The sequence below is a fragment of the Tiliqua scincoides genome, chromosome 1 (assembly GCF_035046505.1).
Source record: "Tiliqua scincoides isolate rTilSci1 chromosome 1, rTilSci1.hap2, whole genome shotgun sequence".
In the NCBI taxonomy this organism is placed as follows: domain Eukaryota; kingdom Metazoa; phylum Chordata; class Lepidosauria; order Squamata; family Scincidae; genus Tiliqua; species Tiliqua scincoides.
This window is the reverse complement of record NC_089821.1, coordinates 176,516,402-176,648,508: the sequence shown is the minus strand read 5'-3', so window position 1 is coordinate 176,648,508 and position 132,107 is coordinate 176,516,402. Positions and strand designations below refer to the sequence as shown.

General features: G+C 42.8%; 1 protein-coding gene across 1 annotated transcript; it reads left to right on the top strand.

The window, feature by feature from the left end:
- Positions 1–11,523: 11,523 nt before the first annotated feature.
- On the top strand, positions 11,524–88,460 carry LOC136646447 (collagen alpha-1(IX) chain-like). Its single transcript, XM_066622704.1, has 38 exons — positions 11,524–11,576; positions 13,332–13,405; positions 15,497–15,574; positions 15,955–16,087; positions 22,162–22,558; positions 32,423–32,506; positions 33,043–33,063; positions 36,059–36,133; positions 37,982–38,017; positions 38,125–38,187; positions 39,784–39,837; positions 40,052–40,087; positions 43,859–43,882; positions 44,119–44,172; positions 46,972–47,025; positions 47,426–47,458; positions 47,550–47,606; positions 49,309–49,362; positions 50,197–50,250; positions 51,196–51,249; positions 54,417–54,470; positions 55,952–56,005; positions 56,992–57,045; positions 57,203–57,256; positions 58,995–59,048; positions 59,842–59,886; positions 61,016–61,069; positions 61,170–61,223; positions 70,701–70,754; positions 71,488–71,559; positions 76,787–76,822; positions 76,929–76,973; positions 78,372–78,404; positions 81,372–81,518; positions 82,851–82,905; positions 84,143–84,331; positions 86,560–86,637; positions 88,276–88,460. The coding sequence occupies exons 1-38, from the start codon at positions 11,524–11,526 to the stop codon at positions 88,458–88,460; spliced, it is 2,805 nt and encodes a 934-aa protein (XP_066478801.1).
- Positions 88,461–132,107: the final 43,647 nt, after the last annotated feature.

Sequence of the window (132,107 nt, the reverse complement as noted above, 5' to 3'; positions counted from 1 at the left end):
CTTGTTCTTAGTCCTTTAACAGCAGCTTGATTTGAAGATCTTGATAGATGATATTCTTAGTTCTGTGCTATGAAAATGCTTCACCTGCTAATTCAGGCAGATCAAGCTGCTTCTCAAGGCAGAAGATTAGACCAAACCATATCTTTTCTGATCATTTGGCAACTCTACATGCAGGTTCAACTGAAAATTAGGATTTATATTTTATGATTCAACAAAAGGATGCAAAGGAATTGGAGCCACTGAATAACTGCTTTGTCTTGGTCTCAGTAAAGTTAAACTGAGCATCAATAGCCAAATTGACAGTTATAAGGGGTTTGGGGGTTTTGTGATACAGCTGAGTCCCCCCCTTCAAAAAAATCAGCCAGAAAATAAAACTTGGCAAAGATTTGCACACGTTCACAAATCCACACACCAGTACTGACACAATCAAATGTCACTAGTGGAGCAGAAATAATTTGGAGTAAAATGAGAAAGAACTTATCAATAGCTGTGTTTGAGGCTGTTATTTGTTTATTTTATTTAGGTATTTTACCCCACCTTTCTACATAAAAACCCCTCAAAATGACTTCTAACATTTTGATCTCTACTCAGAGGCATAGCTAGGTCATTTGACACCAGGGACCCATAAATTTTTGTCACCCCATATGACTTAATTAATTAATTAATTAATTCACTTTTTATACCACCCTTCCCCTAAGCAGCTCAGGGTGGTGTACATGGTTCCTCCCCTTATTTTGCCCTCACAACAACCCTGTGAGGTAGGTGGAACTGAGAGATAGTAATAGTCATGGCATGAAATTAATAATAATAATAATAATGACCAGAAAAATAAATGCACTGAATATTTCCTCACAAGCAATGGATGAAAGTCTGCTTAAAATGGCATATAACATGATGGTATTATTCTTAAAAGCAATGATTTACAGAATTTTGGTCACTAGGGTGTCATTCACTCTCTCCCTCCCCTGCCCCCCCAATGCCTCATTGGCCTGTTCTGAGTTAAGTCAGTGGTTCTCAAACTTTTAACACTGGGACCCACTTTTTAGAATGACAATCTGTCCAGATTGCACCGGAAGTGATGTCATGGCTGGAAGTAACATCATCAAGCAAAATAAAATAATTATCAATAATTAAATTAAAGAAAAGCAGATAAATAAGGGGAAGCCAGCCCTGTTTCACCAAGTGAGTTTTCTCTGTAGCCTGCCTGCAATAACACACACCCCCACAGATAAATCAGAGAGATTTTCAGCCCAGTGCCCACTTTACCAACTCAAGCCTCTGTTTTATTCTTTTGGGGGGGTTGCTGCCTGCAATAACATCTCCCCCACAGATAAATCAGTGAGATTTTCAACCCTCCCCAGTGCCCACCTTTCCAGCTGAAGCCTCTGTTTTATTCTTTGGGGGTGCTGCTTTCTGGAGCATTTGTTGAGCTCCACTTTCATCAGATTGGGACCATGTAGCCAGCCTTGCATTTCCCTTTGCCTGACTTGACCAGGAGCCAAGGCATATTTGCTTACTCGCAAGTAAACATGACTGTGTGGCTTACTTTCGCTTTCCATAGGGCTCAATACATTCATGTGCTTGGAGGGATGGACTTCCTTCTTGGGTGTTTTTTGGGGGCTGCTTTCACTGGATAGGAACCATTCTAGTGTTGTTGGATTTCTCTCAGCCTGCCCTTTCCAATGAACTATAGCGTGTTTGCCTACTCGCAAGTAAATGCACTATATGGCTCAGTTTCATTTTCCATAGTGTTCCATGAATTTTTTTGGTTTCTGATTTTTTGGTCATAACTTTTGATGAAAAGGAGATATTTCAATCTGGGTTTTTGCTTTGCATTCCACTGGAAATTCTGCATCCAACGGTATATAACATGATGGGGTTACTCATAACCTCTGCGATGTTAGTGATGTTGGGGCATTTGTGGTGTTACACCACCTCAAGGGTGGTACCCGGGGTGAACCGCCCCCCGCTAGCTACGCCACTCTCTACTTCTTCAAACATCAACATCTCTGATGGAGGGAGTCTTGTCACTGACCTCTCCCTGTGCCTCAGCCAGGTGGAATGGTTGCAGATGGACACAGCTCTCAGAGGTTAAGGGCACAATCCTAACCAACTTTCCAGCACTGGCATAGCTGTGCCAGTGGGTAATGTGCTGCATCCTGCAGTTGGAAGACAGTTCCAGCCAAGGCAATGGAGGGAATCTGGCTCTTTGTCCTCTTCTTCCTCCAGCAGTCAATTGGAAAGGTGAGATTGTGAGGAAGTGGGATGCATTTAGTAATTCTGCACACCTTGATAACTTGTGGAGCTCAAATTGAACAATGTTTGTTTTCTAGTCAAACCCCACAAACTGGAGAAGGGACAGCAAAAGATTAGATTGCTAATCAACTTCAGGGAGCTGCCAGTTGCAGGCAACAGATAAATTTAAGTAAGCACAGATTGTTGAAGCAAGGGTATCTATAATCAAGAGACTATACAATAAGACTAATGAGGAAGATAAACGTCCAGTATATACTTTGGGGGTGTTGAAAGAGCAATGAGCTAGACTTTTATCATATCAGTGGTTGTGGGTATAAATGTTGACCTCCATCAACTGGAAAACTGGATAGGATTGGGCCCCCGGAGTCCTATTGTGCCCTCATCAATGCTTTAGAGCAGGGGTCTCCAAACTTTTTGGCCAGAGGGCCGCATCAAATATCTGGCATGGTGCGGAGGGCTGGAAAAAAAATTTAAATATAAAATTTAAATAAATGAATTAGAGATGGAACTTAGATGAGTGAACAAATGAATGAATGGGCTCATTCATTCAACCTCTCTGGCCCTCAGAACACCCTCCAGACACAATCAGAGCACAGTTCTGGTCATGTTCAGTTGGGTGCGTCAAAAGCTTTCAGGGGACAAGAGGTTGGCCGCAGGCCAGAAAGAGGCTTGCTGCGGGCCGCATCTGGCCCCCGGGCCGGGGTTTGAAGACCCCTGCTTTAGGGACCAGGCCAGAACCAGACCTGATAGTGGAGTACATTAAAGACAAGCTGTTAAATGAATTGAGGCACAGAAAGGAGATTCAAAGGAGTGCAGACAGTGAAAAATCAGAGATGTCTCTCAAGGCAGATGGAGTCACAAGACAGAAAAGGGAAACCAGAGCATGTTTTAGATGCAAGAAATGTGAACATCAGAGAAAGTACTTCTTGATCTGGCGAACTGAGCAGGGGAAACAAAAAGCTCTTAACAAAGTCAGCCTTGCTGTGTGTGGGACTGCTTTAATCCTTCAGCTCTGCTAACAGGAAGCACAGTAGGACTGACCCTTCTTCCACCTGAGTAGGTCTTGTGGTACAACTCCATACTGATTTTAGAAGATTGTGGTACAATTAGCTGCAGTTGTCATGCCTGGCCTCTGAAAAAAAGGAGAGAGCTTCTACCTTCTGTTCTAGGGTCCTTGACACAAGACTGGCAGTTCCAAGCTCAGCTTTCATTTAAGAGATGGAGATAAATTTGTATGTCATAAACAAGGCGGACAGAAAAATTATTTGTTTATTTATATTCCACTTTATCTCCCAAGTGGGCATTCAAATTCTAAAAGAAAGAAGCTTCAGCACAACCTTGACATACTGCACATATAACGGACTGAGATCTACAACACCTTAATTAAGGTTGTTATTCACTCACATTTAGGATATTTTCCATTTTAGCCATGAAAAATAAGTGGGCTATGGATGTTGGCTTGGAGGGTGATGTGGAGTTTCTTGTGGAGTATATTGCTTAAAATTATTTTTTTAAGTTTGAAGAAGAAGAAATAAATGATATTTTAGTTAGCAGCTGTATCCTAATTGGAATCCAGGCTCTGCATCGTCTTTTAATTAAGAACAGCTAGGCGTGAGGGCAAATGTCTATTACAAACTTGTTTCTTCACCACCTACTGGATGGCCTCATGCCCTCATTTTTTTTCCTGTACAGTGTTGCTCTGTGGCTATTGATACAGCGATTAAATCTTGACTGATAGCTCTTTCAGAATGCTGGACACCCTTGTGTTATTCCAGTCCAGTCGAGAGTGATGTCTCTAACCCTAAAATAGCTATAATGTAATTAAATTATGTTCTTGATAGGAGTGGTCTACATAAACCAAAGTAATCTATGATTTTCTGGAAACTTTCACATCTTCCAACAGCATTAAAAAGCACAACATTTAGCATTTTTACACAGCCAGCTTCCCTGCCATTTTATTTTCTCCAACACTGAGAACATGTGCACAACCTTTTGATTCTGAGAGACAGTTTCATGTTGTCACCAGTGGCTTCTTACACTGCATTGTTAAAAGGACTCCTGTGTATTGGTGTTGCTGCAATAGCTTGCATAAATTTCTATCTTGGGCATTTGTCCTATATCAGTGGTTTCAAACTTGGTAGCACCAGAACCCACTTTTCAGAATGACAATCTGTTCGGCACCCACTGGAAGTGATGTTATTAACCTGGAAGTGATGTCATGGCTGGAAGTGACATCGTCAAGCAGGAAGTGCAGCATTGTTGCTTTCCTGAGAATGCAGCACTAAGTTGGGTTATTTCTCAGCCATTTTTCAACAGCAAAGTGAATCAGAAAGAAAGAAAAAAAGCCTATTTATAAACGTAACAGAGGCAAAATAACCACACAGCCATTCCCCTTTTCAGCATCCTACCTTCCCATATTTTCAATGGTGGCTGTGCTTGGTGCTATGCGACCCACCTGAAATTGGCTCGCAATCCACCTAATGGGTCCTGACCCACAGTTTGAGAAACACTGCCTTATACAATTATACAAAGTTTAAAGGAACATCCACAGAAAACAAAAACTGTGTAATTACAGAGCAGATACATTTCTTCCGGGGCACTGTGTGGATCTATTCATTCGCCTGTTTTTCTATATGACCCTTCCTCTAATTGTTTGTAGAGGGTCTCATCAGTGTACTGATGATACTTATCTTTGTTTCTCCTTTCCATCTACACCAGGGGTGCCCAAACTCAGGCCCTGGGGCCACTTGTGGCCCTCAAGGACTCCCAATGTGGCCCTCAGGGACACTCCAGTCCCCAATGAGCCTCTGGCCCTCCGGAAATTTGCTGGAGCCCACACTGGCCCGATGCAACTGCTCTCAGAGTGAGGGCGACTGTTTGACCTCTCGCGTGAGCTGTGGGATGAGGGCTCCCTCCACTGCTTGCTGTTTCACATCTGTGATGCAGTAGCAGCAGCAAAGAAAAGGCCAGCCTCGCTTTGTGCAAGGCCTTTTATAGGCCTTGAGCTATTGCAAGACCTTCATTCATTCGTGTAAGTTCCACCTCTAGTATATTAATTTATGTAAACTTATGTAAATTTGTCTTATGTCTTGCATTGATACCAGCAAGACCCGGGATCAGAGAAAAGTGGAGGAATTTGCACAAGCGCTTGAGGAATCTCTTCCAGGCCCGGCCAACGCAAACGCATCCAACAGATGGGAACATTTCAAGAATACCGTTTACAACACCGCCTTGTCCATATTCGGCAAGAAGACCAACAAGGCGGCAGACTGGTTTGAAGCCCACTCTGAGGAGTTGACACCAGTCATTGAGGAAAAGAGGAGAGCTCAAGCAGCATACAAGGCCTGTCCCAGTAAGCGCAACCTGCAGGTCCTCCGAACTGCTCGCAGCAAAGTCCAACAGACTGCCAGGAGATGTGCTAACGACTACTGGCTCCAGCTCTGTTCCGAGATACAGATAGCAGCTGACACGGGCAACATCAAGGGGATGTATGATGGTATCAAGCAGGCCCTAGGTCCAACACAGAGGAAAATTGCCCCTCTGAAGTCTGCCACAGGCGAGGTCATCCAGGATCGGGCGCAGCAGATGGAACGCTGGGTGCAGCACTACTCTGAGCTATATTCCAGAGAAAATGTAGTCACCGAAGAAGCACTGAACAACATTGAGTGCCTGCCTGTGCTGGAGGAGCTTGATAGTGAACCAACCCTAGAAGAACTTCACGTGGCCCTGGACTCCCTTGCCTTTGGCAAGGCACCTGGAAAAGACAGCATCCCTGCTGAAGTCCTAAAATGCTGCAAAGAGATCATTGTCACTGAGCTGCATGAAATCCTCTGTCTCTGCTGGAGAGAAGGTGGAGTACCTCAAGACATGAGGGATGCAAACATCATCACGCTGTACAAGAACAAAGGTGACAGGGGTGACTGCAACAACTACCGCGGCATCTCTCTCCTTAGCGTTGTAGGAAAGCTGTTTGCCCGAGTTGTACTAAAGAGGCTCCAGGTACTTGCAGAGAGCGTCTATCCAGAATCGCAGTGTGGATTCCGAGCCAACAGGTCCACCACTGATATGGTATTCTCCCTTAGACAACTGCAGGAGAAATGCAGGGAACAACGACAGCCACTCTTTATAGCCTTCATAGATCTCACAAAGGCTTTCGACCTGGTCAGCAGAGACGGCCTCTTCAAGATTCTCCCCAAGATTGGATGTCCACCCAGGCTCCTCAGCATCATCAGATCTTTCCACAAGGACATGAAGGGCACTGTTGTCTTCGATGGCTCTATATCAGACCCTTTTGACATCCGAAGCGGAGTGAAGCAGGGCTGTGTTCTTGCACCAACCTTGTTTGGGATTTTCTTCGCTGTCCTGCTGAAGCAGGCCTTTGGAACTGCAACAGAAGGCATCTATCTCCGGACCAGATCAGACGGAAAGCTCTTCAACCTCTCCAGACTGAGAGCAAAATCCAAAGTCCAGCTGAAATGTCTGCGTGACTTCCTCTTTGCCGACGATGCAGCTGTCACTACCCACTCTGCCAAAGATCTCCAGCAGCTCATGGATCGTTTTAGCAAGGCCTGCCAAGATTTTGGACTGACAATCAGCCTGAAGAAAACACAGGTCATGGTTCAGGATGTGGACTCACCTCCCTGCATTACAATCTCTGAGCATGAACTGGAGGTTGTCCATGACTTTGTGTACCTTGGCTCAACGATCTCCGACACTCATTCTCTCGATACCGAGCTAAACAAGCGCATCGGTAAAGCAGCTACCACGTTTTCCAGACTCACAAAGAGAGTCTGGTCCAACAAGAAGCTGACGGAACATACCAAGATCCAGGTCTACAGAGCTTGCGTCCTGAGTACACTTCTGTACTGCAGCGAGTCATGGACTCTTCGCTCACAACAGGAGAGGAAACTGAGCGCTTTCCACATGCGCTGCCTCCGACGCATCCTCAGCATCACCTGGCAGGACAAAGTTCCAAACAACACAGTCCTGGAACGTGCTGGAATCCCTAGCATGTATTCACTGCTGAAACAGAGACGCCTGCGTTGGCTTGGTCATGTCGTGAGAATGGATGATGGGCGGATCCCAAAGGATCTCCTCTATGGAGAACTCGTGCAAGGAAAGCGCCCTACAGGTAGACCACAGCTGCGATACAAGGACATCTGCAAGAGGGATCTGAAGGCCTTAGGGATGGACCTCAACAAGTGGGAAACCCTGGCCTCTGAGCGGCCCGCTTGGAGGCAGGCTGTGCAGCATGGCCTTTCCCAGTTTGAAGAGACACTTTGCCAACAGTCTGAGGCTAAGAGGCAAAGAAGGAAGGCCCATAGCCAGGGAGACAGACCAGGGACAGACTGCACTTGCTCCCGGTGTGGAAGGGATTGTCACTCCCGGATTGGCCTTTTCAGCCACACTAGACGCTGTGCCAGAACCACCTTTCAGAGCGCGATACCATAGTCTTTCGAGACTGAAGGTTGCCAATACAATGTAAATTTATTCAAATTTTAAATGTAAATGAATTCTTTTGTTCTCCAGCCCCCCCAACACAGTGTCAGAGAAATGATGTGGCCCTTCTGCCAAAAACTTTGGACACCCCTGATCTACACAAAAAGCTACCTTATACTATTGGTCTTATAATATTGGTCCATATAGCTTGACATAGTTGACAGGTGAGCAGTGACTTTCCAGTGTTCACGTGGCCATTTCCCAGCTCTATCTGGAGATACCAGGGATTGAACCTGGGAATGTCTCTATGCAAATCATGTGTTACACACCATTGAGCCATGGCCTCTCCTCTGAACCACTTCAATTAGGTATGACTGTTTAATCTTTCAGTGATTGCCTCAGGTTGCTAATGAGGTTGCTTTGAATGGCTGCCTAAGGTTGCATGGAATGATGCTGGCAAGATGGACTTGCTCATAGTGGGTGGTCCTGGGACCAAAGAAGGAGTGGAAATACTGGTTTTGGATAGGAACGTTGCACAACAAGAGCATGTTTGCTGCTAGATCCAGGAGTCCTCCAGAAGCACATTTTATCCACTTAGCTGTGCCCCCTTTTGGAACAGAAAGAATTTGTCTTGGTTGTACATGCTCAGGGAATACTCTCTGTATCTTGAAGCCAATGTGGAAGCTTCAGCTGGTCCAGAGTCAGAAACCAGATTAGCGACCACTGTCAGTTGCCAGAAGGTTTAAGCACCAGTATTGAAAGAACTGGTTATCAAGTTGTTTCCAGGTCAAGTTCAAAGTGCTGTTTGAACCTTTAAAGATATGTACGGCACACACTGGGATAAGTCAGAGAGCACCTTCTTCCATTGGTATCTCCCTGATCATTGAGGATGGCAGTGAGATGTTGCTTTGGGAGCCATGTCTGCTGGATATTAGTCTGTCTTCAACGTCTAGTAGAGCTTTTCCAGTAGTGGCCCCCTGCCTACATAGATCTATATCTACTCAGATTTGGCTTACCTTGAGGAGGCCTGTGGGACTGCCCCTGCCCTGCAGGACACAGCATGTTCTCTGTTTACACAGCTGCATCATTGGCGGGGGGGGGGGGTATTTAGTTAGGATTGGGCTGTGACTAACTTTAGTTGGATCAGGACCACAAGTATAGAAGTCATACCTCCTATTAATGAGGAATTGTTATTATTTAAAAATCTGATTCACACATTTTCTTATCCCTTTTGCATCTAGAGAATCCATCCTGGTTTTTTTTAAATCTTTGCTTGCCTATGTATAGACAGAGATAGCAGGAAAATTATTAATAAAATAATAATTAATAAAAAGGATCTAATAAAAAGGAAAAGAATTCAACATTAACAGAGGAAAAGGAAATATATGCAGTCTCCAATTAATACCTTTGTTACTAAAACCTAAATTACTTCACAGCATGCAGTGACATCAAAAGGATTGTCCTGTGTTGGAAAACAGAGGGAGGTCTCACCATCTTGTTGATGTTTCACTCCACATAGTTATACAGTATATGAAACAGGAATAACGAGAGAGAGAGAGAGAGAGAGAGAGAGAGCTTGTATAGAAACACACCACTGGAGGCAGCATAAATAAAAGAGGAATCGCAGCAATCTAAAACAGCAAAATGAATTCATTCAAGATGAATTCTCAGTGGAATTAAACAGATATAAAAACCATTTTCAGCCCTTGGCAGAACCTTAACTATATTCCTACTACAGTCTTGGCAGAGCTTTGGATTCTGTTGACGTTTTCTCCCTGTGCCTTTGTCTCCGCAGTAATAAGAAATAACAGCAAGTGATGTTTGCAGGGTCTCTTCCACCTGGTATGGAAGGTGGTATTGAGAACCCCATTCTCAATCCGTCTTCCTGCCTGTTTTTTGCTCCTTTCAAAGGAAAGACAAAAGGGAAAGAGAGATCAGTGTTATGTACCGCTGAGAGTTTTTCAGAGACCTAAAGTTTGACAGATTATTGTCTGAACAATCTCACATGCTCATCTTTGTATCCTGCTGTAACTGCTGGTCAGGCAGGTTTTGCTGACATTTTAAAACAGAAATATTTAAAGCAGAGACCATAATGGAACAGAAAAAAAAGCAAACACCTATACCTCCAATGATGACAGTTCAGTTATGCCACCTCCAGAGTGCAGCTGGGAGAGAAGGATTTCTTTCTTCTTCTGAGCTGTTTCAAGAAGTGTGGAGGGTAGGAAGAGAATGCCGAGGGAAGCAGCTGGAAAGACAGATGGCACCTCCTCAGGAGGCTATTTTGAGCCATAAGTTGCCAATTGCTGACACCTTTCCTAGATATGAATAATGTACTTTCTGGGCTCCTAAGTAATGAAAACGAAGTTGGCACAACTGAAGGAATGCCTCCAAGGAAATGTCTCTTCCATGAAAATTAATTGGAAAAGTCCTCGTCCATGGGGGAGCCTGTGGTAGCTTATCCCCCCAGGGTGTGTGGTGGCTTGGGGGAGGCGTGATTTTCCTTGCAACTGCAGCTCAACAGAGCAGATTTCCTCCCTGCATGTTATGGTCACTATGTTTTTTTTGGGGGTGGTTCTGCAGCTCCTATTTTAAACAAACAAAAACCCCCAAACAAACAGAAAAAGATGGAAGGGCACCTGACATGTTGAAAGTCATGTCCACTTTGATGCTGAGAGAAGCATTTGAATGGTTATGTAGTAATGACTTGGAAGGAAGCATGGGGCAACTGTTGGGTGATTCAGGGCACAATCCTAACTTGTGCTGGACTACACTGCATCCAGTGCAAGTTTGGGGCCAAAAGCAGTGCAGCCCGAGACAAGGGGAAACTTTTTCCCTTATCCCATGCCGCGCTGCCACAGCCCTAATGGGTTTACCTGGAAACTGCACTACCTGACAAGGTAGTGCAGATCCAAGTAGAACAGAGCAGCCAGGGTTGCTGCCCACCACCCAGGAATAGGGCTAGGATCCAGCATAACTGTTGGATCCTGGCCACGCCTCCTGTTCTCCACCCCCCCCAGGAATGCCCATTGTCCACCCTCCCCCTGCCCCAAAATGCTACCCTCCCGCCTCCAGGCCCCACCAGACTCCTACGTTGACTGACGCAACTCACCTCTCCTCCAGGGCCTGCATCGCTGGGGGGAGGCCAGCACACATGCATGTGCCAGCCTATCTTCCCTATGACACTCCCGGGCCAGCACAAAGGACTTGCATCAGCCCAAGTTCAGGTTTAGAATGGGCCCTCAGTTGACTAGGAACAATAAACATTACCTATGAGGCCTATTACAGTGCAGCCTATGCATGATTACTTGAAAGTAAGTCCCACTGTATTCAGTGGGGCTTACACTCAGGTAAGTGTGCAAGGATTGCAACTTTAGTGACCGCAATCAGCTTCCCTGTTTTTTAGGGTTGTGTCTGACAAACACTTGCAGCACTTTTGTAGATTTTATTTACATTGACTCAACTATAATGATTTGACTATTCAATTAGACTGTTCAGTTTCTCATCCACTATTGACTCTTGAGGTTGACTTGACAATTCACTTTGTATTGACCGGACACCTCAGAGCCTGCTGTGTTTCTATTCCAGTGCTTTGTTCTAAGATGCTCAAATGGCAATGATATCAGCTTCTGTTGTTTCTTTAGCACCAATATTGTGCTAGGTTCTGTATAGTGAATCAGAAATCTCACTGTTGGAAGGTGAAGTTAGATACACAGCATGGGCCACAAGAACTTACTTTCCCGGCTAGAATAATTTTATACTGGATGCTGAATGCTGTGAATCACTGATGGAGCAAATTAAGGGAATGGGGCTGATCATCAGAGGCAGAGAATGTATCCCATGATTACCACTGGACTTTACCTCAAGTACAACCAGTGGTACAGGTACCACTGGTTCAGAAACACTGTTCTATACTGTTTCATCAGGATGACTTATGCATACATCCAGTATTACAAACACATTTATTCAAAGTTCTGAAATCCGTACACTGGAAATGCAGAGACGGTAACAAGTCTGACCAGTCAACAGCTTGTCTGAAATCATGCCTTCAGAATTTAAAAGCTGAAGTCACACACATGTTTAAAAGCTGCATGCCCGTCTAATCCCAAAGAAGGGCTTTTTCTGGGCATCCACAGTTCTGTAATGAAGGGGGGTATATTTAGACAGGCTTTCTTGTAAAAGTACAGTAGTTGGTATTTCCCATTTCAACCAGAGCATAAAGACCAGGAAATGGTTTGCTTCAACCACACTTTATTGTATTATGGATGGACATCAACAGGCCTTCTCTCTTGTGTACTTTGGGGGCTCTCACAGCCAAGTCACTACCTCCTGAAAATGTGTACTAAAAGCCTCCTGCAGCCTTGATTTAGAGAAACTTGTTTTATACAAGAATGCAGTTTTTTACTCACTGGGAGGGCCACTTGTAGAATTTCCTGTCTATCAGGGCAGAAAGCAGGAAGGAGGCGATGACCTTGTGTGGGTGTGCAAACGCTCTGACAAAAAAAATAGTTGCTGTAGGCTGGATAAAATCTTATAGAGTGCTGAATATGGCCCCTGGGTCATAGTTTGGAGACCCCTATGTTGGATCATATTAGGCTCCTCAGCTTCAAGTCTACTTGTGTGCTTAAAATCAACCTAAAGTGTTTTTAGTAATAACCTACTGGGGCAGAGAAATGACATTCCTTTTAAAATCTCTCTCTCTCTCTCTCTCTTAATATTTAATCAGTAAACCCTGCAGAAATGGTTTGCTTCTGTTTAGCAAAAGTCCTCTGCAGTGGAGACTTCCTCATTAGGGAGTTAGTGAGAAATGAAACTTCTTTTTTTTTTCTTCCTAGCACTTGAAGTGTTTGAACTTAGCCAGATTAGCAGACTTGCCAAAATATACATCATTGTACTGGGTCACCTCCAGGCTCTAACCCCAAGTTTCTCTCCAGCAGCTATTTCCCTCTCCCCCTTTTCTACCCATCTCACTTACTGGGCAGCACTGTGGATTTCTTGTATGTCCACACCCTGCTCTACCTCTCTTTTTATAGACCAGGCTGAATTCCTCTTTCACAGCCCCCCTGGAACACGTAAGCCTGTCTAATGCCCACCTCCACTTTGCTTCAGGACTATTAAAACAGACCTCACTGCTTGAGTCTCATTCCCCATGAACACCCAACAAGGGGTAGAGACAGCTGCTGGACCCTGGAATTCTTCCCCTGTTCCTTTGATGGGACCAAAGGCAAAACCTTCAACTGTCTAGTGACCTAAAGGCCAAGATAGGGTGAGAAAATGAAGAGCAACTGGTAAGCAACTGAGTGTTTCTATGCAAGAACAGCAAGGAAAAAAGATCAATTGACTGCATTCAAAGTAACCTTTGCCAGCTGAGCCCTCTGCCTTTTTTTGGGGTCTTGTGACTGCTACATATGTACAATTCAGAGGGTGAGACAGCTACCCAGACAACATTTTGTTGCAATGGGGAAGAAAAAAAAAAAAAGATGCAAACCTGAACTCTTAAAGCACTTTGCTTACCAACTGTACGAGCAAAGCGAGAAGTTGTGCTTTCCTGTATTTAATATGCATGACTCTGAGATGAAAGTGGATGACATTGTGAGGCAGAGTGCCTTTATGTTTAAGCTGTCTTTCTTTTCTTACAGGCATTATCCTGTTTCCTTTTATATGTACTGTTTTCTGGGGTTTCTGACATCAGCTACAATTCAACAACAGACAAGTAAGGGTCTACTTTATCAGATTTATGGCAGATGTTAGCTGTTGCAATGGTTTTGCCATACTTTGCTATATGCTGTATATAAGAGTACAAAGTACTCATTGTAATATTGCGTGGGCATGGGAATGAGCAGAGCAGGAATTTCGGGAAGGTAGAGTCTTTTGATGACTGGCATTTTAAACCTACTTGTTAAATGTTGCACTCTGTCTCTCAAATACTTATAACAATAAATATAACAGTGTAAGAAAGATTACATTTCTGGAATCGAAGATTGAGAAATAGGTATAATGGCATGTTTTATTGGATCAGCTTCTGTCTATGAATGAGCTAGTGTTACACATAACCACTAGAAAGAGTTCTTTGCAGCCCACACTACCTAGAGTAGACCAACAAAAGTTGAATCAGTAAAGCATATCAGCCTCAATAAAGACATGTGTGCTCACTGATTCAATAATGACCATCAGTGTTCCCCTTTTTGTGATGTGATGTCAACCATCTATACAAGTAAGGGTCTATACAGCCATCAACCATCTATTCAAGAAGCAGTTTTGAAAAGGGACACTAAGCTGCAACTGAAAAAATAAATCCCTGACAGCATAATCCTAGACACATCCACGCAGAAGTAAGTCCCATTGAGTTCAATGGAACTTACTCCCAGGTAAGTGTGTATAGGATTGCAGCGTAAAAGGAGGTAGGCTCCATTCCTGGAGTAGAAGAGGCAATAGATTTGGTGCATTCCATTTATTGGCAAGGCAATCCATTGCATGTTTACTCAGAAGAAAATCCCACTGAATTCAATGGGGATTATTCCCAAGTAAGTATGCACACAGGATTGTTGCCTTTAGGCATGGAAGATGGAAATCTATATTTCAGCATCACTCCTTGAGATAGACAAAAAGGTCTCTGTACGTTCAAACTGCGTACGTTTTCTTCCAGCCTGCAGCGATATTTTCCAGCTTGAAACGTGGCTTAGGTAGAACTCTTCAGCTAGCTTAAACCAATGTTTAAGTTTCCTTTTTGGTTATTTTGGGAGGGGATAAGGTGGTAAACGAATGGGCTAGGTTCCTTTCCCCTCCCACAGTGCTCACAGTGGTGCTTCAGAGAGTGCGTTTCCAACAGTGAAATGGCTGTTTGTTCTTGCAAGAGACCATCTTTTATGCTCTTGTCCACAGCCCCCACTGGCCCTCACTTTACAGGGCTTGGTGTGTGATGAAACATGGGAGAGGAAGGAGTAGGAATGTCTGAAATGTCAAAGGAAAAGGGAAGGTAGCCAAGATTCTCAGATGCAGTGGAGTTGGTGCTTGTTTGCTTTTAAATAAGTGTAGGTATTGACTTAGCTAACTAGGTAGCTAGATTTTTAATGGTTGTCCAAACCACTAGAAGCTCTGCACTGTAGAACTCTTTATATTACAAACCTATGTCAGGAAAGGCTGTTGCCCCTTCAGAAATGACAGGAAAGAGAACAGATATCCTCTACTGCCTTGGATTATATACATAGGGTCCATGGGGGGGGGGGGGTTCAGGGGGTAAATTGTACCTGGGTCCAGGGTCAAAAGGGGGGGTCAAAGGAAGGGGCCCAAACTTTTCTAGGATCTTATGTTTTCTGATCCCACCAGGGCCCATGAGAGGGGGTACAGGGCATATATCTCACTTGGTCCTGGGGTCTAAAAGGGGGCACAGAAGCCAAAGGAGAACAGACAGAAATTTTGTGGAATCTCATAAAGTGTTTGTATACATTGTGTAAAGATTAGAATTCACATTTTGTGTAAGCCTTCATAGTTTTAGATATGTAATTCGTGGACATTTGTAATTTGTGGACATTCTGATGCAATGATTGTATAAAATTATGATCTTAATTTATTTTCTGGTCCAGGTAAGAGAAGGGAAGTGGCCCAAAAGAAACTTTGTACCCCTTGATAAAATTTCTCTCAGCAGAGGCCCTGTGTATACATTTCATAAGACACCTAGCACCATCTCCACCATCATCTGAATACTGTTGTAGAGTTTCATTTGCCTGAAGTTGTGGATTTTAGTTGACTTTAATCAACGTACAGTTCAATGCACAGAGACAATTGTGTCCACTATTCCTTTCAGGGTTTCCAGTAACTTTCAATTCAAACACCAAGACTGACCTCTGCCCACCAACTAGGATTGGCCAAGATGACCTACCAGGCAAGTACAGTACATACAAACCGCTACATATTCTTTCAAATAAACTATTTCACAGCATCTTCTGGAGGTCTGCCTTCTTGTTTGCTTCTGCAAGACAAGTAGAAACCTCTCTCTCTCTCTCTCTCTGGTTGAAAAAGGAGCTATTTACATAGTTTATTTATTAAAAATATTAATATCCCATTTCTCAGTCGTGATTCCCAAGGTGATCCACAGCATTATTAAAACAAACATGGTAACATTAAAACATTATTTAAAACATTAATTTAGCAGCAGAAATAGATTAAAACAGCAACAGAGATCTAATCAGACCTATGTAAATGTTATGTTATTATGTGATTTCTCTGTCTAAACTTTCCAAATGTGCCTGCTTGTTCCTTCAGGCTATGATCTGATTTCACAGTTCCAGCTTGATAAAGCTGCTTCCCGAGGCATCATCCAGCGTGTGGTGGGCTCCACGGACTTACAGGTGGCTTACAAATTAGGCACAAATGTAGACTTCCGGATTCCAACTAGGTAATACACACTGTGGCTTCAGCTAATTTCTCTTTAAGTTTGTATTTAAACCCTGCCTGCTGCTTAGCTTGGCAACCCTGTTTCGAGACTTAAATTGTACCCTCAGTGACAAAAGTCCTCCTCTTTTGTTTCTGAGTGAAACCAGCAAAGCTGCAATCATATACACACTTACCTAGGAGTAAGTCTCATGGAAATAAATGGGACTTTCTTCTGTGTATACATTTGATTTACTGAATTTTTAACCTGCCTTTTTTTTTTTTCTGGTAAGGGCATCACAATGCATAGCATTGTGCTGTTAAGACTGTGTCTTCTTGAACGGCTTTTCATGTTACTGTATCTTGTTTCTAAGTACGTCATAAAGAGCTTACACTGTCTGCTCCCATACTGTGTACTTTCCCAGCTAGCAACCCAATCCTATCCTATTTCAGTGCTAGTGGAATGCCTGTTCTGTTGGCATGCGCTGTCTCAAAAGTACCATAAAGCGGTTTGTGATAGCATGACTAGGTGGCACACCAGCAGGAAGGCCAGAGCCTTCTTGTGTGTGTTGGCATAGTGAAGAACACCCACTGGACCAGGCAAGTCCAGCATTGGGAAAGGCAGGGGGTGAAACAGGGAAGAGATGGGGCAGGGTAGGCAGGTCAGGCCTGGGAGGGAGTGGAATCAGTAGCCTAAACATCTAAACCTCTTCCCAGGTCTGATCCACCTGCATGGATCATTTTGGACTTGTGATATTGCTGGCGCATGTTCAGGCTGACCCATTGCAGCTGCTGGGGCATACCCTGGGGCAAGGGGACAAATGTCCCCTTACCCTGAGGAGACCTCCTGCAGCTGAAATTCCCTGCAGGGTGCAGAAGAGACTGCACTGGCACTGCTGCATCACTGTGTGAGACTTTAGTTAGAATTGGGCTGTAACCCTCTGTTCTTTCGGCATGATCATGAGGATGGGTTCACACATGTGTTCATCAAAGCCCCTGAATGTTAGACACAACAGAGATATATCATTATCTCACACATGGACACATTTTGGTGGAGGAAGTTCACACATGCAACTGCAAGTCATTGAGTAGTAGGTATAGGCATCCCACAATGTTCCTGAAGTAAATACTGCTGAGCAGCACTTTCTCCACTATTAACACTTTTGGAAAAGTATTTCTATCCATTGGAGTCAGCCATGGGATAGCTAATTGAGCAGTTTTTCTCCTGATGTTGCCAAAGCTCATAATGGCTTCACAAATATTCAGTGCAATGGCCCTTCCTTGTATGAAGCAGACGTAGGAAACATGGGATGCTCGCACATAACCAACTCTCTTTTCTGTCAGTCAGCTTCACAACACAGATTTTCAACAGGCAACACGTGCACATATTTACTAACTGAAAAACAAATTAATCAACATTAAATTAATTAAAAAATTAAAATTTAATGAGCAATGACACTAAGATGTACAGAAAGAAATTATGCATGATGGCAGAATATGTTTTCACCCTCTGACATAAAGCATTTTACTTTTAAGACATTTTATCTCAGAGTATTATGCAGGTGGAGAAATGACATGGTGTGTGGCTTAGTCAGGCACAACAGCCAGTCTTCATAGGCACAAATTAAAGGTGGGTGTTCGCTCCAGGAGTGGATTGCCAGGGCCACCTCCAATGAGCCTGGAGCATGTTTTATGCAACTTGCCTAACCCAATTTGTGAGTAATACAGGCTCCTGCTAAGAAAGCCATTATACTTCACCACCCTACACTATCGTTTATTCATATACGAAGCATGTAATTATTTTTAATATTAGGGACACAACAGCAGCCAGCTGTTATGCAGGAAATGTGTTAGCTTTCCTGTAATTTGTCTGGGCATGGTTGAAAGAATGCACTGTCTTTCCTTACAAATGTAGCACATTTGAGCAATAATTGAACCTCGTGCCACCTTGTGGCTGTAAGAAGTTATTGCAGTGCTGTTCACCAAAACTAGTGCTGAAAAGCTGTCGAGTTACAGATTTGTGTGGGCTTCAGTGAATGGATTTTCATGTCATCACAGTATATGCTGTCAGCCTCGCCTGACTCATGGTGTTCTGAGCAGGGATCATTCCATTCATTGTGTTTTTAAAGCAATTAGTTTGTCATAGGCATTACTTTCAGGTAATAATGTGAATTCATTCATCGTTAGGGGTGTTGCAAAGGGTGACTGGAATTCTCCATAATGGATTGCATCTAAGGTCAAGGAGACCAGTGAGAAAAGCAGGTGTGAAACTCATCAGGTGGGAAGCTATACAGGATTGTAGGCAGCCTTCCTTGCTAGCAGGAGCAGTCTCATTTCCAAGTGGTGCATCAAACAAATACATGAATCAGCAAGGCTATCCCAAGCCCCACACTGTGCCTGAGGCCATGAGGCAAGATATTGCTGCATCCCATCCCCACAGTATGTGGAATGCAGTGCTCTTCCCCACCCCCTCCTCTCCTCCACACTTATTTCTGCTCTGACTGTTCATTTCTGCTGTTTGGAAAGCAAATGGGCAGGAGGAACCATGGCAGTGGCAGGATTATCCCTGGCAGAAGTTTGTGGAGGCCGCTGGTGAAGGAACAATGTATTCCACATGCTATCCCCCCTTCCATTGCTGTACTAATTTGTTGATAGAAGATGTCACGGGGCATCTTTGCAAGGGAAAAATTGAAGTGCATCTGAATTCACTGTACAAAACATAGAATTTTTTCCCTTTCTCTTTATTGCTAAAGAGTAACAAAAATAATTTAAAAAGAGTGTAGATCTTACTCCTTTCCCCTTTTCAAATTGATACCTTGTATCATTACCTCACACGTGGACATGTTTCCGTGGAGGAAGTTCACACATGCAGCTGCAAGTCATTGAGTAGTATTGGCATGTTTGAAATATTGCTGTGCTTTGAAATCCTATCCCTTGGCAGCATTGGGTGCAGCAGCACCAAAATGGCTACCGCTGCATCCAGCAGCACTGCCAGGACCTCCACGGTTTCCTTGGGGGAAGGGGACTTCCCATTTCCCTAGGGAAAGTCCCAGGTCCTGCAATAGGGCTTCTCAAGTATGCACTGAGTATTTTGCCAGTGCAGACTTGAGAGCCTCTGTGTCGGGCATAGCAAGGCTCTGCCGGTCCCACCCTGCTCCCACCCTGGTTCCTCCCCTGCACTGTCCTTCTCTTACCACAGAACCCCCCACCCCAAAAGACTTTACTGCAGCCCAAAGTTCTTCCCTTGCTCCGGACGGTGTCTGTCCAGTGCTGAACTCAGTGCTGACTGGCACTGAGGCAGCACTGATGCTCCTGATACTCCAGGTGCCAAAAATGTGCTGGAGCTCCATGCTGGTGCTACAAGCCCTCAGGATTGGGCTCTCATTTGGGCCAGACTTGCTGCTAGTTCATATGCTCATGAACTAGCAGCAAGAGCACACCAGTTCCTATCTTCTGTGTCTCTTTGAAGCCTTGGCAGTGCTCGTACATTTATTGATTAGGGACAATTTTTGAGGAACACCTAGGTTCAGATTTTAAAAGTATATACAGTATTTGAAGTAAGAATGCTTAGGGAAATTTCATTTTGTTTTTCTACCTCTGGGTAAAGTTGTTGTTCTCTAAGTGATACTGTAACCTTTCCAGAACTAGGAAGCATTGGATGTTTGAAAACATTGAATTTCTAGGAGTGGTAGGTGTTATGAACTTTAGTTGAAAAGCAGTATATAAATACTGTTGTTGTTGTTGCTATGGTCCCAGGCTGGTAGAGTGTGATAGGCCAGAAATGGCTTAGGGGTACCTAGGAAAATATAAAAGTGGGCCAAGAATCTGGGAAGGAGACCTTGTATCGCTTATAAAAGAAGCCCACACTCTCCTCATATTTCACCAAGATTCATGAATCATATTTCTCCCTCAGAGCTTCCTTTGCAATGACATATTAGAAACATTCTAGTGAATAAAAAAATTATGAGCCTGTAATTGCAGCATCAGAGCTAAGCTGAAACATTCTTGCATGCAAATAGTTTGGCAAGGATCCTTTGCTGGATAAAGCAAATTTCAATGATAATTCAGCGGTTCTCATTTGCATGTCTCCAAGGAAACCTTGAAAACTAATGTAAGAATAAAAATCAGAGGATTATCTGTTTTGTTTCAGCAATCTTCCCCCTTTTCAAAGTGCAGTTTTTAAAAAATCACTGATACATCTTTTAGCAAACTTTAGAATATATAGCATGAATAATGTTACAGACAAAATGAAGTGTGATTTCCCAAGGAATGAAACTAACTAAATTTTCACAAACCCACTTCCATGTGCTCACGTCTAGCCATGGCAATCTGTAGTAAGGTGGTCATGTGCATTCCGCTGGCATGCACAGGATTCATCCCATCTTGGCTTATGGCATAGAACTAGAAACCTTAAAAAAAGCAAATGTTGTCATGCTGCTATGATTCAGTCTGGCTTGATTTCTGCACATATCATTAGGAGGCACATGGCCACCTTCTCATAGACAGCCACAGCTTGGGAATTGGCACTGCTGGGCATTTTCCTGCTGCTGCCATGAGCTGGAAGGATTATGTGATGAAGCACTGTGGTGTGGCTCACACAGACAATGTTTGCTCTGAGAATCATTGTGTTCACAGTGAATTGTCATTTACTACTATTTTGTTATTATTCCTCACTTTAATAACCTAATCCATCTCCAAGGAGCTTCAATTGGCTATGATGTCATGTGTTTATTTCTATATGGCTGCCATGTTGCAGTGTGTAGAGTGCTGGCCTGTAGAAATCTTGGTTCCAATCTTCATTTCATTATGAAGCTTACTGAATGGCTACAGGTAGGAATTTATGAGGATAAAGTGGGAAAAACCCACAATGCACCGCTCCTTGAAGAAAGGGCACAATGTAAATACAATACTAGCATATGCAAGTCAACCTACAATTTCCATGCCTTGAGGTGGTGCTGTACATGGAGGGTGAGTTCCCGATATTGACAAACTGGGATCAAGGCCTAAAAGCTAGCAATGTAATACTAAATATATTCCCAGACATTAAAGGCAGCACATATACAGAACTCATAATGAATCAATCATATCATCATCAATGGTACTTAGCCTGCATTTTTACCATGTCCTGAATTGATTCGAATAGGTTTGAAACACTAAGGGCGCAATCCTATCCTGCACTGGAACAGGCAAGCCAAGTGGCTTGCACTGTATCCAGCGCAGGACAGGGGCCAGAATCGGCTCAGCTAGAGGCAATGGGAAACTTTTCCTCTTACTCCTGGGCAAGGCACCCTGGCCCTTATGGGTCTCCTCGGACCTGCGCCACCTCCTGAGGTGGCACAAGTCCAAGGAGAGTGGAGCAGCTTGAAGCCGCTCCGAACTCCCCGGGAATGGGGGTTGGGATCTGGCATAACTGCCAGTTCCCAGCCCTGCCTCCTGCTCCCCACCCACCTACCCCTGAGGCCGCCCGCCCTCCCTCCACCCCAGAATGCCTCCTTCTCACCTCCTCCCAGCTGGTCCAATGCAAGGCTTCCTGTACAAGCTGCCACGGAGGCTGGACTCAGCCTCCATGTGCTGCCGCAACTCCGTGCACTGGTACGGCTTGCTCGTGAGGAGGTGCAAATGTGCTTTATGGCACTTTGCGACTCTCCTGGGCAGGTGCAAGGGACTGTGCAGCTTGGGACTGCGCTGTAGGTGAATATTAACAGGAAACAGAACAGTTCCTTTTTTTCTGTTAACGTTCTGTTAACTGTGTCTCCCTAGCATGCAGGTTGCCTGCTTGCTAGTTGCTTTCCTCTTGTAGCATCTGTAAAAGCAAGAAACACGGATACTTGTTAATGAAGAAAACAGAAGGTAATGGGTGGAAGTGGTGCAGAGGGACCGCAGTGAACTGTGGATAACTGAAATCTTGGATACCGAGTCTGTGGATTTTGGGGGGGGAGGGGAGATACCTGTATAGGATTGCAGCCTGCATGACCAGTGTGGGCTGTTGGTGCCTTCAAGTGAAAGATTTTAATTTTTGATCTGAACAGTTTAACCAAATGCTAAATCAAACCAGCTAACCAAACCATAGTGAGCCTGCTTTCTTTTCATCCTATGCAGGTCGCTATATCCTAATGGGCTACCTGATGAGTATTCCATTCTAACTACTTTTCGAATGTCTGGAAACACACTTCAGAAATACTGGAGCGTTTGGCAGGTTCTGGACTCTTCTGAAAAAGAGCAAGTTGGACTGAAGCTTAATGGACAAACCAAGTCACTTGAATACTCATATAAAGGGACCGATGGAAGTCTCCAGACAGCAACGTTTTTGGATTTGCCAAATCTGTTTGATTCCCAGTGGCACAAGGTTATGGTCGGTATAGAAAAACGCGGTGTTACACTTTACATCGACTGCACGATGATACAAACATTGACCATAAAGCCACGGGGAAAGATCAGTGTTGATGGCCATACAACGCTGGGAAAGCTGAAAAACAACCCTCAAATTTCAGTTCCGGTAAGTTTTTAAGAATTTACCTTTATAAATGAAGTGCTATTTCTTGTTCTTGAATATTTTTATGGAGGTAGATTTGCAAATGTGTCATATACATGCATCATTTTTTTTTTCCTAAAGAGAGCAATAAGAGACCTCCTGTTGTTGCTGTCTCTTGTCTTTTGCTCCCTGAGGCATTTGGTGGGCCACTGTGAGATACAGGAAGCTGGACCAGATGGGCCTTTGGCCTGATCAAGTGGGAGGTTCTTATGTTCTAAGAAGTTCTTTAGTTTTGACTTTGGAAAGGGATGATTTTCTAAGAAGCTGAAGACTGGAATCCTGCATAAGCTCAACTGAACAGAATGCAATTTACTTCTGTGTAGACATGCTCATATGGCAGAGGTTCTCAAACCGTGGCATTGCAACAGCCAGAGAGGCTTTCTCTGTGCCCTTAAGGGATAGGTAGGGGGGAATGCAGCAATGCGATCAGGATGACCATGCTCATGGCTTTCAGGGGCATTTTTACACTTACCTGAGCTTGCATTAGCCTTGGGGAGGGGGTGCGGGGAACCCTGCGGACACCCCCACAGGGTTCCCCAAGCCTCATAAAATCTAACAATAAAGATTGCAACCCACTTCCAGTTTGCGATCATTGCATTTCCTTTTCCCCCTAAAGACTTACAGCAGCTCCCGGAACCACTGTCATATGGGATAGGATTGTACTGTAAAGAATCACAATCTTACTATATAAAAACGTTTGGAACAGTGCTTGTATGGAACCTTACAAAAACAGTTATACAACAGGGGAAAGTGTTCCAAAAGCAAGAAGTTATTTAATAGTTGAGACTAAAATGAATGTTGGATTTAATATCTGAGTGAAGATTTTGCATGGCTTCACCTTAATTTGGAACAAAGCAGAATTAAAATTCCCTGACCCTTTACACATTACCATTGAACATGATCATCTTTTGGACTAAACTATAGTTAACAGCTTATCAAAATTAATTGTGCTCTTAATGACATCTTAGGGCTTGATTCTGAGGCCCATATTTGCATACCATTGGCTCTAACTGTTATAAATGTGCCATAAGGTATGCTTACGGCACCGAGGTAAGAGGAAGCACTGGTGCTGAACCAGCAGCAGTAGGCACTGAGCCTCAGCATCATGTGGATGGCCAGCTGGTGCTCCCCCAGCACTGGCCAGTGGTAAGACTTCTCAGGGCAGGAGGAGGTGGGTAGTGGGCAGAACAGGACAGAGGGAGGGGAGGATTGAACTCGGAGGGAATGAACACAGCTACAGCGTCTGCTACTGCATCCTAACCACCCTCCCAAGCCAAGTGACCTGACATGTCTGCTCAGCTCTGTGCCCACTGAAATGTGGGCGCAGAGCCAAGGAGACCCATTGGTGGTGCTGTGGCATGATGCTCCCTTACCCCGAGAAGACCCCGGCAGTAGCCTTGGCACCCACAGGATGCAGCAGTCACCATTTTGGCACTGCTGCAGTCCTGGGCAACAAGGTATTCATGACTGGGATCTTAGAGACCAATCCTATGCATATCTCGTTATAGTCAAAGGGACTTACTCCCAGGTAAGAGTGGATAGGATTGCAGCCCTAGTGATTTATGTTGGTTGGAGTATTTATTTTTCTATTTAGTTCTAAAGTTCACTTTATTCCAAAGCTTCATAGTGAAAACAGCATTACCCTGATATGAAAAGCACAGTTCACCTTCCAGAATGCTTACAACGTGAACATGGAATATGGCCTCCTGGTTATTCAAAAGGAGACATTTAAAAAATCAATCCACTGCCTTATTTTGAATATATACTTTGGTGGAGCCAGAGTTTTGGAATTTTCATCTGTAGTCCTGACACGTTGCCTGTGTCATCACAACTCCAGTGCATTTCCTTTGTACAGGAAAACTGACCGCTGAGTGGTTCTGCTAATAATAATTTCTGAAGACCTTTCTCCAGTCCTTTTCTGCCGAGAAAGTTGGATTGTAGGAACATCAACTGTGACACTGTGCAGTGAGCTTATTTATTTTCAGAGATGAATTGTGATTGGTGTGAAGTACGTAAAGAAAGTGTGAAGTGCTTTCAGTCTGTGATGGACAGAATATAATTTGTACCTGATACATCTTTGTGTAGGCTTTTACACACTTGCGAAAGTTCTTTTTCTACTCTCTTAAAATAATGAGTCATGCTGCACTTTATTTCCAATAATGTAATAAGTTTTGTGTCAAAGAAAGACAAGAGAGGCATTAAAGAATACGTGCATGGCATTTTGAGGCTCATTCTGGAAAACCCTTTTTGTTTAATCATCCACCTTCAGTATACACCACGCTGCTAGTTTTGCAATGTACTTCCTTTGGATTAACTTGATTTGCAACTTTCTAGTAGTCATAAGAACATAAGAACAGCCCCACTGGATCAGGCCATAGGCCCATCTAGTCAGCTTCCTGTATCTCACAGCGGCCCACCAAATGCCCCAGGGAGCACACCTGATAACAAGAGACCTCAATCTGGTGCCCTCCCTTGCATCTGGCATTCTGACATAGCCCATTTCTAAAATCAGGAGGTTGCACATACACATCATGGCTTGTACCCCGTAATGGACTTCTCCTCCAGAAACTTGTCCAATCCCCTTTTAAAGGCGTCCAGGCCAGTCACCATCACCACATCCTGTGGCAAGGAGTTCCACAGACCAACCACACGCTGAGTAAGGAAATATTTTCTTTTGTCTGTTCTAACTCTCCCAACACTCAATTTTCGTGGATGTCCCCTGGTTCTGGTGTTATGTGAGAGTGTAAAGAGCATCTCTCTATCCACTCTGTCCTTTCCGTGCATAATTTTGTATGTCTCAATCATGTCCCCCCTCAGGCGCCTCTTTTCTAGGCTGAAGAGGCCCAAACGCCGTAGCCTTTCCTCATAAGGAAGGTGCCCCAGCCCAGTAATCATCTTAGTTGCTCTCTTTTGCACCTTTTCCATTTCCACTATGTCTTTTTTGAAATGCGGCGACCAGAACTGGACACAATACTCCAGGTGTGGCCTTACCATCGATTTGTACAACGGCATTATAATATTAGCTGTTTTGTTCTCAATACCTTTCCTAACGATCCCAAGCATAGAATTGGCCTTCTTCACTGCCACCGCACATTGGGTCGACAGTTTCATCAACCTGTCCACCACCACCCCAAGATCTCTCTCCTGATCTGTCACAGACAGCTCAGAACCCATTAGCCTATGCCATTCTCCTTATCCACTCTTATCTGCCTTTCTCAAAAAAATAATAGGGTCTGATGGGAATTGCTGGGTCCATCAAGGTCAAACTACATGAAACATGCACTTGTGTGATTTTGCTTCCTTATTAACTTTTCTTAATCTCAAATGCTGCTGTCAAAACATGGAGGAGCTGCTTAAATCATTCCTTTCCTGTATTTGTGCTCCCATCACCTCTAGCTGCTTTCCTGTCCACCGAGGAAAAACACGTGGGATTCCATTACTTGAAATTAGTTGCGTGAGCCCACAGGTGTTCTAGTCAGATTTTATCCAATCAACAACCAGTGTACCAAAGCCACATGGCAGACTATTTTTGAAACTCCCTTCAGTTTCAGAAACCAGTGTGTAATATGGTCTACTAGGGCCAAACATTGCACTGGGCCAGCTTAGAACCTTGAGTGAGCCCAACAACTTTGTCGGCAGATCAACAAAGCCTGGTCATCAAGTTCAATGAGCATTTGTAGATCTATGTTGGACTATGGACATAATATGTAGCTTTGAAAGAACTATAGGTTGAAAATGAATAGAACCAACAGCACCACATTGGCAGGAGAGGAAGCTAAAAGCAGAGAAGCAGTGTCTGCTTCTTGTATAAGAATAGTAGATTGTATACTCTGATGGTGATTGGCTACTCCATAGGTTTTCAGGGCAATCACTCAGTGAGAAGGCAGAGAGAAACAAGGTTCAGCTTAAGGCACATCTTTCATGTGGAATTTAGCTGGTGACATCACTACTCTCCCTAAAGAAGAAGTGGTGCTCCACCCCTGTCATCCTCCTCTACAACACTGGCTGGTTTGGACAATACTTTTCCACCTGATCCAGTCCCACACTTTAAAAGATGTGTGTATTCATGACTTGCACATGCCCTGGCCCATTCCCTCACGACCGGGTTATCCTGGGCCAGTTTCTTTGATTGTGGGTGGGACCGTTCGTCAAAACCTCTCCTCTATATGCACCATTAAACCTACTTTAAAAGTAAATTGCCCAAATTCACCCATTGTGTGAGAGGATGAGACAAGAAATGTGCACACCGTGAGCACACATAACTTGAAACGAGTGGGTTGGTCCAGGTGAGAAAGTATTGCCTAAACTAGCCCTTTAGTTGAAAGTTTGCCTCCTAGTGTAAAATCGCTACACTTGACAGAATTTCAAAATCTCAAGAAGCTTATAGTCTAAAACAGACTGAAGTGGAATATTAATGGAGAAAAAAATGGAGGGTGGGAAGGGAAAGACTAGAGAAGAGAGAGAGATGGATATGAGCATGTATTTAAACTTGGTTACAGCATTATATCTTGTTTATTTAAAAGGTGCCCAGTTTATTAGGTGTGCTTACCTATCATTTTAACCCTATTATTGGAAGCAGGAAATGTATACAACTTGGATTAAACAATGATTTATTAGATCCGCCAGGCATTCTTTCACAGGTTAATAGACGTTAAAGAAAGTTTAACTACTCTGAACCAGTTTTCATTGGAAAAGGAGTCTGTATTGATTCACAAGACACAGAGATGAATTAGTTGCACAGGGTAGATTAGGAGAGTTATTTAGCTATACTGTTGCCTTTTGTTCCCTTCTGTTTTCTTGTTCGAAACAGGAATCATGAGCTAGTGTGTATCAGTGAATGCAGGAATCCAATTCCAAAGTTACACTCCCACAGTCATTGAATATTTGAAGTAGGGGCATGGAGGTGTACTGGCTAACCATGCCTCCCATCTTGAAGTGCCTGCTGGCCATACCCTTTGACCATTGGCATGTCCACTGCCTGTCTGCAAAGGGCAGTGCTGAAAATGTCACTGTTACCCTGCATATGCCTGATCTTGGAAGCTAAGCAGGGTCAGGCCTGGTTAGTACTTGGATGGGAGACCGCCTGGGAATACTGGGTGCTGTAGGCTTATACCATAGTCTTTCGAGACTGAAGGTTGCCAACCACCTACACTTCAAACACTGAATGCAAGGACACCTGGGAGGCATGGCCAGTGGATACATCAGGACAGGGGCACATCGAGCTAGTAATTTCCCGTTCCCTCCTCATGTTCAGTGAATGCAGGAGGGTGACTTCGCTGAATAAGCCTAGTGAAGGACTTGGACCTGGGACAACCACCGTTCAGATACAAGTTCTGCCATGGGCTTGCTGGGTAGAGGTGGGCACATTGCTCATCTTGGCTTCAGTTCCACATTCCTAAAAGAATAGTAGCAATTTTGACTGACCTTATGGATTGATGTGATGCAGACCTATAAGTGTGAAACAAATTATCACGCTTTCTCTGGGAGTAAGTCACTAGTGGCTATTGCAATTCTATGGTCCGTTGAGGGAGTAGAATCAAAACATGATTGCACATGTGAGTGCGTGCGCATGTATCTGAAATTAATCTAGGTCACCCCATTGAAGAAATAGCTTGGGAAAAATTATTGATGCCATTTGACTTGGTATAGAAAACTGTGGTTGTGCTGACCAGATAAACAGGCAAATGTGTCCATGATTCTGCCAGCTTCCTTAATGGAACGAATGGCAGGCTTTTGAGTTCAGGGGTCTCAACTGGATTCCACTTTAGATGCAGCAGAAGGGGAAGATAATTCTTCTTCACTGTGTGATTGAATGGCCTGATTTATATGGTTCATCCAAGATTCAGCAGGTGAGGCAGGGAACAGCAAAGAGGTGGAGTGTCAAGAGTCTCTTGCTTCTTCAGCACAGTGTCTACAGGGAAATATTGGGAATTAGAGGCCTCTTTTACTATTGAAACAACAAGCAGGAGCAGTGCTGGATTGTCTGTCTCAATTGAATTCCACTTTAAATGTAGCAAGGCATAGCCCTGCTGGCTCCTGTAGCTAAAGTACTCCCTTTAGTACTGGATTGTCTATGTAGTTTAAGTGCTATTGCTTTCTCCATTAAAATTCTTATTGCCTGTCTGCAGTTGAAGGGAATTGCTCTATTCTGTTGTTGCACTTCGATTAAACTCATACATGAACTGACCTTAATGGAACTCTGCTGGCATATAGCCAAGGACTCTGGCTTAAATGAGTGGTTGATTTACAGCAGTTATTGGCCATGTGCTTCGGAAGACTTTGCTTGCAACGACAGCCTTTTTCTTACTGTTCTCTTCTGCTGAGCCCTTCTTATTCATTCTCTGAGGTTTATAAACAGGACTACTCCCCAGGATAAATCGGGTGAAAACTGCAGACATTGCGCTCAGGTCCATTAACCATACTGATTGGTTTACTTGAAAACCATTACCACTGTTTCAGAGACCACAGATCTTTTCATATAAAGGAAGAAACCTGGCCAGATTATCTTCTTATTGGAAATAGTGTAAGAACTGTAGACATCCTTGAACTCAGCTGCATCACCCACTAGATGGCAACATAACCAATGAAGTCCACTGGCAGATTCTCCAATAGGGAGAGGAGCTAGCTAGCTAGCTAGCTAGCTAGCTAGCTAGTTTTCTTTCTTTCTTTCTTTCTTTCTTTCTTTCTTTCTTTCTTTCTTTCTTTCTTTCTTTCTTTCTTTCTTTGGTGATAATAGAATAAAAACATTTAACACAGCTTTCTACACTTCTCATTATTGTAAATAATAATAATAAAACCCCCAAATCTGTAAAAAAAAAAAAAAAAAGAACAAAAAACTGGAAATGCTGCAAAACAAACAAACAGATAAATAATGGGTTGGATGGAGCGGGGATGCATGGGTAATGATTGTGGCTGCATCTGCTGACACTATAACATCTATATCATCTACCTAATACACTTTTATTATTTATTTATTTTTATATAAATAATAAATTTATTTATAAATTTAATATAAATAAATTTATAAATAAAAATAATATAAATAAATAATAATTTATTATTATCATTTATTTATTTTATTATTTATTTATTATCTACCTAATACACTTTTATTATAAAGACTTCCTCTGTCTTTGCTGGAGAGAAGGTAGAGTACCTCAAGACATGAGGGATGCAAACATCATCACGCTGTACAAGAACAAAGGTGATGGGTGACTGCAACATCTACCGTGGCATCTCTCTCCTTAGCGTTGTAGGAAAGCTGTTTGCCTGAGTTGCACTAAAGAGGCTCCAGGTACTTGCAGAGAGCGTCTATCCAGAATCGCAGTGTGGATTCCGAGCCAACAGGTCCACCACTGATATGGTATTCTCCCTTAGACAACTGCAGGAGAAATGCAGGGAACAACGACAGCCACTTTTTATAGCCTTCATAGATCTCATGAAGGCTTTCAACCTGGTCAGCAGAGACGGCCTCTTCAAGATTCTCCCCAAGATCAGATGTCCACCCAGGCTCCTCAGCATCATCAGATCTTTCCACAAGGACATGAAGGGCACTGTTGTCTTTGATGGCTCCATATCAGACCCCTTTGACATCCAAAGTGGAGTGAAGCAGGGCTGTGTTCTTGCGCCAACCTTGTTTGGGATTTTCTTCGCTGTCCTGCTGAAGCAGGCCTTTGGAACCGCAACAGAAGACATCTATCTCCAGACCAGATCAGATGGAAAGCTCTTCAACCTCTCCAGACTGAGAGCAAAGTCCAAAGTCCAGCTGAAATTTCTGCGTTACTTCTTCTTTGCCGACGATGCAGCTGTCACTACCCACTCTGCCAAAGACCTCCAGCAGCTCATGGATCGTTTTAGCAAGGCCTGCCAAGATTTTGGACTGACAATCAGCCTGAAGAAAACACAGGTCATGGTTCAGGATGTGGACTCACCTCTGCGCATGAACTTGAGGTTGTCCATGACTTTGTGTACCTTGGCTCAACGATCTCCGACACTCTTTCTCTCGATACCGAGCTAAACAAGCGCATCGGTAAGCAGCTACCACATTTTCTAGACTCACAAAGAGAGTCTGGTCCAACAAGAAGCTGACGGAACATACCAAGATCCAGGTCTACAGAGCTTGCGTCCTGAGTACACTTCTGTACTGCAGCGAGCCATGGACTCTTCGCTCACAACAGGAGAGGAAACTGAACACTTTCCACATGCACTGCCTCCGACGCATCCTCGGCATCACCTGGCAGGACAAAGTTCCAAACAACACAGTCCTGGAACGAGCTGGAATCCCTAGCATGTATGCACTGCTGAAACAGAGACGCCTGTGTTGGCTCGGTCATGTTGTGAGAATGGATGATGGGCGGATCCCAAAGGATCTCCTCTATGGAGAACTCGTGCAAGGAAAGCGCCCTACAGGTAGACCACAGCTGCGATACAAGAACATCTGCAAGAGGGATCTGAAGGCCTTAGGAGTGGACCTCAACAGGTGGGAAACCCTGGCCTCTGAGTGGCCCGCTTGGAGGCAGGCCGTGCAGCATGGCCTTTCCCAGTTTGAAGAGACACTTGGCCAACAGACTGAGGCAAAGAGGCAAAGAAGGAAGGCCCATAGCCAGGGAGACAGACCAGGGACAGACTGCACTTGCTCCCGGTGTGGAAGGGATTGTCACTCCCGAATCGGCCTTTTCAGCCACAATAGACGCTGTTCCAGAACCACCATTCAGAGCGTGATACCATAGTCTTTCGAGACTGAAGGTTGCCAACAACAATACACTTTTAAAGCAATATAATTATAATTTATAAAAAATGTGGCCTTGGAATAAAAACATATAACACTGCTTTCTGCACTTTTCTTCCTTGCGAAAAAACAAAATCTGAAGGGGAAAAAAATTAAGAACACCTCTACCAACAGAGAGTGCAACTGATGGTAGAAAATGTTTGACATTCAGATTCTAAGAATTTTGGGGGCAGGGAGAGAGTACATACATGCATATTTATATGCTGCACAAATATGCTGTTTATTGCAGTGTTTGAAGGACAGACTTGTCTCCCCCCCCCTTACTGTAAATTATGTATTCTGTAGGGAGGTGAAATTGGACCTGGGTGGTAATGCTAAACAAAACAAAAAAATTTCTGCCTATTAGTCGTCATGGAGAATAGCACAATATGAAATGGCTTTCTGTTGGAAGCAAGTCTCAGTTTCTCAGAAAACACAAATGGCAAGCATTAATGCCTACCCCCATTAATGCCCCATTAATGCCTACCCCATTAATGCCTACCCCCAATCTGGCCCACGGGGAGCCCCCAGTCTCCAATGAGCCTCTGGCCCTCTGGAGCCCTCACTGGTCCGACACAACTACTCTCAGAATGAGGGCCGACTGTTTGACCTCTTGTGCATGCTGTGGGCCAAGGGCTTCCTCCACCTCTTGCTGTTTCACATTTATGAAGCAGAAGCAGCAGCAAAAGAAAGGCCAGCCTTTCTTTGCACAAGGTCTTTTATAGGCCTTGAGCTATCTCGAGACCTTCATTCATTCATATAAGTTCCATCTCTCATATGTTCATCTATGTAAATTTATTCAAATTTGAAATGTAAATTAATTCTTTTTTTCCCTGGCCCGGAACATGGTCAGAGAAATGATGTGGCCCTCTTGCCAAAGAGTTTGGACACTCCTGATTTAGATAAAGAGAGGGCAGACTTGAAATCAAAGAAGTGATCACCCAGCTCTTTCAAATATGCCATGGTCAGACAATTAGAATAGTCCTGTTGCTGAATCACTACCTAAAGATTAACTTCTGCCAATAAAGTAAGCACTTGTGTATTTTTGTCTCTACTCCTAGTTTGAGATCCAGTGGATGCTGATTCATTGTGATCCTCTACGACCCCAAAGAGAAACTTGCAGTGAACTTACTGCCAGAAGTTCGGTAAGAAAATAGCTAAAAATTAGTGCTTTGTTTTCGTGCAAGTGGGGAACATATTTCGTGCATTTGGGGGTGGGTAACGTGTTTCTAAAGTTGCTAAAGTGGACACTGACAAAACATCTGGTTGAGCTGGGAACTTTCATTGCCTAATTATTATGTTCATACCATAGATCAAGGCAAACATTTCTGCAGAGGTGCCTGGTAGAAGCTGCAGGGCAAAGGGTTAAGGAGCTGATGTTATTCAATCCCTCCTTTGTAGCCATCAGGTTTCCTCAACTCCCCCTTACCCTCCTCTACTGCCATTCATTAGCAGAAGGAACTGTGCCTACTGCAGGCTGCATCTTTCTAGGGCTTCTGGATGATTCTTTCTGGGGGTGATTTTTTTACATCTAAAATTCATCTGCGGCATTTGGAGGGGTGTCCATGGCTAGCTCTCTGCCAGGCAAGGGGTTTTCCTGCCTCCTAGGGGTTTTCCTGCAAGTCATTTGCCTTTGCCTGTCTCAAGTAAGTTTTGCCTGACTTTCTCTTGTTCTTTTCAGATAAGCCAAACAATCGTCAGGGTAAGTTTTAAAGATAGGATGCTCGCTTAGCACAGCCAGTGAAGTGTTCTCGCATGCTCCTGGCTCTGCTCCAACTTCTATGCACCTTTCTTCCCTTTTGGGTTGGCACTCAGGGGCCCTATCATGTGTACATTGGCAATGATGTTTTTATGTCAGAAAATATAACGCATCTCCCTGCTTGTGAGCTTCCTGGGCATTTGGCTTTACTCTGTTGGAGACATTGTGCTTGGTGAGATGGACCTTTAGTTTAATCCTGCAAGGCAGAAGGAAGTGGTGGGGGGAGGGCATCATTCAACTTCTGTGTCGTCACACTCCAAAGTGTGTATATTTCTGGCCTATATAAAGTTTCTAAGCACCAAATGGTTGAATATTTCCCCCCCCCTTGCACCTCTCCTGCTTTGAACAGAAAGTTTTGATTTATAAAATCTTTCCATTCAGTTCATTGCAAATGATCATTAGGGAAAAATACCTAATACTTCATGTGTTCCCATTTTTTTGGGTTTTGTTTCCCTTTGTTACCCTTGCTTAAACAACCCTGCTGAAATAAGCTCAGTCAGTGGAATTAAACACTGAATTAATTGTCAGAATTGGACTTACCATTAATGTTTATGCACAGTGAGATTCTAATTCATGTAATGATTGTGGAAACAGGAGAGGATAGCTATACTGGATTAACATAAGTAGCGTATAACACTATTATTATTGTTGTTGTTGTTTGCTATTGTAATTTAGTGGTAGTGATGGGTTTATTAGAAATATATATATTCTACTGTTTCATTTAAAAGAATCCACAAGATAGCTCATAGTAATTAAAATACAGTATAAATATATATACACAAGGAATTATACAGTTATTGTTATGCCAAATTGGCCCATCAAACCAGACTCTCAAGAGACAGGAAACTTCTGCAACACTAGGTTCATGTTACAGTGTCTTGTGAAGATGCCAAGTTTTCTAGGAATAAACACCTTGTTTTCTATAGCTGTAATGTAGGAAAGGGTCTTTGCAGTTGTATGACATATACTTTGCATGAAGAAGATCTCAGTTTGAGTCCTCAGTGGCTGCATTGAAGCAACTTGGAATGCGATGGGCCCCTACTTAGTCTTTGCAGAGCTACTTCATTCTAATTAGAGTTGATCATAGTAGTCTAGGAGAGCCAGTTGTCTGGTGCTCTATAAGGGCCCAATCCTATCCAATTTTCCAGTGCCAGTGCAGCCGTGCCAATGGGACTTGCGCTGCTGCATCCTGTGGTGGGGAGGCAGTCACAAAGCCTCCTCAAGGCAAGGGAACATTTGTTCCCTTACCTTGGGGCTGCATTGCAGCTGCACCAGTGCTGGAAAGTTGGATAGGATTGGGCTCTAAGGCAGCACCTTAAGTGCTATGCTGTACAATAAGAAAAAAAAAACACCTTCCTTTTGAACAACCTGTAATGCAACAACTGAATGCTCTCATTTTGGGGCTGAAATAATAAAGTCCAAAAGAGCAACTTCCTAGTTTGTTGTAGCAGAACCAGTGAAGGGTCCCCATGACACCCTGAAGGCTAATACACTTATTGCAGCATGGACCTCCATAGATAGTGCCTGCTTTGTCAGAAGCAAGAAAAACAAGCAACACGGGGGGGGGGGGGGGGAATGAAAAGGTACTGTGATGCCCAAGAGACAAAGTGGTTTATTGTGCTGTGCAATCGTTTATGCTACAGGCGAAGATGGCTTTTTTTTCTACAACCTGTTAGAAGAAAAATGACTCTTTTGAGAAAGCTGGTGGAGAGGGCAGGAAACCCAATAATTATTGCTAGAGTTGGAGTTCTTCTCACAGCCTGCAAGTGAGATGGGAGAATAGGTTCTCCTGAAAATCGCAGTCGGTGTCAGTGGCTCACCTCTCTGAGAAGTGTGAGGGCAGAGAAAGGGGCCTGGCAGAGGCTTACTCCACAAAGCACCTATTGTGATGTTAACCTTGCCTGGCAGCTGGAATTTAGTCATAAAAAGAAAGCAGCAGCATGTGTTGTAGAACTTGAGGTCACTCTCCAAACTTATTTTTGAAGAATTGCTCACTTGGCACACCGTGGAGTTTCACAAGGACATAGTGTTTTTGGATGGGATAGAGATTTTTTTTTTTTTTTAAAGCCAACATGGTGTATTTTTAGAAAAGTTTAACAGGGAAAACCATTTTTCAGAGAGACACAGTGGGGAGTGTTTGAAAACCTTCTTCCTTATGCAAGTCTTTCAGAAGATATATCTGGATACTTAGGTATAATGAGAATTCTAGTTATGCAGAACATGGTGAAAGGTGGTGCTTATTTACAGAGGTCAGCTAACTTTCAGCAATTATGGATTTTGCAAAGGAAGAAAGTTGGTGAACACCTGAACTCCTGATCCAAAGGGTGTTATTTCATTGCATTTTACTATTTTATCAATCACTGTTGGGGAAAGGCCTCCTTTCTTCTCCAGAATTTCTGAAAATGTAAAGTCTATTAAGCCTATATCCTCCCTACCACCAAGTATTGCCCCAAAGTGTTCTGTCTCTCTTTGCATACAGTTTGCCACATAAATGGGCACAACAGCATTGCATTGTTCTGTGCCATAGTATCATGTTTTGTGAATTAAATAAGGAAAGACGATCAGAGCAGAGCTTCGAGAGTCTTAGGGCCCAGTCCTAACTGATTTTCCAGTTCTGACACAGCTGCAGTACAGCCCTAAGGTAAGGGAACAAATATTCCCTTACCATGAGGAGCCCTGTTGGCAAGGCTGCATCGGTGCTGGAAAGTTGGATAGGATTGGGGCTTTAATCAAAGAAGAAATACAATTAACTGGTACAATGGCAGTTATCTGGTACATCAGGAGAATAACAGAACTCAGGCCATGGATGCTTTCTTTCAGAAGTTTCCATGGTTTCCTTTGGTTCCAGCTCCCAATTTTCTCCTCCTTTTCCCTCTATGTGGCATGATGTCCAAAGTAATCTCTTCCGCTGTCTAAATGCTCTTTTGTTTCTTGCTAGAGAGGCCCCCCAGGTCCACAGGGCCCCCGTGGCCCTCCAGGTCCCGCAGGAGTTCCTGGCATTGATGGCATAGACGTAAGTGTTTTTTAGGTATACCTTCAACTGTGCAGTGTGTCACAAGCCAGCACTTTTGAAATTCCTCCACGTAGTCATATACAATGACCTTGCTGTCCTTCTGAGTATTTAATGTATTGTATTGAATATTGTATTTAATGTGTGACACTTGAGTTTGGCACTTTGTCATAGTACCTTTTTAATCTGCTGTAGAAATTATTTACTGATGAATCCTACCAAGAATCCTAGGTGTTTATTCCAAGTCATGTATTACATGGGCTATTGGCATGAACTAAACTTTATCTTTATAGCTAATTTTATCTTTAGCTATTGGCATGAACTAAACTTTATATATTACGTGTGTATTAAAAGTGAAGAGGAATTGTTCTCATTTGTGAAAGGGTTTATGTGAGATTAATATTTATAATCTGCCATGGAAATGAAAAGGGTTAGTTTGTATAAGTAACATTTGAAATGTTCTGGAATGATAATGATGAGATAAGTGATTCACTATGTTGATACGATGACAAGTTTTCCTGGGGGAGGAAGGAAGATAGTGTAATGGTAATGTGTTGGGTATGAGTGTGTGCGCGTGCTATTAGTATAGAAATAGAATGAGTATGAATTGAGGTTCTCAATGTTTTGTCTTTATCGTTTGTGCGTTTCATTTTTACGTAAAATATACATATTTTGGAAAAAAAAGAAATCCAATGGGTTTGTGTCAGATGTATTGATTTATTCAAAATTTCCATCCCACTTCCTCCTCCCTCCTAATTTTGGAAGCTCAAGGTATCTAACAGAACAGAAATAATATAATATTAAAATGAAATAATACAGCCATATAATTAATGCACTATTCCCAAAATACTGTTTTAAAGACCCAGTCCTTCACATGGCACCAGAATGCGTATAGTAATGCAGCCATGTAGTTCTCTCTAGGGAGGGCATACTGGTGCCACTGAAAAGGTCCTGCCTGTTGTGCCCGTGCATTTGAACCTCAGTTGTTGTTATAACATGCAACAGGAATAATATGGAACTATTAATTCATTAGTAACCCTGCATGTACATTTTTGTAGGTATGTGTGAGTACAGGGGTTGGTCAAGTGGGCACTGACTTGGGTTCATGCCCATTGAAGGGCCCACCAAGCCTGACTGACACTTGCAGCCTCAGTACTGATGATGGTGGTAGTACCCAGTGCTCAGCAGGGGTGGGTGGAGGCAGGGCCGACCCCTCCTATAGGCTAGATGAAGCTTCAATCAGTGGAGTGGGGGAGGGGGAGAACTGAGAGGAAGAACGCCAAGGAGAGCAAGTTTGTAGAGGGTTGGGGGGAATGACTTGTCTCCTCCTGTAGTGCCACTGCTGAAGATTGTGGCAGTGGAACTTCAGGAAGAGGTAGTAGCTGTTGCAATCCTGTTCACAATCTTCTTGCTGCTGCTTCTTTTAAACTAGCCAGGTGGGTAGGATGCTGGGAGTGAAAGAGGCTTTGTTTCCAAGTTCCTCTTACCCAGCCAGTTTAGAGGAAGTGGCAGGCAGTGGCAGAGATGAGGAGGAAGTGATGATGAGCGGCGTTGCTAGAAGGAGAAGAAAAAAGAGGTGGACCAAACTTGGCTTGGACCAGTTTGGTGCCATTTTGGCTTGGACCAGGCCTGGGTGGGGCACCATGGGAGTGCATAGTTCTATGCATGTAAGTGCGCATGTGTGCGTACGTGCGTGCGTGCGTGTGTGTGTGTGTGTGCGTGTGCGCACGCACAACAAAGAGCATTAGGATTTCTCCTTACAATGACTGAATTAGTATTTTACAAGTAGAATTCTGAATGTTACTGCAAGACTTAAAGCACATTTTACTTTTCCCTCTCCTCTTTCACTAGGGAGACAGAGGTCCCAATGGGCCCCCAGGCTCTCCGGTAAGTGGCTTTGCATGTTTTGGTCAAAGAATAGGACTGAATCTGTGATGAGAATACAGTATCAGCAATGCCTGCTTCTCCTTTCTGCATTTAATTTATTGCTGCAGGGTCCAGATGGTGAACCAGGTAAACCAGGTGTCTCTGGATTGCCAGGAGTACCAGGAGCTGATGTGAGTAGAATTTCACTCCTTTTGAAGTAGGCAGAGCCATTGCCCATGAGATACAACAACATATTTGAAAGGTCTGTGGTGGTGATTGCGACCCATGCCCTTAGCTGTAGAACACAATTTGAAACGGGATGTTTCTAAGGAGTTAAAGTGTCCTTCTGGAGTGAAGCCAGCGGGAACTGAACTGGCTGAGTGTATGAGCTGCTGACCTCTATTCCCTAGGGAGGGTTCTTTCTATCCACAGTTCTCTTGGATTCAGATAGCAAAGGAATTGTGTGCACTGCAACGGCTCTTCTTGCTGGGGGAGCATACAGTAAGCAAGAAATGGCAAGACAGGGGAGACCATTAGGAAGGAGGTTAGTGAGGCTGGGCAGTATTGCATAGCAGGAATCCATAGTTTGGTTGCCACAGCACCTGGCCCTGTTTCTAGTCTTTGTGCTCCTCTTCCTGACCATTGGCAGTTTTGAAGCTCCTATCATTGGTTTCCCAGAGGATGGGTCACAGGATATGCACCTAGCAAGCCATGTTTTTGTGTGGCTTCACCTCCCCAAGAAAAGAAGCAAGGCAATAAGATTCTTCTTCAGAGGGGTTTTCTTGGTTTTTCATTTACATTTTTTGTAAAACATTTTTTTTCCTGCTTTATTTTCATGTGGGTTTGCAATTTTTGAAAGGAGCACTAATGGCCAAATTCATGCCTTGGTCACAGTAAATTAGTTGCAGGCTGTGCAGCGTGGCCTTTCCCAGTTTGAAGAGACACTTGGCCAACAGACTGAGGCAAAGAGGCAAAGAAGGAAGGCCCATAGCCAGGGAGACAGACCAGGGACAGACTGCAGTTGCTCCCGGTGTGGAAGGGATTGTCACTCCCGAATCGGCCTTTTCAGCCACACTAGACGCTGTGCCAGAACCACCATTCAGAGCGCGATACCATAGTCTTTCGGGACTGAAGGTTGCCAACTATTTAGTTGAGGTATAGGTAAATTTAAATTAATTGGACAACTAGTTCAAACTTTATGCTGGCATGTAGCTCTATAGATGGTGGGGCAGGGATCAGCTTTGAGACTGAGAAAGCACTTAATGACTCTATGATAAAAAGAGATGAGAACATCAAATCTTTTTTTTTTTAAGGGAGGGAGTCATTGGTTTATGGAGAGATTGTAGTTCAGCTTTGTGCTGGATCACTTGCTCGGTATACACAGTCCCAGGCTCAGTTTGTGGCTTCTCCAGCAAGTGCACCCCCCCCCCCCACTGAAACTCTAGAAAGCTGCCTTCCAATCAGCATGGACAAGACTGAGTGAGATGATGGACCCTCAGAACTTAGTGGCAAACAGCTGCAGGCCTTGAACAGAACAAATTTCTCTCTCTCACACACACTATTATTTATTTATTTATTTATTTATTTATTTATTTATTTATTTATTTATATCCCGCCTTTCTCCCCACAGGGACCCAAGGTGGCTTACAACAATGGTTAAAAACGTAGATTTAAAACATAATTTAAAAACAAGATAAAACATATTTGCAAAATTTTTTTACCAGTTTCTTCTAGAGAGCAAAAAGGTGATTATTATCACACTTAAAATATGTACCTTGTTTTCTAAGGGACTTACAGGCCCTGATGGATCACCAGGCCGAGCTGGTCCAAAAGGACAAAAGGTAAGACTGAAAGCCATTATTAGGTTTTCTTGCATTTTCTCATCTTCTGGACTTCTGTGCATAGCCAGACATTTTACTTGCTGTTGATGCAGGGTTGTATTACTGTATTTGAGAACTGGGTACTGCCACACCCTTCTTTAAAAATAAAAAGTCGCTTCTTTCACTGCCTCCTTGTTTTTTGTCCCTTAAAAATAATATAGAATATTTTTTGCAGGGTGAACCTGGGTTGCCTGGAGGCCGTGGACTTCCTGTAAGTAATAGATTTTTATATGGTATCTATTTAAAAATCAATTCTATAAATTGCTTTTTTACTAGAATGATAAAAAAAAGGCCGGGAGAAACCATCTTCTTTCAGAATGCCTAAGGGAGTTTACAGTGAATCTAAAATAACAGAAGAGTACAGAAAGTAGAACTGAAATCTTGAAATTAGATTTAATTGCTTACAGTCGTTCCAGCATTTATAATATAATCTGGAGAACTGGCCTTTAAAAGTCTCTAGTATTTAAGAGTAGAAAGCAATTTCTTACGTAGGCATAATACAGTCCTCTGCCTGGGACCCAAAGGGCCATTGGTGGAGTTCTGCAGTGGGTTTTTCTGGCCTTCCATTCCCACTGCAGCCCCTTGTGATTCCTGAAAAGTTTAGAGGACTCTAAAGGGGATTCAACACATCGTATAGGGCTGTAGTTGGAAAGGACAATTGATGACACTTCCCCCCTGCATGAAGAAGCACTTTCTGCTCACACATGGGCTTCTTGGGATCTCAACTTCTGTCCATCTTCTGATTTATTTCAAATATTTATATATTAATGTAAGTCCCAAGCCGATGGTGCAAAAGCTGCTCTGCCATTCTTTAGGCCAGGCATGCCTGTGCAAAGGGCTGGAGGCCCCGCACAGGCACAAACCTGCTCCATCATCCGTAAGTCAAGGGCAGTTTGGCGGAGGACAGGGATAGGGCTGGGCTGGGGTGGTTCAGGGCAGTGGCATCACTAGGGTTTGTGTCAACCATTGCAGGAGTCAGCGTGTCACCCCCATGATGGACCTCCTTCCATACCAGACAACCCAGAATACACAGCCCAAATGCAGTGGCATCACTAGGGTTGGTGGTCACACCATTAATATTATTTTAATATAGAATAGTACCGGTCACCCAACAAATCAGTAACCAACAAAAAAACCAGTAGCCAACTTGATGACACTCACACAGTTGAATAAGAGTTCTAGTGTCAGCTCTTATCCATGGAAATGAGAGCTGATTCATGCTCACCTTATTGGTTCCCTAATGTGTCGTAATAACACCTCATTGTTTCTCAGGACAGTCAGTCTCATTGGTCAGTTTTGAGATGAGAAAATCCACTTTTTCTACCATAAGGCAGTCGTCTTTTCCTTTTCTGGTTTTTTGGTTATAACTTTTGATGGAAAACAGATACTTCAATGGGGTTTGTTTCATTGCATTCTGCGTGAAATTCCCCACTGAATGATATATATCATGATAGTATTATTAGAAAATACCTAGATTTTCAGTTTTGGTCAGTAGTGGTGTGAAGTTGTATTTGTTCCACTTTATATCCTTGGGGTTTTTTGTGTTTTTCTTTCATGGAAAAGTTAAGAGGGAGAGTTTACTTTAAATGAAGAAGTAGGGAATTAGCATTTTCCAATTAGGGAGCGGGATTCAGCAGGAAAATAAGTACTCAGGAATTTTGTGTTATTTGTCTTGCTGTTCTGGAGGAGAGTTAGTGCGTGAAAGAACTCACCAGTTAGAGAATTATAGGATCTTAATTTAGGGATTAAGCTTGTCTTTTACCAATCATTTTATAAATCTTTTGTAGTTGTATTGTATCGACTGAATTTGAAGTATTGTATAACCACTTTATGTTTATACGTTTTAATTGTGTTTTACTTCGCAAAGGTAATTTTATTCTGCCAATTTAGTTGTAATTGGTTTAGTGTTTTATTTTCCTGTTTTTCCCTTTTTATAGTATTAAATTCTTATTTGTCTTTTTTCTCTTGTTTGGGAATTATTGGGGGTGATAACTCCCCTTTCTTCCTAAATTTTAGTAAAAGATAATCTTAGGAAAGAGATAATCTTAGGAAAGGCTCTGCCTAGGGAGCCATTTGGGAAAGCCTGGGCTGGTGGCAGTGCAAAGTATCAATAAGATTTTCCACACTTGGCCACGACAAGTGGTGTCACTCACACACACACACACACACACACACACACACACACACACACACACACACACACTTCTGTCACCTGGTGTGACCTGCACCCCTAGCAGCACCACTGGTTTGGGGACAGGGAGGGAGAATCTCAGCAGCAGCTACACTCACCAAGATCCTATCCCCCCCTTCCTGGACCAGAACCTGCCCCCAGGAGATTCCCCAGACTTACACCAACAAAAGAGTCCAGGGAGACCCATTGGAGACCAGGCAGCTGCTTATGCCTAATAAAGGTTGATTTGACTTGACTTGACCAGGCAGCCTACAATGGCTGACTGGTCCCCAGATGGCCCATAGCATACAGCGTGGGCCCCTTCAGCAACACTGCATTCTCTGGACTATTCTAGGATAGGACAGGGCTCTGAGGTATCTTTTTTGAAAGTACTGAAGATTAAATTGTAATATTCTTTATGGACCTTAATAAAAAAAGGATTTCGGAAGCTGATGGTGAGCAGGGTAGTATGCTATAAAATGAAAGCAGCAACAGTGATACATGTTTATGAAATTGTTGATCCATAATGATGGCAAATTACTGTCGTTTGATAGAAAACGAAACTGAGATGGCTGGTAAGCAAGTTCTTGCAGATGCTCGTTTCTCAGTGGAGTGAATTAGCAGAGCATGTGGTAAATGACTGCTCAGAATAGCTTTCAGCAGGGGCCAATTTTAGCAGACGGAATGGATGAAAGTCACCTTGAGTTCTAGTGCTGTACTGAAGTATCAGAATAAAACCAAGTTTAAAAGAAAAAACTATTGGAAGTTAAATATAAGTGTGATATTGTACATGTCAACACTGCCTGGCCCTATCAACCATTCCACCAGTGATTGTATAGGGCATGGCAGAACGACTGCTCTTGAATCCCAGAATCCATTCCTTTGTGTGGATTGTTCAACAACTTACATGTTACAGACTCACTGAAGGCTGCACTTTGATAGTGGAACTGAAGCTTTGGAACAGACTTTATCTTGAGTAAAAAAGAGCAGGAAGGAGTGTCTTCCACAGGGCAGAGCAGTGCAAGAGCCTGTTGGAAAGATGGCTCTTATTACAAAAGGGTTAAGTATACTTGCCTTTCATAAGCTTTGTCTGGCTCCAGTGGAAGTGGAATTTATCTTCCTGAGAAATTGTGTGCACACAGGCTCTGCACATGCTGTTAGGACCTCTGCAAAAGGTGCAAACTGCCTGTGCATATGCTGTACTCAAATTGCCCATCAGTGCATTACTGTCAGGATTGGGGGTGACCAGGGTAGTAGAATTTTTGATTGTGTCGTAGACTGTGAGGTTTGACTACTTTGGAATGTTTCCTGAAATAAAAATGTCATTTCTGTAGATAACTAGCATATGAGAGATAAGTGTTTATTTTAGTGGGGGAAAATTCAAATATGACACCCCTCCCCAAACACATTCATTCTGAATGGAATTCTTCCAACATGGTGGTAGAATTCTGGGCTGTATCTGTCCATATGGTAGTATGGGATGGTCACATCTAAATGCTCCGCTAAATAAAAGCATGTCTCCCAAATATGCTAGTTTTCTATAGGAAAAACCTGTGTAGAGGAGGGGAATTTGATTACCCGATGAAATAACCTCTATTACAAAGGTAACCACAGTTAAAACTACTTGGAAGTAGCTAGCTGTCTCAAATACTTAAACAGCTGAAAATAATAATTATTCCACAGAGTGTACATGTACACACACACACACACACACACACACACACACACGTACGTTGTTGGATGTAATAAAGTCTGAATATAGACAAATATAAACAGTTTCTGAACTTTGTGTATCTTTGGTTTTTTTGGCAGGGCAAAGGAATTCTTGGACCTCCTGTACGTACAATTTAATCAACATATTAATTGCAAAATATTGTAATGTTTTATAATATAAAATTTGATGTAATATACTGAGAAAACATTTCAATGAAATGACCAATGAAAGATTCAACTCTTAAGATTAAATTGGTCCTTAAGCTAACTCTTCTGTTTAGTCAAAAAGAGCAAATAGTATCCTAGAGACCGTTTTCCTAAGAGTTTCACCAACTAAGATAATGTCTTTTCTAATGCAGGGACCTCCTGGTATAGCAGGACTTCCTGGAGAAGTGGGAAGAGTTGGGCCACCAGTGAGTACTTCTCTGCATAAGTCCTATAAATCACTGACCTTTATTTTCCTGCTAGTTTACATTTCTGTGCCATTTACACATATTGAGGATGAATGGGTCTCAGCAACAACTGATGTAATGTACTTGACAGCTAAGGACTACAGCAGGGATGTCAAACTCATTTCATATTGTGGGCTGCATAGCATTCATGGCACTTGCTCAGTGATGTCAATAAGCAGGAAGTTACATCATTAAGCAGATGATGGCCAGAAGTAAGCACTTTGTTCTTGCATGGAAACTCATTAGTTGCAAATGACAGAAGAGAAAATGTACAAATCTTGTTCATATGTTCAAGATATGAGAGAGCCCAATTATCAAGCTGGGAGCATCCAATTATAACAGGGGATGAATTGCTTCCAGGGGCCCATGTGGCCCCTGTTTCCTGGAGGGATCTGATTGGCTGCTGTGGAAAACAGAATGCTGTACTACATAGATGGACTTTTATTTAATTAACAGCGCAATCCAACAGGCCCTTGGGTTGGCGCAAGTCCCTCACGCCAGCCCAGGAGGGTCACAAATGTGCTGTAAGGCACGTTTGCACCTCCTTGTGAGTCAGCTAGGCCGGCATGTGAAGGTGCACAGGATTGTGGAGGCTGACTTAAGCCTCTGCGCTGACTTAGGCTTCAAGCCCTGTGTTGGCCGAGATTGGCCAACGCCAGGCTCTGGGGTGGGCGGGGAGAAGGTGGGAGGGAGGCAATCCAAGGTGGGGGGAGGCAATCCGGGTGATGGGCGGCCCTGGGGGCGGGGAGGTGGGGCAGGAGGCGGGGCTGGGACCCTGCAGTCATACTGGGTCCCAACCCCGTTCCCTGAGCAGTGCCACCTCAGGAGTTGTCACAAGTCCAAGGAGACTCATTGGGGCCAGAGTGGCTTACTCAGAGGTAAGGGGAAAAGTTTCCCCTTACCTCTGGCTGAGCTACTTTGGACACTTGTCCTGTGCTGGATACAGTGCAAGCCCCCTGGCTTTCCTGTTCCAGTGCAAGATAGGATTGCACTGTTATTTATTTAATAATTTTTATTCCACCTTCTCCCTGCTTACATGTGCACCCAAGGTGGCTATAAAAAATATTCTGAAACGTCATTAAAACAATTTTTAAAAATTAGTACATTAAACAAAGCCGTCAGCGCACATAAAACCATAATGCGAGAGCAATAAAAACCAGCAATTAATTGCAGTCATAAAAATGGTTGTCAGAATAGAAGTGGACACATAAAAGCAGAGCAGCGATGCTCAATAACAGAAACAATAAACCATCAGTGATCATAAAATGACAATAAAGGCAGTAATTAAAACAACAAACAGTAAGGGCCCAATCCTATCCAATTTTCCAGGGCTAATGCAGCTGCAATGCAGCCCCAAGATAAGGGATCAAACATCCGTTTACCTTGAGGAGGCCTATGTCTCATCCACTGCAGGATGCAGCGCATACCCCATTGGCACAGATGCATTAATACTAGGCACTCAAACACTCAGACAATAAGCAGCAGTAAAGTCCAAGTCCCATACCCACCCAAATCATAATGAAAATGCTAAATGAAGCAAAAACATTTTCAACTCCCACCAGAATACTTCAAGGGAAAGATCAGTTCTTAGATCATAGGGAGGGGACTTTCATAACTTTGGTGTCTCCCTAGCCTTCTCTGTCAAGTGCAGCACACACTAACAGACCCCTCAGAGATGGACTGGACAATATAGGAGAAGACAGACTCGCAGGTACTCTGGTCCTAAACCATAAAGCACTTTAAAGTTCAAAACCAGCACCTTGAATTGGGCCCGGAAACAAATTGCCAATCAATGCAACTGCTGAAGCAGTGGTCCAATGGTGTGGAATCACCAAGCCCCTATAACCCCACAGGCTGCTGTGTTCTGTGCTAATGGCAATTTCTGGACCATTTTGGGGGGCAGCCTTATGTAGAGCATGTTACTGTAATGAAAATGAGATGTCACCAAGGCAAGGACCACTGTGATAAAGTCTTGCTGCAGCTCAGGTACAGCTGCAGCTGGCACAATAGCCTAGCTAGGCTAAACCCTCCCTCTCAAACAAGAGATGGGTAAAATTCTCCCAGATGGAGCTGATCACACAAATTCCCATATGAATTCCCATGTGGATTTGAACCACATTGTTGCTTTGCAAGCACTGATTCCCTTGATGGCTGCATGTGGGTTTTATTTTTAGTGTAAATTAGCATTTAAAGGTAATTTCCATAATTCTCTAATAATGATGAATAAAATCAAATGTTTTAGCATTTTTTATCTTAAATGAAAGAGTTAAAAGAAGCAAGGAATACAAGTTACTATAGCTTCTCTTCTCCTATCATAATGGTTATTTTTATATTCTCTGGAACCAGAGTTTTCTTGCACTACAGTGTTATTAATCTCTTCTTTGGGTCCCCTGTGCAAGCTCCAAGTCATTACTGACCCTTGGGGTGGTGCCACTTCCATGACACTTTTCTGGCAGGCTATAAACAGGGTGATTTGCCATTGCCGTTCCAGTCATACTACTTTTCTCCCAGCAAGCTCATTTTACCGATCTCAGAAGGATGGAAGGCCTTGAGCCGGCTACCTGAGATCCTGGCTTCCGCTGGGATCGAACTCAGGTCCTGGGGAGAGTCCTTGGCTGCAGTATTGCAGCTTACCACTCTGTGCCACTTGAGGCTCTCTTTGGGGACATCATCGTTTATCTGAACGTGTATCTGAATATGTTGAGCACATGTCTGCTTTATAGTTCATTGATGGGAATAATGCACTTCTAAACTGTTTAGGGTGATCCTGGAAAGAGAGGCCCACCAGGAGTACCAGGCCCTCCAGGCCCTATGGTAAGTTAGAAAGATAAATTTATTAAGCTCAGAACTATTGCAGAAATTATTCTGTCAAATATATAGTCTCCCCCCTCCCCACACACTTTGTGATGATGTAATTGAGATATGACCCTAAACATGCAAGTGAAGCTTTGGTTTTATTAGGCATAGCGCATATAGGGCATAGCGCATAGGGCACAAAATGGCCCAAAACCATGGTGGAAGGGTAGGGGGACATTAGTGCTTTGCCCGTTCTATAGAAGTAACAAATGGCTTCCTGGGTCATAGAAAGATGAGCAGATTGTTGATAATTTTGAGAATGTTGGCTATTGTAGGAAACTGTATTGATTCCATTTTTTGTGTTGTGTTTCTGGTCATGTCAGGCCTCTTAAAACTGTTGTTAATCTTTTTACTTCAGGGAACAGTTGGACTTCATGATGGAGATCCATTGGTAAGATATGTACTTTCACCTTCAAAGGTAAAAAAAGTTTTCCTTTTTAAGCTTCTTTTCCTCATGAACCTAATTTCTGGCTTCTTTGCAGTGTCCCAATGCTTGTCCACCTGGCCGACCAGGACATGCTGGGCTAATGGGCATGAAGGTAAAAGAACTGAAGTGATTAAATACGTTTTAATTTTGAATGTATATTGAATGTGTTGTGGGGGTGCGGCAGTAATGTGAGCAATGGAGCTAGTGATTGGAAATCTGTAATCAGATGGTTACAACACCAGGGCCAGGGGTGACCCCTTGCTCAGTAGGCAAAATGTCAAAATAATGTCTGTTTTCTGGAGTACAGCTGAACCTTCTTGACTTGGAGGACTCTGAGTATCAAACTTTTTCTGGCTCTTTGGCTTGTGAATATAATAGGACATCTCTTACAACCCAATCCTATGTATGTTTACTCAGAAGTAAGTTCCATTGTAGCCAATGGGGCTGACTCTCAGGGAAGTGAGCATAGGATTGCAGCCTTAATTGCTGCTTTCATTCTTTCTGTGGTATTGAATTAAGAACATAAGAACAGCCCCACTGGATCAGGCCACAGGCCCAACTAGTCCAGCTTCCTGTATCTCACAGTGGCCCACCAAATGCCCCTGGGAGCACACCAGTTAACAAGAGACCTCATCCTGGTGCATTCCCTTGCATCTGGCATTCTGACATAGCCCATTTCTAAAATCAGGAGATTGCACATACACATCATGGCTTATAACCCGTAATGGATTTTTCCTCCAGAAACTTGTCCAATCCCCTTTTAAAGGCGTTCAGGCCAGTCGCCATCACCGCACCCTGTGGCAAGGAGTTCCACAGACCAACCACACACTGAGTAAAGAAATATTTTCTTCGGTCCGTCCTAACTCTCCCAACACTCAATTTTAGTGGATGTCCCCTGGTTCTGGTGTTATGTGAGAGTGTAAAGAACATCTCTCTATCCACTCTATTCATCCCCTGCATAATTTTGTATGTCTCAATCATGTCCCCCCTCAGGCGCTTCTTTTCTAGGCTGAAGAGGCCCAAACGCCATAGCCTTTCCTAATAAGGAAGGTGCCCCAGCCCAGTAATCATCTTAGTTGCTCTCTTTTGCACCTTTTCCATTTCCACGATGTCTTTTATGAGATGCGGTGACCAGAACTGGACACAATACTCCAGGTGTGGCGTTACCATCATTTTGTACAACGGCATTATAATATTAGCCGTTTTGTTCTCAATACCTTTCCTAATGATCCCAAGCATAGAATTGGCCTTCTTCACTGCCGCCACACATTGGGTCCTTTCATCGACCTGTCCACCACCACCCCAAGATCTCTCTCCTGATCTGTCACAGACAGCTCAGAACCCATCAGCCTATATGTGAAGTTTTGATTTTTTGCCCCAATGTGCATGACCTTACACTTACTGACATTGAAATGCATCTGCCATTTTGCTGCCCATTCTGCCAGTCTGGAGAGATCCTTCTGGAACTCCTCACAATCACTTCTGGTCTTCACCACTCGGAAAAGTTTGGTGTCACCTGCAAACTTTGCCACCTCACTGCTCAACCCGGTACTAGCGTATCCTGTGGTTCAGTTAACAGAGTATTGAACAAGTGGCATAAAAATCAAAATGCAATTTTCATAGCACCCTCAAAGCTATGAGCATTTTCATAATATCTTCCCTTGCCTGATAGACATGTAGAATGATGATTCTGTCCAAATCATCACCAGATCAGCTATCCCTATCAGCCAGTTGGCAACTTTAGCATCAGAAAACTGTGCACTTCAAATGAACTTTTAATACTTTTGCTTTGGGTTTTTGTTCTTTTGTTTTAGGGCCACAAAGGTGTAGCAGGAGAAACTGGTGAACCAGGAAGGCAAGGCCATAAGGTAACAGGAAATGAAACGTTCCTAGATTTAAAAGTTTTGAAAGAAAGTAAGAGGTATAATGACTAATTTAATCATAGCTTTATTTTTAAAAGGCACAGTTATCTTAGAATTATTCTCCAACAGTTCCCATAGTTACTGAACTAATCACGTGGAATGTTGGGGGCACTATTGTGGGTATGGTAGCAGTTGCTGCCACAAACCATAACACTGGGCCCAGGAATGCATACATGACACTCCTTAACACAATGTCAAATCTGGGAGGAAACTGGGTTGCTACAGGAGCTCTTTGGTTTGTGGATCTGCTTACCATGAAGGAGTATACAGGAGCTCAGGGACACAGATGCAAGACTACAGCTGCTGCAGAAGCAAATTTTAGTATGCACAGGGCACTTTCCATTCCAGTGTGAGCTTAAATATGATGATGCTAATTTTCTGCAATGATTTTCTATATTTAAAAGATTTTAGAGAGAGGACTGTGTTTGGGTTTTCGTATTACTGAATGTAGCCGCCAACACTGTGTGAGTGGATAGACCTGAGCTCCAAAGACTTTTCCAGTGTGGCCACCCTTTCCCAACCTGTGTCGCACCCTCCCCACCCCACCCTACCCCTGCTGCCACCCTCCCCCGCTGTCTTCGCCTCCACCTTTGGGAAGGGACCCAAAAGAAACTTTGTACCCACTGATAAAATTCTCCTTGGAGGCCCTGACCTCAGTATTCTGCACATGTCACAAACAGACTAAAGGTGATTATATTCCAGTTATATATTAATATATATTAACTCTTAAGTTTGTAGAATGTTTTATGACCTAATGTGTTGTGCTTTGTGCCTGTTTAGGGAGATGAAGGTGAACAAGGAGGAATGGGTGATGTCGGAGCCCAAGGCCCTCCAGTAAAGTATTTCCTCTTCTTATTTTAGTTACTTTCCATTTATTATGTCTATGTGTTTGGATGCAAGACATTAAGCTATATCTATGTCCATCTGCCCATCTTTAATAGGTCCAAAAGCAGTTAAAATTGGTCATTGCTAGAGTCTCAATAAAACCAATGGGAGAAGTAAGTTGTGACTGACTTGGCTCCCAATATTTTCAGTGGGACTTATTCACAACTAACTTATCTTGTTTCCCCCCCGGCATATTTTAAATTTTTTAACAAGGTGGACCACAATGATTTATCTTACCTTCAGTGATTTTGAGATCTTAGCCCTTAATTACTGGGGAAAAAAATAAAAAATATAACTCTGAAGTTATCAGAGTTGGTGAGCTGTGCAGGGACCACTAATCAGATGAATAGAAACCTCATACATTTTGCCCTGTCCTCTTCAGAATCCTCATCTTTCTTCTCTCTCTTCTGGCCAGGACAAACAAAGAAGGTAGAAAAGGACAGGTATATCATCAGAGTAGCAACTGACCATGCAATAGGTAGAAAGAGGGAGAGAAGGAAGTACATGAGTATGATACATGTTCTCTTATCATTAAACCAGGACTTGGTTTTATATGCTAGTTTTTGAGATAATATAAGTCATAGCTTTGTTGTTTATTCTGGATTTTATGTTTGAAATATTCATGTAACTGCAGACAATATATACCCTTGTTTGCAGTTAAGGCTATTTAATTTTTGATGTTTAAAATGAAAATTATAAAATCTGTATGCCTTAAAATGAGGAAGGGTTGTTTCTTATTATCATAAAATAAGAATTATTTTTTATTATCTTACACAGAAATTAAGTAGTGGGTAAAAAAATCCCACTATATTATCTAAGAAAACATATATTTTGAAAGCTCTTGTATATATCAGGTGCATAAACTACATGATTACAATGAATTTTGCATTTCAGGGACCTCAAGGGTTACGAGGTATAATTGGAATATTGGGACCCAAAGGTGATAAAGTAAGTAATTATCATGCCTTCTTCTTCTAAATATTTTGGGTTCACCATTGGGTTTTCTTCTCTCTTTGCAGCCCTAGGGCTTACATTTTGCAGCATACTCGTATATGGAGTAGATTGCTTTTCTGAGCTTCACTTCCACATGCAAGGACCAAAATATCTTGGTTTTATGCTACCTGATGCCCATAAGTGTGCCTGGCACCCTGTTGCAAGCCGAGTGTGGACTCTGACTGGGAAGTTAAGGCTTTGACGGGCAAAGTGCAAATCAACCTGTTGTATGGTCTGCGGGCTTTTCAGGTTGAGAGAGCAATTGGCACTGACCAGAAGCTGGTTGGGTAATTAGAGGGTGATTGGGTTGTTGCCCTGCTAGTTGCCTGACTTGTGAAAAGTCAGACAGAAGCTTCTGCTTGTGACAGACATCTGTATTCCTACAGATTAATAACCTCAAGGATATTAATCTGATAGGCATAATTCTCTTCTGTATCTAAGGATAATTCTCTTCTGTATCTCTTCTGTATCTAAGGACCAAATTACACATTACACAATGTGACCTGAGATCATTTTTCTTTCATGTTTTAAATAGTGTGGGGAGGGCATACAAAACAGGGAAACTGTGGTGAACTTTGGAAAAGCTGTCACTGGAAACTTTTTTCTCCTATAAATATCACGGAGACAGTCATATTTACAATCATTCTTGGAACCACAGCTGAGCTGACTTTCTAAGTCCCATCATGCCTCTGTCATGGTTTCCCCTCTGTTTCAGGTGTTTTCCCCCTACCCCAGTTATTTGAAACACAAAACCAGAACATCTCAGGCCTTATTTGTTAGGGTCTGAAAGGAGGAACCTTGGGTGTGTCCCAGTGCAGAGCAGGGTGCAAAAAAAGGGGCAGACACAGCAGAGTCCTGAGAAGTAGCTGATGTATATTAGAGCAAGAGTTTCACATACAGAGTAGTCAAAATACAGTCCAGGTCATACACAAAGAGTACAGCAGTCCAGTTTTATCTTATCCAAATCAGTATCCACAAATCACAGTCAGTCAGTCCAAGGTCAGTCACAGCATATACACACACAGTTATCAGTTCTTCAAAGTCTCCAGCAGCAGTATCACAGTTTAACACCTACTGTACTGGTGGAACTGCAGACTGAGGTTCAAGTACTCTGAGCATCCAATCAGATTCTACCCTGTTAACTAGGGTGTGGCAGGCTCAGGTGCAGATTAATTCTGCTGACTCAGTGTGACTCAGCTGCCTGCAACTTTCCATAAACCAACAGGTTAGCTTAGTCTCTGGCTCAGCATAGGCAGAAAGCTAACATCATTGTGCATTCTCTGTAATGTATAATTTGGTACTAATTTGTTCGTTTGTTCAAAGAGTTGAAGTTGATTGGACAGAAGAGGACATTCCCTAACTCTTTACTTCTGTGTTCAGGTTGGAATAATTCATGGGCATAGTCCGGCCAAGGTCAAGCACCTTATCGATTTCAGTGGAAGAGACTTAAACATGCAGTATAGTTAACTCTCCCAAGAGATCTATAGAACGTATAGTGCTTAACTTTAGCTAGATTGTGTGATATGAAAATAATGGCATGATCATTATCCTGCATATGAAACTAGGTAAAATCTTGCAACCCAGTTTCCTTGTTCATGTAAATGTAGAGTGTTGATTCGCTATAAGAAACATGAATAATAACATTTGTCACAAACTTCCTGATGGTGTACGCACGTCCTATGCTGGATACTTATCTGCTCATTTTTCAGTTTTAAAATTATCTGCAAGAAAAGTCTTACTTATCTTCACTTTCTCTATGAACAGTCCACTGAACTTTGGTTTATTACTTTTTATGTCCCATTTCACCTGTGCTGTGTAGATATAGAATTGATGGAACCCTGTATTCTGGATAATCTTCAATAGCAGCGAATCATCTCGGAATGTAAACTATGCAAAAGATAAAAGATTTTCAGTTCTGCTTGTATTGCTTGCTATTTTCCTGCAGTCTAGCTGTCTAAACACCAAGGATGTATAATACCCTGAGCAAGCTACCTTTTCATGATGGGAGATAAACGTATATAACCCTTATTTTATGCCATGTTCACTGGCCCTTTGTATTGTCAGAGCTAAAAACAAAATTACCTTTCTGATTTTCTGAGCTGTTCAGCAACTGGCTCATCTTGAGCTCTCTAAATCTTTTATTGATCAAGAATGAAACTCTATTATTATAGCCAGTGTGCTTATTTTCTTGACTCATCAGACTTGCTATTTAGAATATACTCATGTTGCCCCATCAGATTAAAAGTGTATAGGTATTCCCTGAGATACAACTTCTCAATTTCTTTAAATTTTCTCATACAATATTGCTATTTCTTTACACTTGTAATTGAGTCTTCTGTAAAACATTTTGCAACTGTACTGTGAAGGATTCTATATAGTTTGGTTCAATATGCTATAATTTTGCAGAATGGCGCATTCATGTATTACGTGCAGAGCATGAGAAATTGGTTAAAGATGGAAATAAATCTCAAAGAATGGATCTACTGCTTACTGTTATCAGGAATGAAGACTGAAAGGCACCATGCCATTGCTGATATTTTGGTGTCATAGGATAGGTTGCAACACATGTTTATACATGTGATTCAGACTTTATCTGTGAAGCATAGTTGCCTTTCTTCCATTTGCAGTTCTCATATTGCGTTCGTAATCTCTGAAATTCCACATCACATGTCCTGCTTGGTTCATGGGCATATTCCCTATGCTGGTGTCATCAGCCACTAGGGGAAGATTGCTGGCCTGTCAAATTCCTACCTGATGTAGATGACCCATGTAATGTGGAACATTCCTACATTATCAATTAAGCATGGGAGCCAACTATGAGAATATAGTTCCACAGTGGCAACCACGTCACAAGGAGTCCACAACTCTTTTCCAGCTCTTAACTGAATTTAGGGCACAATCCTAACCAGGTCTACTCAGAAGTAAGTCCTATTTTGTTCAATGGGGCTTACTCTCAGGACAGTGTCGTTAAGATTGCAGCCTTCCAGTGCCAGAACAAGATCCCTGCATGTGCAAAGGTGACATCTACCTCATTGCCCTGAATCACAGATAAATAACATGATCAGAATGCATTTAGATTATGTGACATAATAATGCTTTTATTATTATTTTTTAAATCATAGGGTACTCGGGGTCTTGATGGAGAGCCTGGTCCTCGAGGTCTTCCTGGGGCACCTGTAAGTACATATGTATGCCAGGGACAGTTCTTATATTAGTACTGTTAACTCTAGGATAGAATTTACATTACGTTCTGTAGGCCAACCAGATGGCCTGACCTTCATTTTTAAGAGTCCCTATGTAGCTGTTCTAACAAACTAAAAGCTCAGTCCTACCTAAATTACACCATGTCAATGCAGTGGAGTCAGCACAACTTACGCTGTATCCATGGCGGAATTTTACAGACTGGAGGTCTCCTCTAGGCAAGAAGACATTTGCCCCCTTGGCCTGGGGAAAGTCAGCTGCAGCAACCTGTACTCACACCTGTACCAGTGAAATTGCTGGTGCAAGTCTGAGTGGATCTGCGCTAGCAGATTGAGCCTTGGAATGGAAATAGGATAAGGCACACACTGTATCATTCATGCATTGATTGTTCATTGTAGGATTCTTTCTTCCAAGCAGCCATTGACATTCCTAGTAAGGCTAACACAAGAGATTCATACTCATGCATATTCTTCTGCTCAGGGATAATATCTTTCTCTTCTCTTAAAACTGTCACCAAATTTATGGTGCATTGATCTCTAAAGACCACAAACTTCTCTTTCTCCAGAATCAGCTTTACTTTCCTTCTCTCCACCTCAGTTTCTGATTGCTTCCTGAAGCACTGCCAGAAAAGAGACTTTAAAGCACTGATTTCCAACCTGTGGTCCATGGGCCACTAGTGGTCCGCGAGACTCAGAGCAGTGGTCTGCGAAGTCTCAGGAAAAAATTGCCTTTGATCAATTCCAGTGTCTTGCTGAGCAAGTGCTCCCCCATGGACCATCAGAGAGCCTGGAGATCAGATTGTCCACAGCCAGCACTTTAGGGTGGTCCTTTCTCCACCTTCTCTGGTAGTCCATGGGGGACTGCTCACTCAGGAAATACTTCCCCACAGACCACCAGAGAGGGTGGAGAATAGACCACCCACAGCCGGCACAGCGTGTGGTTCATGGGATTCCAGTTTTTGCCTCAGTGGTTCGCAGACTCCTAAATGTTGGGAACCACTGCTTTAAAGCAACTGTCAGCCCAATCCTATCTGAGATTGGGCTGTCATATGCAGCCATTTATGTTCTGCTCTTGTAAAATGGCATGCTCCATTAGTGGCCAATTTGGGAGTGCTGCTGCAAGAAATGGCAGTGCTCCCCATACATTAGTGGACCCTTTCAGACTTACTGGAGCAGGTAAGGCAGTGGTGGGTGCAGAGAGGGGGTGAAACTGGGCGTGGAGTGGGTGGGGAAGTGGTGAAACTGGGCCGGGCCGGGAGGGGAGAGAAATGAGTTTGGGGAACTGTGGTCCCATAAAACCACCATAAATGTGAAAAACGTTTTTCTGACCTTCAAATTCACAAGCCTGTGTTATTAGTTTTTGCTGATCTGACCTTACCAAAATTTCATAAAGTTAAACTTCTTTTACTACAGGAATTGCTTTTGATTTTGCTGATAAATGTCTATATTTCTTGCAGGGTGATCAAGGACAACGAGGTTCTCTGGGAGAGACAGGTCCCAAAGGAGAGAGAGTAAGTTCTTAATGAGTGCTGACAATTGTCCAAGTAATAGTGTGCAAATCCCAACCAACGTTTTAATCCTATGTATGTCTACCTTGAAACAAAGCCCAATATGTTCAGTGGGGCTTACACCTAGGGAAATGTCCATGGAATTACAGTTTACATCATGTAGACCAGAGTTGGCCAATCTTTCAACTTTAGGGTTCCTGGACCTTTAACAATTGTGTAGAGCAGGGGAGTCCAGACCCTGGCCCGGGGGCCACTTGTGACCCTCAGGGACTCCCAATCCGGCCTGCAGGGAGTCCCCAGTCTCCAATGAGCCTCTGGCCCTCTGGAGCTTGTGCTGGTCCGATGCAATTGTTCTCAGCATGAGGACAACTGTTCAACCTCTCAGCTAAGCTGTGGGACGAGAGCTCCCTCAGCTACTTGCTGTTTCATGTCTGTGATGCAGCAGTGGCAGCAAAAGAAAAAAGAAAAAAAAAGACTGACCTTGCTTTGTGCAAGGCCTTTTATAGGCCTTGAGCTACTGCAAGACCTTCATTCATTCATACAAGTTCCATCTCTAATAAATTAATTTATGCCAATTTATTCAACTTTTAAATGTAAATTAATTCTTTTTTGTCCCCGACACAGTGTCAAAGAGATGATGTGGCCCTCCTGCCAAAATGCTTGGACACCCCTGGTGTAGAGGCAGGAATTTCAGCAGGTGCAGCTTGTCATCTGTGAATGACAAGTTGCACCTGATGAAATTCCTGCCTCTGCACCATTGTTAAAGGTGCAAGAGACTTAAGAGTGGAAGGTTGGCTACCCCTGATGTAGACTATTATGTGTCCTGAAGATTGTAGGGGGAAAAATATTTAAAACAGTGGGAATAATTTAGTGCAGTTATATTAGCTTAAACTATGTAGGAGTGAGAATTTGCCTTTCTTCTTTCAGGAATGCATCCATTACAATGTTTGATACACCTCAACATGCTTTATTTCTTTTTTCTTCTTTAGGGTCCTCAAGGTGTTAGAGGTATCACTGGCCTTCCTGGACCTAAAGGAGAAGGTGTATGTATGGAGTGATTACTGTTAGTAATAACAGCATTTGTAATTTGACTTGCTATCATGTTTAGTTCTCTTTAAAAGCTATAAGAAAGTCACTAAGGAATAAATGTGATTTATACAAACACCTAAACCTGACATGCAATGCTATTTCTTCTTCAAGGGCTTACCGGGAGTTGATGGCCGTGAAGGGATACCAGGCATGCCAGGATCAAAGGTATTTAAAGTTAACTTACCATGCTTTTTAATTTAAATGTTCTCAGTTAACTGCACATATCTACTTACTGTGTGGACTAGAGAACACCATGGAGAATAAATGCATGTTACATATTCAAAGAGATGAGGTCCATCAATATTCACCATAGCCCGTAAATGAAACCACCATAATGAAAGACAGCAGAGGTGGCTGGTGCCCCCCAAAAGTGAGAGGACTACAAGTCTCAACCACAATGCCTACTTCTCAATCCCATTTCATCTTCCTTTGCCTCCGCCCATCCAAAGCTCCTCCATTTTGCTGTGCCATTCTTTCCTGTCAGCCATGTTAGGGTCCGATCCTATCCAACCTTCCAGTGCTGATGCAGCTGTGTCAACGAGATGTGTGCTGCATCCTGTGGGGGGAGGGGAGGGCAGTCACAGAGCCCTCCTCAAGGTAAGGGAATATTTGTTCCCTTACCTCAGAACTGCTTTGCAGCTGCATAGGTGCTGGAAAGTTGGATAGGATTGGGTCCTTAGTCGAATGGAACATCCATGGTCAGAGGCGGTTTAACTCTGAATACCAGGTACTAAGGACATAGAGCCGTAGATGTTATTTCCTATTTGTCAGCTTCCCAGAGGCATTTGACTGGTCATTGTTTGAAAAAGATTTGCTGAATGAGTGGAGATGTGACTTAGCCAAAGCAGAAGACAGTACTGAAGACAGAGGTGGGGTCTGATGGCATCATGTCAACTTGAAACTAATCAGATTGAGGGTAATGCTCACTATACTCAAGGTCTACTAGGAAAAAAAATGGCAGCATTTAGCCACAATGACTCCCAGAAATGCTGCTGCTTCTGGCAGTAAAGTCACTGCACACTTCATCCCTTTTATGCCCTCTCCCAGATTGTCAAAATGCCACCCCCTCAACTTTGCAGTATGCAGAAAGGTGGCAAAGCTGAAAGAGGGATTTTGGCTCCTCCCTAATGCCACTGTGGCCTGCTTGGGAACTTCACAGAACCTTCTGGATGACCAACTTTGGAAGCAGAACACTGGACCTTTGGTCTAATCCAGTGATTTTCAGTCTTTTAAATCTCATGGTACACTGACAAGGTACTAAAATTGTCAAGGCACACCATCCGTTTTTTGACCATTTACTAGGCACGCCATACTGTTGGTGGGGGGTTCACATCCCCCAATGGCTCTACTAATAAATGATCCTCCGCCAAACTCCTGTGGCACACCTGCAGAACATTTGTGGCACACCAGAGTGCCACGGCACAGTGGTTGAAAATGGCTGGTTCCTCAAGGTGATTCTTGCATGTTATGTTCTCTCTTGTTTAATAACCTTGATTTTGTGCCTGAAATTTGTACAAGGCCATACACGATTTTTTGGCCTTTCTATCTTTACAGTAGGCTATACAGATTTTCATACCCAATAGAATGAACTACCCCATTCTGTGCTGGCTGTGTAGCTTGCTTTTGGTTCCCTGCAGGGATTTCTTCATTTTTCAACCCCCTGCAGTTGGGCTGCTGTGACTTTTGACCCAATGGGATCCTCACCTACCCACCCAATACTCTTATTACCTTTTGCAACATTCTATACCAGATGAATACCTAGTAACAAGGCTAGCCTTGAGTTTGCAGTAAGTGTTCTCATAGTACACTAAGAAATATATTTTGTTGTTTGATATGTTAAAATAAGCAACCACTTCATATGACTAACAATTTCCATTTAACTAATGCTAACATTTTCTTCCAGGGTGAACCAGGAAAACCTGGCCCTCCTGGTGATATAGGAGTTCAGGGACTTCCAGTAAGTATCTTTCACATTTAAAAGGTAAAAAAAACCCAGTTAAATTCAAGGACAAACGGAATCCTAATATTTATTGGTCCTACATTTTCTGTAATGGTGGGCATATGAGTCTGCATATAACATTGAAAGACTGTTTAAAAAATGAGGACATGGGTCAGAGTAAGATGGTATTATTATGTTAGTTGCTTTCTGGCTATTATAAGAGTAAGTTCTAAAGTACATGTTACGGTGGTTGTTCAAAGAGCCATTGCTGTGTGTGACTATGATTTTTGTTGATCTTGTTTTCCTATATTTTTGTGTTGCATGGGTGGCATAGATCTGTTGCACGAGCCACTAGTGCAGTATATGTGCCATGTCTGGATGACAGTGTTAGTATGGTGTAAAGCAGGGGTGGCTGACTTTTCAGCTTGAGGGCTCCTGGACCTTTAACAATTTGCAGAGAAGATAATTTCAGCAGGTGCAGCTTCTCAGATGTAATTTCCCCTTCCCTCAGAATTTCCACCTACCTTCTAATTCTATAATTCAGAAATTGCAGCATGCAGCTAGAGCTGGTTTGAGACTTGTGTGTTCTGAACATGAGATCTTGTGCAATGTTTTTTTCCTATTTTACAAAGAATATGAACTCATTGTTCTTGAGTATGGAGAGTCTTTTTTATATTTTTGTTTGTAAGATAAATATCTTTTAGAAAGTACTAAATGTCATTATTTTAGCTTAAATTTACATTTACAGCAAGTAATATTTGCTAATTATAAGTTTCTAGATAATTTCAAACAATTTTTTTTTCTTCCCCAGGGTTTACCTGGCTCTCCAGGAGCAATAGGTGTTGCTGGTTCAAAGGTAAAGTGTTTAGATGGTTTGGGAAGTTTTTCAGTCTTATAAAGTAGATTTTGTATTCTGCTCCTTTAGCAAAGAGCTTAGAATGACACACGAGTTTGTCTCATTTGATTCCACCAACAATTCCGTGAGGTAAGTTAACTGGTCATTTGCCCAGTGACTTTCATCACTGAGCAGTTATATGGACCCAAGTTTCTGTGACCCAAATCCAACATGTTATTATCCATTGTACCAGTGGGTAGGCCCAATCTTATTCCCAACCAGTCCAAAGCACTTAGCGTCACTGACATAGCATGCACTGCATGTTATCGCTATGATGTGGGGATGACCAAATGGCTGAGGGAAGGTGGCAAAACCTTTTGTTACTTACCTCCTTGTAGGCTGCCTGACCTCCACTGGGTCCTTGGACCTATACCAGCTATTTAGCTGATCTAAGTCCTGGGAGACTCAGAGCCTGGGCTGGGAGAGGGGTATAGGATCTTGGCTTGCGCTGTTGCTTCCAACATCCTCCTCCTCCCCACTGAACCACCCCCAGCCCAAGCTGCTTCCCAACCAATTCTTCCCTGAACTGCCATTGCTGCTGACCTACCTGCTCCAGTGGTGGATAGGTTCTGTGGCCCGTCATGCCGGTACGCATCCTCCAGCCTTTTCTGCTGGGTTGTCTAGCCTACAGAATGACATTGCCACTTTCGCTCCATCATTCTGTGACTTATGGTTGTGGATTGTGAGATCCACCACTGTAAGGCCCTGATAGGATTGGGCCATTAGACTGTAATCCTATACACACTTACCTGAGAGTCCCATTCAACTTAGTGTGACTTACCTTTGAGTAGACATGTATGGGATTGTGCTGTTACCCTCCTTTTGTGTCCATTAATGGACGTACCTGTGGAATCGCTCTTTGTACAAACTGTTGCTATCAATAGCCATAAATCACAGAAATTTCTAAAATGGCTTTTGGTTCTCTCCTTGTGCTTCCCTTTGACTTGGGCCCCAGTACCAACCAACATTTCACTGAAGATGCCAGAAGTTATTGTGACTTCGGTCATTGCATAAAACCCTCCCTGAGCCATGCTGCCCTTTTGTTCTTAGTGCTTCCTTTGATTTAGCTAATTTCCTTTTTCTCCAACAGGGTAATGCAGGTCCCCCTGGGATACCTGGCTTGATGGGGAATTCGGGTAAACCTGTAAGATAATTTCTACCCCTAGTTTTCCAACTCTTTATTATAATCTTTGAGTTATGTGCAGAATCATTTTTAAAGTATGTTCTTGTAATGATGAAAATAGGGAGACCAAGGACCACAGGGAGAAGAAGGACCAAGTGGATCCAGAGGCCCACCAGTAAGTATTTATTCTGCACTCAGTAACTGATGTTTAGGCTCCAGATTTTCTGATTGAGGGCCCAATCCTATCCAACTTTCAAGAGCTGATACAGCTATGCCAGTGGGGCATGTGCTGCAGCCTGCTGTGGCAGGGCAGCAACAGAGGCCATCCCGACGTAAGGGCATGTCTGCTTCTTTACCTTGGGGCTGCATTGCAGCTGCATTGATGCTGGAAAGTAGGATATGATCAGGTCCTGAGACTGGTGATGGAAGAAACAATCCCAGTGGAAAAACTCTTTGTGTTGCTTGCTTCTCAACTCTAACTTCCACAGCCGCTTTCTCCAGCCCATATTTGTAGCACTTGTTAATTTATAATACTGATAATCTCAGACTCTATAATGAGTTAAAAATTCCAACAAAGGCTGCAATCCTAACCACACTTTCCTGAGATTAAGCGCCATTGAACAAAATGGGACTTACTTCTGAGTAGACCTGATTAGGATTGTGCCCTACATCTCATAGCTTGCAAGTAGAGCCTTTTATGAGAATTCGAACAAGAGCCCATGAATTCACATCAAACAGGACTCATGCTCAAGGGCAGGACTCAAGGCCTTTTCGTTCAGTGTTCTGAATCTGTGGCCCTCACTAGTTTTTTTGTGAGCCCAGGCTAAATTTTGACTGTGCTTCTGAAAGCTGAGCTAATTTTGTATGTCTGCTAATGCCATACTCACATTTCTGAGCATTCTGATAATTGCAATATACTGAGATGGGAGGGAGGTGTTGCCTTTACTAGGTACCTAGGCAGATCAGGAACTAAGCTGGGGAGCAACCTTGTTTGTATAACAATTCTTGTTGAATGTCTTCTTATCATCGTGTCAAAGACATTTTTAAAACAAGTTTAAGCAAAGATACTGGAAAAGAAGAGATAATGAAAATGTTGGCCAAGTCTTTTTCTTAAGAATGTATTTAATGACTTTTTAGAAAATTGTACACACAAATCCCAGATGCACCTGATGAAGTGTTAAACATGGCACTGAGTGACTGGATTCTGTTTGTAGTTCTAGTCAAAGCTGGGTCAACATCAGGATGATTCACAGCCTCTAAGGGCCAGAGCCTATCCAAAATTTCAGCACCAATACTGTTGCCTAGGCAAGGGAACAAAGGAGGAGACCTTTGTGACTGTCCCTCCACTGCAGAATGCAGCGCACACTCCATTGGTACAGAGATATCAGCGAAGGAAAATTGGATAGGATTGCCCTACTCAATGGATAGGAAGCCCTAAGCTTCACCCAACCTGTCACCCTTTTTGGATATTTCTGGAAGGTTGTGAAAATTATGTTGTACGTGGCCCCCCAAATTTTTTGACATAACTGGAAAAAAAAATCTCAGCATACTCCCCACTCCTCAGCATCAGCTGGTGCCTACTATAGTGTTGTGTCATCATCACATCAAACACTGTGGGGCTACATATCAGTCAATGATCTAGATCAGTGGTGCTCAAAGTGGTGGGTTGCGACCCATCATAGGAACAAAACATTTGTCATTTCCCATCAAGGGAAGTGACCCAGTAATGTGTACCCTAGCAGCACCACAGCGATTGTGGTGCTGCGGGCACCCAGAGGCTTGTCAGTCTACCTGAGGGGGTTTGCCAGCCTTGGAGATGGTCTGGGAGGCCCGCAGTCCCCTCTGTGGGTCTCCCCCAAGCTTCGTTTCACTCCAATCTGAAGGTTAGAGCGACTTCCAGACCTTCAGATTGAAGTGAAATGAAGCTTACAGGAGACTCGCAGAGGTCTCCCAGACCCTCTCCAAGACTGGCAGATCTCCTCAGGTAGTTTGGCAAGACTCCTAGCAAGTTTGAAAACCACTGATCTAGATCACTAAGAGTGCCATATTTCACAATGCAGGCAGGATTGAAAGCAAAGTGATAGCCAATTATTGGAAAGGAAGAGAGATAAAGTGACTTTAACCTTTCATCTGCAGAAAAACAAGTAAATAATGGTGCAGAGCTTTACTTTATGCAGTTTGTTGTGACTAGTTGTTTCTGTGATCCTATATTTTTTTAATTGAAGGGTCAAACAAAATCACCAAAGATGTGCTGATTAGTTACACCTGCAAATATAAAAGCAGATACTTTTTGAAATACTATTCTAATGTTCATAGGTAATATGACATAGACATTATTCACAATCAGATTCACAATCTGAATCGCTGAAGCCCATTGGCTTCTCCATTGGTCATCTTTCTTGCCTGCCTATTGCCTTTACCAGTATCTATGGAATGATAATTTCCATTGTTCCAGTTTCTCATCCTTGTTCTCTTGTTATTTCATTATCTTTGAAGCCAGTTCCTCACACACATTGTAGGCAAATCTTGTGGAACTTCTGTATTTCTGGAAAAATGGCACTGAGGTTTGGTGGCTGCTGGTTTTCACCCTTCTGAAAACCCTAATTGTAATGGCACAGTAGCTTCCGGTATGCTCTAATTTACTTACAAACCCTTTTAGGTCATTGGTAGCTTTGAGAAGGACAAAACTGGATTTGAGTGACTATTTTCCAAATGCCTGTGTTGATGCCTGTATGTATGTTTTGGGGCACCTCTGGACAGTTTTGCAAGTGGCTAATGTAAGTTAATCTTCTAAACTATGTTCTTAATCCCATCAAATGCAAGTGAGGGTTTATAAAACCAGCAGTCCATGTTGCTGTCAAGCTGTCAATGATTAACAGCCCCCATTGCCAAGCTGTAACCGTGGATTCAAATTATACAAAGATAATTTTTTTTATTCCAAAAGCCAACAAGAGATATTTGTCTTGTTTTGTACAAGCTTTCAGAAGTGCAAAGCATCCTACAATTTCTATGTCATCTCACTTCTGATGCACCATGTGATGAAAACACTACTTTGTTTTAAAACTTCAGTTTACACTACTTGTTCTCTGATACCTGGATTTATAGCCCGGTCTTAACCATGTATCAGGAATTAAGAGAGTCTTTCACTGAGATCTACTCCCAAGTAAGTATACTTAGGATTGCAGCCATTATATCCCAACCTATACTTACGCGGAAGTAAGCCCTACTGTTTTCAGTAGGCATATTCCAGATAAGGGAGCATAGGATTGCAGTTTTAGTCTTCATGTATTTCCCCTGCAAGCTGACCTGTAGAGCTAGCATCTATTACAGGATAGCTAATCACCATTTAGTTCATGGTATCATAACTCACCTGGCCCTCAGATCAACATATTTTAGCTTTGGTTTAGGGCCCAATCCTATTCAACTTTCTAGTGCTGATGTAGGCACAATCAGCCCTGAGGTAAGGAAACAAATGTTCCCTTCCCTTGAGGAGGCCTGCATGACTGCTTCCTCACTACAGGATGTAGCACATGTCTCATTTGCATGGCTGTATCAGTGTTGGTGTGTCAAGATGACCAGGCATCCTCCTTGCGTTTGGCATAATGTGACAATCCCAGAATATAGGTGACGTTAAAAAAAAAAATGATCACCACGTTCTGAGGATATTTGCACAGTGTGCTCTAAAAAGCAGAGTAGTAACTGACCAGACAACACTCTGCAATCATTGGGCACCACCCTTAACTGTGGTTCCCTAAAGATTATAGATTACTAGAATATTATTATTAGGACCAGCCAAATAAATGCAAAATCTTAATCAGGCTTTCTTCAAACCTCTTCATCAGGCTGGATGTTAAGCAACACAAAACATTCTGGTATGATGTGATTTGTAACACATGATTACAAATGCATGTAGCATGATTTGTAACAGTCCTAAAATGGACAAATTGAGCAGACTCAGTGTAGAATAGCTGCTTGAGGTGCTAGACGGGATCATCCCTTTGCTTGATGGTGAGACAACCATGGCTGCTCTCTACCCCGCTTTCGAACATAAAGTCTACTCTTTCTCCAGCACTAGTTGAAGCACTGAGGACCCTTGTCGGACAGAGAACAGAAGCGAAAGAAAAATGTGGTGGTCATTATAAGAGCCAAGTTCATTATATTAACACAGCAAATATCAGCCCATCACAGACACTGGGATGTCAATAAACTTTCACCACTAAAATGACTTATGCCAGAACAGCTCTTTGCAGGCCACCAAGACATTGGGATGCCTATCAGTCGATTTGCAAATTAAGGTTAAGGTGGAAGAAACTATAAAGACCAGGGTAATGCCACAAGATGCAGACTTGGACTTAAGTATGAACTAAAATGTTTTCAGAAGAATATCTGCTATGGATAAAACCTGTAACTCATTTATTGTATGAACTCTTCCTTCTGTTCTTAATAGGAAAAGAAGAGGGAAATGTTTCCATTTTTAAAAAAACAGGACAATAGGATTCTTGTTTCTTAAATGTTATAAATCAAAACATGTCTTCCTGTCTTTCATAATCCTTTTGCTAGTTAGTTTTGCTTCACACGCATTATGGAAATTGCTCTGAATTATTCCTACATTTCATTTGCAGTTTAAATCTTTTAAAACTTTCCTTTATGCTAAATTGATCCAAAGCACCAATTTTTAAGCTTCAAAGTGTCAGACCATAACCAGAGATGATGATGCAGTTTGTTAGATGAGGACAAGATAGGAGGAGGCAGTTAATACCGCGTCAGAGTGGTTCATCTTTACTCACTCTGCCAGTCTTACTGTCAGCAGAGAGCTTTCCCTGTCCTGCCACTTAAAATCTCAAGTATAGATGTCTAACTGAGCCCTGGCCTCTGGAGCAAGCACATGCCCACTGAGCAATGCACCTACGCTATTAGAATGGAGAAATCTTAACAGTGCTTTGGTTTTTGTTGAGACAGGTCTTCAAGGGAGTGCCACTGTTGTGCGGCACCTGCAGAGAACCAACTAGTCCAGACTTTAAGTGCTTCATCTTCCAGTTAGGGCCTTGCTTTAAAGTAAACATAGCAGCCGTGTGTGGCCCAATCTGAACTGACTCCATGACACAGAGGCAGGAGGTATTTACTTCTGTGCTGTTTTCCTGCTGATGACTCTCCCCAGCTGGTATGGGCTGAAAAGGGTGCCTTGGAACAAATGCCTCTCTTCATAGCCCTGTTATGCGAGTGACGCATATGAATGAAACAAGTACCTTTGTTTGATGTTAGATAGAATGTAAAGAGAAGGAAGTAATCTGTAAACATGGGATGGGAAGGGGGTGAGTAGGGAGGTAATTACACACAGCTCAAAATAAGCCAGGGACACAGCTGGGGAGAAGCCTCTGTATCTTTATTACGATGACTTTGGTGGCCTAAAATATATGCCCAGAGTCATCTTCCTTCCCATATTCAACAGCAGGAAGCCCTTCCTTACATGTGAGAGATATCCCTGCATACTGAGACTTCCCTGGATTATTAACTCATTTTTGCCTGGCCCACAGGTATATGCATTTGGTCCCTGTTGCATATATGCAACGTTGTGCATAAATGACTTAAACAAGGCTTTTATTTATACTTTTTTTTGTGAGAGAGAGGGCGCAATCCTAAGCACCCCTTTGGCTGGTGCAAGTCCTTTGCGCTGGCCAAAGAGTGTCATGAAAGTGTTGTAAAGCACTTTTGTACAACTATTCAGGGAGATAGGCTGGTGCACATCTGTGTGCTGGCCTCCCCACACTGATACTAGCCCCGGGGATGGGTGAGTTTACATCATTCAAGCTTGGCCGGTACAGTTTTTGAAAAGAAGTATGTACTGTTACTATTCAGGGGTCTGAGGGGTCATGGGGATGGTGTGGAAGAGGCGGGAGGGAGGTGTTTCAGGGTAGGCATTCCAAGGGGTGGACGGAGACTGGGAGGTGGGGCCAGGTGGTACTTATGCCAGATCCTAGCCCCATTCCCAGGGCTGCTTGCTCCTAGGCTGCTACCGATTTTGGTGGTGCAGATCTGAGTAGCCCCTTTGGGGCTGCTGCGGCTCTCCCTGGGGTAAGGAGAAAAGGTTCCCCTTGCCTTGGGCCCAATCTTATCCAATTTTCCAGTGCTGTTGTAGTTGTGCCAGTGGGGTGTGCACTGTATCCTGTGGTGGAGGGGCAGTCCCTGGGACCTTCTCAAGGTATGGGGACATGTGTTCCCTTACCACGAGGTTGCATTGTGGCTACACCGGAACTGGAAAGTTGGATAGGATTGGGCCCTCAGACAGCCCCAAACTTGTGTTGGATACAGTGTAGGCCCGCCAGCCTGCCTGTTCCAGCACAAGTTAGAATTGCGCTGAGAGAACTTAATATTTAGATCAGTTGATTTTAAAATAGTACATAGACACAAACTTATGTTCACTGCGGGAGTCATTTGTGTGAACTGAACCTCATGTAGAACACTTCACTGTTTTCTGACGTGGTAACATTTGAATATTTCATGTGGGAGATATTTCAAACTGATGTTTCTCCCCATTGAAATGAGAAGCTAAGGACAGTATGTATTGGCTTTGCCATTTCCAGAACCAATGTGTGAATTGAGTCTCATTTTATAAATCTGGAGTAGGTTCTGAGCAAAGTCAAGCCTCAGTGCAACTCTAGCTGCTTGCAACTAGTTACAGGCAGCAGAAACAACCTTGGGTGAGGATACAATATACCCAGTTACAGTAATTTGGGAGGAGGGCTATAATTTACTACTACATCTGAATTTGCAAACTATGGTTTGCCCTTGCGTGTTGTTTTCAAAGCAAGTGCAAACAGTCACTGGCCAGATCTAATGTAACAGAAGAGGAGAAGCAGGATCCACCTCGCTCATTCTTGGCTTGTTCATATAATATCAAACCATAGTTTGGTGCTGTGCCTGAACGGAGCTGAATATTTAGTATTAGCAACCTTCAGTCTCGAAAGACTATGGTATCGCGCTCTTGTTCATCTGAAATAAATTCAATTAATGCATACTATTATAGGAGGATATTTTTCTCTTCGTTTCAGCCTTGACAAAACAGCAGAAGATGCTAGTATGGGCAGTGGCTGTGTTTTTATTCGCAACAGATGCTGCCAGAGCATCATTATTTTTTCGCATATACCTTTTCCCCATGAAATATCTTTGATTAAAATTGATTCCTTCAATTGTGTATTCAGATATGATGCTTGCAGAAATCAACATAGCTCAATGCCTTTCAAAGTTATTCTAATTTGAATTATTTTCATTTTCATTTCTAATTTGAATCTAAATTCCAGAGGCATATGTAGCAGCTGAGTCGCAGGGGTAGCTAAATGTAGCTGTGGAGAAGATTAATGAATTTTCTGGGTCACAGAAAGTTTTTTAAAGCATTTGTGTCGTGTCTGAAAGACTTTTCTCATGCTAACAACTTAAGGCTTTTCTAAAAGCAGTGACTGGAAACTTATCTTGACTCTGAGTTGTTTGATCTCTCCAGGATACCTAATTATTTTTCAGTAAATTTCCAAGTCACGCTTAGTTTGAAAAGTCATTTCATGCAATTTTGTGTTGCGGTATATATAAAAAAATGTATTTCATGCAATTTTGAGATGTGGTGTATCTTTAAAAAAAAAAAGTATTTTATATGTATGCTTACTGTGTTTTTGTTCCACGCCCAGTCATGTAGTAAAATCTAGAATTAAATTTTTCTATGGTGTTTTATGCCAACCCTATTCTTACTGTGCATAATTTTCATAGGATTATGTAACTCCCATATAATGAGTTGATAAACTGCCTGAAAAACAATTACAAAGTAATTTTCAAAAGCATGTTATTGACTTTATATGCCAGGTATTCATTTGTTTTTAATTTTCCCCAGTTCCCTAAAGGCTGCACTTAAAAGTCTTCATACAAATAATGTTCTTAATATTATTTAGAAACTCATTGTTTATTAACTCCACATTGGGTACTGAGGGTGTGCAAGGTTTGTCAAAAGTTCTTGGTGATCCTTTGACAGTCTGAGCATCACAGAGCCCCTTTGAAGCAGAAGAAGCAAGTTGACCACCAAGCTTTTATCTAAATCAAAATAGCTAGGCTATGTTCAAGGACTAGTGAATCAAAATGTCATCTATTTGATCCCTGGTTACATGGTTCCCGCATGGAGGCCAGCTGAAATAGCCTCTTTGTAGATAGTGCTCCACCTGATAAGTGTCGTATGTAGAGAAACTTGACGAGTGACTCACTATGAACCTATATCATGTGGAGTGTATTGACCAGGAGCTGTCAGGGATGTCTAGCAGTGTCATGAAAATTCTGTGCAATGGCCACCATCCATGTAGTGAGTAAGGTATGCTACTCATCACAGAGCTTATCAATTCACATATTCCTGTATCAATGTGGTCATGTGAAATGGCTCTTAGAAACAAACCCATTGTTGCCGTTTTGTATGCCCCAGTACAAAGGCTGTAGGCTGCTAGTACTGAAACTTGAAGTAATGAGCATTGAATTAACAGTCTGCCCTTGTCAAATAAAAAGAAAATCTCTATAAATTGAGAAATTGTTGTGCTCTTCCAAAGTCTATATATCCCAATACCATCATATTGATCTTGCTGAACACTGCTGCTTTACATATTCTATGTACCAGGGCTGTATATTTGACTACCATTCATTTTGGATATCTGTATAATTGGAGGGGGGGATATTGTAGTTAGCCCACTGTTCATTGTAAGCTTCAATAAAATTATGTTCCTGTTTAGGGTGCTCATTTTCACCCTTTGTTTTTTCTCCTCTGTCAGCTATTTCTGACATCAAAGTATTTTGTGCAGCAGTTAATATCTCATGTTAAAGCTACTCAAGCTCGTGGCCCCTTCGGAACCATAACCATGCTTAATAAACCCATTTATTGTGGGTGGGCTGCAGTTTTCTAGCACTGGAGATGGTACAGAGGTCCTTACCTGCTGATTTTATCATGGTGTCATAGTCTTGAGATGAACCTCAGCATTGAAAATTGAAGCTAGAGCTGAGCCCCCATAAACTCAGGCTTCAGTTTTATGAGTCTGGATCATGTACTATGGCAGTGTTTATCAACCAGTGGTACAGGTACCACCAGTGGTACTTGAGGTGGTTTCTGGTGGTATTTACAGGACCTTTAGACACTTGCCACCCAGCAGCACCCAGGAATGCAACACAACGAACAGTGGAAGAAGGGTCGGCAGGCAGAGCTCCAAATCCTGCTTTTTTACACTAGAAAAATTCCTCCTATCCAAAATGCATCACATTTGACCTCCCAATCCAGAAGTAACTGGCAATGATGTTATTGCCAGTTACTTTGGGTGGTACTTTGAATTGGTGAAACGTGAAGTGGTGTAAAGGAGGACAAATGTTGAGAAATAGTATTACTGAAACAATTGTGTAAATAATGTGTAGCAGTGTTTTCAATGGAAATTATCAACAGATTCAACTGTTAGCTGGGATATAGTTCAATGATACTTGAAACCTCTTTTTTTTAAATTTGAGATTTTGTGTTATTTTCTATTATCAGATTGTTAAAATCAAGTTGTTCCCACAATGTTAACAAAATATATTTTAAATGTTTCTTTTTGCTTTCAGCAAATTTACTTATGTGCTTTAACAATGTTCTCTTGTTTCCTAAAAGGGTAGCAGAGGTGAGCTGGGTCCTGCTGGCCCTCCAGGTCCACCAGGTAAAATGGTAAGCGTTTGTGTCTGTTTCCACCAAGTATATGTTTATTTTTCCAAGGGCTTATGGCTCCCATAAGGATCTGCAGTAACCTATTCATTTATACAAAAAGTAGAAACCTAAATAGAGTCATTGTTAGTTTCCTGTCTCCCTGCCTGTGACTCTACTAAAATCACATTTTTTGGTTACTTCAATCTCACAGATTCTGTTAGAAGCATGTAATTGGTATGCAGGATGAAAATGGGAGTCTTTCTTTGTGTATTGCATTAAGATAGTGTTGTTAGCTGTTGGATGTGCTATTCATGTGGCAGAAACAGGAATGCTAAAAGGCTAGGGCTGGAGGGATTTTTCCCCAGCAGCAACCTGGCATTAATAAGGAGTGAGCATGAATGCCTTATTTGAAATGATTTAGAAATCATTTACATGATGTCTGCTAGAAGGGCAGTCTGAATATTTGGCGTCTGAAAGAGTTCACTGTTAGAAAGGAATGCTCACGCTATGGGGTGAAGGAGCACAGGATTCTTTTCCCCCATCAAAACAGAAACTTTTTAGAACACGCATGAGAATTCTAAAAGCAGTGGTTTTCTGACTACAGTACATTCACCATTACTTATTATGTTATGCTTCTTATAGGGGAGGTGTAAGCTAGTTTTCAGAGGTGGACCCTATTTGTTAACAAGTACTGTTAAGTTAAAAAAAAAACAAAAAACTCCTAAGGTTCTGCCATCCTTAATTGTTTCAACAGGGTACTGAGGGTGACATTGGCCTCCCAGGTTTACCCGGGCCTCCAGGATTGCCAGGTGCTAAAGGTGACAGGGTAAGCATAGAGTTTTCCACTAGGAATAAGTTCATGACGGACACTGTGATTCCAACTTTTTCTTTCTCACGAAATTACTGAATCCACCTAGAAAAAAAGTGAACATTATTACTAGGACTGCAATACTATATCCCAGGGGTGGCCAACCTTTCAACTTTAGTGCTGCTGGACCTTTAAAAATTGCGTAAAGGAGGGAATTTCCAGCAGGTGCAGCTTGTCATCTCTCAGATGACAAGCTGCACCTGCTGAAATTTCCACCTTCATGCAATTGTTAAAGGTCCAGTAGCCCTAAAGTTGAAAGGTTGGCCACCCCTGCTATACACATTTAGCTAGGAGAAAGTCCCATTTAGCCCAGTGGGGCTTACCTCTCAATAGACATGCATAGGATTGCCCTGTAATACTATATAAGTGAAGTCTAGATATATAGGTCTTCTGACAGCCCAATCTTATCCCCCTCCCTTGCAGGGATAAATAGTGTTTTCTTTTTGTTCTTTTTCACCTCTCTCTGAAATCCATACAAACCTTCCTGGTGTTTTTGTTGTCTATACAGTATTGAAATATTTTGCTCAGATAAACTATGGAATGCAATTTTTTTTTTCCCATCCTGTCCTTCTGCATCCTTCATAAACATCTGGCTGTATGACTGAGCTTGTGACTGCTTGTTTGAGGCCATCCTGTCTGCATAAGGATAGCTTCATTACGTATGAATGAATCTTTTGGACCCCATTCTCTTGTCTTCTGCTGTGTGCGTATCACTACTGCTTGGGTGGCTTATTTTTCAGCTGGAGACCATTGTCTTTCACTCTTCTAGAAAGTCACATTTCTCAATATAAATGTATAAATAAACAGCCTCCAAGTGTTCCACAGGATTCCTTTTTGCCCTCCCAGATGATTTGGGCAATTGCTTTCACAGGCAATGAAGTGGGTGCTTAGTCAGCAGCCTTAGAAAAAAATCTTGGCTCTGACTTGATGGCTGAGATGGAGACCTCCTTTCCCCAGGAAGGCTTCCTCGCTTCTGCTGTTGCTTTCTTTGCTTTGTCTGTGCAGGGGGGATGTTTGATGCTCTGACAAGCAACATTCATCACAATAGCTTTAGCTGAGTTGCCAGAGTGCTGTTGAATCCCAGAGCAATCCCTTCCAAGGAATGAACTTGGAAAGCATTTGTTCCCAAGGGAAGATCAATAATAGCTGGTTTTCAGCATTTGCTAGTACACAACTGACTGGGACTCTCCACTGTAACTATGGTGTCCATGTTCCTGTATGATCTCTATATTTTTGGATATTTGCTTCCCAATTCAGCTTAAGTATTGTTTAGCTTTTAATATAACCTCTTAAAATGCAGATAGTAATCATTAATGGACATTAATCATGAACAGAAGTTATCCCAGTTATCTCCAAGGAAGACTAGGAAAGAACTCTGTCTGAAACCTTGGAGAGATCTGCTGCTCACTGATATATAAAGTACTGAACTAGGCAGTACCCTGGTCTGGCAGCCACTTATATGCCCCTGACACTTCAACTGTGTCCTGTATCTTATAAATGCTTCTGTAGATATTTCTTGGGTTTGTGTGAAAGTTTATAGTTCACTGCAATTGTAGGTAGGCATTAACATACTTCATCTACTGCTATTACTACGAATGTTCTGGTGAGAAGTGTGCATGTACCTCTCCCCCAAACATTCACATGTCTAGGGCTCTTTTTTCCTTTGGTCATGGTGCACTTGAGACTGGCACTGTGGAAGGGAAGGGGGCTAGGGCATAACACAAAGCCCAAGCAGTTCAAATAAGTGAGTTTTTATTTGTAGAAATGAATACGGTGAACAAGAGGAACAACATAGAAGTACAAAGCTGCGATAACCAATTGTTGTTTATATAGGTGAGCAGAGTTATAAAGGCTGAAGTGGAAGAGAGAAACTGCAAATGATGATGTAAGGCTAGAAACTCATCCAGATGAACATGAGTGGTACCTGGCAGACTAGGGGAAAAAATGAAAGAACCCAGAAGATGCTGGTTAAATGAAAATTGAAATGAAACTGCCAGGGTCTCCTGGCAGAGGCAGCACTGAAAAGGAGGGGGAAAGAAGGAAGGAAAAACCAGTGAGGCACAAACAAGGGGATGCTATCTGTTCTTGAAGGCAGAGCATGTTTCCAAGCTCTGGAGAGAGTGAAGAGCCCAATCCTATGCATGTCTACTCAGAAGTAAGTCTAGTTATAGTGAATGGGGCTTACTCCCAGGAAAGTGTGGATAGGATTGTAGCCAGAGTTATTTGAAATGATCCCTTCAGGGACACCCATGTGCATGCATACACACATACACAAGCACACCCTGCTCCCTGTTTACTTTCCAACATACACCTCGGCTCACATGCTTGCAGTCTTGGGGAAGGGGAGCTGTTTAAAGCAAGTGGTGCTGTGGATACAATTCCAAGGGAAGGAGGCATTTCTCAAAGGAACGGAACTCAAATAGGGTTTAACTGGATAAGAACAATAGGATCTTCATAGGGGAGGGAATTGTAACTGGAAGTAGAGCCCATCTTGTTTCTTTCAGAGTAGCGGTACTACTTAGCCAGCATCGGGCAATGGGCATGCACTGCATCCTGTGGTGATGGGGCAGTCATGGAGGCCTCCTCGAGCTGACTTGTGGCTGCATCAGCCCTGGAAGGTTGGATAGGGTTGGGCCCATCATCTGGTCAAAAGAGGCATCCCACATTTCATGCAGGAAAGGTTTTGAGGGAAGAAGGCCATGCAGATCTAGAATATATATGTCTGCTACACTTTTACCAGGGCACCCTTGTCAGTGCTTTCATCTGAGGCAGGCTACAGTTTTAAACTTCCTGAGTTTTAACCAGTCTGAGGGAACTTGACTCAACTTGACTGACTTTGGAGTAATGTTGTATGGTAGAGCAGTTTTGGAAGACCTTCCACATTAGTTATTGCAGTGCTCAATATATAAGGATTAAGAATTAAATATCCATAATGTTTTCTTGCTGAGAATGTCCTTGGAAAAGGCAGGGGGAAAAATCAAATATTTATTGGCCAACTGAGATATTAAAACATAAGGATTGTTTCTTTTGTAGATGTGAGAATCTTGGAGGACTGGATCTGGCCCGTTGGCTGGGATTTGATGGCTCCTGATCTGGAGGATATAGTCTATTCTGATTAGGTTGAGCACTTTCTTTCCAGCAATGCACAGGAAAAGATTCTTCTGAGTCCATGCTACTTTCCATGTCATGAATTCTTCCTGTTTCCACATTAAAAGCAAACTGCCATTGGCCCATTCAATAACATGGAGAAAATACTGCATATTCTTGTTTTAAGACCTGTGTTCTCCATTTAAATTTGTAGGACAATTATATCTTAAATGTGGAAGCAGGAGGTGCTTATGATGACAATAGCAGTATGGGACTCAAGAAGAAGCATTGCTGGAGAAGGGAATTGCTACCTATTCTATAATACAAAGGTACAAAGGCTAATGTTCCTTTACATTTTATCAATATTTGTGTTCTAGAGTCCCCCACACCTTACACAGCACAGTTACGACACAGCACAGTACATCTGTTCCAACTTCTGCACAAACCTCCAGAATGAAACCAGGACATAACTTGGGGTCTTAGTGTATTTTATAGACTTGAGCTGGTTTAATAATCCAGCTTCCATCTACATGGCTGCAAAAAGACTGAGATCAGTCTATCTGTAGATAAGGATGTAACTTCCCTCTTGCTTGTGTGCTGAAATACCATACAAAGAGTGCTGGAAGCTGCCAAGTGCATATACAGAAATGAAAACTTGGATGACCATAATCCAATCCATGGGAGTCATCCATATCCAATATTGTAAATGCCAGAAGTGGCCATAATCAGTGGCCCTGTGCACAGAGTACTGGTCCTCCAGGATGCAAGTCCACAGGAACAGTGATGCACTCTGCCTGCCAGTATTCTGAAATGAAAGTCTTAGTGTAGCATACTGTTGCAGTGGGTCCTATGCAACATTTTTAGATTCTTTTTATCTGTATGTTCCATTGGCTAAAGAACAGTGCATTATATAAACACAGTCAGAATTATTTTATTTTTTCAAGCGCAATGTAAAATTTATCTTTCAGAAACCTGAGATAGTCAGATGCACTGAATATCTTTATGTATTTTACTTTTATTGCTATTTTCCCCCTTGTCTTGATGTCTTCTTGCCACTTAGCAGGTGTGTTGCTGTATATGAAAGCCAAGGCAGGGTGCGACTGTAAATGAAACCATGTGTTGTGTATGCATGTCTTCAATATAAAGGAGTCAGCAACAATTTGCTATATTGAAGCACAGCTTATCCATAGTTGCAACACCAGAAAAATGTTGTGGAAGGGCAAAGAAAGGGAAGAGCCCCACATTCACTTCTCCCTCCTCCATTGAAGTGAATAGGGAAATTTGGAACTTGCTTTTAGAGGAGCTCCCTGTGTGCATTAAAGCACGTAGGTGTGGGGCCCTGAGAGCCTTGGGACGGAAAGGGGAATTATTTCCTCTTACCCGTCTGTAAGCCTCCTGCTTGCCAATTGGTTTCCTCAGACCTGCACCAGCTCTTTAGCTGGCTCAAGTCCAAGGAGAAGAAAGGGGTAGGGAGCTTTCAAATGGAGGCGATAAGATACCGCGCATGTCATTCTTCTGATCTGCCACCGCCTTCCCCCACATTTCTCCCTCCTCCCTGGTGGGTTTTACCCTGTCTGCCCCTTCCCTGGCCACTCCCCGCCCTCACCACTGCCTAACGTGGTCCCTGCCCCCACCACTGCCTTATCTGGTCTGGAGTTGCAGCACACACAAAATGGCCACCAACAGAGTGCTGTTGTAATTGGTGGCCATTTTACATTGGTGGCCATTTTACAACAGCAGGAATTGCATCTGCTGTTGTAATGGGCTCCATAATGAGAAGCAACTTCAGGAGAGGGCTGTTTGCCTACCTCTCTTGCTTCTCAGAGGTATCTGGTCCCATTGTGGAAGACACAATGCTGGCATAGTTGGGCCTTTGTTCTGAACCAGCAGGGCACCACTTATCCTTTTCATCCTTCTAACCTTACTTATTCCCGTGAATACAGTTTTGTAAATGTTAATCATACACAGCATGCAGTCTAAATGCAAAATCTAATTGTTTCCATGCGTAATTTTTCGGGCCACCTTTAACTGTCTTTCCATTCACTAATATTTTGATTGCAAAATAATAAAATATACATTGTTTTTAATTTGCATATAGGGTTCAGTTGGTGAACCAGGGCCTAAAGGAGAACAAGTGAGTATATCTATATATTTTTGTTGTCTCTCTTGTTTCCAGCATTGTCAAAATTCTGGAAAATGTATGACACCTATTTTATAATACACTTCTTGTTACAATACAGGGTGCTGCTGGTGGAGAAGGAGAGTCAGGACACAGAGGCGACCTTGTAAGAGCTACTTTTCAAATCATCCATTTTAAAGCTTTACAGACACAAATCTGACAAGATAGATATGGGATTTTTGTCCCCTGCAACTTGGAAAAATTAGTCAACGGAACTTATTGCAGCAAGATTTGCACATTTAGCATGACTGAAAAGGGTTTGGATGTCTAGGAATCTTTGTAATATTTCTGAAAATATGAGGGAGAAAGTTGAATGTGCTTCAAGAAGTCTTTTGCCAACATTAAATAATGGACACTTGCAGAATAGATTACTCTTCTTTTCACTACTTCTCAGACATTAATCAGGGTTGCAGCCAGTCTTCCCAGAATTAGTGTGGCCAATAAGTTCCTAAGCAAAGAACACATCTGTGTTATTTGGTCTTCCTACCGGTAGTAATATGATATTGCTGTGCCATTTTGGAAATGGGGACAACCACCTACTAGTGCTGCTATTCCATACACAGAAGATGATCTCTGATTAGGGATCAGTACAGCTCCAGAGACTGCAATCACAAATATCAGCAACCTGTGTTGTTGGCTTGTGGGCTAGAGGGAAAATGCTATTTCTGATGGTGCACACAGGCTGCTCCGAAGGAAATCTTTTACCTTACTTGCAAAGCAAGGTATTAACCAGATTTGCAATGCTCTTCACAGTTGATTGTGCTCAGGATTACAAAAGGTGTTTCAGGGAATTTGTGGGCCAACAGTTGAATACTAAATTCATCAGTTGCATACTGAATCTTTGTTGACAGACATAACTGGGGCCACTGAGATATCACTGTGGTTGTGAACTTTGGTTCCTATATTCATATCAGTGGCATCTGTTATTCAGGTTGTCTCTTCACTTGAAAAAAAAATTACCAAATACCCTCTACACCAGATCTGCATTAGTTGAGTCAGGGCAAAAGCTTTGCACTAGATTTTGTGGCTATGTTGTGTGTGTGTGTGTGTGTGTGAAAAATGATATGAATGCAAGAATGATACAGAGCCCAATCCTACCAGATTTTCCAGTGCTAGTACTGCTGTGCCAAAGGGGTATGCACTGCTTCCTGTGTTGGGGAGGCAGTCACAGAGGCCTCCTCAAGGTATGGAAACTTTTGTTTCCTTACCTTGAGGCTGCTTTGCAGCTACACTATTGCTGGAAAGTTGGATAGGATGGGCCCACAGTTGCTCCAGAAGTTAATCCCTTCTTTTAGTCTTTTCTTAACCTTTTGTTCTAATATGAAGTTGTAACATTTATTCATCTACATCATTTTTAAAAACTTTTTAAAGCCTACCTTGATTACAAAGAAGCCTCTTTTCTCCTAATAGTGGTATCATTTTCAAACATTTAGACAATGATATGAAATCCATTATATTTACAACTGCACATGCCATCTTGACATAATTAATCTTGTTTTGTTAGGGTGACATGGGTTTGCCAGGCCCTAAGGGATCCGTAAGTATGATAAACTACATTGTTATAGAAAATTCAAAGCATGATAAATCAGCAGAATGTTTCAAACAAGGGGTGGTTGTTTAGCTTCACAAATGGAGTTTAAATATTTAGTTCCTCAAGCAAGGAAGTTAAGGCAAATGTGATCTGTTATTCATCATTTTGGTTTTAAAGCTGTGAGTTACTAGAGGGTTTTTTCCCCCCAGAAATGAGAAATGTGACCCCCTGGTATGTGGAGATGAGGTGTGGGATAGTGTGAGTGTGAGTGAAGACAGAGTTCAATGAATGAGTCTCTGTGAAAAAGGAAGAGACACGCCATAATAGAGTCTGTGAACTGTAGTTTTGTACCGGACTGTGCAGCTTGAATTCATATCGCATTGCATAAATTGAATCTAGATGTAGAATTTGGTTGACTTAGGCCCATATTTGAAGATCTAGGAAGTGTGTAATGTAGCCCCTAAGTTTTTGTTGAGATGGTTTCAAAACTTTTTCCCTGCTTAGTTTCACTCTCAGTCATGCCCTTCATGTGCTATTTTCATGAGAGCAGAACATGTGATGCCAAAGTCCTACAGGTCCCCAGCTCTCCCGCCCCTCTGCTCCTTTTCACTCCCTCCCATGCTGCTGTAGACTAGGGGTGTCATACAGAAGGCCCATGGGCTGTATCTGCCCACAGTAGCTCTGTATTTGACCCATGTGATAATTGGGCTCTCCCAGCACCACCATCAGCTGCTCTCAGAGCCTGAGCAGTGAAGTGATGTATTGGCAGAAGCAGCGCTGCTGGAAGGGTGGCATTGGGAGAGCCCAATTATCGTGCAGGCTTTCCTTTCAGTGGCACTGATTCTGCTGAGTCATTGGGAAGGAGAGACAGAAGGAGGCCTCTAAAGGTGAGGAATGGTACAAGGGAAGGGGCAAACCAAGAGGGGTGAGAAAGGGAGAAGAGACTTGCTGCTGAGATACTGGGGAGCCCAATTATCATGCAGGTTGCCCATTGAGCAGCACCACTTCTACCAAGGTGTCACTGTACAGGGCATCTCTCAGCTGCAAAGCAGGGCCTCAGCAGAAGCAGCGCTATTAAAAGGGAAGTCCAGTCCACATTGTAATTGGGCTCTTCCATATCTTTAAAATATGATTAAGATTTCCTCTTGTATCACTTGCAGCTAATTAGTCTCTAAGTCAAGTGTGGCTGACCTTTCAAACTCAGGGCTCCTGAACCTTTAACAATTGAGCAGAAGGGACATTTCAGCAGCTTCAGCTTGTCTTCTCACAGACATCTCACTTTTTTTTTTTTTTAAATTGAGCAATTCCAGAGTTTTCAGGCTGCCAGTGCTTGCTGGCTTAGAAAGGAAAAGAGGACTTAGTTGTGGGTTCGTGTGAACAACAATGGTTAGAGAGGTCACTCCAAATCTGATTGAAAAGTAGAAATGTGTGGTGCTCATATATTTGCCTCAAGAGACAATAATAAGAAATGTTCTTTGTGCAGAAATGTTGATGGGGAGGGGGAAGATTACTCCCTGCATAGCTTTTGTATTATACATACAATTGACTGTGCAGTGAACAAAACTAGAGTCAAGTTAACCTCAGATCATGGACCACACCAAAGTATACAGCTTTCATAATGGTGGGTGATTTAGATCTTGAACATACTTTATTTTGAAATGAAGTTTGTTAAAAACAATGACACAATTGTGTTGCTCTCGCCAGTGACTCCTGCCTTATTCTGAAGTATGGAATGGAATATGAAAAGGGCTGGTCTGCAATATGCTATCAAGGTCTTGCAGAACCCAAGAAATCTAGTACCAGGAGGAGATGTAGGAAGCCTGGCAAATGAAAGTTCATTGCTAACTCATTCAATTTCCGTTTTTTTTCATCTCTGCATGACAACCACATATCTTTGTGAGAGTTTTACCATTTAAAAAAAAAAAAATTCCAGGGATGGAACACATTGTGGCTACTAGTGCTGGCTTCAGTGTTCTCTGTTTCTCTGAGAAGAGAAATGGTGGCAATTAATTTTTTCTCCCAGGAAGAAAAAAGGCAGCAGTCTGCAAACAGTTGTGTTAACAATTTCTGGCATATCTAATATTTCCTCTGCAGTTATATTTATAGAATACAAAAAATGGGAAGCTTAAAGGCTCTCGTAGTTTATGGCCTTATTGGTAGTTAAGCTGTTTTTAAAAATTTAATATATTCATAGGATTTCTGTGAAGGCAAAAGTGGAGAATTGCTCCAGGGATCCACACTGCTTAAGTTATGTATCACTGTGGAGGTGCCTGTGGGGACAGGAGAAAGCAAATATCACTTGCTATGCAGCTCTGCTTTCCTATCTATTTACTCATAGTAATGCATAAATATAGTTCTCTTATAGCTGAAAGAACTCAGCTTCCCCACCAAAGGAAAACCCAGATCTGCTGCTCCATGTAAGGCACTGGAAGTGGTATTATTTTATTATTAGTGATAAATATTTATATACCACTTTTCCACAAAAAGTAGTTCATAATGTGGTTTACATAGCAAAACAAATCAATAAATGGCTCCCCTGTCCCCTAAAAGCTCACAGAGAAGATGCAGAAGAGACACCAGCAACAGCTGCTGGAAAAATTGCCATGCTGGATTTCTTCATAGCCTATATTATATCCTTTCTTTCCTCTTCAGCAGAAGTTGCCAGATCTAGCCAGAGTCCCAGTTATGGGAGCGGAACCAATTTTGGAATGCTGGGATGTCATGGCAGTCATTAGAAAGGGATATGTCATTTTCTGAACAGCCAGTCTCTTTTCCAGGCACTGTGATGCTCTTCAATAAGGCACAAATCTGCAAATGTCCAATCCTGGTTCTCTAAAAATGATTCATTTTCCATAGTAAATTGTATGGAAACCTGAGCATATTTGTGTGTCTCGCGTTGTTCCAGGTATCTCGCAGTCTCCATGTGGAAGAGTAGCTTGCTGTGCAAGAGCTTAACATGCATACTATTTTTAGGCTGGGAATCCTGGTGAACCTGGATCACGTGGGCCTGAAGGAAGTCGTGGCTTATCTGGTATAGAAGGATTACGTGGGCCACCAGGGCCTCGTGGCATGCAAGGTGAACAAGGTGCGCCAGGCCTACCTGGCAGTGAAGGCCCAGCTGTAAGTAATGTTTTTCTTTAACACAGGTATTTTTCTCACTGGAGCATCTCATGGCAAGGGTGCCTTAGAAACGAAGGTACAAGTGGAAGGTTCATTGTCCTTCCACTGGCATTGTGGCTATTTGGTCATTTGTGTTGGCTGCCATGCTTCGCACATTTGTCCTGGTTTCAGGATGCCACCAGCAACAGCCACTGTAAAAGACACCATGCTGGGGTGAAGAGGGATCTCCCCCTGCTTTTTTATTAAGCTCTCCCCCTGCTTAATGTAAAAGGGAACTACTTCTGCCTCTTTGCCCAATTAGCAGGGTAATGCAGCATACATGCTCAGAAAAATCAAGCTGATAGCAGCTGACCTGAAGATGATGGTGCCACCTTGGCTGTTGGCATAGCCATTTGGGAGTCTCTGGGATTTGTGGGCTAAACAGGCTTAAAAGATCCAAGACAGAAGTGCCCATCCATAGTTAAGCGAAACTCACAATTTCTGAACTCTTTGGTTCTGTTCAGTGTTTTGGTGTTTTGTTTTGTATCCTGCTTTCCCCCACCTAGTAGGGTGTTTAGAATACAATGAAATAGAATAAATATATATGCCATATAACAAAATAATTGGTTATATAGAACAACAAAATAACAATAACCAGCATTAGCCAAATGCAGCACCTAACAAACCACCACGAAAGCAATGCTAACACAGTGTAGCTAATAAAAAACAGAACAGCTCCCTTGTCACCAGCCAAAACTTATAACCCCCAAACTAAGCAAAAGAAATGCAAAGTTAGCCATTAACTGTGGCAACAGTGGAACCTCTGTTCAAAGGACTCAAAGGTGATACCAATAAGATAATGTTATGTGTTTCAGTTGTGTTTGCAAATACAATCACAAAGTAATATTTGATTTTGAAATTTGGTCCTAGAAATTGAAAGCACTAGTGATAATTCATTTGAAGATTTCCGCCTAAGCTTTTTGGAAAATGCTATGTTAACAATTGTGCATTTCCCCTAACACTGGAATTCTGTAAATCTTTGAGTAGTTGACATAACAGTGCCACTGGATGGATCTTAAGACTTTTAGCATTAGAAAATACATAGTAAGAGTTATTGCACATTATTGCACATAGTAAGAGTTATTATTTGGAGGCATTTCCAAATTTCATGGTTGAGTGTGTGCTTTCCTACTGCCCCCACTTCCCATCTGTGTTGCTCTCTGACCCCCCCCCCCCAACTGCTGCAGTTGCTTTGACCAGAAGCGTTGGTTGTGTGCAGAGTCTGCACATGTATTCTCATAATGAGATTAAATAGTGATCAGATTATTTTTATAGCATTTTTTTTTATTCCAGGGCAGAGAGCCAACTGATGCACATATTAAGCAGGTTTGCATGAGAGTAATGCAAGGTAAATAAAATTCTGCATGCATATATTTTTCAGTGGTTAAATGTGGGCTTAGAACCTTAAAAAAACTAAACTCTGTTTTGCGTGAGAGCACTGTTGATTTGCATTTAGAAAGCTAACTGAGTGTGCTGCCTCCTGTCGGTGCATGCATTCAAAAGTTCCCTTTGAAAATTTTGGGCATAAAACTATTGTGATGCAAAACTGAATTTCTTTATCCTTACTAAAAATTCCATGTGTGAAAGAGCTTGTTGTTTGTCAAAGAGTGACCAAAATTTTCTTGAATAAAACTATGGATCAATTGCAGACTTTCATGGGGAGGAAAAAAAATTAATTTTTCCGGCGCTTCTTGGTAACGTTCTTAACTGTTCCTGTGTTCAGGGCTTGTCTGCAGAGGCAAACACTGATTGCAAAATTAGATCCTCCACGTTATGAGGGCTTGCTACTTCTTTCCTCACTTTCTAGCCAAGCAAGGTGGTGTTGTCTGCAAACCTTAAGTTAAAATCCTTAAACAAGGGAAATTCATAGATTGTGGTAGGACACAATTCAGGGAGATATGAATGGAAGCTTTTCAGTATCATTTATTGTATTATTGTTTTCTGCTCCAATATATTTTGAGGTTGAGTTTTATTGTGCTGGGAAAACACACACATAGACATCCCTCTGGTGGCTGCTATTGCAGAGATCCTCTGAGATGTTAAAAGTCTTGAATTACAACAGTGTGAGAGGCTTGTATTGCTCTCTGTAATTGAATTTGAGACCTTCTCAGTGTGACTACTGTTTTTCAGATTGCCTAGCAGTGTACAACATCAGTTCAACTTCAGAGCTGGCTATACTGCCAGGATGAATGTTTCCATCTCACTCTATCAGGATAGGATGATCCAAGAGAAAGACTCTTGAACGATAGGCTATGCAAAACCTTTTGTTCTGGCTTTGGATGCAGACTGGATACAGTTGCTGAAGAGACATCCTTGTTGGCACCAAATGTATTGGAAACATCTGTGCTGATCTAATTGTATCCCAACCAAAATCTGAATCTTCACCAACACACAACCATATATATATAGTAGACCAAAAATAGATTTCTGGTCTTTGTGGTTGCACAGATAAGCTTGAAAACATGCTTGCAAATGCTATAGTGTAAAAAAAACTCAAATTAACTGCTTTGCAGATAATAATAATAATGCATTTAGAGCAAACGTACTTTGTGGTTCATCTTTTCATTGTTCTTTTCATTCAACAGAACAACTGGCCCAGTTGGCTGCCAGCCTTCGGCGGCCTGAATTTGGTGCTCCAGGTCTCCCAGGCCGTCCTGGGCCACCTGGAGTCCCCGGACCTCCTGGAGAAAATGGTTTCCCAGGGCAGCTTGGATCTCGGGGGCTGCCTGGCCTTAAGGGTCCTCCTGGTAACATTGGGCTGAAAGGCCCCAAAGGTGAGATGATTGAGAGAGTTGCAGTTTTATACACACTTGAGAGCAACAATCCAATCCTAGCATTGGACGAGACTGCTAGAGCTTGCATTTAGGAAGTGCAGCCTGAGCCAATGTGTTGCAAAACATGCGGTAAGTGCATAAGCATGTGACTGGGCAGCTGCAGAAAAAGGGACTGACACCAACCACAAAGCAGTGGCTTCCCTGGAGCTCTTGGTGCTGATATGTCAACAACGGGGGCAGGCTGTGGGCTGGGAGGGGGAGGAGTGGGAGGACTGTGGCATTTCTGAGCAGGAAAGAAGGAAGAACTAAGGGCAGAGAGGAAGCAGGAAGGGGTGGATCTGGTGGCAATCGCACTTGCCATATCTTATTTCCTCTGTTTTAAAGATCCCTTCCCGTTTTCTCTTCTCTAATATATACCACCAACATAGGTGGCATATGTCTGAGGTGACCTATTGGAGATCAGGCAGCCTGCCAGGAGATAAGTGCAAAATACTTACCTCCTGCTTGCCCAACATAGGATTCAGCGTGCACCATTTTGGTGTGGCTGCATTGGTGCTGGTCGTGGAGGATAGAATAGTGGCCTTAGGGTGCAATCCTAACCTGTCCTGAAGCATGCAGGCTGGCAGGCCTGTGCTGCATCCAAGGCAGGATTGGGGCTGCAAGTGGATCAGCCTGGGGCAAGGGGAATTGCTTTCCTTTACCCAAGGTAAAGCTGCAGCAGCTCCAATGGGGCTCAAGTGCAAATCCGAGCAGTCCAGGACTGCCCTGGGCTGCCTGGAAATGGGTTTAGGATCCGGCATAACTGCCAGATCCTGGCCCCGCCTCCTGCTGATCGCCTACCCAGCCACCCTCCCCTGTCCCAAAGCGCCTCCTCCCCATGCAGCCCCAGATCCCTGCGTCAGCTGACAAAACCTACCTGCCTCCCAGGGCCTGCGTCAGCCTTGGGAGGTTAGTGCATGTCTGTGTGCCAGCCTAACCCCACTTAGGTTGTTGCGAAAGTGCTTTATGGCACTTTCGCGACAGCCTTGGGCCGGCACAAGGAACATGCGCCAGCCCAAGGCCCAGTTTGGATCGGGCCCTTAGTCTCACAAATCATTGGAACGTCTGTGTTTTGGGGTGCTTGTAATGCGGAATCTGATAACAATAGATCCAAGTTACTCTAGAACTCATCACTAATTTAAAACCAGTTTTCCAGATTTGTTCATTTCTCTGTCTTGAAATCTAATACCATTATCCCTTCACTCTTTGCTTAAGCAACATAATTTCACATAGCTTAACAGTTATGTCTTGTCTACACTGTCCACTTAACTACTGTAGCAGCCATAAGCTCTCCCAAGGAAACCTGGGAACTATAGTTCTGTGAGGTAGACTAGGGATATCTCAACAGAAGTTTTTGCCTTGCATTGAAATAACCTGCTTTCTGACAACCTAAAAAGCCCTTGTCTGATGACATGTGGGAAAGCACACCTCATCTCAATGTGGTAGAACAGAGCTGAGAAAGGATGGCAGACTGAAAGCAGCTCCTTAGCTTGCACAGAGGAGAAAATGCAGCGCTCCAGGTAGACTGGTTTTTGGCTCCCAGCTGCAAAAACTGGGAACAGGTGAAGAATTATGTATCGATCAGAGCTTTCGACTTCCACATACAGATTATGCGCACATTATGGCGTCGCATGCCAGCCTTTATGCCTGTGTGGTGGTCAAAGGCAACACAGCAACATTTGCACTAGAGGTTAGAAGAATGTTAACTCTGGGTAATTTCTTAAATCAGAATACAAGGAAAGAAATGTTAATAAAGTGAACAGGGGTAGGGAAGGAGGACATCTTCAGGGAAGGTGCAGGGTTCAGTAGAAGGACCTCCAGAAGATGAACTGCTGAGGCTCTGAGAAGAGCATAGAGGCCTCTGTTTATTTTGTCATTGCTGTACAAAGGCGGCAGTATGCCCACATGCTAGACAGGAATGTTATGAGGAACTGGACGGTTTATTCCTGTAAACCTTCTCCATTTGGTCAAGTTCCTGCATATGGAATCCCATGGAGGCCTCTAGCTGCGTGAATTGGCCTTTTAAGAGAATCCATCAGTACAGCTCTATGTGCATTTTAAGTGTGGAGCTGAACTCCGTTCTTTCTTGAGCTGTTGCTCTTTAGTCACGTCAGCTGATTTGCAAGGACTTTGAGTACAGAACTTTTCTTTACATAGATGGTATAAAATGCTTAATTAATCTGTTTTAGGTGAAACTGGTGAAAAGGGAGAGAGAGGATTCCCAGGTCGAGGACCCCAAGGACTACCAGGAACAGCAGGACTCCCAGGTAAATACTGAACATTGTGTTTAGGACACCTAAGATGTACTGATACAGTTATGTACAGAAGCCTTTATTTAACTTTTTGGGGGGAGGGGGGGACCTTGAAACAATAGGTGCTTGCGTGAAAGTAACACTATGTAATAATTTGTATGTAGGAAGCCTTGAATTCCATGTTTCTGTAAACCCCCCCCCCCCCAAAGAAAGCAGTTTTAAATATTTTAACAGGTAACATTCTCCTCAGTTTCTTCCTTCTCTTTGGAGGAGACTTTCAGCTTAGAAGGTTTCCCAGTCTGTTTTGCAGTTCTGTGGCCTATGTGCTCAGAGGCGGTAGTGAGCCTTATAAGACTGCTGACCTGGTTTCCAGATTGTGACTCACTGCCCACATAAGTAGGTGAACAATCTTTTGTCCAAACCAATGGTTCTTCAAAACTGTAAGCAACTGAGGAGTAGCTTATTAATAAAACCCAGCGTGCAACTCAAGAAACCATGGAAAAGAATTAATAGAATATTTAACTGACCTAATACTGCATCATTGTGTAGTATGGGAAAAATGTAGGAGATTGTGATCAAGCACGATGAGGAAACTTGTTGCATTTCCTAGAATACACAACATGCGTTAGTACTGGTAAATCCTTTACACCTAATGTTGTTAGCACAGCAGTTCCAAGTTTAAATTTACTGTATTTGCAAAGTACTAATATGAAAGACTGTATTTTGCAGAACTCTTGGAAATCCATACTTATAAACGTAGCATGAGTGCCCTCTAGTGGTCATTGTGGTTAAGAGTGACATACTAAAAATTTATTTTAAAGGCTGTATTTCTGTGAATTGCAAGGTTGTAGATTTATACTTTGATCAAAGAAATTTTCTATGCATATGCATAGAAATGCATATGCATTTAGCATATTTCTGTTCTAAAGAGAGATAAAAGTCACCAAATGCCATTTATGTGTCTTACCAAAGACACAGCAGTTTAATTGAAGCAAATGTTAAATATTTTCCTAACAAGATTTAGAAAACTTCCTTTCCCTGCCTCCTGCAATGAACCAATTTCCCTGCCTCACCAATGAACAATGAACAAAATGGCTTTCAGTTAGCATTTTTAAGCCTTGGTAGCAGAAAATGGGGGAGGGGAGTTGACATGACTTATGGACCAAGGGGTCTCATATTCTATCGCTTGCATGTACAGTTCAGATGTCTCTGGTAACAGGTCTGAGAAATGCCTCTGCCTGAAGCCTCATACAGCTGCTGCCAATATTGAGACAGTTGCATCAATGTTCCAAAAAAACCTGCACGCTCAGGGAGCACAATAGCAGAGCATGTGCTTTGAATTCCTTGAGTTCCAGATTCAGTCTCCAGCATCTGCAGTCAGCAGGGCTGAGAGAGATATCTGCCTTGGAGAAAGAGCAGCTTCCAGGCAATACTAGGTTTAGTGGACAAATGGTCTCATGGCAAGACAGTTTCATACATTCCTGAGGGCTGCCTACGTTTATGTGGATGGAGAAAAATGGAAAAATTGAATCCCTCTATTGAAGGTATAGTTTTTCCACCATGAAAGCCCATTTAATATACAGCTCCAAAAAGAATGGTGGATACAAATGCCTATACTTAATCTCTCATGATCTGTGTACTGTGTCTTTGCAGGAGAACCAGGGAAGCCCAGCTATGGCACTGATGGACGAGATGGTGATCGAGGCCCACCTGGAGAAGCTGGCCAGCCTGGTGTTCCTGGCCCTCCTGGTCCTCCCGGCCCTCCTGGTTACTGTGAACCATCAGCCTGCACCGTGCAAGCTGGCCTGCAAGAGGGCAAAAATGTGAAAGGGCCATGAAAAGTGCTGCGTTCATGATGTGCATGATTGGCTACAATGTACGTCCTGCACATACATCTGACAACAGAAAGAAAACAATGGAGGAGAAGCTACTGCAAAACAAAGATCCCTACCAAAGGCTTGGCAGACTTAAAATGCACTGGTGGTTTCCTTTCTTCAGTTCGTACGAACAGTATGTGGAAACCAAACTTTAAAAAAATGGTGCTTACAAGATGGTATCAGATGGCTTTTCTGTCATCTTGTGGTGAAAGGCAGCTCTCTACATTTTTAAAAAAGAACTTCTTAAGTGCTAATCCTATCTTTCCTTATTCATTTTGTTCTGTACGACAGCATCAGACAGTGACATGATTCAGTTGTATCTGTTACTGTAAAATAAAGTGTGATTTCTGCCATACAGGTGTTGTGAGCTAGCCAACCACGCTCACCCTTCTTACGCCTGTCACTGTGATTTCAAATGTAGAGACACGGCTGCCACGTTCTATCATGCTAAATACTTCTGTATGCTGCAAACCAGTGTAAATGTGTGAATGCCAGATTACCAGGAATATATTATATGAAGAACGTTATACGTAGGGGCAGGTTTTAATTTTTTTTTGCTCCCATGTATATCGGAATCCTGTTTTGTATGACACAGTCATCAGCTCCACTACATACCCTTCTGTCTGAAATAAAATCAAAAGGTCAAAAAGCCACTGGTAAGGGAATTTTAATCTTTGGAAACAGCTAAGATTTGTAGCGGAGTTTATTTATTTTTAAAAGATCTTAAGTGACATCTCTGGTTGTATAAAAGTTGAAATAAATAACATTTTTTAACCCTTTGCAATTTTTTGTATGAATGGTAAATAAAATAGAAACAACAAATTTTGCTGAACTCTCATCTTCCCTGAGTAATCCCCAGTAATATTTTTTGGTTCCAGATTCATTTCTCAATGAAACAAAAGTGTATTGTATGGATTAGTCTCTCCTGTGTACATTTGTTTTATGAATTACATATATTCTGTCATCTTGCAAGATAAATAAAAATGCCCTTATTTTAAATGTCATCAATTAACCCCTTCTGTATGTTGCTCTTAGTATTTTTCAGTCTAACAACACTTGTTTGGGGGATACATTTTAAATTTAAGTGCCACCAGAAGGACCAGGTACTTCCTCTTGTATTTTTCTCCATTTTACCAGCAGCCAACATAATTTTAGGAAATTATTGTGAGGCATCCTGAAAATAAAGGGTTGGTGTAACTGTTGATTTAACTAAAGTGATTGTATCCCAGTTTAATTAGCAGGTAGACCACTCAAGATTACATCTCCACTTGCTAGTTTCAGAATGTGTCTTTGAATCGGCCACAAACAGCTGGTTTGCATCACTGTGGATGACTTCCTTGAACAGGGCTGCACTTCTGGTTTTGCCACGGGCTACTCAGAATCACACCACAGTCATAATAACTTTCCTGTGCATCTTTTGTAAAATCCACAGACATTTCAAGGGACACTGTCCCAGACGTTGTTCCATTTTTATTCCATCCTGCCTTTAAGGAGCTGACGGTGGGGCACATGGCGTTTCTCTAGCTTCAAGGGCACAATCCTAACCAACTTTGCAGCACTGAAATAGATGTGCCAATGTGATGTGCACTGCATTCTGTAATGGGGAGGCAGTAGAAGAGCCCTCCTCAAGGTAAGAACATGTTTGTTACCTTAGCTTGGAGCGGCATTGTGGCTGGGTCAGTGCTGGAAAGTTGGTTAGGACTGCACCCTAAGTCCCACAACAATTCTTTGAGGGAGGTTAGGTGGAGTGATGTTTACTACAGGGCCGGCCCAAGACCCCCTGGCACCTTGAGGTAGCATGCCAAATGCTCATACCATTACCTGGTGGCATGCCAGCCTCTGCTCTTCCAATTCTGGATTGGAAAATAAAGAAGGCTATGGAGTGGAAGAGGAAATGTACTGTAGAGGAGAGACAAGAGGTGGATTAGGGTGCTTTAGTCAACTACTCACTTCTCCTCTCTACACTTCTGCTCCTCTGACACTCTAGCCTACCACTCTCCTCTCCTTCACACTTCTTCTTCCACTCTATCACCTTCTTCTGCAGGGTTCCCCGCAGCTTTGAAAACAAAAGTGGGACGATCACTCCCCGCCTCCGCTAAAGCAGAAGTGGAGCGCAATTGCTCCACTTTCACTTCTGAAGCTGTGGAGAGCCCTGCAGAAGGTCGTGCAGGGCTCCCTGCAAACCCCCCCCCCCCCGGTGAATGCAGGAAGCTTGGGTAAGTGGACCAAAGCCCCTGCAGCACCCCTGAGCTACGTGATCCTGGGGATTGAGCCACTGCCTTCCCCCCACCCCCGCTGCCTCTCCCCCGCACCGCAAGAACTTACAGCAGCTCGAACTCTCCCTGAGAATTTGAAAACCACTGGCCTAGTGAGCTTTTGGTTTAGGAATTTGATGGGAGTCTTCTCAGTCTGAAGACCAACATTTGCCACTCCACCACACCGGCTCCCATGTGCACTCTACAGTCAAATTGAGAGGAATTTCCTGGCTAGTAGCCAGGGTAGGTGGTCTCTGGGAGGGCACAATCAATTCAGTATTTCCTTTCGCTTTCTGTGTGTATGTCCCACAAATACAAAAAGAACAGCACAAAGTCCTTGAGAGACAATACAGAACAAACAAAACCAACAGCCCTATGCAGGTGCTCTAAAGCTTTGTACTGTGTGAGCTGGAAGAGGGGACATGAGAGTGTGCCAGTCAGCCATGCCCTTCCACGCCAATGTAATCCCTGCCCATGCCACCAGTTCTCATTGCACCCAGCACTGGCCTGCATGTGCAAGTGCTGAATTGCTGAAAGGGGGGGGGGGTAATTTCTTCCTGTGTTCTAAAATCTTGACTTGCCTGCAGACAAGTGCAGAACAAGGGGAAAACTGAGTGTATGGCCAGGAAATATGGCTAGACAGTGCACCCGTTTCCCCTCGCTATATTCACTGTACACTGTTTTCGAATTTCTGACTGGGGCTAATATCTTAATGACACCAGAAACACAATGATTGTCTTTGGAATATAGTGGTTTGGAAATACATCTCAGTACTTTCGCAACATGTTAGGTGTTTTGTTAAATGAGCGTCTGTCAATTAACTTTTATTTTAACCATAGCAACAGCATATTAATAAACAAACAATGAAAGTCTTACAAGAAAATGAAACTTTTGACAAATTTTACAGGGAGGAAAATGTAAAGACAATCAAAATTGTTTGAAGCAGAATTTGCAAAAATTATGAGAAATTCACAAATTTATAGTGTAGGTTTAAAGAAAAACATTACGTATTTGACATTTTAAATGCACAAGGAACATGACCAGTTAAATTTAATGCAATTCAAAATTCACTTAAGACCAAAGGAACCAAGTAGATAATAATTTGCTTAGTTAGCATGAGCAAACAATTAAACCTTCCATTTGTGAGCAATAAAAAAATAAAAATATGAAAATTGAAAAAAGAAAGAGGAACCTTATGAGACACAGAAGACTAGTGATAGTAAACTGTTATTCTGAAATTAAAGTCAACAATAAAATAACTTTTGCAAATAAATGAGCTGCCAAAACATTTACAAAGAAAAATTCAGTAAAATAAATGCATCTTTTTTTGTAAAAGATAGCTAAAAGCAACACCAAACAAAGCCTCAATCAAACCCAGAGTTAAGTATGCTTAAGCCCATTAAAATCAATGGACTTGAGTATGCTTAATAGCACAAGCCTATGCATGCTTGCTCAGAAGTAAGTCCCACTGTGTTCAGGGGGGCTTACTCCCAGGAAAACATGTTTAGGACTGCAGCCCAATCCTCTGTTTGGCTGTGGCATTAATGTTGGTTGTAGATTCTGTACACCCTTTGGTCTGTTTCTATATAACATCTTTCCTTGCAGCTTGCATTTCATTCAAAGTCTTTTTTCAACTAATCATTTTAGTAATGATCTTAACATCTGTTAATCGGTTATCAGAAGGGTTAAAAACTAGTTTTACCTTTCTGCCAATCATTTATGTCCAATAATTGTCATTTGCTTAATAAAAATGCAAAGGAAGACTAAAGAGGAAAAAAAAATCAAAATCTGCTACACTCAGGCCAATACCCCTGAAATCAAGAACACTGTACAAAAATATTGATATTAAAACATTAATATCAAAGATAAATAGGCTACAGCTTCTACATCATTTACAAAGCATTTTTATTTCTGCAATACTGAAATAAATTTACTGCTCCCATAAAGATACATGGCACAAAATGGGGAAGGGAGGGAGGAAGGACTCAACAGAATCCCAATGGGGATCCCCTCCTGTGTGCTCAAATTTAGGAGCTTGAGAGGGACTAAACCGTTTGTTATTCTACCTATAAGCTACATTATATACAAATAAATTGTGACTATGTCACAGTTATCCTGGAAAAAAAACATACAATGGTTAGGTTCATTCATAATGGGAAATCATGGTTTCTTGTTGCATTTGAACCTGACCAATGAGAATGATCCAACCAAAGTTAAGCACCATCAAGTCCCACCTATTCCAATGGAGACAGTCAGCCCAATGCTGTCCAGGACTTGCAATCTGTCAACGTGCGTCCCAGAACAACAGTGCGAAAATCATTCTGTTGTTCTGTGTGTCATGGCTGCCAGATCACATGTGGGAGACAGCGGACTGCTGAACCATCCTGTGCTGCCGCTGGTAAGTCAGTAGGGGGAGGGTAGAATATGGGAGGATTTTGGGCAAATTTGGGGCACAGAGAAGGCTGAAGAGATAGAAGCGGAAGGATCGTGGGGTGGCAGTAGCGCACGTCAAGATCCTATCCCCCTTCCCTGCCCAGACCCTCCCCCAGGAGTTAATTTGAACTTACGTCAGCAAAAGACCTGGCTTCAGTCCAAGGAGACCCATTGGAGGTCAAGAAGGTAAGTAAAAAAGTTTGTGACTTACTTCTCCTGGGCTGTCTGGTTACACACAAACACACCACAGCAAGCAGTGCATGCTCTATTGGCTCATCTGCACTGCAGAGGCTGGAGGGGGCTAGGATTGGGCCCTTAAACTTCTTCTTCTTTTACCCACATAAATATATGGGGTACAATTAAGGGGAAGGGAAAGGATGCAGTAGAAGTCTAAGGAGGCCTCTTCCTGCATGTGCAAATTTACACAAGCACTTTAATGTCTCCTGCTGAAAACGCTGGGACCTTGAAAACAAAAGTGTAACTTTGCCTGAATTGTTCCCTGTGTTTACAAAGTAAGATAAACTGTAAATGTTAAGACAAAAGAGAAAAGATATGGAGTTCAAAGACAAAGATGGAAACTTGGTACAAGGTTAATCTCTATATGTAGTGCATTTATATACATTTGTAGAATAAAATCTCTATAAAATCATATACTAAAAAAATTCAAATCTGTTACATGCCACCATGTGGACTTAAGGAGATATAGCACAGACCCTGAAGAGTGCTGCATAATTTTAAGAGTAACTAAGGTACAATAACGTTAGACAAGCTAAGGCTGCAATCTTATGCATATTGTCCAGGGTGTAAGTCCCACTGTAGAACTTACTTCTGAGTAAATACACATAGGATTGTGTTGTAAATAGCCTCTACACAGTGTCAGGTAAAGAGAATTCTGCAGTTATGTGACAGAGAGATGACAGCTCTGTTGAAATCATCTGACTCAAAGAATATAGAAAGCACATCTTATGGGATTTTATATGTTATTGTGCAGCAAAACCAGAAGTCTTACAGTAGCTTCTCTAATGTATTGCCATCAAGAGTTTTCTAGAGAAACTTGCCTCATGCAAGTGAGATGAAGAAACTGTGCAGAAAAACTTTGCTTGGACTACCAACCCCAGGTCTTGGTCAACTGAAAAAGGTGGCAGGGATCAGTGCTTTTCTCAATAAAAGGTTGTAGCCACCACTTGAGCTGGCCTCAGGGTGGCACCCCCTCGCAAGACATTCAGGGGTGGAACCCAGGGCAGCCCGCTTGCCCACCCCTGGCTAGTTATGACCCTGAACAACATGGCTGTTGCTAAGAAAGGGAAGAGTGGAAGGGAACAGGTGGAAACTGCTTCCCCCATCACAGCAGCACTGTCCAAGCAGATGACTCTGCTGATAATCTCCGGGGCAGTGTTTGCACTGTGCAGGAGCACCATGCAAGATGTTTCCCAACTAAATTTGTTGGTGTGCACAGATTCTATGGGGTGGAGTAGCTTGACTGCATTTCATGCTATGTAGATGATTGATTGTCCATGTCATTCTTGCTGAACAGTTTCAGGAAGGAAAAATCTCAGATTGTATTTGACTTTTTTTTATAGTTTGATTTGATTTTTCCAAAGTAATGTTTACTTCTTTGATGTCCATATATAAAAATCGGTAGGGAAAAAAAAGTAATCAAAGCAGAAGTACAAAATAGAGTGTTAATGTAAACTGACAACGAGAAGCTGCAATTGCTTGCTGCTAGGCCCACACAAGATAAAAATGAGCACGTTTCATCATGGGGTTTCAGTTAAAATGGCATATCTATTGTTATTCTTGATTTGCTGTATTAAGACATAAGAGCAAAACAAGATTATCTTAAAAACTGTGTGATGACACAAGAAGAACAAAATGAAATACAGGTGTGCGCCACTTAACGATGGGGATATGTTCTCTTATCCCCATTGTTATGTGATTATGTCATTAAGTGAACATTCGGTCCAATCTACTGCCTTTGTTGTGTAAACAGACACTCCCTGCCAGACGCTAGCTGGCTGCACAGGCTAACAGAGATAGATTGCCTCTTCTTTGCGTTGAGCCTCTCTGTTGTGTAAACAGACACTCTGCTGCAGGAGACGCAATTGCCTCATTAAGAGCACCTTTATTGTGCTTTGACCACTGTCATATATGCGATCCGTTGTCAAGTGAACGGTTGTTAAATGGTTGTACATCATCAGTTGTACACAACTGGTTGTACATCATCAGTTGTACACAACTGTACATCATGTCACATGCACTTCTCCTTTAAGAGGAAAGTAAAATAATTCCAATTTATCTTTCTCATCAAAACTTACTACTGAAAACCTCAAAACGTTGAAAGGATTTTTCAAAGAAACGCTGAACTTGAACACAACCAAACAAAAATATATGTAATGCGAATGAAAAATATTTTTCCCCAAAATATATAAATGTTTTGCTTCCTGACACATTCAAGTAAATTAAACATTATACAATATTGTCAGGTACCTTATTATAGTTCAGTGAGCTAAAACCCAAAATATACACACAGCACCAAGTAATATATCAACTGTTCTGTATCACTTTCCAAATGGGAATATTATACAGAATTGTACTTTAATTAAAGTACAGCACTTAAAAAAAATTCTTATAGTAAAGTCTAAAATAAGTTCTAAGTTCAAAAATATTAAGAACATTTTCAGTTAAAGTTGGAATCACGCAAGAAGTTCAAATAAGACAAGACTGATAACTTAAATGGAAAAAATACCCCTGCCAGGCATTGTATCTGACCAGCAGTATGTCCAACCACACTGAAAATATGTAGGGTGAATGTGGTAGCTAGGGTAGTTCCAGTTACGTCATCAAAATGCTACTGATTGAGCTATTTTATTTCAATAGAGAGTCCTCTTGAAGTGAAATCTGGACCAAATTTCAGCTTCAGCTTAAAAAAAATTAGCAAATTTTGGCAGCTCTTCTACAAACCAGCTGCTTTAATCTCAAAAACCTATTTAAAAATTAAATGCATATATATATAAATCTGGGACACAATCCACCCTCTCAGCTGGCTTTTTTTCTGGGTCATACTCCTGCTCTGAATAGGAGCAGCCCAGCCCAGTCCGAAAAAGGAGCAGGCTGGTTGGATCTACATTTGGGAGGCATGTTGCTAAGTGCAAATACTTCTACCTGGACAAGAGGCAGCATGGAAGGGAGAGAGCAATCGGGGGAAAAAAACCTTAGGGATCACCTCCAGTGCACATGCACATGGAAAAATGGATCATGCCCCAATGTGGATCATGGCCACAGCCACATTTGCAAGTAGAGCTGTAGTTTTCTCCACAGTCTTAGTATGGAGAGTAGGATGAGTAACAGCCCAATCCTATCCCCCACCATCTTCCACAATGCAGCCACACTAATGGAGCATGTGCTCCATGCTTTGGGGGCAGCAATTGGATGGCCAGCAAGAGGTAAGTAAAAATCCTTTTTACTTAGCTCCCAGTAGGTTGCTTGATCACCTATGGATCTCTTCCGACTTATGCGTGCTATTTTGTTGGCTTAAGTCCGAGAAATGGGGGTGGGTTGGGTAGGAAAATTGGGAATAGGATCCAGTGTGTACCTTTGCCTCCAAGTTCCACCTCTTCTAGCCTGCTCCCCACCCCCTGCCCTTTCCCTTCCTGACTTGAATCACACACAAATTGCCCCCTCCACCACCTTACCTTGGCTAGCTTAGTGTCTGGGCAAGTCTGGCATGTGTGTGGAGCCACTGGTCACATCCACCATGTGATGGTTACACAATGTTTGCACCATCACAGGGACATTTACAACAGCAGATCAATAGATCTCTGTCATAAATAGCCCATTGGATTGGACTGTAAGCAAGCCATCAGACTAGAAACAATGTATGTATTGTTATATGTAATATATGTATTGTGTATAACACAACTGTTAGGGAAGGAGATGGAGAAAGCCCAGTTTGTGAACATTGAGATTGCATAATAAATCCCCCCATGTTGGAGATTGCACCTATAAACGAACAGCAAGATTGATTTTCAGTTGTTTCATTACATAACCAACAAAGGGCTTCTAGTATCTTAAGCACTTTTAAAAAATGTGATATAAGCTTCCATGAGTCATAGCCTATTTTGTCAGCTGTATGAAATGGTCTCCTAAGTTGGTCGATAGAGACATAGACATTTTAATTAGCCATGTCTCATGTGACACAGCGTTGTCGCAGGGCAGTATGAGTAAAAATAATGGCTGCTGCCATGGAGAATATTGGCTGTCGGTAGCAGCTGCCATTTTTACCCACTCTGCCCTGTGACAGCACAGCACCATGGAAAACATAGGTAATTAAAATGGGCACCAACAAGAAGGGAGCTCCATGGTGGAGCTCCAGCTGGGATCAAGAAACTCTGGTTAATATTAATAAAGAAAACAAATAACTACGTTTCAAAAAATGGACCCCCATTCAACCTATGATGCACGTCAGAACAAATGGAAATGGATATGAATGGAGACCATTCATTTATTCAAAAATGGAATCTTCATCTTTGACTACGTTATTGTCAGAATTTTACCTGAGACAAAGGCCTTGGCATACCACGATAAGCCAGCAACCTCTGCTCATTAGGTTCGGGCCTAATCATTACAGTCTAAGCACAAGAGCATACATTCTAGAGTAGTTTTAAGTGATTTTTTTAAAATAAGAATGAACTATCATTATTAATCTCATCCAGAAATAGGATGGATCTGACAGCTAAAGGGTTTTCCACATGTGAGGCTTAACATGGGTTTTTCTAAAATTGGTCTACAGTATGAGAGCAAAACCTACATTGTTTTTAGTACACATTCTGCGTTCTGTCCTGCATTAACAATTTTCACATGTGTCAAAACCAACGGGAGAGAAGCTCACCAGGTCCTTTCTACCTTTATGTGTGAAAAATGTTTTCAGAAAAGCAGCAACAAAAGCGTAATTTCTCACAAAGTCCACAGTGTTACACATGGGTAGAGAGAGCATAGAAAAATCTCAATTGTCCACTTAGGGCGCAATCCTAACCAACTTTCCAGCACTGACCTAGCTGCAATGCAGCCCCAAGGTAAGGTAACAAACATGCCCCCCTTACCTTGAGGAGGCCTCCTTGACTGCCTCCCCACTGCAGGATGCAGAGCATGCCAAATAGGCACAACTATGTCAGTGCTGGAAAGCTGGTTAATTGCTCAGGTAGTTATCCGAACATTGATTCAGAAAAGCTCCAGTACAATTTTGTAAGCATCATTTTTTGAAGTTACATGTAGAGTTTCTGGCCTCTTAAGATACGTAAATGAAAAAAAACTAGGTATCAATGGTAACTTAAGAGGTAAAAATAGGAAACTTGTGATTTAGTATGTCTCCCTTTTACAAGTACTAAGGTTAAATACCATTAAGGTCAACAGGTCATCATGATGCATGAAAACTACATTTTGCTAAAGAAAAGTAGCATAAAAATATAAATATATGGAATGAAATCAAGAAAAACAACATCTTGGCATTGGCATAACTCTGGAAAAAACATGATTCTGTTGAGATGTTGCATAATGTGTATATACACATAAATAACGTGTATAGTGTATATGAACAGAAATGCACCAAATATTTTAAAGCTTAAATTCATAATAAAGGTGGAGGGTCAGAGAGGACTGAAAAGTGGTTAAGACAGGAATCAAAGTATCTCCAAAGAAGATTTTCATTTCCCAGCTGTCCGTGGTTGAGTTTGAGAGATGTGATAATAGCAATCTGCTGGGTTGCATCTTCCTGTTGTCCCAGGTGGTCCCTGTGGACCTGGTCCTCCTGGAGTTCCAGGTGGGCCAGGCATCCCCATGACTAAACAAATAATAAAAAAAGCAAAACCTGCCATCAGTCTGTTAATTTCTACCAAGAATTTAGCATCAAAGTTCTGTGAACAGACTGTGACTGTGAATAAATGCATGTTGCTTTGTCAGGAGAAACAGAACTGGTCTTTTACCTGATGGACCAGGTGGGCCAGGGTCACCTGGCAATCCAATTCCAGGCTCACCTCTTTCACCTTTCTGTCCTCTGTAGCCTAGAGAAGACAAACATATAAAAAAAGGAATAAGAGTGCCCTGAAATTGCACAACTACCTTTTTTTCTTTTAACCACGTCCCTGCATATAATGGTAAGAACCTTTTTGATGCTGGTTAATAGTACTTTATTTGTCTTCCTTTCTAGCAGAAGTAAATCGATTTGGAGATCAAGGACCATTTCCTATGCACGCCACACCATTTATCAGAATTAGCACTGCCTGGTTTTTATTTACAATAACTATAGAGCATTACAAACTCTTATCTGAGGATCAAAGCCTGCACTGAAAAGGTAGACATGGATTCCCTGTCTTTGTTTTCTTAAATCATCCTGATAGGAAGTTTGAGATGGTAGGGAGGTGGTAGGGAATTACATAAAACTGTGGGAAGTATAGCTTATAAGGGAAAAAAATGGAGGGTAAACTATATTTCTATATCGATCACACCCAGAAAATTGCATAGTGCCAAACTGAAATTTACATTGAACTTAAGAAAAGGAAGCAATCTCGAATCTACTGAAACAAGAGTGTATGGAAGCCAGTATCATGTGGATTTGGAACACAGGAGGCTGAGATTAAAATTCCTGTTCAGACGGTTCAATCATGCAGAACAAAGAACAGGTATTGATGAGGCGGTTGCTCAAAAGATTCATTACTTCATATGGGGGCTATAACATGTAGCCTTACTTCTCAAGGGATTTTCCATCTTGTGTGATTTTCATGCATTGCCTGATGCTAGCCTAGAAACCCTGCATGTGATGGATGTATATGGAAAGTGGCACTACATAATGAAATCATGGGTGTTTGGAAGCTATTTGAAACTGTCTCTGTCTTTTAAAACAGATGTTTGGAAGCTATCTAAAATTGTCTTTTTTTTTTTTTTTTTTAAAAGAGGGACAGAAAAAATGTGCCATGTACGATCATCATAGATCTGTCATGCAAGGTAACATTCTGATGTAAATGAACCAAGTTTTATTAACAAAAAAATAGATTACACATAGCTATAGACATGGTTGGTTCTAATAGGTCATACCTCATTCTGGTAATTTTGGATAATGCTAACAGTTCAGTTCTTCCCTAAGAGCTGGTATTAATGTTGGATCATATTGTCCAAAAGGACTTCACATGTGAAGGCGTCCAGATGTAAATAAAAAAAAATCTCTTTCAGTTTCCTGGAGTGAAATTAAGGGCTACCTTATAGACAGGTAAGCATGCAAAATGAGAAGCTTGAGAATAACTGGAAGTGTGCAGAGTTGTTTTTTTTCTGTTACAGAGACTCTTGGTAGGCTGACAGCTGCTTGATGGTAAAAACTCAAAATAATCTTAGGGCGCAATCCTGACACGGGGAAGTTGCTTGCACCTGTCCAAGAGAGTTGCAAACATGCCATAAAGCACATTTGCGACTCCTCGTGAGTTGGTTGGGTCAATGCATGGAAGTGCACTAGCCCATCGAGGCTGAATCCAGCCTGTGCACTGACTGGGGAAGGAGCCTTGTGTTGGCTTTTGCAAGGCTTTGGGGTGGACAGGAAGGAGGTGGGGAAGAGGGAGGTGTTCCGAGGTGGGTGAGGGGCGGTCCTGGGGGCAGAAAGGTGGGTGGGGAGTATGAGGCAGGGATGAGAACAGCAGTTATGTCGGATCCCAACCCCTGTTCCAGAGCAGCACGGAGGATTGGGCCCCAAATCTGTGGATGACATGAAACTTTTCCAGGTGGTAAAGGGCAGAAAGAATTGTGAAGACTCCAGAAGGATCTCTCCAAACTGGGAGAATGGATAGCAAAATGGCAGATGCGTTTCAATGTAAGTAAGTGTAAAGTCATGCATATTGGGGCAAAAAATCAAAACTTTAAATTAGGTTAATGGGATCTGAGCTGTCTGTGACAGATTAGGAGACAGATCTTGGGGTGCTGGTGGACAGCTCAATGAATGTGTTGACCCAATGTTGACCCAATGTGATGGTGAAGAAGGCCAATTCCATGCTTGGGATTATTAAAAAGGGGATTGAGAATAGAACAGTCAATATTATAATGCCATTGTACAAAATAATGGTAAGGTCACATCTGGAGTATTGTGTCCAGTTCGGGTCGCCGCATCTCAAAAAAGACATAGTGGAACTAGAAAAGGTGCAGAAGAGAGCAACCAAAATGATTTCTGGGTTGTGGCACCTCCCTTAAAAGGAAAGGCTACAGTGTTTGGGGCTCTTCAGTCTAGAAAAGGGGTGCCTGAGGGGGGACATGATTGAGATACAAAAAATTATGCAGGGTATGGCTAGGGTGGATAGAGGGATGCTCTTTTTCCTCTCACATCACACCAGAACCAGGGGACATCCACTAAAATTGAGTGCGGGGAAAGTCTGAACAGACAAAAGAAAATATTTTTTTACCCAGCATGTAATTAGCCTATGAAACTCCTTGCTGTAGGATGTTGCAATGGCATCTGGTGTAGATGCCCTTTAAAGGGGATTGGACAGATTTCTGGAAGAAAACTCCATCACAGGTTACAAGCCATGATGGGTATGTACAGTCTGAGATTAGCTGGTTGCTCATTGTGAATTTTTATCTGTCATCCAAACTGACCATGGATAGCCAGACTGGTGAGGGAGGGACAGTGTGTTCAGTAGGTTTCGTGTTCTAAAAGTGGGTCACTTGTGTTTAATAAAGTGGCCTATGTTACATCCAAGTCGCAGTATGGTGTCTTTATTGGGGAGTGCAAGGGTAAATAGAATGCCAGATGTGGGGAGTGGGAGCAAAATGCAAGTATCTTGTATGTTCCCTGAGGCATCTGGTGGGCCACTGTGAGACACAGGAAGCTGGACTAGATGGACCTTGGGCCGCATCCAGCATGGCTCTTCTTATGTTCTTATGTTAAATGAATGCATTCTCTTTGTTAAACATGTTGGCCATGATAGGGGTTGTTTTCTGTAATCATCTTGGATCCTGAAGCATAAAAAACACAACATTTTGTTCACCCACCACAAGAACCCAACAATCCCTACCTCACAGAACTCTACAGGCTGAGTGGAGAAAAAATGAAGCTCAGACTGGCAGAATACACATGCAGGAGAACATGCATTGGCATGAGAGAATAGCCATATATCAGTAAGCAAGCAGGCAGGCATTGAATCAGAAAACAAGTACCTTGTCAATTAAAAGGAAAATAAAAACATCATCTTCATACGTTAGTTGTGTCCAGTTAGAACAGTAAATGATTATTTTGTGGACTTTCAATTCCCATGATTACATTTATAAACATGTTGGGCAGGAATGTTGTGCAATTTATTTTAATCGTTACTTTTTCTGCACTTACACTCAGGACATCTATTACATTTCTCATTTGCTACACCACCTTGAATTTCCTTGGTAATTTCTAGCAAGTACCATTATCAAAACAAGCCCTGTTAAACTATATATCAACAGAAGGATTATCCAGCTACATGCCTGTTGAACCTCTATATGCATCTTTCAGAATACAGAATATTGTTTCATGATAAATCACTTTCCTATTTAGAAACACATGTACATAATGAAAATTCAGTCAAGTAGAGATTGATACAGACTGAGAAAGACACTGTAAGCATTATTGAAATTCAAGTCAATAAAGAAAATCCATACAAAAATCTATCACATTTTATGGGTATGAACGGTGCAAACAATGCTTACGTACATCTGAATCATATACAAACAAATATTTGTACATTGTTGAGTAACAGTACTGCAAACATCTAATAAAACATTTCATTTCACCAATTTCTACTTTATTTTACAGAATCAAAACAATAAGAAAAAATCATTTCAATATGGGATGAGAACACCATTCAAGAACAATCCAAAAAAAGATCTCTGGCAATAATACAGTAGATTTTACATGAGGTATATTTTATTAATGATTAAACTTCTGGAGTTTAACTTCACAGTCTACCTGAGCAAGAGTTTAAGTTCATGTGACAGTGGTTCTCAAACTGGTGGGGTGCGATTCACCAGTTCGTGTAATGCTTTCCCATCCCTTTAAGGGACAGGGGAAGGGGAGGGAGGCAGGGAAGGTGAGGAGGAGTGCTTTGCACAGGAGGTGCAGGGAGCCCTGCACAGCCCTGCACAGCGCTCCCCAAGGCTTGGAGCATTTGCAAAAGGCGGGTGCAAAGCACTTCTGCTTTGCGCCTGCTTTTAGTGAATGTTGCAAGCCTTGGGGGGCACTGTGCAGGGCTGCGCAGGGCTCCCCGCATCTCCTGCAGCCTGCTGCAGCCCTGCCTACATAACGCAAGTGCAAAGCACCCCTTCGCCTCCCTTAGCGACGCGATCCTGCCCTAGCTCCTCCCCCACAAGAATTTAATGAGGGAGGAAAGCTCCCTCAAAGTTTGTCATGTGGTATAAACACAATGGTTCATAACAGAGTGGAGGGAGCTACAGCTACTAAACTAACAGCCTGATCCAAAGTAACTCCCCAAGCGGTGATGCAGCAGTGCCACCACTGCATCCTGTGGGAGAGTTTCAGCCTCCAGAGATATCCTCACGGTAAGGGAACATCTACGCACTCTTACCTGCAGTGGTGGGCACCTGCTGCCACACAGAGCCAGCCACTTGCCACTTCTGGTGGGTCATGTTTTGCAACAGTGGGAAAGCACATTGTGGCACTAGATCATTTGTTCCACAGTGGCACAGTGTGCTAGTAGGATTTAGGCTGTGTATTTGGTTGCTTTACAGCACAAACTTAAACAAGTTTACTCAGAAGTAATACTGCAATCCTATGCACACTTTCCTAGCAGTAAGCCCCATTAAAGACAATGGAACTTAGAGCAGACAAGCAAAGGATTGTGCTCTAGCAGTCCAATCCTGAGCTTCCTAGCGCCTTCTGGGGCAGCAGCACCAATGCAGTATCCAGCGGATGCTGGGAAGTCACCGGGAGTCTTCTAGGGGGAAGCCCCAAGCCCTGCAATAGGGCTTCTCAAGTGTGTGCTGGCTATTTTGCCAGTGCAAACTTGAGAGACTTCGTGTCCGGCCTTCCGGTCCACTCCCCACCTCCTACCCAAACTGCTTACTGCCAGCCAGTGATGCTGGAGCACTGGCCAGCCCTCTACATGGCACTGAAGCTCAGCGCCGACTGGCACTGGCCCAGTGTCTGCAACCCGCTCCTCTTCAGGTGCCACAGATATATGTTTGCAACAGCCAGCGCTAGCGCTGAGGAGATTAAGGATGGGACTTAAGTCTTGTTGTGTTCAGTGTGGCTTACTCCTTGATACATTTGTTTAAGATTGCTGCTGAAGCTGCTACACTGACTGCTAAAGGTAGGATTTGTTGTAGATACAGTGTTTTACTATGACGCTGCAATAAATAACCAGAATTGTATTTCTGCAGACTCTTATCCCTGGAAGCATCTTGTTCACAGAGACAAGCAGCGCTTATTACGTCAAATTATATTGTTAGGAGGACGACCATGTCAGCCAGTCATTTCCGTAAGAGAGCCATCGTCGCTGCTGTGGAAGCTTGAAAAAGGGCAGCAAAGACCTCAGAAATTGCTGCCGCTCTGCCTTTGAAGCAGTTGATCCGTGACTCTGTACCCAAGTACACAATCAGGATGTGCACAAATAAGCTCTGTTTGTGTGATATGGACTTTAGCAAAGGGATTGATTCCTTTTCATCTCGAAAGAAAGCACTGCTAGAAACTTCAAGAAGACTGTTTAGTGCTGGGTGTCTGACAAAGAACTCAAGTACTGGCCACTGAAGTGGCCCAGTCCTTCTCTGACTTCTGCTAATTCACTCTTTTGCCTATGTTTGGACTCACAGAGAGGTAGGCACATCTTCTCCCCTCTCAAGTCCTGTTAATTTCACAAAATGTGCTACAGCACAGGTAACTCTGACTGAGGAGTTTTCACTGAGCAAGCTGCCAGTAGTTCACCTTTCCCCACTCCTGGCAATGTATTCTTGTTGCTCTACCATGTGGTGAAATAACACTATGAGGAGTTTTAGCCCAGCATAGGCTTCCAAGCAGATAGGCATAAACATGAATTTTTTTATTATTATCAGATAGTCAAGTGTCCAGTTTGTCCAGGACTCTGCCTCACACACTAAAGGCTAAAGTTTAATCCAACCATGCTAAAACCCTTTTACAAAAATGTAGCTTTATACTGAGTAAATCACATGTTCGGGGCTCTTTTCATAGTTCAAGGCATATGTACCTGCACAAAGAAAAGACTTTTATTCTATTGATCCTATTCCTGTTTACTCAGAAGTAAGTCCCACGATGTGCAGTGGGGCTTACTCTCAGGTAACTGTGTATAGGATTGTAGCCCTACAAAACTAACTGCTGCATAAACAAAAGGAGTTTTGCAACAATGTTATATTCCATTGAATAGCAAAGGCACGTAAGAAGTTTAAACCCTTTTCCAACTTGGGAATAAAACTCTCTGTAATGTATCCTCATCTCCATAAATATACATCAGTTTGGGCGAGTCTCAAGATTTTCACAGGAAAGTTGCTTTAAACGACTGTACAGTGGCTGTCATGGTGGGGCAAGCCATTGTGCACCATGGCCAAGTCTCAGAGAGTGTCCAGGTGGGGCACCAGCTGTGGGACCACACCTATCAGACGGCCTGGGTATGGGCCCATCAGGCTAGGTTGGCCTCTGAACCTGCAGAAACGGTGGTGTTGGTAGTGCCCAATGCTCCATCAGGAAGTAGCGGGCACCATGGGGGGACCACAGCTGAGCCCTGCCTAGCAATATGGCATTGCATGGAACAACAGTGAGATGGGGCAATTTTCTCAAACTGCACAAAAGTATTAAATTTACCAAAGGGACTACCTAGGAAAGATGAAAGTTTTGTAGATGTTGCTAGCAAGCTTTGAGGAGATGCAAAATAATCACCCCCCCCCCCAATTATAATGTTTAGTAACTGGAGCTGCTTGCTTAATAGCTTGTGATGGCTGGTAGCAACAGTGCATTTGCTCTGTGGGGCCCATTTTGAAAGAAAAAAGCCTGAGTTTTGCAGGTGCTGGGTAATCAGACACTTCAGGAGAGGAGCTCACAGCAACATGCTGTTTGCTCTTGGGGAAGTGATGCTGCTTCACAGAGTTTTTGGGTACCTGACTCCTCAATGTGTAAACATACACATAACAGCAAAATGTACCCTGGACTCAAACTAGATCTGTATGCAAATACTTGTGTTCAACCATTTACTTTTTCTCTTTGACAACAAATAGTGTGGGGGTGGTCAGATGGGGTGAGTGTGTGTGTATAAGCCTGTAAGGAATAGACTGAAACCATGGTAGGGAGATAGAGAGGCTTTAGTACTTGGGCCCTCCCATGGTTTCCAGTCCCATCACATACAGCCCCACACTATTCATATGTTTTAGCATGTTTCTATTCGTTTTAAATAGATTTTTTTAAAAAAACTATAAAGAGCTCAGGGAAGCACCCAGTTGGTCTAGGAACCAATGTGGTGGCTGCTAAAGCCTTCCTAGCCCCCTGCTACTGTTTTGGGTCATTCCATCCCCCATGCAATATTTGTTAAAAAGAGAAAAATTCAACGATTAAGCACATGCATATCTAGTGGGGGTGCAGTTTGTAATCATTTACAGCTCTAAAACATATACGTAGAGGCAATGATCACAATCCAGCAGAATTAGGCACAGTGAAGTCCATTGGTCATGGACCTTTCCATATTCTTTTTAATGTGTTGACTATTTGTATGCTACACCTAGGATACAAGGCAACAATAAGGAAAGCTGATTTTCATTGTTTCTTACTCTGTCACCAAACAGTAACAGCCTGTAGCATCATTCAAAACTTTTTAAAATTGTGCCCTGCTTAATTCCTAAAATAAGAGGGGCGAGCACATCAGCTCTGGCTCACAAAAGTTTGGCCTTTAAGATGCCCAAAGGCTCTGTTGTATTTATCATTCTGACATGAGAATATCTTTATCCACCAAACTGTGAACGGCAGCAATAGTTATGATAACAGATGGAAATGTTTACCTTTCCCTAATACGAGGGAATGATTTGAAATACTCAGGGTTACTGAGAATATTAAAGAACTGATTAGTTGTGCATATAAAGCAAGGAAGATATATTGCTGACGTATTTTTGAGGGAAATGAGTTGTACAGCTTGTATTTACTTGCAGGTTTGTCCCAATGAATTCAACTGGACTTAACTGTAAACTTCCTTCTTCCAAAGTCCAAACTTTCTGGACCAACTGCAGACTCTCTAGAAAGCTTGATCTGCAATTCTAGACACACTATCTGGAAGTAAGTCCCACTGAACTCAATGGGTCTTACTTCTGAATAGACACAGCTAGGATTGCACTGTTAGTTTATTGTATAAGGACTTTATGGTAGTACTTTTAATTATATACTAGGTATCTGTTTCAAAATATATGTTTCACATGAGGAAAAATATTTTATGAAGTACAGGAAGGTCTGTGTTTAATCCACTTGACTTGCTCTTGATTTTGATGCATTAAAACTGACCTGGTGGGGTGAGAGGTGGGAAGGGTATTTTATATTCAACTAGGCAACATTAATCTCCTGAGAACTAAAGCACTAAAAACAGCTGTGTTACTTTTCCTCCCCAACACATGTAGTTCCCAGTCTTTGGTAAACAAGACAATGGGAAGAATTCACATTATAGCTTGGCTCAAACACATCTTAAATTACCCACCATGTTCATCCACATCAAAGAATCTTGCAGAGACATCAAGTTGACAATTTACAACAATTTGCATGTTCTGTTGATGAGCAAGCCACTTGGGTTAAAATTCTAGTCCCCTTTAATGCTCTCCTGGATCCTTTGTTCTGGTTCTTCTCATTCTGAGCACATCATACTTTTCAACCTTCAGTCAAGGATTTGCTTGCGTTCCACATATCTTCACCTTTCATGCTTTCACGCTCTTCGTTCCAGTCTGACTTGCTCTGACTCAAGAGCAGACCAAACTAACAAAAGATAATAATTAAGAACTACCTATATTCATATATGGTTCATTATTTAGTACTCCAATAATCGTTTCCCATACTATTTGTAAAGCATGTGCTCTAACTATTCAGCCTGTAAATCTAAAATGACAGTATGACCAGTGCCAAAGACACAAAGGATGAAACACTGAAGAGATCAGATTAATTGGCATCTGCTTAAAGTTTAACCCCTGCTAATTGGGTAAGAGGCACTTTTTCAAGTGGGTGCTCCTTTTTTTTAGCAGGGGGAGAGTAACTGGCCCAACTCACCCCAGCACTGTCTGTTCTAATGGCTGTCTGCTGGTGTTCTTTTCGCATCTTTTTAGATTGTGAGCCCTTCTAGGACAGGGAGCCATTTAGTTATTTGATTTTTCTCTGTAAACCGCTTTGTGAACTTTTAGTTGAAAAGCGGTATATAAATACTGTTGTTGTTGTTGTTGTTTAGTGCTGAACATATTTTAAAAAATCATAGGATTTTTTTTCTTCAGTTAATCAATGCACTGCCTTACACAACTTGTGAATGTGGTAGAAATATGATTATAGTGAAAAGTACATAGAATTAGATTTACAGAAAAAGTGATTTGTTGTAACATTTCAATTGCATTCTTTTTTGCCTGAAATTCATATTCTTATTTTCCTTAAAGCAGAGCCACAAGATCACAGACCTAAAAGCTCAAAAAATTGATTGTGATATGAAACTCTTACTGCGGTGTTTGCAATATTGAGGGGTTTAGAAAAGGTGTGTATCAGCATTCATATGTTATTAGGAAGATTATGCATTGATTAGAAGTTTTTAATAAACAAAAAACACAAACCTACTAAAGGTTAATTTATTGCTCTAGACTGGAAAACACTAGTATGGATTTAAAAGTTAATCATTAGGAAGCTACATATATAGTTCCACCCAGATCTGAAGATGTTTGAAAAGTTTACAAAAAGAATACATATGAAAGTATGTGTTTGGGAGCCCTACCTGGAGGTCCAGGTTCTCCTGGTGGTCCAGGTAACCCATCTTTTCCTGGAAGACCTGGTTTTCCATGAGTTTGGGAAGCTAACATGGCAGCTGGTAACTTGAGCTGAGATACAAACTGAGCCATCCTCTCTTCATTAATGAAAGACAGATACAAAACAACAAAATCAGAAAGTGTGAATAGCCTCAGATGCTTTGGTACATTTTTTAAAAAGTGATCGCTATTCGTTGAGATTTATATGTTTCACATTATTAGCCATCATTCAACTTTAATCACAACAGCAGTGACATCTCAGTTTCCTAAACTAGAAATTAATTATAATATTCCTTCTGCAGTTGACAGGTGGAGCCTCTTTATCTGCGGGGGTACCGTTCCTGGACCCACAGTGGATACAAAAAACTGCAGATACTGAAATCAGTGGTTTTCAGAGCCCAGCTTTGCTCTGAACCCAGCCTTTCTCCAGCTGGGCCCAGAGCCCAGCCTTGCTCTGATCACGTGAGCTGTTCTGAGCCTTGGAGAGACTTGCACCTGGTTGCGTCTGGGAGGTTTTCTGAGCCTTAGAGAGGCTTTTAATGTTGTGTGCCTTCTTGTTTGCCCTCACCAGAAGAAAGGCGGGTTATAAATAAAATAAATATTGTAGTTATGTCAGGAAGATTGCATCCTAATTTCAAGGATAGATTTGGGCATCTTCAGGTGTGGGAAGGGGGCAGGTTTGGTGGCAGCAGCTCCCACTGAATACAGACCCCCTTCCTGGACCTGATCCTTCACAGGTCAACATGAATTCGCAGCAGTGATATCACTGACACAGGTTCAAAGCGACTTCACCAAGCTGACAGGGGCTTACCCTGGGGCAAGGGAACAAATGATCTCTTATGCTGAAGAGGCACTTGGAGGCCAAAACTCTCCTGCAGGATTCGGTGGATACTGTGTTGGTGCTGCTGCATCATCACATAGGAAGTGGTGATGGCTGTAATACTGATTAATTTGTTCCAACTAGACATGATGCAGCAGCTCCATGATCATCAAATTTTTAAAAAAGTCAATGGCAGCCTTGTGTGTATGTGGGGAGATTGCATCAGGACCAAGGCCCTGAACAAGGGGCATTTTCCAGATTAAAAATTATCCCCTAGTTTTCCCCAATGGGCACCATAAAGGTCATTTCTAGTTCTGCCCTGATATTGTGAATGTGCCTTAGAGCCAAACCAGACATCAAGTGAAGTCCATCATTATCACTTACAGACTCAACATTTCTATCAAAAATAGCAGCTGAAGGGCTTGATCCAGACTGAGACCACAGTAGGGGAGGGGTACTAACTCTTTGCCCTAGCCTTAGTCTCCATGAGGATCAGGGCCCCCACATTTGCTATTTTTGAAAGTAAAATGGGCAGCCCAATTCTTCCGCCCCTTTCACCCTGCCCCATGCTTTATGGCACATTTATGACACGCAGTGCCAGTGCTGGAGCTCAGTGCCAGCACTCCGAACCCTTAGGATTGTGGTCTAAGCCTGCTAATGATAAAGACAGGCTTAATGTAACATCAAGGTTGGTATCACAAGTAGAGAATTGTGGGCCATGGGCCTAAAAGTTTACAACCATAGAAGAATGAATCTGGCTCTATGTGTGAAGCTCAGGTAAGTAAAGAAAGTCAGTGTGTAACTCTATGTTCTTAGTTCTATGTAGTTGTGAACACTAATGAGCCTTCCCCTAGGGTTCCTGTAACAACACAAAATTGCCTGGGAGAAAGTCAGTTGTGGCAGGACCCCTTCCTTTCTCACCCTTTGAGGGTGAGGAGGGAAGCCAGCCAGCCCAGAAACCCGCAGGAACCCAAATTCTGACCTTGTCCCAGGGTATGACCACCTCATTTTGCCTTTAGATGATTCTTTAGATTCTTTCAGTATCTATAATTTCACTTCTCTGAATGAGAAAAAAAATAATTATTTGGTGCAATCTCCACTAACATGCCTAGCCTGTGAATTAGCTCAATAAGAATCTGTCTGTGTCATGTGTTAGTTTTTATTTAATCCACTTGTATGAGATTAAGCATGGTGAAATACTGGAGTAAGCATGTATTTACAATACTGTACACTATACACTGTACTTTACAATACTGTACACAATATATGCAGAAAAAATTGAAGTTGAGGAAAAGATTTACGTTTTGTTTTCTAATACTTTATTCTCTCACCTTCAAAAACTCTAAGAACCTCCTGTCTGATATATTTTTTCATTTCTTCAAATGAAACGGATTCAGCCTGATGAAGAAATAACAAAGAAATAACAAAGAAAAAGAAAAAATTTCTTTGTTTAAATAACAAAGAAAAAGAAAAAAGATAAAGGTAGATGTTCTCTGAGACAAAAGAATCAAAGCAAAGCAATTTTAGTTTACAGTGTCTATTAAGATGTTTCCAATAATTAGAGGTGGGAGAAAACAGTGATAATAAAATAAAAATACATAACACCATTTTTCACACTTCTTATTTTTGTAAAAAAAAAACCCAAATGTTGGGGTTCCCCTCCTCCCACAAGTCCCCAACTTACCCAGGGGGAAGGCTTCTGGGCCAGAGGATCAGGGAGGAAGCCGGTGGAACATGGGGCCACCTCCCCATAAGCTGCCTGGGCACTCCTGTAGGCGGCAAAGCGCAGCAGAGGAACACGGCGCGCTGAACCCCCCGCTTCTCCCTCTGCGTTGGAGGAAGGAGGAGGGAGACAGGACGCAGGCCATTCAGCTGCTGGGCAGTCGCCCCTCCCCTGCCTCGGGGGAAAAGGGGAGCACTCCCTCTCCCAGCCAGCCAGGACCTGCCTTACCGGGCAGGGCACCTGGCTATGACGTCGGGGGCCCACAACTGGAACTCCCGACGTCGTCTGCAGAGCTACAGGACCCAGGGGGGCAGGGCCAGCCCAACCCCCAAAGGCAGAGCCCAAAGCAGAGGCAGCAGCCTTCCCAGCCAACTCAGGAATAACCCTGGCAGCTCCAGGTGAGAGGAGGTGGGAGGGAAACAGAGAGAGGAAGGGGAGGAGTGCTGGTAATCCCAGGGGAGGGCAGCCCCAGAGACAGGCCCTTTTTGTACCATTCCTGTGAGGGAAGGGGAGGGGCCAAAGGGGAGGGGACTGCCCTACATAAACCTGGAGGCCAGGGATGACAAGGGAGTTGGGAGTCAGAAGAGCAGGCAGGAGGATCTGCTGCTAGCAGCTCCTGCTCCTGACTGGCAAATGCTGCCAACCCAAAGAGGGGGAACCGGTGACATAACCCCCCCTTCTTCTGGTGAACTGTTCTGAGGCCTCCACAAAGGGGTCCCCCTCGGAAAGGCCAGGCAGGCCCTCCCCTCCCCTCACAGGGAGGCCTCACAACGAAAATTTCCTAAATCTGGTTTTTAAAATATTTAACATGGGGATGTGTGTGCATGGGTAATGACTGTGCTTGTGTCTGCTGGCACTATATCACCTATATCACCTACCTAGTACACTTTTACACCCAGTTATAAACTGCCTGGAGCACAGGGCTGCCACAGGGCCAAAATGATGGCTACAACATCCAACGCGCCCTGGGCAGCCACCGCTGCCTCTTCCTGGGAGCATTCCCTTCCCCTGTGTAAGGAAAGTAGCCCCACAATGAGGCTACTCGATTCTGCGCCTGCTATTGAGTGGATGCAGAGAAACAGAATTCTAAGGCTTGCAAATGTGCCTTATGGCACATTTGCAACAGTACGTGCTGGTGGTAAGCCGGCACACAGAGCTAAGGATTGGGCTTTTAAATAGATTATAATTTATAATTAAAATGTATATTTTGAACAAAAACAAGTAACACTGCTTTCTGCACTTCTAACTTTTGGAGCCCCCCCCCCATGTATTTTCCCACCTCTAACAATAATACAAACATTTGTAAATATCATGTAGTCTGGAAAAATAACACTAATAGGAAAATTAGGAAACATTTATTTCTCTGGCTCCCTCAGTTACCTTACCGGAAAGCCTGGAACACCTGGTGATCCTGGAGGGCCCTGGTGACCTGGTACTCCAGTGCTGCCTTTGTCCCCTGGGGGCCCAATAGAGCCTGAAGCTCCTTTTTCTCCTGGGAAGCCAGGTTTACCTCTTTCACCTTGTGGGCCCCTGTCTCCTGGTATACCTTGATCCCCCTATTGAAATTAAAGAGAAGCTTTGTCACTTTGATTTGTCTGACTATGGGCACAATCCTAACCCCTATGTCAGTGCTTTCCAGCACTGGCATAGTGGTGCCAGTGGGTCATGTGCTGCATCCTGCAGTTGGGTGTCACTCACGGAGGCCTCCTCAAAGTCAGGGAATGTTTGTTCCCTTACCTCGGAGCTGCATTGCCCTTATCTCAGTGCTGGAAAGCACTGACATAAGGGGTTAGGATTGCGCCCTATTACTTTTAAATTGTTGAAAATTCTCAGAAAAATTTCATTAAATTGAGGGGCAATATGCAAACGTATCACACAGAGAAGATTGCAACAGGCTATTGTGCTTTTATTGACAACAAACAAAAAGAGTGTTTTTTATTTTCACACTTGTAATGTTTTGTAAAAAAGAAAGTACTTGACATATATAAGATTTGAGTAAAAGATTCAGAGTAATCTTGACATGCAAGTTTTGGTTTTCAGCAGCTGGACTATCTTCAAAGGGAGACAGGAGAAAAATACAATTCACAAGGGGATTCCATAGCATGTGCCTTATTATAATTTGAACTATCTTCTACAACAATAGCACAAAGGCTCATGGGAAATTTTAAGCGTGAGAAAAGTGATAATAACAATTGCAAGGCTTGAAATGAGGTATATGGCCCATCAGGCCAAGCCGACCACTGAATCTTTAGCATCAGTGGTAGTCATGGAAGAGTGACAGCTTATGAATGGGATCTGCACAATAACAGGGGGTGTGGGTATACTATATGTGTTCATCCTCACCAGTAGAGGGAGTGGTTGTCTATGCAGTTTCTAGTTTAAAGGCTTGTAGATTGCTCTCCTTGTGGGTTGCTGTCTCCTAGAGTGATTAGATTGCTCATTACCTTTTTTTCCTGTCTTGTTTCATATCTCCCTGCCCATGGCCATGAACAGTTATTTCTCTTGTTTTATTTTGCATGTAAGTATGTATATAAAGTGCTTTGTGTAACTCAGCTCTGCTGTGAATGACTTGTTTTTTCCACAGCTCTGCTAAGAGATAGAGTCCAATACTTTATCAGAAATCAAATGGAGAGTGCCATGGGAGCCCAATGAAGGGTTTTGCCCCCTCCCCCCCAAATCCAGCAACCTGGTGCTAGTGCTTGTATAGTGACAAATTTGTAGAATTTTGTTTGAGACATATACTTTAGGCTGAGCAAAATTTTGTTTTGCTTCCTTTCTTGAACACCTGAGCAGTGTATGACCATGTATACCATTGTGCCACATGTCCACTCATTGCATGGTCCATGCCAGGGGTGTCCAAAGTTTTTGGCAGGAGGGCCACATCATCTCTCTGACACCGTGTTGGGGGCTGAATTAATTTACATTTCAAATTTGAATAAATTTACATAAATGAATATATTAAAGATTAACTTATATGAATGAATGAAGCTCTTGCAGTAGTTCAAGGCCTATAAAAGGCCTTGCACAAAGCAAGGCTGGCCTTTCCTTTCCTGCTGCTACTGCATCACAGACATGAACCAACAAGCAATGGAGGGAGCCCTCATCCCACAGCCCACTCGAGAGGCCAAACAGTTGCCCTCATGCTGAGAGCAGTTGCATCAGGCCAGTGTGGGCTCCAACAAATCTCTGGAGGGCCAGAGGCTCATTGGAGGCTAGGGGCTCCCTGAGGGCCACATAGAGAGGCCTTCAGGGCCGCAAGTGGCCCCCGGGCCAGGGTTTGGGCACCCCTGGTCCATGCAACTGTAAGAGCTAGTCACCCACAACATCTGACCTCAAGCTGTAAACAATTCAACCAGCCAATGTAGCAGCAACTTTAAGATGTAACCTGATGAACAGGGATTGATTACTTCATAGCATGGTAAAATGATAATCTGCATCCATCCAAAATGAGAAAAAAAATGCAACAGCAGAAAAACTGAACTAATAAAATCAGTTCTGTGAGATATGTAATAAACATAAATGAATGTAAAGAATATGCATGGCAAAAAGTAGTGAAGAAATGTCAGATATGGAGAGTCCCATAGTATTTATTTAGCTGGTACCATTCTGAAGAAAGAAGATTGTTCAGGATTTTGTTCAGCTTCAGTGGTAAAAGAAGACAGTTGTGTTGTTTAGTGGCACACACAGGAAAAGAGTTACCTCCTCTGATGGTCCCAAAGTGTTCTGACCTGATTATTTAAAATAATCTAAAACTGTGCACTGAGCAAACTAGACTGAAGAGAGAGAGAGAGAGAGAGAGAGAGAGAGAGAGAGAGAGAGAGAGAGAGAGAGAAAACACGGAATCTGTTCCCATCATGAGAATTCTTGCTGTGTGTTGGTATGATACAAATGCTTGCTCATTTGTACTACTAAAATTATAGTAAATATTTTACAATGAACTATGCACATGGCTAAAAAAAGGGCAGAGAGAACAAAGCTAAGAATTACAGGCAAAGATTGGAAACTTTTCTGTCAAGTAATTTGACCTCCGAATCTGTTTGATTTCTAGTGCCTCCATATCTGCTACTGATGATAATTAAATCTTCAGTTCAAATACCTGATGACTTGTCATGTAGTACTGGGCTAACTGAATTGATAAGGATCTCTGTCTAGTGTGTAAACAGCCACTTATAAATAGGCAGAAACAGCATAGCTAAAACCCTAGCAACCAAACCCTTTGAATAATCAATTAATTATCCCAAATTACAAATTATTAACAGAGAAGCCAGAGGGGCATCTTAGAAGTCTAAATATTGCTAGGCACATTGATTCCCTTCCTTACTGTGATCTATCATGTGGTTTTCCCAAATTGGGAAGTATGGGGTTTATAGTTCAGGGACCTCAAAACAAAGAAGCGCCTCCATTTGCAAGGTCCCATTAAATGAAACTTGCAATTCCACACTCTGGAACTGTGAAAGCCACGTGACAGAGCAGAGTAAGGAAGTGGATCAGTGTGGCTTGCATTAGTGAACCGCGGCAGAGGTGGACCTGGAGGAGCTGGCATCATGTGGGATCCTAGTCATGCTGTCCCTGAATTGTTCTTACCCTCTGTTGATCCATCCGATCTTCTGTGCAGAGCCTATGCGAATTCTTTGCTCAAAGTGGTGGAACTCAAATAAGGATTTTCTCTTTAATGGAACCACATATCCTTTTATTTAGGCACCAATGGTTTCTAATGTTTTTAAGAGTTCATGATGCTATGCTTTTAAAAAAATACTTTCTATGTTCTATTCTGTTCCTGCTTTAATAAACGTTTTAATTGGGTTTGCCACTGTTTTGCTATTTGCACACTGAAATGCAAATAATAAACCCAAAGCAGCATTTTGTTGTGTACAACCACTTAAATTGATGAATGCTTTCCATGCATCACAGCGGGAACCAGATTGCATGTTTCATCTCTAGTAGTTAGAGAAGGCCTATACAACAGATAAGCAGCCAACGTGAACACAGTTTATGTATGTGTGTATGTTTGTCTGCACCTGAAAATCAGTTGCTTAGAAGCAATGTTGCCTTCAGAAGCAATGTGCCTTAGAAGCAATGTTGCTTAGAGGACTGTTACCTTCACAACCTGCTTGGGTGCTTTCCAGAGGTATTCACTGTGGGCCACTGTGGGAAACAGGATGCTGGATTAGATGGACCTTTGATCCAGCAGGGATTTATTTTGCTTTTACAGCACTGGCAAATCACAAGGGGCTTGATGCACCTCCTGTTTTTGTTGCCTGCCTGACATTGCAAATCCAAGAAGGTTGTCAAGCACCTAGCAGGTTACTAAAAATGACTGGTCAGTTGTATTCCCCTTGCCGGGTCTCTTACAAGTCAAGTCATATGGATCACAGTTGCTACACAAGTGCTATGATACTCTTAAACCTTAATGTAAAAGCATCACTTACCCGTTCACCTTTAGGACCTCTGTCACCAGGTCTACCCAATAAACCCTGGAAATGAAAAGACATTTTTCTAAGGACACAAGAAGATTACTAAAATACTTAACCTTCTTTAATCTACATTAGTCTTCTACCAAATATTATACTTTGTATGTAACCCGAAGTACTGTATATATATAAGCACATTTTGTACCTGAGGTCCAGGCATCCCATCCTTCCCATTCATGCCCTAGGAAAAAAAAATAATGATCATACTATTACAAAAAGCTTTAAGCTCTAACAGTACAAACAATACAGCTCTCAAAACAGAAGACGTTGCTGAGTGGACTGTCTGCTGTCTGAGTGGACTGTTCTTAGCAAACCCTTGGAACTGAAGATGGAACTTCAGGCACAAAGCCCTAGAAAAACTGTACACAAAACCTGAGCTGAAGAAGTGATTAGAAATAGTCACTATGATGTATTTCTTTTTCACAAGTGTAACTATTCTTGCTCCAAAGAATCCAGAGCAGAGTTTAAATCTCACCACAACCCCATGATGCAGGTCAGTGTGCTGGAGAGGGAACGTGACTTGCCAATAGCTACTCAGTGAGTTTCACACCTATCCGGTGTCGGGTGAACTTGTGTTTCCACACCCAAATCCAATATAGAGGAGTGTTCCCAAGCATTCATATGGATCTGTGCATCAGAGCAGTAAATACTTTGTACTCACAGTTAAAAATATGTGGTTTTATATTATCAAGTATGTAGCCATACCATTTTCCACTATGCTTTTACTGGACCAATGTTCCGTGGAAAAATTCACATACAGCCTCTTATATAATTTCAAAAGGCTAACATGCCCTGATTTCCTTGGAGGAAGGTGAGAATATAAATGAAATTAACATATAGCATCCTATGCTCTTTAAACATTCAGTATGTTAAAACTGCAAGTTCTGTATTGTGATACAAGGAGGTATCTATTTAAATACTGATCATGATAAAATTTCTACTTCATTATGTGAATAATAGGAAACTAGATGAAACATTGTTTTCAGATGTTAAGTCAGCCACTGATTATTACTTACTGGCATTCCAGGTGGTCCTTCTGGCCCAGGAAAGCCAATGTCTCCAACCGGGCCTCTTTCACCCTTATGAAAAGGAAACACAATCATAACTTTATTTTTCCTGGTGATCAAAACTGACAGGAATGCCAGTACTATAAGCAAGTGCTCAAAGGTAGGTGCACTTACTGGTTCTCCAGGAATCCCCGGTGGCCCTGAAGCACCAGGCTTTCCCTAAGAAAGTTTTAAAGAAGAAATACACCATGGTTTTCAAGAGTTACAAATAATCATACTTATGTTGAAAGAATAATGTTGCATTTAATTCACCCTTAACTAAAAGCCATAAAGACCTAAGACCTAAAGGGAAAGGTCCAATGAGAAGAGCTGTCAGTCTTGGTCCAGCCTCCCACACAAAGGTGTTCCCCAGTATCTGGTTCCTTCCGTCCCTCTCCTCTCAGCCACCAGACTGACTCAGACCAAGACATAATTTCCATTAATATGGAAAGGCACCAAGAGTCCAATCCTGAGCTCTTCAGGGCCGGTGGTATGAGTGTACCGCTGGTGCTGGATGTCGCAAACATGCTGTAAGGCATGGCGGCAACACCCTGCACCGAGTTAGCACCAGCACCGACCCAGTGCCAGTTGGGCTGAGCCCAGTGCTAGCCGGATACCTCTCAGAGCTAGGTAAGAGCTCCAGGTGGCACTGAGGGCCTCTGTGGGGAGGTGTTACATAAGAACATAAGAACAGCCCCACTGGATCAGGCCATAGGCCCATCTAGTCCAGCTTCCTGTATCTCACAGCGACCCACCAAATGCCCCAGGGAGCACACCAGATCACAAGAGACCTCATCCTGGTGCCCTCCCTTGCATCTGGCATTCTGACATAACCCATTTCTAAAATCAGGAGGTTGCGCATACACATCATGGCTTGTACCCCGTAATGGATTTTTCCTCCAGAAACTTGTCCAGTCCCTTTTGAAAGGCGTCCAGGCCAGATGCCATCACTACATCCTGTGGCAAGGAGTTCCACTGACCAACCACACGTTGGGTAAAGAAATATTTTCTTTTGTCTGTCCTAACTCTCCCAACACTCAATCTTAGTGGATGTCCCCTGGTTCTGGTGTTATGTGAGAGTGCATCTCTCTATGCACTCTGTCCATCCCCTGCATAATTTTGTATGTCTCAATCATGTCCCCCCTCAGGCGCCTCTTTTCTAGGCTGAAGAGGCCCAAACGCCGTAGCCTTTCCTCATAAGGAAGGTGCCCCAGCCCAGTAATCTTCTTAGTCACTCTCTTTTGCACCTTTTCCATTTCCACTATGTCTTTTTTGAGATGCATCGACCAGAACTGGACACAATGCCCCAGGTGTGGCCTTACCATCGAATTGTGTTCTGGGTTGGGGGAGGGTGGAGCGGGGGGAGGAACCGGGGTGGGGGTGGGTGGGACTGGTGGAGCCTTGCTCTACGGAATCCTGAACTCTATGTTGGGCCAGAAGGCCCAACACAAAGTCTCTCAAGTCTGTGCCTGCAAAATAGCTGGCACAGACTTGAGAAGACCCATTGCAGAGCTTGGGGGCTTCCCTGGGGAAGAGGATGAGAAGACCTCCAGAGGCTGCTGCAGGGCCGCTGTATCCTTTAGGATTTGGCTGCCCATCAGGAAAAAGACTAGGCTAGTCTATTTCTCTTGGATATGCTAGTTTTCCAAGTGCACAAAGCTTCTGCTGTGGAGAAGCAATCAGATGGGATCCTATCACCACACATTTGCACATAAATTCTGAAATACTGAAGTCCTCCCTGAACCATTCCATTAACTGTATACAGGTAATAGTGAACTATGACACTAAGAGATGTCATAGATCTTTAAATTCTCAGTACATGAATTACTGCAATCCTATACACACATGGGAGTAAGTTGCATTGATATAAATGGGACTTAGATCTAATCCTAACTAAGTATTCTGCCAGTGGAAGTGTTGCTATGACAGCACTGCTGCAACAATGAATGCAATGAAGCTGTAAGCAAACATGGCTTGCGGTTGCCTGCACACCAATGGAGGAGCCACAAACTGTCAGCACAGGTAAGTTGGTGGCGGGGGCAGGCGTTTGAAAGAATGGGAGAGGGAGGATCCCGGCAGCACCAGTGTGTGCCAGGTTCGAATTCCCTCGCGGGAATAAGGAATGGCTGGTGCAGGTCCAGAGAGACCCATTGGGGCAGCAGAGGCTTATCCTGAGGAGACTTCTGGGATTGCCCCAACACAAGATGCAGCACATACTCCGTTCGTGTGGCTGCATCAGCAGGGGCCATGTGGTGGTGGTGGTTTGTTAGGCTTGGGTTACTACTTCTTAACAGTCATCAGCAGTTTTATACGGTTAGAGAAGCAAATCCCCAACTGTGCATTGGAATAAATGAAAATTCTTTGGTTGCATCATGAATGTTGCTAGGGAGAAAGTACGAAATGGATCAGCACCTATTTTTTTATTAATGAAACTTCATTAATAAAATGTTCAGCAAGGTATATGAGGCCAATTACATATTTATTATGCAATTAGAATGCTTGACAATACTTTCAATGTGGAACATGACCTTCGGCATACCAACTGGGATACCTATTGGAAACGAATATCTGTGATTAACATAAGTGGCTACTCTACTACCAACCCTGCGAAAGCAGATAAATCTCAATTATAAACAACATGATTGGAAACCACTCATCTGCCTACATAGAAAAAATTACACTCCTTTTATCCGCCATTATTTATGTATTCTAGGGAAGTTACCAAAATTAAGCTATTAAGGGTTGTTTTGTTCCCTGGACAATGAAGAACCCTAACTAAGTAGCCTCACAAAGAAGAGAATGAAAATATTTGCTACTTTTGCTCCCTCCCCCCCAATTCCTGAAACATATTCATAATTAGAAGGCAGCCCCTGATCTGTATGGGAGCTTGTCCAATTTAATAGCAGTAAATTAATTTGCATAAAAATTACATGATTATCCTAAAACCTGAATATCTCTTTTTAAAACAGAAATTGAAATTTTTCAAAAGCTTTGAATTTATTACTTCTAAGTGCACAAACAGGCAATTCAAAATGTCATTTATTATACTATTTATTTTTATCTACAGCAATGTTGTTGGTTGGCTGCTGTTGTTGGTGCATGACAATGCTCTCTGTGCATAGTAGAATGCAATGGTTCAGGGTGGAACTAACCATACGGCTAGTATGTGGTCCATGTGGCAAAGAATAGCTCCGTATCTCCTCCTCCTCTTTTCCCCAGAACTTTCACAGCCCAATCCTATGGGCTGCCTTGCTGGCAGAATATATGTTCTGCCAGCACTGACTGCTGCAAAGCATCCATAAAATAGAGTAGTACGCTGCCAGAGCACTTGCGGGAAAGTCTTCCGGATTCCAGATTGCTGGTCACCCGCCGGAGCATGTAAGTAGCAAAGTAGAAAACTATGGAAGGTAGCAAAGGGAGGAAGTAACAGAGGAGGTAGAAAGAGCAGTTGCACAGTTGGATAAAATGCAAAAAAAGGCTGAGTGAGTTGGCGAAGGTTTGAAGACTCAGGCTGCAATCCTATCCACACTTACTTGGAGGAAGTCCCATTTACTATAATGGGACTTCTGAGTAGACATGCACAGGATTGGGCTTACAGAGCAGTAGTAGTTGGATGCCTTTTCAGATAGCCAATGAGCCACTGAATATATTGCTATAATGTCAAAGAATGTTATTCCATGAGAATGGGGTTACCCATTATACACAAATACCTGTATGAAAAAGTGTGACAGCTGCTTTTCCTAGGAAAAAGCCATTTCAGGGGTGGGATTTAGAACAGAGAAGTGACAGCTGATGGTGGTACTTAAAGCCTTTCTGGTATATTTTAGTGATCTATTCTGAAATGCCAAAGACAAGTCCCCCCCTTCCAGATCTGACTCTCTAAACTTGTGTCTGGACTCTCACATTGTGACTGAAGCGCCTTCAGGTCATAGAAGAGCAAAGAGGCAGTGTATGGGAAAAGGGCTGACAATCATCAATACTTACCTTTTCTTCACTCTGGCTCCACCTCAAATTTATTTTCCCCAGATAAAGTAGCTACTGGATTTTTGTTACACATACTTTAATGTACACTCCAGCCCTGATTACTGAGAGAAAAGTGCACTGGCGTACCTGGAGGGGTCAGGGAGGGCAAATGTTCTAGGACACCACCTAGTGGGGTGGGGGCAGTACCATGACCCCCAACCCCCTAATGCCTTTTAAAAATTATTTTCCTTTACAGGGCCCACAGTAAGTCTGAGGCCTCCAGAAAGCCTAAAAACATTACTTTAAGTTTTTGATGAAAAAAAGAAATCACTGGTGTACCTAGGGGAGGGCAAGCAGAGCAAATGACCCAAGCGCCGACTCTCCAGGGGCACCTTGGAACCTCACCCCACCCCTGCCCGTGTCCGGAGGAGCGCCCCAGAGCACTGTGCAGAGGCAGCTCATCTCCTGGGCACCAACTGACATGCCCCTCCCCTCCCCTCCTTCTTTATAAGAGGATAGAACAGGCGCCCTAGAGAGGCACTTATGCTCTAGGGTGCCCATCTGGTCTCCTCCTATAAAGGAGGAGGGGAGAGGGGAGGCGGTCCAATCGGTGCTAGGACGCTGCCTGCGAGGCAGTGTCTGGCTGCCTCCGAGGAGCGCTCCTGGGTGCCCCTGCTCCAACTCTGAGGGCGTCCCTCAGAAGTGGAGCGGAAGCGGCGCGTGCCGCCTCCAACTTCGGAGGGAACACATGCCGCTTCCCGGACAGGTCACCCTGCTCTGCTCCTTAGGTGTGGCGCGGAAGCAGCATGCGCCCCCCCCAATGTCAGAGGGGACACGTGCTGCTTCCCGGCCCCTACAGAGCCTTCTGCGCAGCTTACAATCTGCACGGATGTCTCTACTGCAGTGGTCTTGGGCCGCTGGGAGCAGCCCCAGAACGCTGCCATGGAGACCCCCGCGGTGCGGAAGTCTCTGTGGGGGCCTCTGCTGCCTCCTCCATTCCTCCTTGTTTTCAAAGGGGGAACAGCGTAGGCAGCTGCGCGGAAGTAATTGTGGTGACGATGAAGTCACTGCAATTACTTCCGGGTCACATGCGTGGGGGGCACAGAAGGGGGGCGAAACGGGGTGTGGGGGGCAGAATCCTGGCGGTTTTTCCTCGGGCGTAGGGACCCCCAGGAACGCCACTGCAAGAAGTGACTTCAAAAGTGAGGCCTCAGAAGATCTTTTGGTGGTGTTGCCCTTGAACCCACAAAGGCAGTGTGAGGTTTGTTACCCAGCTTGCAAGATCCAACTACACACCGAGGGAATTACAGCTTGTTTATTGCTGGTACCAAGACAAAGCAGCAAGGAGGCCAGTTGCCTCAGATCATGAGCAAGTGTCAGCTGGATGCAGCCAGCCAGTTCAAAGCAATACGTTCAACAGGCAAAAAGTCCAGTAAATTTGCATCCCTTTCATACTCAAATACCCCTTTAACCCCTCCTATTGGCTGTTGCTTTGGCAAGATAACACAGATCAGTTCTGTCTGGGCTTCAAGGACTAGGTCAGTAGGGAGCCAGGCACTGGATCAGGGGTGGCTCACAGCTTCCTGCTAAGAATCATTTTAGGACTAGAGTCAGAACTGATGTTAAAATGGCATCACTTTGGCCAGGGTTTAGTGCAGGGCTCTTGGCTCACTCTTGGTGTCAGGGGGACCACATGTGGCCTCTCTGGTCCTCAGACAGCCTAAAAACATCACTTCCTGTTTTCACTTAAAGTTTTTAGGCCTGGGGGGGGATTTTGTAGTCCGGGCAGCTCAGAGGTCAGGATCGTAATTGGGAAAGTGACCCAGCATGTTTAAAATTAGTGCAGCTACCATTATGGGAGTATAATATTGGTTTGTTAGGTGGAAAATGGCACATAGAGCCTGTCCCTTAGGAAAGGAAAGGCTTTGTTGGGGACAACTGGGGGGTGCGTGGAGTTTAGAAGCCAAGGTGGCTGATGAAAATGGTGCTTATGGGGTGGGACAGGGTAAGGCGAGGAGGAAAGGCAGATAGAAGGGAATCCATACACAAAGTGAAGTGACAGGAAGAGCTGCATGCTGTTTGGAAGAACAGGTGCTAAGGGAAGAAGAGGGGTGACTAGCACCTTTTGAATTGGAGTACCCTGACAAATTTTTGGCTCCAGGTCTCCAATGAAAATATTACTTTCTACAGATTACTATTATAACATGTGCACAGTATTACAATTAATATTATTTCTCTGAATAGGAACATACCATCTTTAGTAACTGTACTTACAGGTATACCTGGTACTCCTGGAGGACCAGCTGGCCCCCGGTCTCCCTAAGGAAAAAAATATCTATGTGTTATAGTCTTTCCAAAAATTTCTTTTTTCAGGTTAGAGAACTGATAGGCCAGTCAATCCCAATGAAACACAGTGCTTCCATTTGCATATTGGCTAAATGCAGGATTACACAAGCTAACACAGTGTGTGCTGCCATTGTCCAGGGCAGGAAGTGCAGAGAAAAACAGCTTAATACTGGTGAATATCCAGACTTAATACTGGTGAAGTGTACACCAGGACAACTCATGTACATTGATAGTACTAAACAAATAATTACCATCAAATGCACTCAAAGGCCTTTATTCTACAGTCAATTCTAAAGCTAATTTTCTTGTTGCAACCTCTTAACCTCCCTGTATATGCAATATCTTACATTTATTCTGCAATGGCATTTACAGGAAATTAATAGCAGCAATCCCATCATCTATTTTACCTAATGTGTGCACACAACTATGTACAATTTGTGTGTCTTTAGGAGACTCCTGAATTTAGCTGTCCAGGAGGGTATTACATTATTCTGCAATTACATTTCCTTTCTGTCATCTAAAATAGAATCAAGCTTCTGAGGATTACATTGTCTCAAAAGTATTACATTCCTTGGTAATACTACTTAATTTGGCCCCTACTGACTCTTCACATAGTGCATCACATAAAGCTACTCTCCAGCATTGCTCATATGAGAATTACCATATTTTATTACTTCTGTTCGCTAGGACCCATGGATCCCCCTTAGCAATTACTGGTTTTTATATAATAAAAAGAAGTAAAGAGAAATATCCTTTCTTGTTTCTTTATCCTTGGAACCCTTGATGAAACTTGAGATCCATTTTGCATTTAGCATCGCCTAGTCAAGAGTGCAATCCTATGCACTCTTTCCTGGGAATAGGTAACACTTAATACAGTGACATTTATTTCTGAGTAAAAATGCACAGGATGCACTGTTAGCCTACAGAAAACTTCCCCTTCTTAAGACTGTTACAAATTGCAGAACTTGGAGGCCTCTCTCTCTCTCTCTCTCTCTCTGCTTTCTTTTGTGCTATTTTATGACATCTTAATAAAGGCATCAGTCAGCTATGACTTTTGGATTTTTTTCTAATAGAAACAGTTCCAACAGTTCTGTCTTGGCTTCCCATGTTTGATTTCACTGAAAGCTATGGAAGCGTTTGCCTAAAGGAATCCAACTTTCATGGGACTCTACAAATTTCACTTGGGTAGCACCATGACAGTGGAATTTGCTGTCTTTGGCCTATTGTACATGACTGCCTTGAACATTTTGGTAAATGGCTATTCTCTACCCATGGACAATGGACCGGTTGACTAGACTGGTGTCCCATTAGCAGAGGTTGCAGTTTTGCAAGCCACCACCCAGACTTGTATCACAAACCCTTGTGGTAGCACATAAAACTGTAGGGCTCTTGTGTGCTCTGGGGCATAATAAAGCCAAATCTACTATTCAATAGCCTAAGGGAGAGTTGCTAAATTAATAAAGTTGCTAAATTAATAAAGAATCTGATGACTGAGAAGATTGAAAAGACTGAAAAAACATTGTTTCAAATGGTGTTTTGTCCCCGTCCCCCCCCGAAACAGGAACTGCACATTTTCATTCACATTTATACTCAAGGTGGATTCACAATATACAGTCCACCAGTGCAGAGCATAGAAGGGCCCCAGTAAGAACCTGCAGAGCCAGATTCACCCATACTCCTGAAAAATAGTATCTCCTATCTCTAATAGCATACCCTATTTCTAGGGTAGCAGAGCATCAGTTTTTTGCATCCTCATCTCTTCCCTTCCTACAACTTTGTGAAATCACTCAGGTCCAGTTACAATACAATGAGTGCATGAAAGCTATACAACACTGTAGTGTATGCACATATACTGTGGAAAAGCAACTGGTGTCAGTTAGCTAATATATGATAGATGGGCTTTTTAAAAATTAAAATCCTACCTTTTCTCCTGGAAGTCCTTCTAGTCCTGGTAGTCCCATTGGACCTGATTCACCCTTGTAAAGAGAAGGTTATAAGGCTTAACAATTCAATGTCCTCAATAAAAAGAGTTAAGCATTCAATCTGAGAGAATTTCACAAGCTGATAAGCACGGAGTTGACAGTTTTTGCCCCATTGAGTGTGTTGACTGGAGGAAAAAAAAGTACTTCCACAAGCAGAAAGTGCTTATTTTCTGAATAAACATTCAGTTCTGTTTAAAAATTTTAGTCAGGGATGGATGAATCCTTTGATGAATATACCTGATCAAGGTCAGCTTTCATCTGATTTTAAATCAGTAAGGAAGGCCTAGTTTTCACTGTGGTTTTAGAATGACTGTGAGGGCATGCTGGACTGAACTGAAAAAAATTCCTTCAAGATAGAAAGGTAGATGTCAGGAACAAGGATTCTAATCTTGCCTTCTGCCTTAAACATTAGTTTTCTATGTGTAAGGATTTTTTTTTTTAAATGGAGGAGTGTACAATTATGAGAGACTCCACCAAAGTGGTACAGTTTCAGAAGCAGGTCTCTGAAAATTTCTGCTGCCTATTGGACTACATTTATGGCCCAATCCTAATGGAGCCGAGCAGAAGAGAAATGTGTGTGCTACTAGCAATGACTGCCATAAAGCAGCGAGAGCCAGCCTTAAAAGGTGTTTCGGCAGTGAGCAAACTTTCAAGCTGCTGGAGCACTAGCAGGAATGCTCTGGAGCAGCCAGAAGAAGCTGCCACCGAAGGTGGTGGGAGAAGTGGGCAGGATGGGGGAGGGTAGAACATATAAACAGTGGGGAGGGATAAACAGGCAGCAATGGGACTGGAGATGGGCAGATCAGGACTGGGAAGGGGGTGTGCTTGGTGGCAGCAGTGACCGCTGAATCCTAACCCGCTTCTTGGAACTTATCTTATGGTACAGGTCAATGCAGACCTGCACCAGCATTTTCTCTGGTGCAGACCTATCTAGACCTCCCCACAATGCAGAGACTTACCCCAGGTAAGGGAATAATTGTTCTTTCATCCAGAGGAGACCTCCGCAACTGTCCACCCCTGCCAAATGGTAGCCATTTCAGCACCAGCAGGGTGTGAGTGTAAAGAATAGGATTGGGTTGTGAGGCTGCAATCCTATACACTTACCTGGGAGTAAGTCCCATTGACAGCAATGGGCCTTACTTCTGAGTAGATATGCATAAGCTTTTGCTCTTACATTTAAAATTCTGTTATTACAGAATTGATAGCCATAAGAACAGCCCCACTGGATCAGGTCATAGGCCCATCTAGTCCAGCTTCCTGTATCTCACAGCAGCCCACCAAATGCCCCAGGGAGCACACCAGATAACAAGAGACCTCATCCTAGTGCCCTCCCTTGCATCTGGCATCTAGTCAACTCAGGGCGCAAGCCTAACTAGGTCTACTCAGAAGTAAGTCCTATGGGGCTTACTCTCAGGAAAGTGTGGTTAGCATTGCAGCCTGAGTCAAGCAGGCTTAGACATTTCCATGGGCAGCCTGAATGGGTGCTTTGAAAACAGAGATAATACCGCACACTAGTCTCAGAATACTGCTTCCTCACTGCAAGACAGAATACCTTTGTCATATAGCCCTGCTTATCTGTCCAGCATACATCTTCCTGCTTTGTTGCATAAAATCAATCAAGTTGAATTCTTAAATCCATTGAACTCATGGAAGATTTTGGACAGTGATTTTTGGACGTACAGGACACCTTCAACTGAACGGTGTACGTATGTCCTGAATTTCAATTCAACAGACTTGGGAAATAATGGACAATTTCCGAAGTCCCAGAGGTCTACCTTCCAGAGTTTGCTCAGCAATATTAAAGGAGCTCTGTAAGGCAGTTAAATGTTGGAAAATGTTGATGGCAGACTTACCTAACTTCCAGGGCTGGTGCTGGAGCTGCCAATCTCAAGCAGGGTGCTCTAGGAATGGAATGTTCCTCAGGAAGTGAGGACCAGTGAATGCCATTTCCTAAGGAACTCTACATTCTCAGAGCAGCCTCAGGAATGGAGAAATGTCTCAAGGGCAAAATGGAGAGTGGGGTTTCAGCCCTGGTAAGTATGCCTCATCCCTCAGAGCCCCTCCCGACCAGGAAATGACTCTGAAATGCAACAAGTTGAAGGAATATTTGGCAAAAGCCCACTTTTCTATGCTTCCACATTTTTGAGACAGAGTTACATTTTAATAAGTTACATACCACTGCTCCAGTGTCCCCTTTTGGGCCCTGAAAGACAAGAAAAATGGCACGTGATAGGAAGAGAAAAACAAAAGCAGAAAGGTTCATAATTTTGGGGGTCTGCAGTACACAACAGTGTTTCTGTTGTGATAGAAAGAAAAGGCAGAGTATTCTGAATTACAATTAAACTTTCTTCAAATGTTGGGCAAAGCCCAACAGCAAAGGTATCTCAGCTGATTCTGCCAGTGCAGTATGAGTTAGTGGCACTGAACACAGAGATAGGGCTGTACAGCAAAGCAGCTGAGTTACTCAGCCCAATCCTATTCCAGACTGGGCCGTCGGGGAAGGGATTTATGACAGCAGACAAGGCCAGAAGCACTCCATTAGCAGCCATTTTGGACGTGGTGATATGAGGAGGTGGCAGTGCTCTCCAAACACCCAGAGAGGCTGCTGGAGCAGGTAAAGCAGTGTCATGGGTGGGGATGGGCAAAACTGGGTGGAGAGGGGGAAGGAATGGAGGGTGAGGGAGCTGTAGAGGCCTGAATCTGGCAGCGATGACATGCACCGGATCCTATGCCCGCCATCAGCCTTTCCGCCTCCCTTTTTCCTCTCGGATGAAGAGTATTATATTGTATAGTGATGTAACACTTACAGGAGGCCCAGGTGGACCAGCGTAGTTGGCTGCATTGGCACCTCCCTGCGGTGGGAAAAGCATTGCATTTGAATTCATGCAAAGTGATGATAAACAAAGAATTTTGGATTACAGACTATTGAATACCTGTAGTTTATATAGGCTGCTCATGCCATTTCTTTCATTGTATGGCACACCCTGAAAGACGTGAAGAAGAAGCATAAACCAGGAATCCTAAAATTTCGAACAACCATAACTAAGCTCCTATCAAGGTAAGCCCAAAACAATTTTCCTATAACACGTCTGATGAAGCAGAAGCAGGCCACAACAAATCAGTGATGCATATTCAGTTGGAACTCAGTTCCACTGAAATAAACAGGACATGCAAGTACTTCCAAGAAAACATGCTTGGAATCCCATCCATTGGCAGCATCATTTAATATTTCACTTACGGGGGGTCCAGGAGGTCCAGGCTTTCCAGAAGGGCCCTCATTTCCCTGCACCACAATAAGAAAAAAATATTTTGAATATCCATTTCATATAATACATGTGCATGCACAGTGATTATAAACTAATGATACTTCATGAGAAATTAAATTTACAACCCCATCCAATATAACTCCCTACACAGCAGTGCAGATGCCATGCGGGAGGGGGAGGCAGACATGCCATGTATTCCATGGTAGACCTTCAAGTCCCAAAGAACTGCTCTGGGTAAGGAAATATTTGTTCCCTTGTCGAGGAGCATGCCTTTGCCAGCTGAATGGGTCTACTTGAACCTGCACCGATTTTATAGCTGGTGCAGATTTCAGTGGACCTGGGGAGGTAGCCTGAGACCAGGAAGGGGGATAGGATATTGGTGCTGCCGCTGCCGCTGAAACCATCCTCTTTCCAGAATTGATCTTTCCTCCTCCCCAGTTGTGTCACTAGGGGTTGTGGGGGGTGCAGGCCGCACCGGGTGACACACAAGGGGGGGTGACGTGCACTGGGAGGGTGATGTGCTAAAATCACGGTGGTTAGGAGTAATACCATCATGCTATAAACCCTTGGATGTGGAATTTCCAGCCGAATGCATTGCAAAAAACGGGAGGGAAATATCTCCTTTCTATGAAACGTTAGGCCACCAGAATGGTCCTGATTTGATGCAACTGGAGCTCAACAAATGCTCCAGAAGGCAGCCCCCCCCCCCATAAAAAGAATGAAACAGAGGCTTGACAGGGTAAGGTGAAATTTTTTTCTGTTTTACGCTGCAATCCTATCCACACTTTCCTGGGAGTAAGCCCCACTGACTATAATGGGACTTGCTTCTGAGTAGACAGGCATAGGATTGGGCTCTCAGACTTGTAAAGCCAGGTGGGTCCTGACAGTGATATGCTTGAAATACAAGAACTTAAATTGAACTGGGTAGGGGTGAAAATCTTACTGATTCTTTTTTTTTAGGGGGGTGTTATTGCAGGCAGGCTACAGAGAAAATTCACTTCGTGGAACTGGGCTGGCTTTCCCTTATTTATTTAACTTTAATTTATTTATAATTATTTATTTTAATTTGCTTTATCTGTCCTGGACAGATTGTCATTCTAAAAAAGTGGGTCCCAGTGCTAAACGTCTGAGAACTGCTCCAATAAGGTGTTAGTAAGTTGACACCCTGGGGAGGTGACACCACTAGCGACCAAAATCACTAAAATCACAGTTTGCAAAAATAATACATAAGAACATAAGAACAGCCCCACTGGATCAGGCCATAGGCCCATCTAGTCCAGCTTCCTGTATCTCACAGCGGCCCACCAAATGCCCCAGGGAGCACACCAGATAACAAGAGACCTCATCCTGGTGCCCTCCCTTGCATCTGGCATTCTGACATAACCCATTTCTAAAATCAGGAGCTTGCGCATACACATCATGGCTTGTACCCCATAATGGATTTTTCCTCCAGAAACTTGTCCAATCCCCTTTTAAAGGCGTCTAGGCTAGACGCCATCACCACATCCTGTGGCAAGGAGTTCCACAGACCGACCACACGCTGAGTAAAGAAATATTTTCTTTTGTCTGTCCTAACTCTCCCAACACTCAATTTTAGTGGATGTCCCCTGGTTCTGGTATTATGTGAGAGTGTAAAGAGCATCTCCCTATCCACTCTGTCCATCCCCTGCATAATTTTGCATGTCTCAATCATGTACCCCCTCAGGCGTCTCTTTTCTAGGCTGAAGAGGCCCAAACGCCTTTCCTCATAAGGAAGGTGCCCCAGCCCCGTAATCATCTTAGTCGCTCTCTTTTGCACCTTTTCCATTTCCACTATGTCTTTTTTGAGATGTGGCGACCAGAACTGGACACAATACTCCAGGTGTGGCCTTACCATCGATTTGTACAATGGCATTATAATATTAGCCGTTTTGTTCTCAATACCTTTCCTAATGATCCCAAGCATAGAATTGGCCTTTTTAACTGCTGCAGTACATTGAGTCGACACTTTCATTGACCTGTCCACCACCACCCCAAGATCTCTCTCCTGATCTGTCACAGACAGCTCAGAACCCATCAGCCTATATGTGAAGTTTTGATTTTTTGCCCCAATGTGCATGACTTTACACTTACTGACATTGAAGCGCATCACTTCAGCACGTTCAAAAGCATTTTACATCTTGTTGCAGTCCTGACAACAATCCTGTAAGTCAGTGGTATTACACAGATTGCAAGCTTATGAATTCATGGCAGAAACAAGGTCTGAACTAGTCATTTCCTGATTTATAGTTCAGTCTCTTAGCCATCATATTTACATGGTAGATTGTAATGAAA

What these genes read in the sequence shown, in the direction of transcription:
- LOC136646447 (XM_066622704.1), top strand. Translation starts at nt 11,524, where the DNA reads ATGTATCCCATGATTACCACTGGACTTTACCTCAAGTACAACCAGTGG. An exon ending in AAGGAATTCTTGGACCTCCT is followed by an intron (nt 43,883 to 44,118) that starts GTACGTACAATT and finishes TTTCTAATGCAG; the next exon opens with GGACCTCCTGGTATAGCAGG. An exon ending in TGCCAGGCCCTAAGGGATCC is followed by an intron (nt 78,405 to 81,371) that starts GTAAGTATGATA and finishes TACTATTTTTAG; the next exon opens with GCTGGGAATCCTGGTGAACC.